The sequence below is a fragment of the Nicotiana tomentosiformis genome, chromosome 8 (genome assembly GCF_000390325.3).
Source record: "Nicotiana tomentosiformis chromosome 8, ASM39032v3, whole genome shotgun sequence".
Lineage (NCBI taxonomy): Eukaryota > Viridiplantae > Streptophyta > Magnoliopsida > Solanales > Solanaceae > Nicotiana > Nicotiana tomentosiformis.
Genome location: NC_090819.1, coordinates 124,466,519 through 124,594,136, shown reverse-complemented (window position 1 = coordinate 124,594,136; position 127,618 = coordinate 124,466,519). Strand labels below are relative to the sequence as shown.

The 127,618-nt window shown below is 37.7% G+C and overlaps 6 protein-coding genes and 2 long non-coding RNA genes across 11 annotated transcripts; 4 read left to right on the top strand and 4 right to left on the bottom strand.

The window, feature by feature from the left end:
• The first annotated feature begins 3,155 nt into the window (after positions 1-3,155).
• Positions 3,156-15,190, top strand: LOC104089308 (uncharacterized). Of its 2 annotated transcripts, XM_070182752.1 has the most exons (7): positions 3,171-3,558; positions 12,973-13,032; positions 13,118-13,200; positions 13,894-13,958; positions 14,067-14,100; positions 14,258-14,328; positions 14,630-15,190. In XM_070182752.1, exons 1-7 carry the CDS (start codon positions 3,249-3,251, stop codon positions 14,718-14,720), a joined length of 714 nt encoding a protein of 237 aa, XP_070038853.1. In that variant the 5' UTR covers positions 3,171-3,248; the 3' UTR covers positions 14,721-15,190. The 2 variants fall into 2 exon arrangements, with proteins under 2 accessions (XP_070038854.1, XP_070038853.1); XM_070182753.1 differs by lacking the exon at positions 14,258-14,328 and having other exon boundaries at positions 3,156-3,558.
• A 332-nt stretch (positions 15,191-15,522) lies between these two features.
• Positions 15,523-16,751, bottom strand: LOC104089307 (uncharacterized). The gene is made up of 2 exons (XM_009594162.4): positions 16,464-16,751; positions 15,523-16,368 (listed from the first exon to the last, which is right to left on the bottom strand). Exons 1-2 carry the CDS (start codon positions 16,521-16,523, stop codon positions 15,772-15,774), a joined length of 657 nt encoding a protein of 218 aa, XP_009592457.1. The 5' UTR covers positions 16,524-16,751; the 3' UTR covers positions 15,523-15,771.
• A 38,979-nt stretch (positions 16,752-55,730) lies between these two features.
• On the bottom strand, positions 55,731-59,454 carry LOC108948090 (uncharacterized). The gene is made up of 2 exons (XR_001972736.3): positions 59,240-59,454; positions 55,731-55,938 (listed from the first exon to the last, which is right to left on the bottom strand). It is a non-coding gene; the product is annotated as an uncharacterized lncRNA (long non-coding RNA).
• Positions 59,455-80,366: 20,912 nt separating this feature from the next.
• LOC104089847 (uncharacterized) lies at positions 80,367-88,297 on the top strand. Of its 3 annotated transcripts, XM_070182751.1 has the most exons (5): positions 80,367-80,740; positions 87,283-87,389; positions 87,519-87,590; positions 87,747-87,847; positions 88,027-88,297. In XM_070182751.1, the coding sequence occupies exons 2-5, from the start codon at positions 87,381-87,383 to the stop codon at positions 88,091-88,093; spliced, it is 249 nt and encodes an 82-aa protein (XP_070038852.1). In that variant the 5' UTR covers positions 80,367-80,740; positions 87,283-87,380; the 3' UTR covers positions 88,094-88,297. The 3 variants fall into 3 exon arrangements, 2 of the variants coding, with proteins under 2 accessions (XP_070038852.1, XP_070038851.1); XR_011410610.1 differs by having other exon boundaries at positions 87,203-87,389; positions 87,747-88,297; XM_070182750.1 differs by lacking the exon at positions 80,367-80,740 and having other exon boundaries at positions 87,203-87,389.
• A 2,615-nt stretch (positions 88,298-90,912) lies between these two features.
• On the top strand, positions 90,913-92,627 carry LOC138896960 (uncharacterized). The gene is made up of 2 exons (XR_011410609.1): positions 90,913-91,056; positions 92,491-92,627. It is a non-coding gene; the product is annotated as an uncharacterized lncRNA (long non-coding RNA).
• Positions 92,628-93,412: 785 nt separating this feature from the next.
• Positions 93,413-97,653, top strand: LOC104089846 (putative transferase At4g12130, mitochondrial). Its single transcript, XM_009594847.4, has 5 exons — positions 93,413-93,973; positions 95,442-95,689; positions 95,996-96,094; positions 96,849-97,007; positions 97,087-97,653. The coding sequence occupies exons 1-5, from the start codon at positions 93,537-93,539 to the stop codon at positions 97,323-97,325; spliced, it is 1,182 nt and encodes a 393-aa protein (XP_009593142.1). The 5' UTR covers positions 93,413-93,536; the 3' UTR covers positions 97,326-97,653.
• Positions 97,654-102,752: 5,099 nt separating this feature from the next.
• On the bottom strand, positions 102,753-106,577 carry LOC104089845 (protein NSP-INTERACTING KINASE 2). Its single transcript, XM_009594846.4, has 4 exons — positions 105,901-106,577; positions 105,175-105,435; positions 104,034-104,903; positions 102,753-103,554 (listed from the first exon to the last, which is right to left on the bottom strand). Exons 1-4 carry the CDS (start codon positions 106,334-106,336, stop codon positions 103,076-103,078), a joined length of 2,046 nt encoding a protein of 681 aa, XP_009593141.1. The 5' UTR covers positions 106,337-106,577; the 3' UTR covers positions 102,753-103,075.
• A 9,786-nt stretch (positions 106,578-116,363) lies between these two features.
• LOC104089844 (uncharacterized) lies at positions 116,364-122,852 on the bottom strand. Its single transcript, XM_009594844.4, has 8 exons — positions 122,621-122,852; positions 121,887-122,012; positions 120,504-120,602; positions 120,020-120,162; positions 119,672-119,780; positions 118,448-118,555; positions 117,202-117,342; positions 116,364-117,029 (listed from the first exon to the last, which is right to left on the bottom strand). Exons 1-8 carry the CDS (start codon positions 122,693-122,695, stop codon positions 116,610-116,612), a joined length of 1,221 nt encoding a protein of 406 aa, XP_009593139.1. The 5' UTR covers positions 122,696-122,852; the 3' UTR covers positions 116,364-116,609.
• Between the last annotated feature and the right edge of the window lie 4,766 nt (positions 122,853-127,618).

Below are 127,618 nucleotides of genomic sequence, written 5' to 3'. Positions count from 1 at the left end.
CTTATGTGAGATGGACTCCATTAGCCAAAATATTGGCCATAATTACAAATCTCTACCTTGGCCTAATTTTGGCTGATATAGTAAATTTGCTCCACCTTCTCCGCAAAAGCCCCAATGGGCATATGTCAAAAATTAATGCCATCAAAATCAGACAAGTTGTCTGATACCGAAACTGTAGTAGGGCCTATAACATTGGAGCCCAATAAATTATACAACGAATCAGATCTGTGTGCTATCATGATCACAAGAGCATCTTGAAATTTTTTTTAAAACTCCACCTTCACTAGTGAATTTGTACCCAAGGGATTCTAAAGTGCCCAAAGATATGAGATTTTTTTTTCAACTCAGGAATATATCTAACATCGGTGAGAGTTCTCACCACATCGTTGTGCATTCTGACCCGAATTGTACCTTTGTCAATAACGTTACAAGTAACATTGTTACCTAGTTGGACAACTCCACATGCAACTGAATCATATGTAGAAAACAAGTCCCTGCTAGGACACATATGATATGAACAACCGGAATCTAAAATCCACTCATTGTCTAATCTGAAACTAGTTTCGGTTGCTAAAAATATTGTTCCCTCAATCTCATCAGTTGCTACACTAGCTTCGGCGGTGTCAGTATTTTTGTGCTCATTTTTTCTTTCTTTATGCTTTTTTTTATTTTTCAGTTTATAGCATTCAGAGATATTGTGACCTTTTTTAGATAAATAGCGACACTCTAAATTATTGTATCTGGAATTGGAGTCGGATTTGCCCCTAACAAACAAGCTAACTCCCGCTTGAGTTCCACTAGCTTCCCCAGTAATATCACTATCTATCTGTTCTTTTGATGTTAAAATAGATTTAATATCCTTATAAGAAATATTATCCTTTGCATAAAGCATATTGTCTCTTATATGCTTAAAAGATGGGGGGTAGAGAACAAAGCATGCTTGATCCTCATATTTAATTTCAGCATCTATATTACTCAAATCCATAAGAATGAAATCAAAGGTGTCAAGATAAGAGAGAATAGATGTACCTTCACCCATACAAATTGTATAAAGTTTCTACTTCAGGTAAAGTATATTTTTCACTGTCCTCTTCATATATAAGGTTTTCAATTTTTTACACATGCCTTTGGTTATGGTTTCATTTAAAATGATACCTGCTTTTGCCCTTTTTCTATGACGGCAAACTTCTCATCCGTCATTTTATCCGGCTTCTTCTCCTTTCCTTGCAACGCCAAGTCTAGGCCATCCTGAATTAGGATAGCTTCCATCTTTAATTGCCATATTCCGAAGTTTGCACTTCGATCAAATTTCTCAACATAGGTCTTTGTTAGAGTCATTTTGGCTATTGAAACTAACCCGGTTAGATCTGGCTCTGATACCAATTTGTTAGGATCGAAAACTCGGGTAGTGCGGAATATAGCCAAACAACGGTATAATGGAAATACCAAAGACAATGGAAGTTGATAACAACAACAGTTAAAGTAGATAAAGAAGACACAAATTTAACGTGGTTCGGTCAAAGTGACATACGTCCACAAGCGGAGATGAGCAATTTACTATAACAATAAGAGTACAAAAGAGAGTACAAAATTAGAGTAAATACTCTAATTAATCCCAAATACCCTAAAAGAATAACCTCACAAGATCACTCCAAAGAAAGGGTTCACACAAGTGCTTCCCAACATTAATTCTCATACAAAACACTATTAATAAAGGAAGAAAGGAAGAAACAAGAATTGAAGACAAGTCTTGTTGGTGTGTCTAAAATGAACTAATTTCCTTCCCTTTTATAGGCAAAAAAGTCTTGGCCTCTTAGGTGTAAAATAAGAGATACAACTTGTGCAAATGATATCCATCACATAATGCAATATGTTTGGGTCCCAAAGAATATTGCCAACAAAGTCTACACTTTGCAAAGATACTTATGCTTATGTGAGATGGATTCCATTAGCCAAAATATTGTCCATAATTACACGCTACCATATTCATATGTTATGGCCATCTTTCAATTTATTTTTCAATTGAAGCGAGAACGGTTCTAAACGATTTGTCCATGAATAACAAATTTAACTAGCACACACTTTACGTTCCTCCTTATTTTTAATCTGCGTAAACATTGCAAAAATTTTAAAGTGATTTTAATCTTTTACTATTTTAGATGTTTGGATTTGGTGTTGTTCCAATCGATCGAAAAAATTAGGAAGAGTTTAAAACTTTAATTTAAAGTAATTTGGAGTAGATTTGCGTTAAATTTTAGAACTTGATTTTCTAGTTTGTTTGTTGTTTTGGTTGGGAGTTGTTCTAATCATTTGAAAACATCAAGAGGAGTTCAAAATTTATATTTGAAGTGATTTGGAGTAGATTTGAACGAAGTTTGAGTTAAATTTCACAAGAGAATCAAGGAAGTAAACGAAGTCTGTTTTTGTATAATAATGTATAATGTTATATTATAGTGTATATGTGTGTATAAACACCTCTTATACACAATTATATACTTTTATACACTTTTATACAAGCGTTTGTAGACAAATTCTTTTCACGATTTTCAGTTGCAATTCTTGTTCAAAACTAGTCCAAATGTCCATTGAATGATTTCAAATTTTATATACAACCTCCTTATATTATTTCTAACAAGTCTAAAAATAACATCGGCTCTAAATTTCTCACAAAAATTAGATTAAAGATTTAAACCCCCTTATTTAAGCTTGTTCAGTGATGGTGGATTACCTTAAAAGATTTATTTTCACCGCCTAAATAGATTTGGTTTGTTGAACTAATGTTTGAGTCACACAATTACTGATTCTAAGATTGGATCTTGAGCATTTTTTTTAAAAAAATTGAAAAGCAATTTCGAGAACCTATTTGGAGTTGGATGTTCAATCTTAGTATATTATTTTTGGGCCACAAATTTTGTAAAGTTAAATATAGACCACCTAGTTGCAATCTTGTAATGTATATGCGTGAGTTGTATTTATCTGTAATTCCCTCGAAACTAAATCCGAAAAGAGTTCAGTATCATTTACATGAATTCCTACATATTCAGTACTTACAGGGATAAGAATATTTCTGGATGAAAATCGGCTTCCTGTCTTTTCACAGAAAAAAAAAGAATAAAAGAGAGCAAGTGTTTTACTCCAAAATGGGCCACAAAAAATTTAGAAATTTGTGTAACTGAAAAAATGAACAAATATATAGTGGGCTTCTAATAAACCGTTATAGGGCCGGGCTGTAATGTTCACACCCAAAAATGGCATCGCTCAGAACCACCACAAACTTTCTCGTCCGGGAAATTTTCCGTCCGTCAATACAGTTGTCAACTGTTCGATTCATCCACATCCCGCCGGCGCCATTTCAGGCGACGAGCCTAGTTGTGAGTCATCGTCTTTTACTGCGCACAATCTCTTTTAGTCCCGTCAGGTGCGCGGCGGCATCTGACGGCGGTGCCGACAACGGAAAGAAGTCACCTGCGCGGCTTGCTCAGGTTAAGCAGCTGTTACATGAAGCCACTGAACGAGCTCAAGCTGCCGGCAATGATCCTATCCCTAAGATTACAATTGGTATTTCAATTGCCTCTATTTGAATTTCGCCTTTTTCCAGTTCCAACTTTCATTTACGTCCACTGAAAATGCCTGAAAGTTATATCTTGAAATGAAGTAGCTGTAGTATAAGAAGTACAGTACAGTTATATTTTGAAATGAAGTAACTGTAGTGTAAGAAGTACATGGTAAATATATTTGCACTTTGGGGTCGTTTGTTCGGAGATGAGTTATGCTGGACTAATTATGCATGTATTAGTTATGAAGGGATTAATTATGCAGGTATTAGTAATGAAGGGTGTTATAAACCTGTATTACTGTAATAAATATTAAAAGCAGTAAACTTTCTGAAAAAAGCCAGTAGAAATAGTATGTCAAAATAATATCTGAAAAATAATAATTTCTGTAATAAATCGAGTCCACTGAATACACGGTGTGTACTTAAGGAAATTATTTTCCTCAAGTACCCGAGGTGCTCGAATATATCCTCACAGGATAGAACGATTTAACTCACCGGAGTGCTGGTACCAAAAACGCCGATGAACAGCGAACTACTCGAAGGCTGTCAAACACACTGGAATTTTTGTGTAGAAGAAGAAGAAGATCAGAAAATTTCGTAAGGAAAGATTCTGGGATTCAAAGCATATTTATAGACTTTTTGGCACTGTTTCTGAAAAGATTTGCGACTTTTCAGAAACAACCATGGCTGTTGGAACAGGCTGTTTGAAATATTGCGGGAAAACAGATTTAAAATAATGCGGGAAAGAAAACGGGCTTGACCGGATCGGGTCGCGGGTCATGGGTTATTCCGGATTGAATTTTCGTTAATTAATTTAATTAATTAATTAAATAATTCAAAGGAATTTTGTCCAAAAAGATTAATCAATCAATCGATCTTTGACCAAATCCGAATCCGAAGCCGAAGCCGAAACCGAAACTGAGCCGAGCGAGCGACGACGACGCGAGGCTTGCCTTCTTCTTAACTCTTTAAGAGCTAGAAGAAGAGCAATTGTATATATACCCATCAAAAACTTTTTCTTTTTCCAATATGTGACAATGTCCCTTTGCCAAGGAGGGGAACTCAAATATTTCATTTTCCTTCCATTTCCTATTCACCCTCTTTAAGCTACACAAGCTTAAAATCCCAACAATCCCCCACATGAATGGGGAATGACTATAAAAAAAGAAAAGAAAAAGGAATGCACGGACACGTGTGTGTTTTACATGCAAGAATTAATTGCATATGGATAAGTAGGTTTCCTTTTGAACTTTCCGTACTGAACTTATATCGGATATACTTGGTCAATCGATAGATTTGATATTTTTGAACCGTCGAGCTTTGTTGTATACCTAGACAACATAATGTCACACAATCAATCCTTAACCATCTATGGTTCTCACGGTTGTGTTCGTTTCAGCCATGAACACCGCCTGGTTTCATGAGTGCTTAGAGAATGGGCCTTTACTTTCATTCCCCTTGGAGCGGCTTACACTTCACACTCACATAGGTGATTTCTATACGTGTAATCCTATAGACACACTATCTGGTCATATCCTGCTAGACTTAGCAAATCATTAAAAAACTTTAAGCTTTGTTGACTCATCAAAAAGCCTTAATGCTTTACCTCGATTTCTGAATATTGTCTTCATCACGAGAATAGGTTGAGTTATTTGACAATGTTGAACTGTCATTCATAATTTTGTTTGATCTCTTTGAACCTAGCTCGTGGGATCTCCAGTCTGCTAGGTAGAGTTACCGTCATGATGACTTGTCCTGTACCTTAACCCCATTCCCTTTGATGATCTTTCAATTGCCTCTCTAGATAGGCCTTTTGTAAGTGGATCCGACATGTTATCTCTTGACTTTACGTAGTCAATTGTGATAACACCACTAAAGAGTAGTTGTCTAACGGTATTGTATCTCCGTCGTATATGACGAGTTTTTCAGTTATACATAACGCTCCCTGCTCTGCCTATTGCCGCTTGACTATCACAATGTATACAAATAGGTGCCAAAGGCTTGGGCCAAAATGGAATATCTTCCAAGAAATTCCGGAGCCATTCAGCTTCTTCACGGCCTTATCTAAAGCTATGAATTCAGATTCCATTGTAGAACGGGCAATGCACGTTTGTTTGGATGATTTCCAAGACACTGCTCCACCCCCAATTGTGAAAACATATCCACTCGTGGATTTAACTTCAGATGATTCGGTGATCCAATTTGCATCACTATATCCCTCAATCACGGAGTGATATTTGTTATAATGTAAAGCATAATTTTGGGTATGTTTCAGATACCCCAAAACTCGTTTTATTGCCATCCAATGTATTTGATTGAGATTACTTATAAACCGACTCAGTTTGCTAATAGCACATGCTATATCTGGTCGCATACAATTTATGATATACATCAAACTTCCCAATACACTTGCATAGTCTAGTTGTGAGTCACTTTCACCTTCATTCTTTTGAAGTGTATAACTCACGTCAATTGGAGTCTTGGCAATCTTGAAATCCAAATACTTGAACTTGTCAAGTACCTTTTCAATGTAGTGAGACTGTGATAATGCTAGAGCTTGTAGAGTCTTGTGAATTCTGATTCCTAAGATCACATGAGCAACTCCTAAGTCTTTCATGTCGAATTTGCTAGCCAACATGCGCTTAGTAGCATTTATATCTGCCATTTTTTTTGCCCATTATCAACATGTCATCAACATATAAACAAACAATGACTTCATGACTTAGAGTGTTTTTAATGTAACCACATTTGTCACACTCGTTGATTTTGAACCCACTTGCCAACTTTGTTTGGTCAAATTTGGCATGCCATTGTTTGGGTGCTTGTTTAAGTCCATAAAGCGACTTAACAAGTTTGCACACTTTCTTTTCTTTACCAGGAATTCCATGTAAATCTTTTCCTCCAATTCTCCATTTAAGAAAGTTGTTTTAACATCCATTTGATGGATTTCAAGACCATACACGGCCGTTAGTGCCACTAACACTCTTCCTCGTTACTGGCGAGTAAGTGTCAAAGTAATCAAGACCTTCCTTTTGTTTATAACCTTTGACAACAAGTCTTGCCTTATATTTGTCAATGGTGCCATCAGCTTTCATTTTCCGTTTAAAGATCGATTTCGAACCTAAAGGCTTATTTCCCGGAGGAAGATAAACCAATTCCCATGTATGGTTATCCAAAATTGATTGAATCTCACTATTGACTGCCTCTTTCTAAAACGCTGAATCAGAAGATGACATAGCTGCTTTAAAAGTTTGAGGCTCATTTTCAAGCAAGAATGTCACAAAATCTGGTCCAAAGGAAGTAGATGTTCTTTGACGTTTGCTACGCCTTGGATCTTCTATACTTGGAGTATTTTCCTTTGGTTCTTCCCGAGGTCGTTTAGGTCTTTCACTTAACGACTCGCATTCAGTTATACGGATAGATGCTTTCAAAGAATTCAGCATTATCTGATTCCATTACCGTATTAACATGAATTTCGGGATTATCGGATTTATGAACCAAAAACCGACATGCTTTACTGTTTGTAGCATATCCAATGAAAACGCAATCTACAGTTTTTGGTCCGATTTTAACCCTTTTAGGTAAAGGAACTTGTACCTTTGCTAGACACCCCCACACTTTGAAATATTTCAAGTTGGGTTTTCTTCCTTTCCATTTTTCATATGGAATAGATTGCGTTTTGCTGTGGGGTACTCTGTTGAGTATTCGGTTAGCTGTAAGGATAGCTTCCCCTCCCACAAACTCTGCGGTAATCCGGAACTTATTAATAAAGAATTCGTCATTTCCTTTAATGTCCGATTTTTCCTTTCCGCAATTCCATTGGATTGAGGTGTGTAAGGTGCAGTAGTTTGATGGATAATTTCATATTCCGAACATATTTCTGCAAACGAAGATTCATATTCTCTACCCCTATCACTTCTAATCATTTTGATCTTTTTATTCAATTGATTCTCCACTTCATTCTTGTATTGCTTAAATGCTTCAATTGCTTCATCCTTACTATTAAGCAAATAAACATAACAATATCGAGTGCAATCGTCAATAAAAGTAATAAAATACTTTTTCCCACCTTGAGATGGTGTCGACTTCATATCACAAATATCAGTATGAATTAAGTCTAAAGGATTTGAATTCCTTTCAATAGACTTACAAGGATATTTTACAAACTTAGATTCAACACATATTTGACATTTTGATTTATTACACTCGAATTTAGGCAATACCTCTAAATTAATTAACTTTCGCAAGATTTTGTAATTGACATGTCCTAAACGAATATGCCATAAATCATTTGACTCTAATAAATAAGAAGAAGCTGAAATTTTATTCATACTGTCAACAACCATTACGTTTAGTTTGAAAAAGGCCCTCTGTGAGGTAGCCCTTTCCAACATACATTTTATTTTTGCTTACAACAACTTTATCAGAAACAAATACACATTTAAATCCATTCTTAACAAGTAAAGAAGTAGAAACAAAATTCTTCCTAATAGTAGGAACATGAAGAACGTTGTTGAGCGTTAACACTTTGCCGGAAGTCATCTTTAGGAATATCTTCCCATAACCTTCAATCTTGGCTGTTGTAGTATTTCCCATGGAAAGCTCTTTTTCGGGACCAGCAATAGAGTAAGTCGCAAATGTTTCTTTGATATCACAAACATGTCGAGTGGCTCCAGAGTCAATCCACCACTCCTTCGGATTTCCAACTAGATTGCATTCCGAAAGCATTGCACACAGATCATCAATGTCATCATTCTTCTCTACTATGTTGGTCTGTCCCTTCTTCTTATCCTTTTTCGGGAGACGACAATCAGGGGCTTTGTGACCGATTTTTCCACAATTGTAGCAGTTGCCCTTGAATTTCTTTTTGTTCTGCTCCTTAGTCTGTCCAGAAGACCTTTTTCTCTTTTTACTTTTTGGAGCAGTCTCCTCAACGATATTAGCTCCCATGATTGTTGAATTTCCACGAGACTTCTTCTCGGCTGTTTTGTTGTCTTCCTCAATCTTGAGACGAATCACAAGATCTTCCAACTTCATTTCTTTGCGCTTGTGCTTAAGATCGTTCTTGAAGTCTCTCCACGAAGGAGGCAATTTTTCAATCATTGCAGCCACTTGAAATTCTTCATTCACGACCATACCTTCAGCAATAAGGTCGTGAAAAATAAGTTGAAGCTCCCGAACTTGGGTTCCAATAGTTTTGCTGTCTATCATTTTATAGTCTAGAAACTTGGTAACCACGAACTTCTTCAAGCATGCATCTTCAGTTTTGTACTTCTTCTCAAGTGCGTCCCATAATTCTTTCGAAGTATTCATCGCACTGTTACACATTGTACAAGTCATCCTTTAAAGCGCTTAAGATATAGCCTTTACAAAGAAAATCTGCCTGTTTCCACGCCTCAACAATCATGAATTTCTCGTTGTCCGGCATGTCCGTAGCAGGCACTGGAGGTTCTTCACTAGTGAATTTCTGCATACCAAGTATGGTAAGCCAAAAGAACACCCTTTGCTGCCATCCTTTGAAGTTTGCTCCAGAAAATTTTCCTGATTTTTCGGCCGGTGGAACAGCAGTCCGGCTTGACGAGGCTATCGTCGTTGCCGCAACAGTTGAAGAAGAATTTGCGTTATCAATCGCCATTTCTCACTGTCAACAACAGAAGAGTTTAATTAATGGCAAAACCAGAACAGTAAACAATACTGTAATTACCAATAAACAGTACGTACGATAAATAAAAACTGAAGTTTTTATATACTGTTTCACACAAAACGATGAAGTTTTTATGTTCTTCAAATCGTTTTCTGAATTTCAACACTCTGATGAAGTTTTTATATCTTCAAATCAGAATAGTAAAATTCAGAAGGAGTAGAAAACCACACAGGTTTTAATCTCCATAAACAGAATACAAAATATAAAATAATTTCCTTAAGATTGTTATAAACCTATATTACTGTAATAAATATTAAAAACAGTAAACTTTCTGAAGAAAGTCGGTAGAAACAGTATGTCAAAATAATATCTGAAAAAAATAATTTTTGGAATAAATCGAGCCCACTGAATACACAGTGTGTCCTTAAGGAAATTATCCCCCTCAAGTACCCGAGGTGCTGGATATATCCTCCCAGGATAGAACGATTTAACTCACTGGAGTGTTGGTACAAAAAACACAGATGAACAACGAACCACTCAAAGGCTGTAAAACACACTGGAATTTTTGTGAAGAAGAAAAAGAAGATCAGAAAATTTCGTAAGGAAAGATTCTGGGATTCAAAGCATATTTATAGATTTTCTGGCACTGTTTCTGAAAAGGTTTGCAACTTTTCAGAAACAACTATGGCTGTTGGAACAAGTTGTTTGAAATATTGCGGGAAAACAGATTTAAAATAATGCGGGAAAGAAAACGGGCCTGACCGGACCGGGTCGCGGGTTATGGGTTATTCCGGATTGAATTTTCGTTAATTAATTTAATTAATTAATTAAATAATTCAAAGGAATTTTGTCCATAAAGATTAATCAATCAATCGATCTTTGACCAAATCCAACCTTTCAGAAACAACCATGGCTGTTGGAACAGGCTGTTTGAAATATTGCGGGAAAACGGATTTAAAATAATCCGTTAAAGAAAACGGGCCTGACTGGACCGGGTCGCGGGTCATGGGTTATTACGGATTGAATTTTCGTTAATTAATTTAATTAATTAATTAAATAATTGAAAGGAATTTTGTCCAAAAAGATTAATCAATCGATCGATCTTTGACCGAATCCGAATCCGAGCCGAGCGAGCGACGACGACGGCGCGAGGCTTGCCTTTTTGTTAACTCTTTAAGAGTTAGAAGAAGAGCAATTGTATATATACCCATCAAAAGCCTTTTCTTCCTCCAATATGGGACAATGTCCCTTTGCCAAGGAGGGAAATTAATCAATCAATCGATCTTTGACCAAATCCCAAACCTAAGCCGAAGCCGAGCGAGCGACGACGACGACGACGACGACGCGAGGCTTGTCTTCTTCTTAACTCTTTAAGAGCTAGAAGAAGAGCAATTGTATATATACCCATCAAAAGCCTTTTCTTCCTCCAATATGGGACAATATCCCTTTGCCAAGGAGGGAAACTCAAATATTTCATTTTCCCTCCATTTCCTATTCACCCTTTTTAAGCTACACAAGCTTAAAATCCCAATAAAGGGATTAATTATGCAGGTATTAGTTATGAAGAGATTAATTATGCAGGTATTAGTTATGCTTAGATTAGTTATGCAAGTATTAATTATGCAGGACATAGTTATGCTGGAATTAAAATATAGGAATTATTTCTTTTTGGAGGTTTGAGTTCTTTGGCAACTGAAATAAAACATGCCTTGGGGATGATTGCAACACCTTATATCAATTTACTCAATTTTAATGTGTACTGCCATGAAAACAATAATGGTGTTATTTATAATAGTGATTAATGAAGTTTAACACTTCAATCCAACAGATGTTCAGATTCATTTTGATCTAGGACCGATATGCGAACATGTTTCAATATTGAAAACAACAGTAATATGTTTTTTTTAATATGTACTATTTACTATGATTTTGTGTCCTATGAAATCCTAAAAGCACTAGAAAGGAAAAGGAATGAATTAGAAATGTTGATCATTATAAAACAAAAGTATTCAGAAGCATGCATGAGGGTATTTTTGTCACTTAATTGGTTTAATCCATGTATTATTTAATACACGTATTCTTATTCCATATTCTATCCTGCATAAAATAATACAAAAATTTCTCTCATTATTGTATACAAGTATTATTTTATACGGGTATAAAAAAAGAAAAAAACCTAATCAAATGTTGTATTAGTTGTGCAAGATTTTATATGGAATTCAAAACATCAACCAAACATTATGGGTGGATTTTATACATGGTTATACATGAATTAATGCACAAGGAAGGCAAACCAAACTACCCCTTAGTGTTTACACCAAATTATATAATTTAACCTTAGCAGCTAAATACTAAAGCGAGAATACACATAACTTAACCATGATTAAACGATTGTGTGTATAAAAGTCAAATGGCTCGCATTTATTAGTCTGGTCTAAATATCGGGTGCAGGTAATTTTTACCCGAGGTACAACCATGAAGTGGATTTGGCACTTAATTTTTTTTTTTTTTGAATGAAGTATATTTGGCACTTAAATTTAGTTGGTGTTATTACGGATTGGCCACTCCAATTAGTTATGATTGAGACATAATTGATTGATTGATATTCTTTCACTTTTGTTTCTCCATATAGGGATACTTGATAATAATTATATAGGGTTAAGCACAAGTAGTGTTTTCTTACTTGCTGATTGCATATCAAATTTTCTTACTTGCTGATTGCATATCAAATGGCATTCTGGAAAATAATTGTGTAAAGTGTAAATATATTACCTTACAAGTGATGTCCGCATGACTATGCTATAGTGGCATGACTTGGAAGTTGGAAGATAAAGTGACCGGCTTCATCAAATGAGTTTTGTGTTATGCTGAGAATGTTACTTCTTCAGTGGCTCTTTTTGGTTTTCGGTTAGGGTCTGGAGTCTTTGGTGACTTAGTCTTCAAATTATCGGGGATTCAGCAGAGTAGATATTGAGGAATTTGTATGTGATGTATAGGGCTGTAGGTAATAAGGAAATTTGTCTAGAGTAGCCACAAATGTTAAAATGCTTTTGACTGCTAGAATGGGTATAGTCTAAGCCTTGGTGGGCAGAGTTGCTCGGTACATGTGCTAGTGGGAGATAGCAAGTACCTAGGGAAATAGTCGAGGTGCGTGCAAATTGGTCCAGACACCACTGTCTTAAAGAAAGAAAAAATATGTATAGCTTAATATCAATGTCAAAGACTATGGGGATAGTGATCAAATCACATGTAGAGTAGGAGTGTAGAGATATTGCCAAATTTGAATTTATTCTGGAGTCCTTGTTAATTCTTAGGACAGAAGTGGTTGTAGCAGCTACAATATGAAATTGCTTAAGGTGGCTCTTCTACTCATCGAAGAGCTGAAAATCTCTTGGACTATCTGATATTCATCAAAAGCTTTCTTTTTCATGAATATTTTCTCAAGCAAGTACTATCTTATAGTGACCTATAAAACATCTTTGTGACTTATTCAAGATCTTTGTATCATCTTATGACTGAAGTAGATAGGGTCATGGTGTTTGGGGATTTTCCTATTTTTGGGGGTGGGGTGGGGGGGGGGGGGTAGGAAAATGAAAAATTAGAATGTGCGATCTCTTGTTCATTACATATTCTTGTTTTCAATATTCAATTAGATTTGGGAGAAGTGTTGTGTCTGATTAATTATTCAGCTTGGTTTTTCAGGATGTCTTGTATATTGAACAAACTGGAAAAGCTAACAATATTTGTGGTGCTCTTCTTTGTTTTGGTCCAGATCATGTTATTGTTAACTTTGCAAGAAGCGGAGGTCCTGGAGGTCAAAATGTCAATAAAGGTCTGGTGCAGCTTCTTTCAGAAGATAAAATTGCCTTCTATGTTTTCATTTTCTTCTTTTATTCAAGGAATTTCTATCATTACAGTAAATACCAAGGTGGATATGCGGTTTAATGTTAAAAATGCTTATTGGTTAAGTGACAGAGTCAGAGAGAAGATTTTGCAAATGGTGAGCTAACACCTGTCTTTCACTGTGTATGCTTTCTCTATAGATATAACGTGGTGGTTTTGATGGGTGGTATCTCAGTTTTCATTTCGTCCAGCTAGCTATTTGAATTAGTACTAGAATGTTAAAGTCTGTTTCTTGGTTCTTCCTACTTTACATCGCTTGCAAGAAGGGTTTGTGATATTGAGAGAGAGAGAGCGCAATTCAGCTCTTTGTTAATTACTGAACGCATATGGAGTATCTTTATGAAGTAACTGGCTCATCTATCTTGATAGTTACATGATGGTTTGAAGGGACACCTTTCTACTGTTTTCTTTTCATAAATATATGGCTTCAGAGGCTATGGAATGGTGGCAATAGTTCTTCATCGGATGCTATTAACTTTCCTGCACTGATTCTAGATCCATAATTAGGTGATAAAAGTATGCTGATTAATGATATGCTTATTGTAAGCGTATCTGATTACTGCACTTGCTATATTGCTAATCACTCTTGACTGTTCTTTGATCATGTACATTAGTAAATTTATGGGCTAATGGGGCAATGTTTATTTGGTTCTATTGGAAAGACTATCTAGTGAAAATGTCATTTTACTTCTTGTCGTGCGTAATTTATTGTTGTTCACATATAATTATTGTGATCTAATATATTGCAACTCACATAACAATATTGCTAAGTTTTTAATATTCTAAACAGGAAAAGAATCGGATAAATAAGGACGGAGAGCTTGTGATCTCTTCAACAAAGACGAGAACTCAGAAGTTAGCCTCTTCCCTATATCTATATATATCTATATATATATCTATATATTTTTAAATGTTTGCTTAGTCAAGGCCACAGAGCTGATTGTGTGCTATGATTATTTTCAGGGGTAACATTGAAGATGCTTTGAATAAATTACAGGTATTCATAAGGAACATTCTATGTATGACTGTTCTCTCTTTCTGTCAATTGGAATGGTAGAAGTCTATCCTTGAGGGTCAGATGATGTTTCATTGAGTAGAGTTAATCCTCAGTATACAGGTCTATTATGAATTACTCAGTAAGCTCAATATCACAGGCTATAATAGATGCTGCTTCTTATGTACCACCGCCTCCATCTGAAGAGCAAGTGAAAAGAATAGCAAAATTGTAAGTGTTGTCAAACCAACCTACGTTACACACAGTGGCGGAGCCACATGCACTCTAGGGGTGTCAAAACACCCCTTCGTAGAAAAATTACACTGTTTAGCTTGGTAAATTTTTAAAAAATATGTATATATACTATATAATGACACCCCTTGACTTATTGGTTGAGTTTATTTCTTTATATTTTGGCTCTCCTTAATGAAAATCCTGGCTCCACCACTGGTTACACGTATTATTTACCAAATTCTTGAATGCAAACTTGTATTTTTCTGGAATGACCAAGCTTCTTTCCTTATACAAACAGGGCTGCTATTGGAGAGCGCAAACGGCTTGACAATAAGAAGGCTCAATCACAAAAGAAGGCCATGCGAAGAAGCAAAGACAGTTGGGACTGATTCCAAGAGTTCGAGATTGGCATGCCGGATTCTTGTCCAACATAGGCATTGGTTCTGCTATCAAATTCTCCCGGTGCTTTGATCATGTCCTTTGTCCGATTTTTATACGATACAAAAATGGTTTGAGGAATTAGTATAAAATCTATCTCTGTAGGGCGTTAAGATGACAAGCTTCTTGATATGACTATACAGCTAAAAGAATGTAGACTTTGTCGACCAGCCTAAGTTTTAGCTGAGAGGATTACTGAAAGCAAAGGATCTTGAACTTCCTTTCCTTTCTGAAGATGTTGATATTAGATAGATAGTTGACAAAAGAAGAATAAGGTGGCCACCCGTCTTTCTTTATGTACTCAGTTCTCATGTATGGATGGATAAATTTCACATAATTTTGTACGAAACACTCTTGTTTGGGACAATGAACCAGATTCCAATTTTTAAAGTCTGAAACGAGGGAATTTTTTGGCGATTGATCTTCACTCTGATATATGTCATAATTTTTTTTTTCATAAGAGCAAATAGGTATGATGATAGTAATAAAAATCAACTCTGATTTAGTAATCTGGTCTCCTACATTACCACGAATATGCTGACTAACAATCTCACCCTTCAATTATTATTGTTCTAGACTAGAAGGTGATATATCAGAAACAACAAAAGAGGTAAGAGTACCGAACTCTACCAAAAGCGACCATTATTGTACAAGCATTTAATGCTATTTGCCTTTCTCGAAGACCAGGAGAAGCAACGGAAATGAGGTCAGAAATTATGATTTCTGATCAATTCTGTCTATTTGTGTAACAACTATAAAAGACAAAGTGCTATTTCATCCAAATATTTCTGACCATATATAGTTATATACAACTTTCATCAACTAGATAAGCACCATCATATATCAAAATTGCCAAAACCGAGATCGTCTAATTTTTTGTATCATCTATATACAGAACCCAAAAGAAAAGTAAGAAAATAATTAAACAAGAGAATAGGGGAGAGGAAAAAGACAAATGACAAACCAAAAAAAAAAAAAAGAATTGTCCATTCCCTAACGTCATCACTTGCGTATCACAAACTCCTCCCCTGATTCTCTATCAAAATGTCTAATCCATCGACTTTCATTCTTCCCTGAACCACCCTTTTCTCCGCCGCTCACGGTGGCTCCAACATGAGCAATATCCAAACCTTTACCCACCGGCAGAAAAACTGACCGTACAATTCTTGATTTTCCGTCAAGTACACTCCGCCACCGGAAATCAGATTCAACTCTTGAACTTGCATTCTTACATATCAAAACTGCTCCCCTATGACCCAACTTCGCCACCCTCAAAATTCTACCAAAATCATTTCTCCTACAATCCACCACCAAAAAATCTATCCCCATTAACCCTTCCATTGCTTCTTCCGGTTCTCCGACCACAACTTCCGGCGACATTCCGGCATGTTCCATGGCTTGAATATACTCCGTTCTTGAATCTTCGTCAGGTACTAAGCAAATATGCCTGCCACATGTAACATGACTAGCAACTGCTAATCCAATACTTGTTGCCATAACCCCACCTCTTGACCATGTTTCTACGATTATTTGTGCGTCCCAACCTGCTGCCATCGCTGATATCAACTCTGCTACGCTGGATTCTTTAAATATTTCACACTGTATAATAATCATTTAAAATCAAGAACATCAATGACCTTTTAATCAAAAAGAAAATTTTCTAGGAAAAAAGGAGTAAAATGATGAATACTTACGGATTTAACAGTACCAATATAAGCTTTAGAGGCTTTTTCTGGAGACCAAACCAACTTCATTTCTCTCTTTTAGTTTCTCTATATGTGTCGTTGTTGTTGGTGTAAATGGGGTTTTTGTAGTTGGTAAATCTTGGTGATCAAGTTGTGTTTTTCTTTGGGGAAAAGTTTAGAAAGTGGTGAAATCTGAAATGGGAAAGAAGTATGAAATGACACGAGGCTTATATATATGAGAGAAAGAGACGGAGAGAAAAGGAAGGTGAACGAAGCGAAGCGACCCTCTAGAAAGAGGGAATTAGGCTAAGAATAAGGGAAGAGGTCAATTTCAAGAGAGTTGACATTCGGTTCCATGCAATTCCAACGTGGTGGTATTAGCTTTTCTGTGGATTTTGCCTTTTTTCTCCAACTTCTCTTGTTTAGTTTTTTACCTTTTAAACCCCCTCCACAAATGTCATATCCTTCCACCAAATACAAAATTTATAAGAAAAATAAGTATACCGTTCTAAAAATATAGTATTTGTATTTTTTAATATCTGTAATTCCAGGTCAGTATACACATTTTAACTATTATATATATCGATGAATATACCACGTAATTCTGCTCATTAGGATTTAGATAAATAATTTTTTTTTTTTTTTTTTTGTAAATATGAAAAATCATATTTGAGCAATTAACGCAGATACATATTGAATTCTAGATTCTATATAATGTTAGTGTAAAAATGTTTATATTATTAGTGTAATTTAATATAATATAATTGTTTACCCGTAAATCGGTACATTTAAATTTGTTCGTGTTTTCTAGATAAATGGATTAGTTTGATCCCAAAGATAATGAATAAATCGACTGATATGCAAGATACTTAGCTAAAAATGAAGATGAATGATAGATTAAGAGAGCCCGAGAACAAGGTTTTCAGGCGCAATGATGATAAAATTAGCAAGCGAGAGAAAAAAGATATCCGGTTGCTGCATTGAATATCTCAAATGTATTCCAAAAAAGATGTGCCTTACAATGATGGTTGAGCCTATTATTTATAGCTCAGTGAGTGTAATGGTCGGGCCCACCACTAATGACAATTATTGGAATGTGATAACGGAAACGTAACGGTAAACATAAATGCTCAGATCTCATTAATGAGCTGTTACTCTTTAATGATATGGAATTTTCTTCATTAAATGCTACCGTGCGCTACATGCTTAATCCTTTTATGGACTTCCCCTCTTCGGTGACACACGAGGTGATTGTACCCGGTTTTACATTTCTCCCGATTTTGACTCCATGTGTGCCACGTAACATACCATATTTTACCCAATACAATAATATAACGTGTTGTCCTTTTCAAGTTATCATCATATCAAGTTTGTTACAAGGGATTATAAAAATTTTATACACTTTTTGTGCAGAAAACTTAAATTCTATTTAAATGGAGCCTCACTTCACTTGTATTCTAATTACACCAACTAATTTTTCCCCCTCCAACTTCTTCTCTGTCATCGCTTACGCGGTTCAATCCCTTTTCAAAAAGAACTATTATTAGGAAATGGTGTTGATATATACAACTTGTGATCCACGATTTCTTTTCTTTTTTTTCGTTCACACAAAAAGGAAAGAGAATGTTTGCCAAGAGAGAGAGAAAAAAAAACTGAGACTCTCATCATGTACTGGGATGAGAAAACGTATTTGGGGAGAGTGCCAAATTGAAGTTGTAGAAGCAAATGTGTATACGGAGACTGAAAAATAGAAACAACAAAATCTTTGTCTACTTCCTATTAAATACACTATTTAGGAGCAGACGTTATATAAGATGGCACCATTTTTTGTAAAATGACAGCTCAATCTTTGCCTGTCCCCATTTACTCTTTTCCCCGTTGCTTAATTAATGCTCTTCTGCCTCAAACCAGCAGAAGAACAGATACCAATTACCAATTTTCTATCTTCTAATATGTGAAATATTCTTTTTAGACAGAATATATATATATATATTGCTTGGGAAATCCTGGGACGGATAGGAAGGCTGGCCCGCAGCGAGGGGAACTGCGGGCGCCGCACGGGCGAGCAGGTGCCGCTACCCAATGTAAGAAAATGGCCCCGTGATACTTGGTATCAGAGCTGATTAAGGCCATACTATGCCATGGCACAACGTCAAGGCAGAGGGTGGATATGGCTAGTGCATTTTGGATGTCAGTGCCGAGATCACGTCAAAGCAGAGATTGATGTTCATATGCCAACAAAGATCGAGAACCAGATACTAATGGTCGACGAAGGAAATGGGTGATTCCATTGTCTTTCGTCAGTCTAAGGTGCTACTGAATGAGGTGATATGCCGATGAGTCGGATGGCCAAGAGAATGCCATGTTTGCCAGGTCGTGCAACCATATTACGAAAGAGTAGGCCATGGACTATAAACTTTGGGCATGATCATAGCGGAGATCTTGCCAAGGATGCGTGCAACGCATCATGCTGAGTGTCTTTCCTTCGGGAGAAGACTTTGGGTTGCCTGAGGGCATTGCTAAGGTGAGGAAAAGAATTTGAAGCTATAGCGAAGCAGCGGAATGGGACGAGTCCCAAGTTTGGAAGGTGTCATCATTCTGGAAAGGGGTATGTCGAATGATCGGGGACCGAGAGTGTCCAAGTGCGTGGCACACCGAACCGGGAAGCCGTGCTAGCAGGACCAGGAGAGTACCTGTATATAGGGTGAGTATTGAAGTACTACCGGGAGCATTGGCTACTTGCTAAGGAAGTGACGGCCGGAGAACAAAGAACTCTGTTCGGAAAGGCGGCGATGCTATGACTTTGGGAATGTAGTACTCACCGAGGGTCGTCTCAAGAGCTGGCCGAATGCCAAGTGAGACGACAGTGCTAAAATGTATCCTCCACATTGAGTGTGGGAGGATCCCGCCTATGCAAGAGGCATAAGGGCGAAGTCGTGAGTCTGGAAGCGAACACATCTTCAAGGTAGAGTGGGCAAAGAGAGCTACAGGAGCGGAATGCTACGTGAGCTATGCCAAAGGCGTTCGAAGGCCAAGTGAGCGAATGAGCTACTAGTATGGCCAAAATGCACTAGCCATATCCACCATTTGCCTTGACGTTGTGCCATGGCATAGTATGGCCTTAATCAGCTCTCATACCAAGTATCACGGGCCCATTTCCTTACATTGGGTAGCGGCACCTGCTCGCCCGTACGGCGCCCGCAGTTCCCCTAGCTGCGGGCCAGCCTTCCTATCCGTCCCAGGATTTCCCAAGCACGATCCTGTGCCTGTCGGTTGGGGGCTCGCCCCAACTTGTGCCGCCCGTAAGATGCCTAGGCCCTTGGCCATAGGCATGTCGTAGCACTCCAACTTAGGATCACAATCCATGCGCGCCCTGGGGACTTGGCTTGGGATATGTCTTGTCCTTAGCCCAAGACTGAGCATCACTCCCGCGTGCACAGCCCAATCCTCAAGCTTACACTCATCTAGTGCATCCGCGACTAGCTCGTGCCTCGCCCGAGTAAGGCAACCTTTAGTCCTTGGCCATTGTCATGCGCCTCTTTCGTGCCATGCCCATACATAGCCCTCTTGCAGCACGCTTCCATTCCGAAATAGTGCAGTGTCGCCCACACCTGCACCTTTAGACCAACGGACTCTTGCTTGCATGGCTGAACCAAAGCCATGCTCACAAGTCGACACATGATGCCCCTATGACAGGTGCATCAAGTATCCAATCGGCGTGGAGGTCTCTTTCCAACACTCGACAGCCCGCGGGGCTGGCCGTTCCACAATAGCAGCCTCCACTGCCCTTTTTATGCCCAACGCAGGCCCTAAGGCGTTGCGCAACCCATACGAGTTCCCAAACTCGCATGGATACCTTTGACACTCCCTTGAGTCATCTAGGCAGGCCCTTGGGGTTCGCCCCCAAGGCAGCTCGTTCTATACGGCTCGGTGGCATCACGTATGGGGAGGCAGGTCGGAGCTTTCATCACCTATACCCCCCTTATATATGCTTAAAATTAAAAAGCCCAAGTTGCCCGAGTAGACTTCTCTACGTCAGACCATCAGAAGGCTCCTTTCTTACCAGTTCTTGGCAACCCAAAGTCTTCTCCCGAAGGAAAGACACTCAGCATGATGCGTTGCACGCATCCTTGGCAAGATCTCCGCTATGATCATGCCCAAAGTTTATAGTCCATGGCCTACTCTTTCGTAATATGGTTGCACGACCTGGCAAACATGGCATTCTCTTGGCCATCCGACTCATCGGCATATCACCTCATTCAGTATCACCTTAGACTGACGAAAGACAATGGAATCACCCATTTCCTTCGTCGACCATTAGTATATGGTTCTCGATCTTTGTTGGCATATGAACATCAATCTCTGCTTTGACGTGATCTCGGCGCTGACATCCAAAATGCACTAGCCATATTCACCCTTTGCCTTGACGTTGTGCCATGGCATAGTATGGCCTTAATCAGCTCTGATACCAAGTGTCACGGGCCCATTTCCTTACATTAGGTAGCGGCACCTGCTCGCCCGTGCGGCGCCCGCAGTTCCCCTCGCTGCGGGCCAACCTTCCTATCCGTCCCAGGATTTTCCAAGCACGATCCTGTGCCTGTCGGTTAGGGGCTCGCCCCAACTTGTGCCGCCCGTAAGATGCCTAGGCCCTTGGCCATAGGCATGTCGTGGCGCTCCAACTTAGGATCACAATCCATGCGCGCCCTGGGGACTTGGCTTGGGAAATCCTGGGACGGATAGGAAGGCTGGCCCGCAGCGAGGGGAACTGCGGGCGCTGCACGGGCGAGCAGGTTCCGCTACCCAATGTAAGGAAATGGGCCCATGACACTTGGTATCAGAGCTGATTATGGCCATACTATGCCATGGCACAACGTCAAGGCAAAGGGTGGATATGGCTAGTGCATTTTGGATATTAGTGCCGAGATCACGTCAAAGCAGAGATTGATGTTCATATGCCAACAAAGATCGAGAACCAGATACTAATGGTCGACGAAGGAAATAGGAGATTCCATTGTCTTTCGTCAGTCTAAGGTGCTACTGAATGAGGTGATATGCCGATGAGTCGGATGGCCAAGAGAATGCCATGTTTGCCAGGTCGTGCAACCATATTACGAAAGAGTAGGCCATGGACTATAAACTTTGGGCATGATCATAGCGGAGATCTTGCCAAGGATGCGTGCAACGCATCATGCTGAGTGTCTTTCCTTCGGGAGAAGACTTTGGGTTGCCTGAGGGCATTGCTAAGGTGAGGAAAAGAATTTGAAGCTATAGCGAAGCAGCGGAATGGGACGAGTCCCAAGTTTGGAAGGTGTCATCATTCTGGAAAGGGGTATGTCGAATGATCGAGGACCGAGAGTGTCCAAGTGCGTGGCACACCGAACCGGGAAGCCGTGCTAGCAGGACCAAGAGAGTACCTGTCTATAGGGCGAGTATTGAAGTACTACCGGGAGCATTGGCTACTTGCTGAGGAAGTGACGGCCGGAGAACAAAGAACTCTGTTCGGAAAGGCGGCGATGCTATGACTTTGGGAATGTAGTACTCACCGAGGGTCGTCTCAAGAGCTGGCCGAATGCCAAGTGAGACGACAGTGCTAAAATGTATCCTCCACATTGAGTGTGGGAGGATCCTGCCTATGCAAGAGGCATAAGGGCGAAGTCGTGGGTCTGGAAGCGAACACATCTTCAAGGTAGAGTGGGCAAAGAGAGCTATGGGAGCGGAATGCTACGTGAGCTATGCCAAAGGCATTTGAAGGCCAAGTGAGCGAATGAGCTACTAGGGCCGCTCCAAAGAGGGCGTCTTAATGCTACGGGAGTGAAAGGCTACGGGAGCCATGCCAAAGGCATCTTAGGGCTACGCGAGCGAAAGGCTGCGGGAGCTATGCCAAAGAGGGCATCTTAAGGCTACGGAAGCGGATGGCTACGGGAGCGACGTCAAAATAGCACATTGATGTGCTAACCTGTGAAGGAAAGCTTTAGACGGACATGAAGGCCGTGAGGGTCATGATGTGATTTGACTAGTATGGGTCTATCACAAAGTTAGACACCAGAGGGTGCAAGTGCGGAGGCACTTTCCAAGTGAACACCGAATAGAGGTGAAGTGCAGAGGCACGCTTGGAAGATACTTGGGAGGAGCAGTGCATAGGGCACGACTCCTTTTGAGAAAGGACTTCGAGGAAGTCCAACCCACAGGACAAAGGGAGCTTGAATGGGCATACCTGAGGGGGCAGACTCCGGGATGTCTTAAGCCATGATGTGTCATCGGGGCGATGACATTATGAGTGTGGGAGGATGTTACAACCCAGAATTTGGGGTTGTAATTTCGGCCAAGAACTGGTGAGAAAGGAGCCTTCTGATGGTCTGACGTAGAGCAGTCTACTCGGGCAACTTGGGTTTTTTAATTTTAAGCATATATAAGGGGGGTATAGGTGATGAAAGCTCCGACCTGCCTCCCCCATACGCGCTGCCACCGAGCCGTATAGAACGAGCTGCCTTGGGGGCGAACCCCAAGGGCCTGCCTAGATGACTCAAGGGAGTGTCAAATGTATTCATGCGAGTTTGGGAACTCGTATGGGCTGCGCAACGCCTTAGGGCCTGTGTTGGGCATAAAAAGGACAGTGGAGGCTGCTATTGTGGAACGGCCAGCCCCGCGGGCTGCCGAGTGTTGGAAAGAGACCTCCACGCCGATTGGATACTTGACGCACCTGTCATAGGGGCATCATGTGTCGACTTGTGAGCATGGCTTTGGTTCAGCCATGCAAGCAAGGGTCCGTTGGCCTAAAGGTGCAGGTGTGGGCGACACTGCACTACTTCGGAATGGAAGCGTGCTGCAAGAGGGCTATGTATGGGCATGGCACGAAAGAGGCGCATGACAATGGCCAAGGACTAAAGGTTGCCTTACTCGGGCGAGGCACGAGCTAGTCGCGGATGCACTAGACGAGTGTAAGCTTGAGGATTGGGCTGTGCACGCGGGAGCGATGCTCAGTCTTGGGCTAAGGACAAGACATGTCCCAAGCCAAGTCCCCAGGGCGCGCATGGATTGTGATCCTAAGTTGGAGCGCTACGACATGCCTATGGCCAAGGGCCTAGGCATCTTACGGGCGGCACAAGTTGGGGCGAGCCCCCAACCGACAGGCACAGGATATATATATATATATATATATATATATATATGCACACGCACAAAACAACAACAACAATATACTCTCATAAGTGACGTATGGGAGGGTAAGATGTACACAGCCTTACTCCTATCTGAAGCAGGTAGAGAGGCTGTTTCCGTAGACCCTCGTCTCGTAATACACATAATCAAAGCAGTAAGAAAGGAAATATTATAGTGAAAAATTCATGAAAAGAAACAGTAACAACAACAAGATAACAATCAGAGGCGGAGGCAGGATTTGAACTTCACGGGTTCAAGAATCTAATCTGTTTAAGTTACTGAGTTCTAAATTAACAAATTATATATATTCGATAAATTTTTTAAGACAAATATATGGTATGAACAAAAGCTACAGGTTCAACTGAACTCGTAGGTCGTGTTCTAGCTCCTCCTCTGATAGCAACAAAACCAACGCATTTTTTTTTTGGCATTCCGAGTCAAAGATAATTGAAATATATGTATATACAGCAAATATAAGTCGAGCCGAACACAATAAATACATGCATAAGACGTGGAAATTCTGGATCACCACTATACTTGGGATGATACAAGGAGGATATTACCTTTTTCATCACATTTGCTAATTGTATAAGCCATCCTGTTGACTACTTAAGCTATTTGAATTTGAATTGGGCCTTGGATTGGATAGAATAAGAGACAAAAAGTAAAAGAAAAAGAAAATAGCACCGCGTATACGTATACGTAGAATCAAAATTCTCAAATAGGATATGGCTGTTTGTATTATTCTGTTTAAAATATACAAAAAAATATGACTCTGTCTTAGCAGACAATTGAGTTGACTTCAAATATTATCTATTATTCCTCATTGGACGGCTAGATTGCCACGTCATTGTACTTTCTCTTGTCCGTTGATCATACCGTACTTCAAGCTCAACATGTAAAATGAAATTCATTTAAAGCATTTTTAATTCATCACTCTATTTCTTACATTGCAAACCATTTCTTTTAAATATTTCTCTCCCAAACATTAAGTAGTAAATTATTCAAATTTGTTTATTGTAATGTAGGGATGATTCCTCATTGGATGATTATCAAAGGCGAAACCTGAATTTGAAATTTATGAATTCTGAATTTAACATCGAATTCACAACTCGTTTAGTAACTAGTTATGTTCGCAATTAAATATTATATATATAATTAATTTTTTAATACAAATACAGAATTTAAATAAAAGTTGATAAGTTCATGTGAAGATGTAATTGATATTGTAACTCGGCCCCGATGATAACTTAATTTACGCTCACAAAGTCAACTTTAGTGAAAGTGAGAGGTTACGAGATATGAAGTCCACGTCTTTTCTTTATGTATTAGGCTATTAGCTAAGGTTTTACAATGATTATTTCAGTGGTTGTACGGAAAATTTAATAGCTCAAGCTTGTCCGCGTTATGTTAATTAATTCAGCAGATAATCACTAGTGTACACGAGTTTACGAGTTTACACTCAACATATTTACCACATGGTCAAAGAGAGAACCCAATTTTTGTTTTAAAAGACAACTACTATAATTTTGTGTAGAAATCCAATCGATGTTTGTGTGTGTCTACATAAGCTATTATATAATGTACAACCACTTATATTGTTCTACATACAAATATGATTTCATGATATATAATTAAGACTGAGATCAAATATTTCAGTATTTGACAACTTATATGATTCTTTTTCCCATAGTGAAACAAAATTCACGACTGGCAATTATACAATGTGTTATAAGCCTTGCTGTTAACGATATAACATGCTTTATAGTTACTGTATATGGTCGAAATAGATTTCGGCATCCGTACGTTTGATCGAGTTCAAATGGTAAGCGATCGAAGTGAGAGCTCGAGACGAGTTCCGAGGATAGTACAAACAAGCCTCGAGCTCCAAGACCGGTCGAGGAATCGGCTCGGTATCATTATCGAGCCCATGACCGAATCGAACCGCAAGGCAACGTGAAGGTTGTCGGAGATGCACATACCGATTGACACTCACCCAGAATGTCGAACTCGAACCAAGGCCGAGGGCTCGACCCAATACCGAGCTCGGAGACAGGAGCCGTTGCGACCGCACTAGGGGAGTAAATCTTGGCAGGAATCGAGGAATAGACAATTCATCATGGGTTCTCCACTATATATTTTTTATTATAAATAAAGTAAAATCCCTCTACTATAAAGGATGGAATCCTTGTAAGCACAGAGGAGGGTTCACACATTATAACAAAAGATTTCTTCTCATATTGAAAGATATCCCCTTATGTTTATTTCACTTTATCTTATTCGTTCTTCTTGCTCACTATTCCATTCTCATAGTCAAGAATACACGTATTCCTATTTCTCTATACGATTTGTATCAAATTAAATCGCATATCCTTAGAACCATACACAAATTTAACTCTATCCAATTTTTCGGGTAAACAGTTTGGCGCCCACCGTGGGGCTAAGTGTAACGGTGGTTGTTTGATACAAATCTGCAATACACACCAGTTTACAACTTCAAATCAGCAATGGCAAACCCTCGATTGATGTCTTTACCTATCGACCACGAAGCCGGCCTTCAAGACGAAACCAACAACTTGATACCCAGTGCCGGAAGGCCATATAACGATGTCACTAAAGCTCGAGTCGAAGTACCTGAAATCCGAGTCGAAATACCGCTGGATGTCAATTCACAAGTGGCTCTTGAGGCGAACCAATATTCCGAACCGGAAAAAAATATTCAGGACGGAACTCGATCCGTAGCTCGAGACACCCATAACGTGGAGGAGATCAGAGTCAGCTTACGGATGATCTTCGAGATGTTACAAGCCCAGCAAATAGCGATAGCTTAGTTGCAAAGCCAAACTCAGGTACAAAGCAGGCCGGAGCCCAACCCGCTTCGAGAAATCACCCACAGAACAGAGCCATCCATAGTGAAGTCAAATGAGAAAGAATCGGGGACTACTCTCGAAATTGCTAAATTGCTCGAGGAACTCACAAAGTGAGTCGAAGCCAACGATAAAAAAGTAGAAACATATATCTCTAGGGTCGATAAGATCCCGGGAGCTCCACCAATGATAAAAGGGTTGGATTCCAAAAATTCGTGCAAAAACCTTTTCCCTCGAGCGCGGCTCCAAAACCAATCCCCAAGAAATTCCATATGCCCGAAATTCTCAAATATAACGGAATGACCGACCCCAACGAGCATTCACTTCTTACACGTGTGCCATCAAGGGCAATGATTTGGAGGATGATGAGATCGAATCCGTATTATTAAAAAAATTCGGTAAAACCCTGTCAAAGGGGGCAATGGTATGGTATCATAATTTAACATCTAACTCTATTGATTCTTTTGCTATGCTTGCAGATTGTTTCGTAAAAGCACATGCCGGAGCCATAAAGTTCGAGACCAGAAAGTCGGACATGTTCAAGGTAATACAAAAGGATAAAGAGATGCTACGGGAGTTCGTATCTCGTTTTCTAATGGAACGAATGGATCTGCCACCATTCACAGATGATTGGGCTGTTCAAGCTTTCACTCAAGCTCTGAACGAGCGAAGCTCGATGGCTTCACGGTGGTTGAAGCATAATCTGATCGAGTACCCAGCTATTACTTGGACCGATGTGCACAATCGATATCAATCCAAAATAAGAGTCGAAGATGACCAGTTGATTTCTAGGTCTAAAAGAACTACCAAGCAAAAGTCGACCAGAGATTGATACCGGCCATATAGCGGAAATCACCCAAGCCCGATGTGATAAAATGGCAATCAACTACCAAGCAATTGGAACGTGTAACACCTAAAACGATACTACTGCTGAGTATTCGAGGCCTCTTTGAAATCAACCTCGAATACTCGGGGGGCTCTATCATGGAACGTATCTGTGACGATTATCAAGTTCGGTGCAAAGGAAGTTACTTCGTTATTTCATGACAAACAGTGTCTCGACAGGAAACGTTGTAAGAGCCATATGGTCAAAACGAACCATGCTCATGTAGTTGGCCCGAGCCCTAGCGCAAAACATGAACACATGTATAATGAATTGCAAAGAAAGCTCTCTCCTTTACCGATATCTTATATCCAAGATTCATTATGCAAACAGGATTGAGTTGGAGCAAGCACTCACTCGATCACTAAGCCAACAGGCTACTTTTATTTCGAGTTCGAGCAAGTACTCACTCGATCATTACGCCTATTGAGTTCGAGCAAACACTCACTCGACCATTATGCCTACGGGCTACATTACTTCGAGTTCGAACCATTCACTCGACTACTAAGCCTACGGGCTACGTTTATTTCAAGTTCGATCAAGCACTCACTCGACCATTACGCCTACGGGCTACATTACTTCGAGTTCGAATCATTCACTCGACTACTAAGCCTACGGACTACGTTTATTTCAAGTTTGAGCAAGCACTCACTCGATCATTACGCCTACGGGCTACATTACTTCGAGTTCGAATCATTCACTCGACTACTAAGCCAACATGCTACTTTTATTTCGAGTACGAGCAAGCACTCACTAGACCATTATGCCCACGGGCTACATTACTTCGAGTTCGAATCATTCACTCGACTAATAAGCCTACGGGCTACTTTCATTTCGAGTTCGAGCAAGCACTCACTCGACCATTATGCCTACGGGCTACATTACTTCGAGTTTGAATCATTCACTCGACTACTAAGCCAACATGCTACTTTTATTTCGAGTACGAGCAAGCACTCACTCGACCATTACGCCCACGGGCTACATTACTTCGAGTTCGAATCATTCACTCGACTAATAAGCCTACGGGCTACTTTCATTTCGAGTTCGAGCAAGCACTCACTCGACCATTATGCCTACGGGCTACATTACTTCGAGTTCGAATCATTCACTCGACTACTAAGCCTACGGGCTACTTTTTTGAGCAATCACCCACTCGATCATAAAAAGCCTACGGGCTAAGATACTTTGAGTTCGAGTTCGAAATCAATCATTCACTCAATTATTAAAGCCTAGGGACTATCTTACTTCGAGTTCGAGCAATCACTCACTCGATCATAAAAAGCCTATGGGCTAAGATACTTTGAGTTCGAGTTCGAAAACAATCACTCACTCAATTATTAAAGCCTAAGGGCTATCTTACTTCGAGTTTGAACAATCACTCACTCGATCATAAAAAGCCTACGGGCTAAGATACATTGAGTTCGAGTTTGAAAACAATCACTCACTCAATTATTAAAGCCTAAGGGCTATCTTACTTCGAGTTCGAACAATCACTCACTCGATCATAAATGTCTATGGGCTAATATACTTTGAGTTCGAGTTCGAAACAATCACTCACTCAATTATCAAAGCCTAAGGGCTATCTTACTTCGAGTTCGAAACGTTCACTCAACTACTAAGCCTGTGGGCTACTTTTATTTTTCGAGTTCGGGCAAGCACCCACTCGACCACTAAGCCTATGGGCTACTTTTATTTCGAGCTCGAGCAAACACTCACTCGGCCATAAAGGCTACGAAGGCCGAATTCAATGAAATCACCTAAATCCTCATGAAAACATCCGCAATGCATGAATGAAATCTTCACGAAGCAAGTCAGTAAAAGAAAAAGATATTTGTATAGATATACAAAGATGGTTTACATAAATAAATGCAACATAGAAGAAGCTAAGGGCTAAGCTTCTGGGTTATAATCGAGAGCGGTCTCTTCTCCACCGGGCTCCCCCCATTTTCGGACCGCTCTTGCTACCGTCATCATCATCATCACCATCACCATCAGAAGCCAAGGCTTCAACATCAACTTCGAGTTCTTTAGCCCTTTTTATCTCTTCAGCAAGGTCGAAACCTCGAGTGTGTATCTCCTCGAGGGTCTCCCTCCGAGACCGACATTTAGCAAGTTCGGCAACCCAATGTGCTTGAGTGTCGGCAGTATCCGCTGCCTATCTTACTTCCATTTGAGTAGCCTCAGCATCGGCCCGATACACGGCAATGGACTTGTCCGCCATGACTTTCGACGACTCAATCTCCGCCTTGGCCTCAGCAAGCCTTGTTTCAAGCTCCTCAATCCTCTTGGCCTGCGCCGAACCTTTTTGCTTGACGCTTCGAAGCTAAACATTGGCCGATAATAATTTGGCCAAGATGATTTCTTTTTCTGCAGCCAGGCGGTCGATAGTCTCCTTCCACCGGTCACATTCAGCCTTGATTTGATCGACTTCTTCCCGAAGCAACCCGATCTTTTCAACCTTTTACTGCAGCTGAGATAACGAAGGGTTAGCTTCCACAGTTGGGTCAAACCTATACTCTAACAGAACGAGGCTCACCTGCTTATCTAGTTCGGCCTCTTCTTCACAAGCCTTAGCTAAATCTGCTTGGAGGTCCTTTATAACCTCGTCCTTTTGGATGCAAAGAAGCCGCCGAGCATCTCTCTCCCCCGAGAACTTCTGAAGCTCGACCTCACACTGGCTGAGGTCGACTTGAAACTTGCTAATGGCCTGCACAGTAGGGAAAAACACAAGTCAAGTTTAGAAAAGAATGAAGAAATCAAGCACAGTAAAATCATTACCCGAGAAATGAAACGTTGGGCCTCTTCTAGGAGAAGAGAAACGTCACTAATATTGGAGGCATCATCGACTCCAGTAAAGAAATCCCGAAAAGGGTCCCTTACACTAGAGCCTCCGCCCATATCGGGGGTCTTCAATTCTCGAGCTTCCTTTAACGCCTCCTCAGAAAAGGTCGGAAGAGAAGGCAAATGACCCACTATCATAGTCCCGAGCGAATCGCTCGGGACGCTCTGATCGAGACTCGGGGGTATCGGAACTGACCCCGACCGGTATAGCCGTCATCGGCTCAGAAGGTCTGGCGACCTCGATAGCTTTCGCAGATCGGATCACCAAAGCCGAAGCATCATCTTCTTCTTCTTCATCTTCTCTCAGTCGTTGGACTGAGTCCGTCGAAAGAGCGATTGGCTTACTCCTCACCCTTCGAGTTTTGGGCTTGGGGTCCTCTGACCGAGAGACAGCTTTTCGATTTTTATCTTTCCCCGGTTCCGGGACCGGGGACTTGGTTCCTTCCTCACCACTCGAAGGCCTCAAAACGGCATCCTTGGTTACACTTGCATGAAAGGAAGTCAGTAACAAATGGAGCATAAAAAACATTTCGAAAAACATGAGAAGTGACCCTTACCATGATTCTTGGCCTCCCATCTACCTTTTGCGAAATCACGCCAAGCGCGTTCGGCATAAGAGGAAGTCGAGGCTAACTTCCGAACCTAATCCTCGAGGTCGGGTACCGCTTGTGGCATCCAAGGGGCAGCTGTATATCGGAGAAAGATATCAGATAAAATCAGAGAAAGATACGAAAAGCAACGCCTTATGAAAATCACTTACGGTCGAAATTCCATTCCTCAAGGAATGGCATCTTCTCTTCCAGGATGAGGTCACGGGTCCTTAACCGAATATAACAGTCCATCCAACCCCGATCCCTGTCTTCATCGATGCTCGACATTAAAGCTTTCGATGCCCGATGATGAAGCCTTATTAGTCCTTGAAAGATTTGAGGCCGATACAATCGTATGAGGTGATTTAGGTTGAAACCCAGCCCCCCGACCTTGTTGGAGAAGAAGTGAAGTAAGGTTACTATGCGCCATAGAGAAGGATGAATTTGACCGAGGGTGACCTAATATCTTTTGCAATAATCAATGATCACTCGGTCGACGGGACCCAACATGAATGGGTAAGTATAAACACTTAAAAACTCCTCCACATGAGTGATGCCGCTCTCTTCGGGAGAGGGAATTTGCAACACAACCTCGGGACCCCAGTTGCATTCTTTCCTCACAGCCTCAAGATGACCCTCTGTTATCGAGCACATGTACATCGACACATGCTCACATCGATCCGGAACCGACGAAGGATTTTCAACCTTAAAATCGATCTTCAGAGTACACGGGCCAGGAACATACTCGTGGGGAGGCGGCTCTACCTGCGCCTTGTTGCCGGACAGCCGTGAAGAGGAAGCTTTCTCCTTCTGAGATATGATTTTTGAAGTTTTTGCCATTGGTGTAAGAGAAAGAAAAGCAAAGGAAGATGAAAGATTGATGGTGCCAAACGCTGATGAATGTAGCTCTACAAGCGGTGAAATAGAGGCAGAAAGAGTAAGAAAATTTGGGAGATTGAAGATGTAAAAGTGGTAAATGATAAATGGAAGGGTTATTTATAGGTTTATACCGTGGCGGTTCAGTATCAGCGATGGCCGACCACCGTCTGACGTGCATTAAATACCTTAAAAGACTAAATCGACGGCACAACTATCACGTACATCATGATCGAGCTCAGTAAAAATGTCATCTTATAATCCGATCGAGCCGTCGAAAATCATATCGCTACTCATCACATTCTTCCTGAGAAACAAGAGGACTATCTGTATACAGTCAAAATAGATTTCGGCCTCCGTATGTTTGATCGAGTTCGAATGGTAAGCGATCGAAGTGAGAGCTCGAAACGAGTTCCGAGTATAGTACAAACAAGCCTCGAGCTCCAAGACCGATCGAGGAATCGGTTCAGTATCATTATCGAGCCCATGACCGAATCAAACCGCAAGGCAACGCGAAGGTTATCGGAGATGCACAGACCGATTGACACTCACCCCGAATGTCGAACTCGAACCAAGGCCGAGGGCTCGACCAAATACCGAGCTCGAGCCAGTATTGAGCTCGCAGATTGGAGCCGTTGCAACCGCACTAGGGGAGGGAATCTTGGCAGGAATCGTGAAAGAGATAATTCATCATGGGTTCTCCACTATATATTTTTTATTACAAATAAAGTAAGATCCCTCTACTATAAAGGAGGGAATCCTTGTAAGCACAGAGGAGGGTTCACACATTGTAACAAAAGATTTCTTCTCATATTAAAAGATATCCCCTTATGTTTATTTCACTTTATCTTATTCGTTCTTCTTGCTCACTATTCACATTCTCATAGTCAAGAATATACGTATTCCTATTTCTCTATATGATTTGTATCAAATTAAATCATATATCCTTAGAACCATACACAAATTTAACTCTATCCAATTTTTTGGGTAAACAGTTACTTAGTTAGCAACTTGTACTTAATCAATATAAAATGATTATGCTTAAGGAGTGTGGGATCTATAGTTAACAAAATCACAGTGTTTGTTTTTCGTACATAGGTAGTAATACGTCCATATATTTAGTTGCTGGTTTAACTTCTGCTGTTGTTGCATATACGATCACTACTTTAGGTTCGACATATATGTGTATGTATATATTAAGCTTGCGTCTATTGTTACAAAACAGATATAGACCTTAATTAGTCATTGGCACACACTATATATTGGGATGAAACCCTTTCATATTGTGCGTCGGAGACTAATCCCACTCGATCTAGTCACTATCACTTTGCAACTTGCTTCAAGAGTTTAGCTATGCGAAATTAATTGTTGCTCCCAAACTCACACGCAAGTTTACATGGTCATACAAGTAATAAAATGATAAGTCGAGTGTCGAACCCATAGAGACTTGTATTAACTACCCACTAAATTCACCAAGATTGTTATTCAATCGAGTCACTCATTGTTCAAAAGTATTATTCTACTAAACAATAATTCTAACTAGTAACTAAATTATCAAGCAACAAAGTAGTTGTTGTGTATTCAATAGAGGTGAATATTCTAGGGTTGTGATCGATTCACCAATCCTATTGTGTTCTAGTTAACTCTTCCTTTCATACAATTCACTCATGGTTGCTAATTAATCGAATAATTGCTCTCGTAGCCTTCTCCCGAAGTACTACTCGCCTATTCAAAATAGATTAACGCCTATATTCCTATGGAATCAATCTATTAAGAACGCATTAAGATTATGATATTAAGCACGATGACTAGGTATATATATTCCTATCCTAACCACAAATCCCCCTCCCCTCCCCCAGAGTTAAGATCACGCTCTCTTCAATTCTTCTCTAATCTAAACATGGTTTTCCCAAGCATAGCATAGATAGTAAATAGAACCTAACTGTTGACCAGATAATTAAGCAACTAATCACAGAATTGAAGAAACAACCATATATTGGTGAATTGTAAGCAAGGTTAAGTCAACTTTAAACCACAATATTCATGGCTAAATCACAATCCCATAACTATGTGTCACGACCCAATTTAGGATCATGACCGGCGCTTAGGAGCAAGTGCTCCTAAGTAAGCCTCATCGGTATAATACAGAAAATCGGACAGAGTCTCCCCTGTTTTAGGACTATCCAAAGTTTTCCTGTCTCATAAACAATATACAACCAACTAATATTCACCTAAACCAACCACAATCTTTATGAACTAAGCAAAACGAGTTTTCACCAACATTACCAACCTTACTAACATAATAATACTTAAACCATCTCAAAAATACCAAAGAAAGTGCAATCCTGGTAACTAGTCCAATATAATGAATGAATACTCATGATACTAATAAAAATGACTATGGAGTGACTCTAAGAGTTCAAAAGAAAAGATGATAATAATAAATAAACTCTTCGCCCACGCGAACAAGTGCGGGGCTCACCAGGAACTATCAAGTGGTGTACTCTCCCTTGTTGCGCCAACTGCTATCTCTGAAAATAATAGCGGGGAGTGAGTCGCTGGCTCAGTGAGTAATAACACTTAACCATAACTGTTTTAATTGGGGACAAGTCAGAAAACATACTTGTATATTAAATAGAAAATATCATAAGAATGCCCTTTTAGAAATAATAAACAATAATCAGTCTCATCATGTTTTTCGTGTAATAGAAATCAATTTAAAAATTCGGTAATGAACTTGGTAAACATTGTGTCATATCAATCTTTATGTTTGGGAGGTTTCCAAGAAAGGATCATGTAATCTGTATCACTGTGTGGACCCCTTCGTAAAAGGGAGTCAAATATAACTGTAGGTCTCTACTCGAGGAAAACTGTAACTGTATTCTAGTTCTACCTTCCCACTAGCGAGGGCTATAACTGTACTTGGTAATCGGTAAATACAAGGTGCACCAGGTCTAACGAACCCGTCGTTAGCTACGGGACCCTTCAAAGTCTCCTCCCATTTATACTTTTCTTTGTAAGCAGTAAATATTCATAGGAAAGCATTTTCAAAATAGTACAAGCATGTCAATTCTTATCAGATCATGTAATCCCATTTCGGTAATAGTAATCATATCTCAATTAATAGTAAAACAGGTCTAGTAACAGTGAGAACATTTTAAATAACTGTAAATATTCAAGTAAACTGTTCAGTACCATATCAAGTAAAGGACTTGTTGCACATGTAATTTCAAACATTCTGTAACAAATATTATTTTTAAAATCATGTATAAACCATGCAGGTTATGAAAACACAAGTTGCGATAAGATTATTACTCACAGTACTCGTGTCGAAATACCAAAATCGTCACCTCAAGCGATCTGTTCAACTTTCTTCAATCAATCTATAATCACATCAACATCGATCTCGTGTTAATTTCCTTGTTTAGTCTAACTAATATAAAATACCCAACCCTCGAGGTTTCATATTTTACTCTTAATTCGTCAATTTATACTTACTCGTGCTACTTGTAGTTTAAACCAAATCCAGAAAATCCACCAAATACAACCTATTCATATAATATACTCAGTTAATTCTTGAAAAAGTCTCATGGATTTCTCCCAATTTCTTTAACTTTATCTTTTAAACTCTTAATCCAATCCAACATCATCTCTACTTAATCCCATAAAGAATTATAATATAAATTAATAGTCTTAAGAGAAGAAGAATTACATGAAATTACCTGGATTATATTGTTGAAGCTCAAGAATCTATGTCAATAATAAGGTGAAATACAGTATTCGGCACTAAGATCCCCAGAAAAGTTTTTTCTTTCTTTCTTTCTCTACTTTTGTTTTTGTTTTTTTTTCTCCTGAAGCCTTTCTTCGTTCCATTCCCCTAAACCCTTTCAATCTTTTGGGCAGATTATTTTCTAACGGGTTTTGGCTCTTTTGTTTACATTCTTTTTTCTGGGGGATTTGCATCTATACCCGGTTTTGGGTCAATTTTTAATCTATACCCGCTTTACAAAAAATATTTTGCAAGCGAACCCGTTTTTCGGGTAACTTCAGACATACGGGTCTGAAGTAGCAAATATTTATGTCTGAAGTTTGAACTTTAGAATGTTTTGCCTGAAGTGTAGTCTTATCAAAGCAAAATTTCAGATATTTTTGCCTGAAGTTTGGCCTGACTTGCAAAGAAAATCAAGCAAATTTCAGTTCATAGTGCAATGGAAAACTTCAGTTCAATAATTGCTGAACTTCAGCAATTTTGGCTGAAATTTTTGTTTTGTAATTGCTGAACTTCAGCATTCTAGGAGCTGAAGTTTGTTTAGTATCTGCTGAACTTCAGCATTTTAGGAGCTGAAGTTTGTTTAGTATTTGCTGAACTTCAGCTCCTAGAAGATGCGCTTCAGTTCAATAATTGCTGAACTTCAGCAATTTTGGCTGAAGTTTTTGTTTTGTAATTGCTGAACTTCAACATTCTAGGAGCTGAAGTTTGTTTAGTATCTACTGAACTTCAGCATTTTAGGAGCTGAAGTTTGTTTGGTATTTGGTGAACTTCAGCTCCTAGAGGATGCACTTCAGTGCTTGGGTCCTTTTGGGTAATATTCCAAGCAGTCAACTTGAATTTTCCGTCATCCATCCTCATACCATGAAGGAAGGTATCAATGGGTTCATCAAAACTTTGTCATAGTGGCTTCATTGACAAATCATCAATTAAACCAAGTTTTCTGAATTCAAGAGCTTCGCTTTATGTGAAGAAGATGCATTTGTGCCTACTTGTGTTCAGAAATATGAGTTCCTTGAAGTTGTTTAATATCACTCGAAGAAGAAGAAGGAGGAGGAGGAGGAGGAGAAGAAGAAAACGAAGGAGGAGAAGGAGGAGGAGAACGAGGCCGGAAGTTGTTTAAAAAGTGGGTACAAGTTAAAACGTTTTTAAAAAGTGAGTATAGGTTAAATGGGGGCGACCAAATAGGGCGCCCCGTGTAAATTTTACTTTTTTTCTTTTACTTTTTTTGTTTTATTAGTTTATTCTTTTCTCTGTTTTTTTTGGACTTAAATTATTTGCTAAATGTCCAATATGTCCTCATTTAAAATATTGAGTTATTACACTATGGGTTTAGCCACTCATGATAATATCAAAATAAATTCACAAGTATTGAATAATTTAAAATAATAAGAAAAGATAAAGAAAACTAAGATATCCTCGCTCCTGGATGTTTCTCGTGTGTATTTTTCCTTCAAAGTGGCGTCTTCCCTCTCAAATTAGGCTTAGCCTTGCTTTTATACGCGTTGGGTAGGTGTTTGGCCGAAATAACCTTGTCCCGGGCAAAGTTGAAAAAGTTTTCCATTACCAGCGCCCAGGGTATCGTGGGGCGCTGGCAAATTGGAGTTTATGTAAATTGTGCCACAAGTGGCGCCCCACGCTGCCTGTGGTGCTGGAAATCACTATTTCTCACTTTTTCTCCGTTTTGGCTCTAATCTCGCATATTTCGCCCCTATTGCCTCTGGATGATTCCTACATATAAAAATACCACGAATGAACATAAATCAATATATTTTACATTCGAAATCCACGAAACGCGAGTAAAACATGAGGCGATATACATATGAATATATATACTTTAAGCTAAATATCATTAATCATTAAAAATAAAAAATTCTTCGTAACAAATTTAATTCGTTTATGTGATTTTCAACACTTTTTAGGTAGGGGTTGGTTTATGATCAGGGGAGGAGGGAGAATAGACATTATAGGTTCGGTCGAACCTAGTAGTTTTGGTCCAAATCATGTATTTATCTTATAAAATTCATTGAATAAGTACAAATTATTAATTTAGAACCAAGTAATCTAAAAGGTTTAGAATCTCGAACCCATAAGTTTCAAATCCTCGCTCCGCCTCTATATATGATGATGGTGGCGTTCAGAGGCGGAGCTTATCGTTTCTAAATTCTAGGTAGCGATATTAGGTGTTAGTAACTGAGTTCTGAATTTAATTTTGATACATATTTAGTGAATTTCTTGTTATGAATATAAGATTTGGACTAAACTTACTAAATTTGACGCAACGAGTATTTAACCTTCTAGCTCCGCATGGTGATTGGTGACGTCCCCATTAGTTTTTCAAGGAAAAATAAAAACAAAAATATGATTAACATAACCATATTCTAATACGCGGTTGCTAGCTAGAGTTTCTTAAGCAGCCCGCAATTAGAAGTTGATGTAATGATTGGAATTGGAAGTTAATTAGATTACTAAATTATCCGAAAGAAAAGGACCTTATCATACAATAATTGCACTAGTTGTAACGCTTATTTTATTTAATCGGATATGCACAAACAAATGAAGACAGTACTAACAAACATGATGTAATTGTAATTAAACAGGTATATATAAGCCAAGTTTACCATGGTTTCCGTACTTATAAAATACTCTATTGAATTTGGTTAGTTATTGGTTGTAACTCTATACCATATAGTTGATAACAGTTTAGTTCACTAAAAAACATCTGATTGTTTTCAGCACACAGATTTGTTTTCCCGGAAAACAATGGCAGATGATAATTAATTAAATAGCCATACTTTAGGAATTTAATTGGTTCTTTCCCAAGTGCATTCCTTTGGGACCCAATAACCCGGCAAGTAGTTAGGCTCATGTTGCACAACTTGAGTTTTTTTTCTCTTTTGTTTCGAGATAGTGAATATCGAACTAAGTGTTTGAATTGACTTATTTTAAGTGCTTATTAGTTTTTAGGCACTTTTTTTTTGTTTTTGTGATGTTTGAAAATGCTTAAAAACACTTACTTTTAGGCATAAAAAATACAAAAATAAGTTAAAAGCCAAAAGTTGGGTATTACCAACTTATGAATTGTAACTTTTAGCTTATAAGCTACTTTTTAAACGTCAATCCAAACACCCTCTAACATCGGTTGTGTATCTCGCTGGTACTATTAGACTGTAAGTAGTTTTGATGGTGGACAAGTTGAGCTTATTTTGCCAAATCTATTTAGGTTTTTCAAGTCCCATATTGTTATCTAGGCAGTCATGAAACAGTAAAATTATTGAAAAACTAGTTGAAAGTTTGGAGTAGGAAAAATTGAATTCTTTAGGATTTGATATTTGCTGGTTTATTCAATTCATGTCAAGTTAGAATTTGTGGTCAAATTCATATAGTAATATGTTTTCTTCGTTTAGAATTAAAGTAGGTTTCTTATTATACGTATGAGTATGAGTATTGCTAGTTATTTTCATGTGTGAAAATTTGTAAAGAACTGTATAGACGATAACAAAATATTTTCTTTCAAATTGGTATAAGAGCCTCTACGATCTTGATAGAGAATCAAATCATCATTTCCATGGCCAGCGAGCGGCTCTAACCAATAAGTGTTGTCCGTCTGACCATGGATTATATTGGCAAAATTATAGATAATGCTCAACAAAATTAGATTGTCCGGTGAAAAGTTTCAAGATATATTCAAGAAAAAAATATCAAGTTTAAAGAGGTGCAAACAAATATGAACGAGAGGAAGAAATTCTTCTCTAAAAGTTAGAGAGAGGTTTAAAAAATTAGAAGTTTATTATAAGTGAATCGACAATTTGGGAGCTGGCAACAAGTACATCGGCAATTGAGTATTAGCGACAAAGTGCATCAACAGGAGTTTGAGACAAGTATAAAATCGGATGTTGGTGACAAAGTACATCAATGAGAGTTGAAGACAAGTGCTTTAACAAAATTAGACGATGGTAATAAAGTGCATCAATGAGAGTTGGAGACAAGTGGTTCAACAAAATTAATTTTTGGCGACAAAGTACACTAATTGGAAGGTTGGAGAGAAAGTGCTCAAACAATTTAAAGTTGAAGAGAAAATGCTTCAATAATTGGAAGGTTAGAGAGAAAGTATTCAACAATTGAAGGTTGACGAGAAAGTGCTTCAACAAAGGTGGATGAGAAGTGTATCAACAAGTAAAAATTGGAGAGAGGTGCTCCAACCTAACAACAAAAAAGTCAAACGTTGCAGTAGGAAAACTAAATTATAGAAGAATGTTAGAAAACTAATTTAAAGTTACAGTATGAAAATTTAAATTCTTTAGAATTTGATATTTGTTAGTTTATTCAATTTATGTCTAATCAGGATTTGTAGTCAAATTCATAAAGGATTATGTTTTTCTGTTTTGAGTTAAAGTAGATTTCCTATTATAAATAAGGATATTGTTAATTATTCTTATTTGTGAAATTTGTAAGGAATTGTAGAAATTATTCTGAGATTTCTAATAAAGTATTTTCATTCAAAAATTCATGTTTCGTTCGCAAATGAGATGAGATTTATATATCAGCATGATGCAATAAAATATGTTACGTGTTGCAATGTGAAAATGGCTAACGTTAATGTTGTTTTGTAACATTTGCTGTCTATTTATTTAAATAATAAATATAAGATAAAATATCTGTCATATTCAGATATAATATGTAGAAGTACTCGAAAATGGGCTATTAAAAAAAGTATTTGAGAAGATCGATGTCGAAAAAATTGTTTTTAATTTTTAGTTGTGCCACAGAAATTGTGACACAATATGACTAAAAGATATATATGTAATCTGAAATATAAAATGTAAAATTAATTAAAAGGAAACAAATAAATTCATAAGGTATGGTTGACGTGGACTAATACAACAAGAAAGTACCAAATCAAAAAGTAGACTTTTGGAGTCATCTTCTAATGGAGTAATAAACTCGATAAGATTAACAATATTAGTATCAAAAACTAAGTATCCACAAATGAACATATGAATTAAAATTATAAGAATTTAAATATTATATATATATATATATATATATATATATATATATATATTAACGATTTTTAACATTATCAAAGAATTTTAACTATAATAATATATTAGTGACCTCTTTCACTAAATTATTAATTAGTACTGATAAAAAATTACCAATAATTACCTAATAAGTAATTTAATTATACAAATATTTTTCTTTTTTACAGTTCTGAGTCGATGAAGCTAAAAAGTAAATGTGTATGCTTCAAATTTGATTTCACCACGTTTATCTTCATATACTAGAAGGGAAATCCGAAAATAATGTGCACCGAAAAATTAGTAGATCTAATTTTTTTTATTTGACAATAACAATACATTAGAGAATCACCAAGGACGTGGTGCAGCGGATGGGGTTGCTCCTCCCTTAACAAAAGGTCTCGAGTTCGAGTCTTGGGTATGAAAAAATCCTTGGTAGGGAGTGCTTCCCCCGGAATGGGGCACTACGCGGCGCGAATCCGATTATAGTCGGGCTCCAATGCGAGTACCGAACACCGGGTGAAAAACCCAAAAAAAAAAAAAAATACATACATTAGAGGATTAGGGAAGGGACAATAGGAACAGTTAAAATTGAGCTTACTTTCATTGTTTGAGAGACTTTACATCATTACATGTACTATTAGTCTGTAAGCGTTGGTGCTAAATTACTTTTGTTTATAGACACATTTAAGATAAATACATATAACATTATTCTTGCGAAGAGAGTAGAAATGAGTGTCTTTATAATATCAAAACTGAGGAAAACCTTTATTTTTAAAGGCCGACGGCTCTGCATCGTATCCCTCACAAAGTACCCCTCACAAAGTACACCAGATGTGGAACCTAACGTACCAAAAATTCTAATTAATATATTAAAGTACAATTAATTTAAAGTGAAACAATATTCTTTCTGTTACTTACCAAGTTCAAATACAGACAAATAGTCAGTAACATTCTTTTCTTTGTTAGAATCGACTGCTGCCCCGTCAAATGCAGATATATCAACTAATATATAGTAAGCAAAACATGTTTAGCATTGGAAAATTATATGTAAACACTATCATCAAAGCAACACATATTTTCATGTAAGAACTATACCTTCTTTTGGTTTCGTACCTCTGTTACCAACAGAAGATGGCTCGTGTATCGTGAGAGTTCTTTGCTTACGCAAGTTAGCCCCAGTTTTGAATAATGATTTTTCTTCAGTGTAATCAATCAATACGTGCTATTTTTTTTTATTGCTTCAAGCTCTTTTAATCGTCGCTGTGATAGAAACTACTCTTTTTTATCAACTGGTAACTGTTTGTACAGGTCATGTCTCCTAAGCTTGATTTTAGACATTGTTTCTGCGGAGTACCGACACTTCTTTTTTGGTAGGCAACTAGTTGATGCTTTGGTTTTATTGTCTGTCGACATATGCAATTTGAACAATTTAAATAAAAAGGTAACTAATCAAGACTTACTTTGAATCATTTTATTGTTATGAAACTTTCTGATCCTTATTTCGTATTCAGTAGTCTTCCGAAACCACTAATCTTGCCCATTTAAATTCTATTTCATATTATTTTGCCAATTAGTTTTCGAAAAGCTAAAAATTTGCAAGGTATTTTGTTTTCTTTTTTAAAAAAAGACTATCATATCAAGGAAATTCCAGCCTATTTGGAATATACAGAATTTTTTCTATGTTGGCATACTTACTCTGTAACTAAGTAGAGAAAAGATATTACAAATATTGTAACATGATAGACACAACGGGGATATATGATTACTTATTTCCTACTGGAGAATAAAGGATAATATTCTGTTGCACAACTCACTAACTCAGTAACTTCATTTCGGATCTAAGACAATGAAATATGCGTTATATTGAAGAGGCAATGTGTGACCTTTGACGAATGCTTTCCAACTTAGATTTTAGATCAATATATTAATATGGTCCTTCATTGGCATGTCTGATGAAAGTTTCTATGTAAGCTACGCTGGAGTCTGATTGGTATTTCCATTGTTTGCTTCTAGTTTAAATTTTAACTTTATCACTTGGCCAAGAAGTTCTTGCTACTGTAGCAACAAATATCATGTGAACAATTTTTTCAGATACATCAATAAAGTTCTTAGAGAATATTATACACACCTAAAGAAGCAAAAGGCAGAAGCTAGTTTGATCATGTCAAGTTTTCTCAATTTATTTAATGATGACTAATATTAAAGATGATATTTTTTTGTTAGTTCACGATGATTATGATATTTCTTAATTTACTTTAGCCTCTAAATGGGTAAATTCTCCAGTTTGATCTTACGTTCAAGGTTTCATATAGCCGCCCTTAAAAGTAAGCTCACGACATTGATATTGTAAGCTTGTGGGCATCGGTAAAGTACTCATTTGGACACAAATAAAGAGACCCACAGCCATTCGAGAAGAATCTTATCATATTGTGGTGCTTACCTTTCGATGCCTCGATACCCAAAGCTTTACCTTCGGGATCAACTACTTTGTAGGAAAATAAAATAAACACACTTTTGCAATTTCAGTGATCTTATGAGTTTTATTAGACGTGTACCAATTCAATATGTACAAGATGTAATCAAATTTGACCATAATTCAGGAACCCAAAGAAAGACCTTTCACCTTTCAGTGGTCTATTCAAGAACCAACAGAACCACAAACAATTTTATTCATATATTCTCAATAAAAACTGACTAAACAGGAAGCAAAGCAAACAGAAAAAGGGCAGTATAATATAATAGAAATACTCACCAGAAGTATTGATATTCACAGAAGGAGAATCCAGGTGAGAAATCGAGAATTGTTGGAGAAGTAGTACATCAGGGAAAGACGATAGAGCAGAGAAAACTACGATTGGAGATGTAACGACCCGATCGGTCGTTTTGAGTATTATAACACTGTTTCCCCATTTATTGCTCAATTTATGCTTTACATTTGTTTTATAATTTACCGGTTTAGTTGGTTCGGGTCCGGAAGGAATTCGGAGTGAAACGAGACACTTAGTCTCATAATTGAAAATTTAAGTTAGAAAAGTTGACCGGATATGAACTTATGTGTAACGACCTCGGATCTGAATTTTTATGATTCCAATAGCTCCGTATGGTGATTTTGGACTTAGGAGCATATCCGGAAAATTATTTGGAGGTCTGTAGAGAAATTAGGCTTGAAATGCCGAAAGTTGATTTTTGGGAAGTTTGACCGGGGGATTGTGTCATGCTCCAAAACCGAGGAGCGCGACCGACGCTCAACCGAGTGAACCCGACCAAGCAAGCCTGTTAGATTTTATTCTACCCAAACTCATCCATGAATAGAGAAAATATATATTATCATTAATTAGACGAAAACGTGTTCATGTCTACAATACCAATTCATTTCCAATAGTTTCATCATTTTTAAAGTCTCAAATGGACAAGTAGTACATCCACAACATAACATAGTTTGTCTTTCCCCAACACCAATACATAACCCACACTATGTCTACGGAGCCTCTATAGATAAAGACGAGTGCAATGATTATGCCGACAACAAGGCCCCGGCTATACCTTAAACAGAATACACAAAGTACAAAAGATTTATGACCCCGAAATGAAGTGAGGCTCACCAAGTCAGCTGGGAAGAAGGTGCACTGCTATCAATGATCAGTATCTCCTGTTGTGGAACCATCAGTATCCATTTAAAGATGCAGCGCCCCCGACTAAAGGGACGTTAGTACCGTCGAATAATACTAGTATGTATAATTAAACACCCTCTCAATAGAATGACAAATAATACAAATAAGATTATTATAATATCAATATAAGACTTAATCAACATCAAACCTCAATTTAGGATCAAAACAGTGTTCAAATTAATTTCCATTTCTCACATTGGGAGATTTTTAGTATCGATATACCATTGTCCATAATACCATTATTCATAAAACTAGTACCACCGTACTCTCAGCACGGAGTCCGATTACGACCCGATCGGCTAGGCCATCTCATTAGAGGCACCAATCATAATTTCTCTCAATATCAATACCACCGTCTTTAACACGGAGTCCGATCACGACCTATCGGCTAGGCTATCCATTAGGGACATCAACCACAATTACCATTTTAATTATAATTTCCAGTACAATCACCACCATGTGTCGGCATGGTATCCGATCACGACCCGATCGGCAAGGCCGTCTTATTTGAGACATTAACCTTTTTATATCAATCATCGCATTTCATAATACTTTCACATATTTTCATTCTTGGCACGTTGGCCATATTCAGTATTTCATGCTCACATTATCAATTTCAAATATCATCCTCATCATCAACAACAAACACAATTTAAATCAAAGTGTGTAGTACACATATGAGCAATTTAGAGTCTAATGCACATAGAGATATTTCACAAAATTTGGCATAATAGCCTTCATTTAAACTTGACATAAAGTCGAAACATTATTAATGCACAACCCATATTTTAACACATCAATTGGTAGCATAATATGAATAGAGCATTTGTAATGCTTGTTGAACATATATCGTTCAACCCAATCTTACTCGGAATAGCCAATTTCATAATGAATCACTCGGGACTTACATAATTTACATGAATATCGTGGGATTCAATTCTAAGAGAAGAATTTAGCCAACATACCTCACTTGAGCTTCCTTACACTCTAAAACGTTCCGGAATTCTTAGCAACTTCAATCTACTTTAGAAATATAACAAGTTGAATCAAAATTAGGAAGATGATCATGGTTCTAGCTCACTTGAGCATTTTATCAAACACTAGGTGTGCATAAGGTTTCAATGTCCTTTTTATGAAGGACTTCATCATCCCACAACCCAATCTTTATAATTTTTAGCCCAACAATCTTCCTACACCCTTTGATAACACATGCATATAAAATAAACAACTCTCATGCCCAGAAATTTATCTTGCTAGTTACCAATTTTCAGAAAATTTCGAAATTAGGGTTTAGGAAGTAGAATCTTACCTCTAGGATGAAGACCTAGTAAGCTTCCCTTCTTAATCTTCCAAAACTTGAGCAAGCATTGAAGGAAAATTATGGAAGAACACCTTCTCACTTTAGGGAACTCTCTCTAAGTCTAAAATATCAGATTATGTCTCAAAAATGGCCCAAAGAGTGTATTTAACGAAATAGGGTCAGGTTTTAAAAATCCAAAAATGCAGCTCCGGAACAAGGTATGCGATTGCATAACCGATATGCGGATCGCATATCGGTCGCATATTTGGTTACAAAATAGCCAAAAGAACTACCTGTGTATGCCGTCACTATGTGGTCCGCATAACTGTTATGCGATCACATAATGCACCGCATAACAGTTATGCGGTCACATAGTCGATCGCATAATTGCTTCCAACTGACCCAATCAACTGCCTCACTCTGCGGCCATTATGCGACCGCAGAGTGGTTCTGCGGTCGCATAATGGACCGCAGAAATGCACTTTTTCGCCAAACATTTTTCTTTACTTTCCGGTGCATTATTCTACAATCCTTAAACACGTAAGCCTAGTCCAGCACCATGAAATATTATTTTCTTTACAAATTTTACCGGGCTTTACACTTAAGTATTTCAAAATTTTTCGGGGTGTTACAGGTTGACTTTTTGATATCAGGGTCGAAATCCGATTCTAAAAGTTTGAATACCTCCATTATGTCATTTATGACTTGTGTGCAAAATTTGAGGTCAATCAGACGTGATTTGATAGGTTCCGACGTCGTTTGTAGAAACTTAAAATTTCAAAGTTCATTAGGCTTGAATTGGGGTATGATTCATAGTTTTTAGTGTTGTTTGAGGTGATTTGAAGGTTCGACTAAGTCCGTATGATATTTTAGGGCTTGTTGGTATATTTGGTTGAGGCTCCGGGGGCCTCGGGTGAGTTTCAGATGGTTAACAGATCAAATTCGGACTTAGAAAAAAAAGCTGAAGTTTATGCCATTTGATGCAATCGCACCAGCGAAAATTCCATCGCAGGTGCGAGCTATACACAGGCGATTGAGAGAGGAGATACTTTATGCCAAATTCTCTAAGTATGAGTTCTGGCTTAGTTCGGTGGCATTCTTGGGACATATAATGTCCAGTGAAGGGATTAAGGTGGATCCGAAGAAAATAGAGGCAGTTCAGAGTTGGCCCATGCCATCTTTAGTTACTGAGATTCACAGTTTTCTCGGCTTGGCCAGTTATTATCGTCTCTTCGTGAAGGGTTTCTCGTCTATTGCATCGCCTATAACTAAATTGACCCAGAAAGGTGCTCCGTTCAGGTGGGTGGATGAATGTGAAGAGAGCTTTCAGAAGCTCAAATCTACTTTGACTACAAATCCAGTATTGGTGTTGCCTACAAGTTCAGAGTCTTATACTGTGTATTGTGATGCGTCGCGTATTGGTCTCGGTGCAGTGCTTATGCAAGACGGTAGGGTGATTGTCTATGCATCCATACAGTTAAAGGTACATGATAAGAATTACCCGGTCCACGATCTTGAGTTAGCAGCTATTGTTCATGCCTTAAAAATTTGGCGACATTACTTGTACATTGTCCAGTGTGAGGTATATACCGATCATCGGAGTCTACAACATTTGTTTAAACAGAAGGATCTTAATTTACGGCATTGAAGGTGGTTAGAGTTACTTAAGGATTATGATATCACCATTCTCTATCATCTCGAAAAGACCAATGTAGTGGCCGATACCTTGAGTCATAAGGCAGAGAGTTTGGGCAGCTTAGCATACTTACCGGTAGCAGAGAGGCCTTTAGCCTTGGATGTTCAGGCCTTGGCCAACCAGTTTGTTAGAGGATGTTTCCGAGCTGAATCGAGTTTTGGCTTGTGTGGTTTCTCGGTCTTCTTTATATGATTGCATCAGAGAGCACCAGTATGATGATCCCCATTTGCTCGTCCTTAAAGACACGGTTCAACATAGTGATACCAAGGAAGTCACTATTGGGGATGATGGTGTATTGCAGATGCAGGGCATGCTATGTGTGCTTAATGTAGATGGTTTGCGTGAGGTGATTCTCCAGGAAGCTCACAGTTCGCGGTACTCTATTCATCCAGGTTCCGCGAAGATGTATCAAGATTTGAGGAAGCACTATTGGTGGAGGCGAATGAAAAAAGATATAGTTGGATTTGTAGCTCGGTGTTTAAATTGTCAATAGGTAAAGTATGAGCATCAGAGACTAGGCGGATTACTTCATAAACTTGAAATTCCGGAGTGGAAGTGGGAGCGTATTACCATGGGCTTTCTTAGTTGGCCTCCTATGGATTTTGAGAAAGTTTGATACTGTTTGGGTGATTGTAAATCGGTTGACCAAATATGCGCATTTTATTCCAGTTGGTACTAATTATTCTTCAGAGCGGTTGGCTGGGATTTATATTCGCGAGATTGTTGGCCTACACGGTGTGTCAATGTCCATTATTTCAGATCGGGGTACGCAGTTTACATCACAGTTTTGGAGAGCAGTTCAGCGAGAATTGGGCACACAGGTTCAGTTGAGTACACCATTTCATCCTCAGACAGACGGACAGTCCGAGCGCACTATTTAGATATTAGAGGATATGCTACGCGCTTGTGTCATTGATTTCGGGGGTTCTTGGGATCAATTTCTGCCACTCGCGGAGTTTGCTTATAATAATAACTACCAGTCAAGCATTCAGATGGCTCCGTATGAGGTTTTGTATGGGAGACGGTGCCGGTCCCTGGTAAGTTGGTGTGAGCCGGTTAAGACTAGGCTTTTGGGTACTGATTTGGTTCAGAATGCTTTAGAAAAAGGTCAAAGTGATTCAGGAACAGCTTCGCACGACACAGTCTAGACAAAAGAGTTATGCCGATAGGAGGGTTCGTGATGTTGTTTACATGATTGGGGACAAGGCTATGCTCAAGATTTCACCCATGAAGGGTGTGTTGAGGTTCGGTAAGAAGGGCAAGTTGAGTCCTCGGTATATTGGGCCTTTTGAGATACTTAAGAAAATTGGAGAGGTGACTTATGAACTTGCCTTGCCACCTAGTCTATCAGGTGTTCATCCAGTATTCCATGTATCCATGCTCCGAAAGTATGTCGGGGATCCGTTTCATATTCTGGATTTCAGTACAGTGCAGCTGGACGGTACTTTGACTTATGATGTGGAGTCGGTGGCTATTTTAGACCGGCAGGTTCGAAAGCTGAGGTCAAAGGACATAACATCAGTGAAGGTACCGTGGAGAGGCCAGCCAGTCGGAGAAGCTACTTGGGAGATTGAGCAGGAGATGCAGAGCAAATATCCACATTTATTTGAGACTTAAGGTATTATTCTAAATCCGTTCGAGAAAAAAATATTGGTTTAAGAGGGGGAGAATATAACGACCCGGCCGATCATTTTGAGTATTATAATTCTGTTTCCCCATTTACTGCTCAATTTATGCTTTACAGTTATTTTATGATTTATCGGGTTAGTTGGTTCGGGTCCGGAAGGTATTCGGAGTGAAACGAGACACTTAGTCTCATAATTGAAAATTTAAGTTAGAAAAGTTGACCGAATGTGAACTTATGTGTAACGATCTCAGATCTGAATTTTTATGATCACAATAGCTCAGTATGGTAATTTTGGACTTAGAAGTATGTTTGAAAAATTAATTGGATGTCCGTAGAGGAATTAGGCATGAAATGCCGAAAGTTAAATTTTTAGGAAGTTTGACCAGGGGTTGACTTTTTGATATCGGGGTCGAAATCCGATTCTGAAAATTTGAATACCTCCGTTATGTCATTTATGACTTGTGTGCAAAAATTTGAGGTCAATCGGATACGATTTGATAGGTTCCGACGTTGTTTGTAGAAACTTAAAATTTCAAAGTTCATTAGGCTTGAATTGGGGTATGATTCATGGTTTTAGCATTGTTTGAGGTGATTTGAAGGTTTGACTAAGTTCGTATGATGTTTAAGGACTTGTTGGTATATTTGGTTGAGGTCCCGGGGGCCCCGGGTGACTTTCGGATGGTTAACGGATCAAATTCGGACTTAGAAGAAAAAGTTGAAGTTTTTGCCATCTGATGCAATCGCACCTGCAAAAATTTCACCCCAGGTGCGAGCTCGCAGAAGCGAGCCTGGCAAGCACAGATGCGGGCAAAGGGTTATGAGGCAGTGGTCGCAGGTGCGAGGGAAATTCCGCACCTGCGATGAGCGCAGATGCAGTCCCTTGATCGCAGAAGCGGAGGTAGACTTAAGTGATTTTTCCGCAGAAGCGGAGCTTTGATCGCAGATGCGGCTCTGTAGATGCGGAAATAGAGCCGCAGGTGTGAAACTCATGGCTAGAATGTTAAAAACAGAGGAGTCCGAGATTTTGTCATTTTTGACATTTTCAAAAGTGTGTGAGGCAAATTTTGAGCGAGAAATCACGGGAAATTTTAAGGTAAGTCCCTTGTGATCCTTTCTATCCCATAATATTAAATTATCATCAAATAATCCGACTAGATTACATATTTTTAAGGTGTAAATTGGGTATTTGAACTTAGAGATTTGAAAATAAGATTTGAAGATTTAGAGGTCGAGTTGGGGTCGGATTTTGGTAAAATTAGTATGGTTAGACTCGTGGTTGAATGAGCTTTCGGATTTTATAACTTTTGTCGGGTTCCGAGACGTGGGCCCCACGGGCAATTTTTAAGTTAAATTTCGAATTTTATGGAAAAATTAGTATTTTCTTATGGAATTAATTCCAATAAATTTTATTGACTAAAATGAATTATTGTGACTGGATTCGAGGCATATGAAGGCCGATTTGCGAGGCAAAGCCATAGCAGAGTAAAGAATTTCACGTTTTGAGGTAAATAACAGTTATAAATCTGGTCTTGAGGGTATGAAACCCCGAATTTTGTATCACGTGATTATTTTGGAGGTGACGCACATACTAGGTGACGGGCATGTAGGCGTGCACCGAGGGTATTGTGACTTGGTCCGTCCTGTGAAAACTGTAAAGTTGAATAACTTGTTGTTAGCTATATGCTCTATATGTGTTAAAGAAATTTGATTGTAAATCATGCTTAGGCTATGTAATAGTGTTGTTGGGACCCGCAAAGGTCGTGTACTTGTTTAATTATTTGCTAATTGTTGTCTTGTACGTAGTCATGATTTTACCTGCGTATTATACCTCAATCTTTCTTGATTTTGTTGATACACTATGTATCTTTGTTTGGGCTGATCTTTGTGATTTCCGAGAGCTCGAGAGACTAGAGAGGTTGAGGACTGAGTAAGGCCAAGGGCCTGTCGGTGAGGTAAGGATACTATAGTACGTGATTTGTCCGTGCAGGATATTATAGCACGTGAGTTATCCGTGCAACAAGTGAGTTGCCCGTGCGGATTATGGCACTTGGGCTGTAGGAGCCCCTCCGGAGTCTGTACACCCCCCAGTGAGCGCGTGTACCCATTGAGTGTGAGTGTTGAGGGTTAGGAGCCCAGTGCGTGATTGTTCTCCTGAGAGACTGTACTTGCTTTTTATTTGTTGTTGCACTTAGTTGCTATATGTCATTCTTGTTAAATTCTCTGAAAGATTTTATATCCGGATTATATGAACTTGAACTGTATAGAACTGATTTGACTTAAACTACTGGATTTGAAAGCATGTTGTTTCTTTACTGAAATTACCGAAAATGAACTATAACTGTGTAGCTCGTCACTATTTTCAGTTCCTTATTTATTATTGTTACTTACTGAGATGGTTGTACTCATACTACACCCTGTACTTCGTGTGCAGATCCAGGTGTTCCCGGGCATAGCTGGTGTTGATTCTTTCGCAGAGCTGATTATTCTGGAGATTCTGAGGTAGCTGTCGTATGTCGCAGACCTTGCCTCTCCTTCCTTATCTCCTCATTTACTATATTTGGTCTCAGACTATTATAGACCGTATTTTCCAGAGTTGTATTCATATTAGATGCTCATGTACTTAGTGACACCATATTTTGGGAGTGTTCGTATCGGTATTTGCAAAAATTTTGTATTATATTTAAATATTATATTTTTAGACTTAAAAGAAATTATGGTTTATTGAGATTATCGGCTTGCCTAGTTTCGAGATAGGCTCCATCACGACAGGTTAGAATCGGTCGCAATTTTTGACTGATTCGGTCGGAAACTTTATTAAAAATACATGTTAATTTTTTTAAAAAAAATTTCGCTCAATTACGAGGAAAATACCTCGAAAATATTTTTTATGGTTCGTGACTGAATCAGTCGCAAAAATTAAAATTTTAAAAAAAATTAAATTAAATATTTCGACCGATTTGGTCTGAATCTGCAATGAAAAAGAGGTCTGACTAGTTAACGGAATTTGCGACCGAATGAGTCGCAATTTGAAAATTCAAAATTCAAATTTGCGCTATTTTTAATTATAGCCCTAGCCCGCCTTTTCTTCTTTCTTCTCTAGTTTTTCCCCCTCTCCTCCCCTCTCCTTTCAGCCTTCGCCCGCTATATTTCTTGATTCTTCCCTTTAATCTAACCATATAAGGTATGATTTCATCACTCCCCCTCTCCCTCACCCTCTCCACCCCCCCCCAATTGTTTGTTCTCAAGTTGTTTAACTCATTTTTGGTATAGGAATCCGGCAGCTCATCTCCCCTCCGGTGGTGGTTCAGCAGCAGATCTGTTGGTCGTTTTTCAGGTATTTCTTTTGCATTAATTTAGCAAAATAGTATGTATTAATTAGCTATATAATTTTCAATATAGTATAGATAAATTATCAATAACTTTTTCAATATAATATGTATATAGTGACTTGTTAAAAATTTACTTGTTTAGATTAATTAGAATTTTTTTTCTTTTTAGTTAGATGTTCTTGTGAAAATGGTTAGTATACTTGTATGTATCTAGTAGTAAATCAAGAAAAAATTTAAAATAATTTGGGTATGTTCTATAAGTATGAAATTCTTGTTTATATAAAAAACAACTAAAGAACACAACTTAAGTGCTAATACTTCTCTGTTTCGATTTTTCATTTGAAAACTCTCCAGGCCCTATCTATGTGTTAATTATATTATTTATTATTGGAAAAAAAATGAAGAAAATGCAATCAATTAAGTATGAATTGAGAAAATGCAATCAATTAACAACACAAATTAAGTATTTTATGTTTATATTGTTATATTTATTATGTATACTTTATGTTTATATTTGTTATGTTAAATGTTTTTAAGGTATAAATATTATATAATTATCTATTTTGATATTAATTTGAAAGTTGATTATTTGTTTTCTTACTTATTTTACTTTCTTTTCTTTATTTCTCGTAAAAATAATAAATAAAGGTCGAGTCTACGGGATTAGAGTACATCCATCCTTCAGTCATCCACCAGCAACATTATTCATTGGGGCATCAGTTTCCCAAGGAGACATGAAAGCTATGCGTCAAAAAGTAGATCAAATGTCGCAAGAATTTCAAGCAACTCAGGCTTTGGTAAAAAAATTGTTAAAAAAGAAAAGCAAGAAAGGAGCTGCAATGGAGTCTGAGGAGGAGACTGATTCTGAATAGGCTATTTGAATGTTTTAGAGTTGAAGTTAGAGACATGTTTAATTTATGTTGTTTGATAGTTGGTTGTTTGGTTAGTTAGTTGAATTGTTATAAATATTACTGTTCGTTTTGTAGTAAATATTGTATTTTGGATTGTTATATTATGTTTTTGGATTGCTATATTAGATTTTTGATTAATTGTTAGGTATTTGGTTGGCTGTTTTATTTGGCAGGTGGTGTAATTAGAAATACATCAGGATTCTGCTTAAAAATACCCATATTTACGACTGAATCAGTCGCAAATTTCACTAGGAATTACCTAGATTTGCGACCGATTTAGTCGCAAATGGAAAATTTTAATTAAAATTTGCGACTGAATCAGTAACAAATGGAGAATTTTCGATATTTTTAATTAATTAATAATCAATATTTACGACTGTTACAGTCGGAATAATTAATTAAAATTTTATTTTTTTTAAATTTTTCTACGGAATCAATCGAAACTTTTTATTTAAATTTATTTTTTAAACTCTGGTCAGCGACTGAATCAGTCGCTAAATTTGCGACTGATTCGGTCGCAAATGGCTTAATTTTAAATGTCCCCGCATTTTTTAGTTTGCGACTGATTCTGTCGCAAATATATTGCGACAACGTGTTTTCCGACTGACACTTTTCTGTCGTAAATTGATCGAAAAATACGATTTTCGATCGATTTGCGACTAATTTGACGGTCGCAAATTTACTGTTTTTTTAGTAGTGGCTTGATATGGTGCTATGCCTTGTTATCACAGTTAAGCCTATTCAGCAAAGTTAACACATGTGTCCCCATGATATAACATTTGAGAGGAGAGAGAAAACATTATGTCGGCAAGCAGGGATGTCGACGGTCTCTTTAGAACCCACTGACATCAGGTGTCTCAGTGAAACATCTTTTGCTACTATTTTGGGATGCAAGTGAAGTCACATCTTGCTGTTGTTTCTGAATGCGGTTAAGCTCTCTTTTGCGACTGCTTTCTGGATGCTCCTCTACTCGGAATATGTCGCGGCGACATGAGATTAGTGTACTTGATTACAAATCTAGATTTTTTCAAAATCTTTGATACCAACCGGCATAAAGCTACTCCAATTTTTTCATATTAGTTTGAGAGAAAAAAGAAAAAAAACATTTGTGCTCGGAAATGATTATTTTGAAATTTAATCTTCTTTAGAGTGTTTTTCGTGCTATGAAATGGAGTAGGTGCTCGAACTATGAATTTAAAACCAGACCAAGACTTACAACACTTGTTAGATTCTAAGTAAAGACGCTTTGGTTCATGTCAAATAGATGATTTGTTAGAGAAAGTTCAGTTACCAGCTTGCTTGCTATCCCTAATAAGAATACCTGCTAAAAATAGCCAATTCATATGCTGCTCTTGTGTTGTTTCTTTGCTGAGAGAACTCCTAAGAAGAAAAAGAACACAAAAGATGTAGCACATGGAATAAAAAAAGAAGGTAAAAACTTCTATTATAGATATCTATTTCGTATATAAATTATTTCCACTAATGTATGACTAACTGGTTTAATTATATGAAATTCTTGGTTTGGCCGTGATGCTTCTTAAATTTATTTCTTTGAGAGGAAAAAGAGGAAGTTTTGTTTGACACACAAAGTCTGAGTAGTATGTGCATTTTGTTCTCTGTTATTTTAATCGTACTATTAAGATATAGACTCCAACAACCTTAATATGTTGGGATTGAAACGTAGTTTGTTGAAAATTTGGACTCCATAAACCGATGCACAAAAAGGAAGTTCTAGCTGAGCATATTAATACCACTGCGTTATGTGTTTCACGGTGATGATTTTTTACCAAATGGATATGCAGGCCGGATCGAATGTAAGTTTATTTAACGTATTAGTTAACATCTATGGTATTTAATTTTCGTTGAATTTACAACGAAAAATATACTATGTGATAATTTTGAGATTTCAGTGCGAGTGAATTTTGGTGATGACAATACTTTATAAATATATTGAAGAGACTTGAAATGTAGAGAGTATCTGGAATACATTTATCAACATACATTTTTAATTACATCTTCTATCCCTGAATTGTCTACAAATTCGCTTATTTAAATGGTAGAGTGTATATTTTGAGGAGGCACTTTTATCTCTTCCAATCATAATTTTTTTTAATAGAAGCATAATTTTCAAAAACTTCATTTCTATGAAGTGTGGCGCAACTAAAGCACAAGCAATGGATGGTGCAAAGTTAGCACACGCCTAGAGTAGAATATTGGTGCTCGAGTCCGGAGTTGAGAATTTGTTTTACGCATTGCTTCTAGCGGGTGGTTTGTACTACGTGCCTAAAATAGAACTTTACTGCTTGCGTCCAAAGTAGAGAATTTGTTCTGTAGTTCTTGAAACTTTTTTTTTGGCATCTCTGCTACCATATATAATTTTTCTTTGCCAGGAGAGAGGTAGAGAAAGCTACTGAATAAACCACTGAAAAACTCCTTTTACCAGTTAAAAAATTTTAACTTCTTGAGTCAGATTTTGTTATAGGAATCAAGCAAAAAGCATAAAGTCATTGCATTTGGCATCCCCTATCACCCGTTCACCAACTTATTAGTTGCTACTTTGCCAACTTCTCTTGGCACGCCCTCAACCTAAAAAAACATGTCGATCTTTTTCCATATTGAGTTTAATACTATCATTATTTGAGCACAAATATTTGCATATGTATAAAATTTTGTGATCTGATATGTGCTTTGCTGGTTGGCCAAAACTAATCCACATATAGTAATTCAGGCTTAATATCATAATTCAGTGGAGAATTACAATCATTTAGCTTTAGTTGGTGCATTTATGTAGAAATGTATGCTGGCATTTTTAACTTTGCTACTTTGGTAGTTTGTAGCTAAATCCCTTTTGATTCCGGCATTTTTTCTATTTTTCTTTGTTTTCATGACCATTCAGAATTTTAGTTTACTTAGTGTATTTGTCCAAATATCTCCGATAGGAGCTTAATGTCACGGGCCCAAATCCTTACATTGGGTAGCGGCACCTGCTCGCCCGTGCGGCGCCTGCAGTTCCCTTCGCTGCAGGCCAGCCTGTTTCCTGTCCCAGGATTCCCAAGCACGATCATGTGCCTGTTGGTGGGGCTCGCCCCAACTTGTGTCGCCCGTAAGATGTCTAGGCCCTTGGCCCTAGACATGTCGTGGCGCTTCATCTTAGGATCTCAATCCATGCGCGCCCTGGGGGGATTGGATTATGACATGCCTTGTCCTTAGCCCAAGACTGAGCATCGCTCCCCCGTGCACAGCCCAATCCTCAAGCTTGACACTCGCCTAGTGCATCCGCGACTAGCTCGTGCCTCGCCCGAATAAGGCAACCTTTAGCCCTTGGCCATTGTCATGCGCGTCTTTCGTGCCATGCCCATACATAGCCCTCTTGCAACACACTTCCATTCAGAAGTAGTGTAGTGTCGCCCACACCTGCACCTTTAGGCCAACGGACCCTTTCTTTCATGGTTGAACCCAAGCCATACTCACAAGTCGACACATGATGCCCCTATGACAGGTGCGTCAAGTATCCAATCGGCACGGAGGTCTCCTTCAAATATTCGGAAGCCCGCGGGGCTGGCCGTCCCACACTTCGAGCCTCCAGCGCCACTTTGATGCCCAAAGCTAGCCCGAAGGCGTTGCGCCGTCCATACGAGTTCCCAAACTCGTGTGGATACCTTTGACACTCTTTTGAGTCATCTAGGCATGCCCTTGAGGTTGCCCCCAAGGTAGCTCGTTCTATACGGCTCGGTGGCAGCACATATGGGGGAGGCAGGTCAGAGCTTTCATCACCTATACCCCCCTTATATATGCTTAAAATTAAAAAGCCCAAGTTGCCCGAGTAGACAGTTCTACGTCAGAAAATCAGAAGAGCCTTTTCTCACCAGTTCTTGGCCGAAATCACAACTCTAAATTGCGAGTTGTGACATCCTCCCACACTCATAATGTCATCGTCCCGGTTGACACATCATGGCTTAAGACATCCCGGAGTCTGCCCCCTCAAGTATGCCTATTCCAGCTCCCTTTGTCATGTGGGTTGGACTTCCTCGAAATCCTTTCTCAAAAGGAGTCGTGCCCCATGCACTTCTCCCCCATGTATCTTCCAAGCGTGCCTATGCACTTCATCTCCATTCGGTGTTCACTTGGAAAGTGCCTCCGCACTTGTACCCTCTGGTGTCTAACTTTGTAATTGACCCACACTAGTCAATCACACCATGACCCTCACGGCCTTCATGTCCGTTTGAAGCTTTCCTTCATAGGTTAGCACATCAATGTACTCTTTTGACGTCGCTCCCGTAGCCTTTCGCTCCCGTAGCCTTAAGATGCCCTTGGCATGGCTCCCGTAGCCTTTCGCTCTCGTAGCATTAAGACGCCCTCTTGGAATAGCTCACGTAGCATTCTGCTCCCGTAGCTTTCCTTGCCCTCACTACCTTGAAGATGTGTTCGCTTCCAGACCCACGACTTCGCCCATATGCCTCTTGCATAGGCGGGATCCTCCCACACTCAATGTGGAGGATACATCTTAGCTCTGTCGTCCCTCTGGGTATTCGGCCAGCACTTGGGACGACCTTTGGTGAGTACTACATTCCCAAAGTCATAGCATCGCCACATTTCCGAACAAAGCCCTTTTTTTTCCAGTTGTCACTTCCTCAGCAAGTAGCCAATGCTCCCGGTAGTACTTCAATACTCGCCCTATAGACAGGCACCCTCTTGGCCCTGCTAGCACGGCTTTCCGGTTCGGTGTGCCTCGCACTTGGACACTTACGGTCCCCGATCATTCGACATACTTCTTTCCAGAATGATGACACCTTCTAACTTGGAAACTTGCCCAATTCCGAAGCTTCGCTATACCCTCAAATTCGTTTCCTCACCTTGGAAATGCCCTCAGGCAACCCAAAGGTCTTCTCCCGTAGGAAAGACACTCAACTTGATGCGTCGCACGCATCCTTGGCAAGATCTCCGCTATGATCATGCCCCAGTTTATAGTCCATGGCTCCCACTCTTCGCAATATGGTTGCACGACCTGGAAAACATGGCTTTCTCTTGGCCATCCGACTCATCGGCATATCACCTCATTTAGTAGCACCTTAGACTCACGAAAGACAATGAAATCACCCATTTCTTTCGTCGACCATCAGTATCGGGTTCTCGATCTTTGGTGGCATATGAACATCAATCTCTGCTTTGACGTGATCTCTGCACTGATATTCAAAATGCACGCGCCATATCCACCCTTTGCCTTGACGTTGTGCCATGGCATAGTATGGCCTTAATCAGCTCTGATACCAAGTGTCACGGGCCCAAATCCTTACATTGGGTAGCGTCACATGCTTGTCCGTGCGGCGCCTGCAGTTCCCCTCGCTGTAGGCTAGCCTGTTTCCTGTCCTAGGATTCCCAAGCACGATCTTGTGCCTGTTGGTGGGGCTCGCCCGTAGGCTCGCCCCAACTTGTGCCGCCCATAAGATGTCTAGGCCCTTGGCCCTAGACATGTCGTGGCGCTTCATCTTAGGATCTCAATCTATGCGCGCCCTGGGGGGATTGGACTTGGACATGCCTTGTCCTTAGCCCAAGACTGAGCATCGCTCCCGCGTGCACAGCCCAATCCTCAAGCTTGACACTCGCCTAGTGCATCCGCGACTAGCTCGTGCCTCGCCCGAATAAGGCAACCTTTAGCCCTTGGCCATTGTCATGCGCGTCTTTCGTGCCATGCCCATACATAGCCCTCTTGCAGCACGCTTCCATTCCGAAGTAGTGCAGTGTCGCCCACACCTGTACCTTTAGGCCAACGGACCCTTGCTTGCATGGTTGACCCCAAGCCATGCTCACAAGTCGACACATGATGCCCCTATGACAGGTGCGTCAAGTATCCAATCGGCATGGAGGTCTCCTTCCAACATTCGGCAGCCCGCGGGGCTGGCCGTCCCACACTTCGAGCCTCCAGCGCCACTTTGATGCCCAACGCTAGCCCGAGGCGTTGCGCCGTCCATACGAGTTCCCAAACTCGTGTGGGTACCTTTGACACTCCTTTGAGTCATCTAGGCAGGCCCTTGAGGTTGCCCCCAAGGTAGCTCGTTCTATACAGCTCGGTGGCAGCACGTATGGGGGAGGCAGGTCGGAGCTTTCATTATCTATACCCCTTATATATGCTTAAAATTAAAAAGCCCAAGTTGCCCGAGTAGACAGTTCTACGTCAGACAATTAGAAGAGCCTTTTCTCACCGGTTCTTGGCCGAAATCACAACTCCAAATTGCGAGTTGTGACATTAAACTGTAATTGGTGCAATTTTTGTAAAAATGAGGCTACAAATTTCAGCTTTAGTGATTTCTAGCTAAATTCCTCTTAATTCTTGTGCTCATACTCTTCTTCTCTTGGTTTCCTATTGAACCATTTCTATTTTGGAAAGTTTACGTTTGGTTTATGCTTTAGTTGGTTTTTTAAACATTCTTGCATTTAATTTTGTTTATCAATCAGTAGAGAAGTAGAATATTTCTCCCATTTTATATGTATTAGTTGCATTGCTGGAGAACTGCTAATATTGGAAAAAAATTGTGGGTTCTCAGTTAAACCTTCCTTTTGGCTTTTCTCAACTAGACCTTTAACTTGAAAATCACAGCTAGCAACTTGTATTTTTTGTTGGATTCATGGCAGGTTTCATTTGCTGCTTACTAAAAGAACACCTATAATGTTCATGAACAAAAGAAGCGCAGAAAAATTGATTGAACATTAGCTTGACACATCCTGATGTAATCTGTAATGTTTATGTGAGAGATAAAACGAGAATGGTTGCACATAGCTTGATGTAGTCTGTAATGTTTATGTGAGAGAGATTACAGAAGAGAATAATCGCACATAGCTCAAACATTCTGCTGTATCTGGTAACGTATACAATTTCTTTTGTAAATGACTTAAAGTGACTGCTCTCAAGAAAAACTTGTGGCTCTTAAGCCTCATTTGTTTGTACTTAATTAATGAGGGTCTGAATCTGTATCAATCAGATCTCAGTCCATTAAGTGTATTTGTTTTTTATTTTTAAAAAGTCTGAATATGTCTGATTGGGTTTGTTTCGATCAGACCTTTAATTGAGTCTTAATTCCGTTCAGAGGCTAAAAATACAGAAAATACACGCCTCTTTTTTTGGTGCTCCTTTTCTCTCTTGAAATCAGGTTATTTCTTCTAAACCCAAAACAACTTTCATCCTTCATGCATCTCTCTCTTCAACGATCAAGCAGCCGCCGAATCTTTTTCTTGGTAAGATTTTGAAAATTCTACTTGGAATTCTCCATCATGTTTTCACTTTTCTAATGGTAAATTTTAGTTTCGAGTTTAGGGTTTAAAAATATCCCTTTTAAAATATGTTTGACTTGTGGCTAAAATAAAAGGATGTATTGATAAAAATTATGGGTATGGATGAAATGGGTAAATCCCAATACAAAGAAGAACATTGTCGATAGTTTGACAAAGTGTTACTTTGAGTATTCTTTCTTGGCCTTGGCTTCGTTCTGTTTGGGTTTGTTGGAATTTTGTTTGATGAGGAGTGGTGGAATCTTTGCATATATATATGGTCTGTATTGAATTTTTAGGCTTCAATTCTTTTCACTAAAGCAAAACTTTGTATGTATATATACACACACAATAATTTTTTAACCAAAGAAATTAGAAAAGATAAGTTTTTAAGTATGAACTTATGGAAATAGCTGTGATGATCTAGTTGTCAATGGTCAAGGTTACTCTTTTAGTTCACATGTAGTTCACATCCTGCAATAGAAGTTCAAGTTTATAGTTCACATCATGTAGTGGAAGTTCAAGTTTATAAAACAGAAGAAAATCCCATTCAAAAAAAAAAAAAGAAAGATAAGAAATAGTTTATGTATGATCATATAAAGCAAAGTCATAATAGCAGCTAGCAGTACATCTATCTCTTCCTCGAGAGAAAATGTCATTCGTCATGTATACATATCTTTTTTGTAAGATTTATATCTCACTGCTTTATGAATATTTGTATGCTATTACTCTTGAATTATTCGTCATATGTTACATGTTCTATAATTGAACCATGCTTTATTTTGTTTATTCAAGAAAAGCTTCTTTACTTTCTCATTTTTTCCTATTTTGTGTTTAAGATCATATCATTTTCTACATCTTTGTAATCTACATACAAATTATTTACTTAGAAATATACAACTTATCTTTTTGGCTTTTTACCTTTTTTCTTGATTGTCTCTTTTTAAAAAAAATATTAGTCGATGTTTTGTAATCACTATAATCTTATATTTCAGATATGGAATCTAATGAAAATGTAAGAGTGAGTTGGAGAAATATGGATGTGGTAAAAACTTTTTTAGAAACTTGTATTCAAGAAGTATCTTTAAACGGAAGACTTGGAAGTAGTTTGAAGCCGGATTCATGGAACAAGGTTAACTTAGTTCTGGAGAATTCTCATGGTTTTAAAGTTAACCAAAAGCAGATGAAGAATCACTATGATTATCTAAGAGACAAGTATCAAGCTTGGTTACCGATAACTAAAAAGACTAGTAATATTTATGATCCAACAACTAATACCATTCTAATGTCTAATAGTGAGTGGGATGAGTACATAAAGGTTAGTTCATTATCCAATAATTTTTTCTTTTTTTCTTTGTAGAAAATGGTTTGACGTGTATATTAGAAGTATGATCTTATATATTTGGATATAGGCGCATCCAAAAGCCAAGACATTGAAGAGTTCACCTCTACCCTTTCCGAATCTTTGTACTGCACTTTTCGAGGGTTCTACTGCAATCGGCATTCATGGTTGGAGTCCAAGTTGTTCAATTCCCCGACCTGGTGTCTCATCTTTATCTACTAATATAGATATAGATACCCTTGATGATGTTGAAGATCTACATGATGATAAAAATGATGGAACTTCTATTAATTCTTCAGTTTCAACAGAAAGGAAAAATGCGGGAAAGAAAAGAAAAACCACACTGTCTCGAGTAGAAATTGATGATAAGATGAGTACTGCTTTGGAGTTATTGATTAAAAAAAATAGTGCACCTAATGTTGAGGAATGTATGGTAAAATTAGAGGGACTTGGATGGGAAGAACCGTTATACTGTAGATGTTAGTATACTTTGCGAAGGTGATAGCTATAGACACGCATGGATGCAAATGACAAAGGTCGACAAATTGGAGAGTTGGGTCAAAGCTATGGGGAAAAAATGGGAATGATTTAATTTTGCTAATTAATTAGCTGGAATATGTTTTAGATGTTAATTTTATGCAATATTTTCTTTATTGTTTTTCAACTGGTATCTATTATGAAACTTTGTGATACTATATTATGCTTTGAATAAATTTATTCGTGAAATACACTTTTTCAGTGTTTGTTTATGCTTGATGACTATATAATAAACTTTTATAATGACTTTGTTGTGCTTCTGTAATTTCTTATGCTTATAGAATATATTTCATGTTGTGCTTACTATTGCTTATTATATTTTTCTCTTTGTTAAAACAGATTGGACATGGATATCGACGATCAAATATTGTTGTTGATGTGCTTGTATTGGCATAGAAATAGTTTTAGACTGGATTATGATCAAAAAAATAAAGATCTAACTTCATCTTTATCTGGTCAAAAGTATACGTTAGAACTATTGTCGGGCAATAATCGACAATGTATAGAATTGATGCGCATGCAACGTGATGCATATGTTAGGTTATGTCAACATTTTAGGTACAATGGATGACTCACAGATAGCAAACATATATATGTCGAAGAGAAGATAGCAATATTCTTAACAATTATAGGACATTACGAGCGTTTTGTGGTTATTAAGAGAAGATTTCAACATTTTTCGCAAACAGTGCATAAGTACTTTCATGAAGTTCTTGATGCAATGATGAAATTTGCAAATGAGATGATAGCACCTACAACATTTGATACAAATCTGAATATTCCTTGTGCTAATAACAGGTTACGAAGAATTTTTAAGGTATTATTTATTATACTACTATTTATATATTGGCAGGGAGCAATAGGTGTACTAGATGGGACATTAATACATGATGTTGTTCCGGCTAATCAACAGATTGTGTACAGAGGAAGAGGAAAAGGTAAATGTTATCAGAATATTCTGGCAACATGTAACCTCAATATGGTCTTTACTTATGTTTCTGCTGGATGGGAAGGGGTAGCACATGATGCACGTGTTAGCGAAAATTGTATCTAACCCAGAAAAACCCAGAAAATGGCTTTCCATCCCCCCTCCCCCCCCCCTCCAGCTAGTAAGTGATACAACTTAAACAACTGAAATACTATTTTAGCTTTTCCATATGATCACGTAACTCTTTTTTCTTAATGTCAGACAAATACTATCTATGTGATGCGGCATATCCTAACACTCGAGGATTTCTAGCACCATATCGTAATATTCGATACTGGTTAGGAGATTATCATCGCAGGCGTGCTATAACTAAGGAGAAAAAATTTAATCATGCGCATGCACAACTTAGAAATGTCATCGAGCGTGCTTTTGGAGTATTGAAAGCAAGATTCCCGATATTGGACAAGATGCCTCCATATCCTATTGATATCCAAAGAGATGTTGTTATTGCATGTTTTGCGGTTAATAATTTTATCAGAAAGGAGCGCATCAATGATGATTTGTTTAATCAGTTTGATTTGTCTCAAGTAATATTTGACGAAGAACATCAACATGAAGAAGTATTGGGCGAAACTGATGGACCTAGCTGGACAGTTGAAGATTCTCAGATGATGAATGATATGTGCGAGCAACTCGCACTCAAACTAGTACAAAGAAGAGGAAATACTTGAGAGTTTTTTTATTATTTTTCCAGTGATTGAATGTTAAAACTTGATCTGATTATCAATTAGATCCTCAAATATTCTAATATTTGTGCATCTAAATTATAACTAGTTTTGAGTTTATTGTTTTAATTTGTAGGATAAGTTTGATTAGAAGATAAATTTACGTTCAATATTTTTGTTTTGGTTACATTTCGTTACTACAATTGTTGTTATTGATATATAATTTTCATTTATAGTTCAAATAGTTTAACAATTGGATCAAACATAAAATATTGATTTATATCTTATAATATTTCAATTTATTTCAAATAATAACTTTTTTGTTCAAGTTAATATTTTCACTAATTGATATAGTATTTAATCACTTTTTTTAAATGTATATTTTTTATGTTGAAATATAAATATATTATACGTATTCAGATGTTGAAAAACAAACAGTCTTAATCATTTTGTGTTCAGATCTACATACCACATCTTAATATTCAAACGTGCATTCAGATTCAGACGTCTTAATCTTAAAAACAAAAAAAAAAGCCTTAATGTCTTAAAAATATTATAGAAATATATTATCTAAAGAAGATTTTAACATAGCTTCAAAGAATAAAGCAAGTATAACTTAATATAACGAGGTTCCACAAATGTCAAGCTAGCAAAAAAGATGGCATTTCTCCTTATGACCTGCCCGATCTCCATACATGCATGTCGAGCAAATTTTATCGCTGGAACATGTGTGTTGTTGTCTTCTTGGATAAAATTTACTATACAAATTATTCTAACATCCTGTATTGGTTGCTCTTTTTGAATGCAGTTACGTTCACTTTTGCGCCTGCTTTCTAGATGCTCCTATACTCAGAAAATGTCGCGGCGACACGAGGTTAGTGTACTTGATTACAAATCTAGACTCCAATTGCTTTTTTTAAACTTAACTAAATATTTATTTTGCTACATTTTCTGTGATAGTGAAATACTGAAAGTATTACTAAAATATTGAGATATAAAACTATACTATAAATGTGGAATATATAATAGTAATTAATAAGAGGTTTCGTTGGTAGTAATACATTATATGCAAAGAAAGACTGTGGTAACTAGTTCTCAGCAAGTTCCCTGCTTGAATAGTAGCCAACTATATAATTGATCTTCTTGGTTAAACATCTTGCTTCGCATACTATAATAACAATAACTACGGTGTTTCTTGTGATCTTTAATTTTTTGGTTGTTTTTCTATTTGAATTCTCTGTTCATGTACAGAGACTTACACAAATAAAATATTCAGATTAACTCGCTATGAATAATCCATGAAATTGTCCTTTATTTAATTTCAATAATTAATAATCTTTTTAGTTTGCGTAAAAATATGTCAAAGGAGTCATAAAATTGGAGAGGACAAACTTGTTTACCCGAAAAACGGATAGAGTTGAATTTGTACGTAGTTCTAAGGGTATGTGGTATAACTTGACACAAATCGTAAGAGTAAATAGAAATATCAAATATAGATTGTAAAGAATGAAAAATAAGCAAAGTTGGAAAGAAGATGATTTATGGATTAAGCAAGATAAATCAATCTATGAAGCTAAAAAGGATAACTATTCAATATAGGAGTGTATGATATCTCAGTTACAATGTATGCCTCACCTCCTATTTTACAGAAATATAGCCATCCCTTTTATAGTGGGGGATCCTACTTTAGATATAATTAAAAATATATAGTGGGGAACCCATGATAAATCAGTTTTTCCCTAATTCCCGCCGAGATTCTCTCCCTTAGTGCGACTGCAACGACTCTTGTTTATGAGCTCGATCTTGATCGGACTCAGTATTAGTCGGTTTCTAGTTTTAGAGCTCGATGCGGGTTTGAGCTTGACGCCGACTCGGGGTCCGGTAACGACTTGGGCTCGGTATTGGTTGGCCTCTGGCCCTTAAGCTCGATTCCATCATATCTCATCATAGTTCGATTCGGACCCGAGCTCGATAATGACTTCGAGCTCAGTATTTGACCTGTCCCTGAAACTTGAAGCTCGTTTGTGCCTTCTTCGTATCCTATCTCGATATTATGAAAACTTTCTTCGGTCCATTATGTTCCCATCTCGATCAGACGTACGAAGGCCAAAAAATCAGTTTCGACCGTACACAGATAGTCCCCTCGTTTCTCGGGAAGGATGTGGCGAGAAACGATATGATTTCCCAACGGCTCGATCAAATATAAGCTGACGTTTACATCGGGCTTGATCATGACGCACGAGATAGTTGTCCCATCGGTTTAGTTTTCCAAAGCATTTAATGCGTGTCAGACGATGGTAGGCCATTGTTGATACTAAACCGACGTTGCTTAATCTATAAATAGCCCATTTCTTTACCATTTACCACTTTTGCGTCTCCAATCTCCAAATTTGATAAAGTTCTTTCTTGCATCATCTGAGTTTATCTGTAAATCTGTGATTTTTCACTGTAAAATCTCTCTTCAAAAATACCAAATCTTTGTTACCTCCTTCTATTTTCGATCTTTAAATCCAAAAATGGTGAAAACATCAAAAACCATTCTTCAGAAAGAAAAAGCTTTTTCTTCACAGCCTACCGCCGACAAAACACCGGTGGAGCCCCGACCTGAGGAGTGTGTTCCTGGGGCATGTGTTCTTACCTTTGATTTTAAGGTCGACAAAAGCTCGTCGGTTCCCGGCCGATGTGAGCCAGTATCGAGGTATGTGTGTTTGATAACCGAGGGGCACCTCGAATAGCTAAAGAAAGATTGCAATTGGGAGAACAAAGAAATAGTAATCCCGTATTCTGAAAAAGATATCACCACTTATGTGAAATGGTTTTTAAGTGTGTATACTTACCCTTTCACGTTAGGTCCCCTCGACCCTATTATTATTGATATCTGCCGTCAATACCAAATAACCCTAGGCCAGATCAATCCTTCTTTTTGGGGGATCGTTATTTTGATCCGTTACTTCGTGAACAAAATCGAGGGGATGCCTTTCACCCTCGACCATCTCATTCGATTGTACTGCCCTCGCCTCTTTCGAGGTGGGTTAATAAAACTTCAGCGTCGGGCTACCAAGGTTCTGTTCTCGAGCATAGAGGAGGATAGGGATCGAGGCTGGATGGGCAGGTTCGTTCGAGTGAAGACTTCAGACTTGATTCCGATTGAAAATATGCCATTTCCCGAGGAGTGGAATATGAAGCGTAAGTGTAATTCTACTGTTATCTCCTACTATTTTGCCCCTTCATTTCTTTTCTCATCGATATCCCCTTTTTGTGATGCAGCGGTTCCTTGGATGCCCGGTGCAGTTCCCGACCTCAAGAACTGGGTACGGGATCTAGCTTCGACCTCCACATATGCCGAGCGCTCATGGCGTGATTTGTCAAAGGGCCGATGGGAGGCCAAAAATCATGGTAAGCCTCTTTCTCGTATTTTTGGTAGTTCGAACGAGATGTTTTCCATATACTTAAATCAATTTTCTTGTATGTAGGTGTGGGCAAAGATGCGGTTTTTCAGGCCCCCGCCCGTCGAAGAAGAGGCTTCAACCTCTGTTCCAAAACCGGTGAAGGATAATAAGAGAAAAAGGGCCTCTGCTTCCGAAGATCCAAAATCGAAGATGAGGACGGCTCGTAAGCCGAGGAAGAATACCACCCCTTTAACCATGGAATCAGTTCTGCGTCTAAGGGATGAAGACGAGGAAGAAGAAGAAAACGACGGGTCCGTACTAGTGGCCCGAATGAAGAAAACCATTGATGCCCCAAAGGCAGCTGAATCGATGGTGATTTATAAAGCTCTGCCTCGGACTGAGGAGATATCAGAGGAAGGTTTGGGCAGAGTCCCCGAATCGTTAGAGATCGAGGATGCTTCCCACCGAAGCCAACAAATAGTCCTGAAGCTCTCCGAACTGAGGAGAACGCCCTAAGCGAGTCTCTTGGGGCAATAGTAATCAGAGACTCTCCCACTCTCCCTGCCTTTTCCGAAGGGGCAATTCAGGAAGCCCAAGCTTTGGGGGCCCTCGAGATAAACCGGTCTCATGAAGGGGAGGACCTCTTCTGTGATTTGTTTACTGGAGTCGAGGATGTTGCTGGCCCTAGTGATGTGTCAGGCCTTTTTTTTTGTGAAGGGCAGCAAGCTCTAAATCGGGTAAGCTTTAACTTTCTTCGTTGATATTACTTTTATGTTTGCTATTCTTCTCTAACTTCTTTTCTTTTTTCTTACGTAGGCCATAGCGGTTCATCGAGAAACATGTTCTCGATCTCGAGCTGAGATGCGTCGGTACGAGGCCGACCTCCGACCGGTCACGGAGGAGAGGAACGCCCTTAGACTCCTCTTTGGGAAAAGGGAAGAAGAAATCAAAGACCTCAGAGTTGAGTTGGCCAATATTTCGATCTCACGGCTGCACCAGAAGCTTGAGGTGATTGGGAAGCTTCGTGAGGAGGTCGATATGATAAGGGCAGAGACCTTGGAATGGAAAGATGGCATGGACTATTTTGCCGCAGAAAAAGAAACTGCTCGAGCCCAATTATCATCAGCTGAAAACCAACTTCAAAGCATGAAGGAGAAGAGCTCGGTTCAAGCAATAAAAATAGAGGAGCTCGAGGCTCGGTTGGCCTCCGAACTTGCCAAGGACAAATGTGACGCCGAAAAAGCAAAGGCCAATGCGGATGCATTAGTGGCCGTCTATCGGGCGGATGCTAAAGCTGCTCAGGTACAAGCAAGAGAGGTGGCTGAGACCGCTAACACTCAAGCACATTGGGTTGCTGAACTTGCTAAATGCCGATCTCGGAGGGAGACCCTCGAGTAGATCCATGCTCGAGGTTTCGATCTCGCCGAAGAAATAAAAAGGGCTAAAGAGCTCGAAGCCGATGTTGAAGCCTTAGCTTCCGATGATGATGATGATGATGATGATGATGGGAGTAAGAGTGGGGAGGAGCCTGACGGAGAAGAGACCACCCCCAGAGATAACCAAGAAACTTAGCCCTTAGTTTCTATTTTGGTTTTTTGTGTAGGGTCTTATTCGGACATTGTAAGCATTCTTCTATATATATAAAGATCTTTTCTTTTCCCGACTTGCCTCTGTTTTATTCTCTGCCTTGTGAAGATTTTGTTTCATTCATGCCTTATGAAGGTTTTCATAAGGCTTTAGGCAATTTGATCGAATTTGGACCTTGTAGCCTTTATGGCCGAGTGAGTGCTTGCTCAAACTCGAAATAAGGTAGCCCATAGGCTTAGTAGTCAAGTGGGTGATTCCTCGAACTTGAAGTAATATAGTTTGTAGGCTTATTAGTCGAGTGAATGATTCGAACTTGAAGTAATGTATCTCGTAGGCTTAATGGTCGAGTGAATGATTGCTCGAACTCGAAATAAGAGTAGCCCGTAGGCTTAGTAGTCGAGTGAGTGCTTGCTCAAACTCGAAGTTATGTAGCCCGTAGGCTTATTAGTCGAGTGAGTGATTTGAACTCGAAGTAATGTAGCCCGTATGCTTAATGGTCTAGTGAGTGCTTGCTCGAACTCGAAGTGATGTAGCCCGTAGGCTTATTGGTTGAGTGAGTGTTTGCTCGAACTCAAAATAAGAGTATCACGTAGGCTTAGTAGTCGAGTGAGTGATTCAAACTCGAAGTAATGTAGCCCGTAGGCTTAATGGTCGAGTGAGTGCTTTCTCGAACTCGAAATAATAGTAGCCCGTAGGCTTAGTAGTCGAGTGAGTGCTTGCTCGAACTCGAAGTGACGTAGCCAGTAGGCTTATTAGTCGAGTGAATGATTCGAACTCGAAGTAATGTAGCCCGTAGGCTTAATGATTGAGTGAGTGATTGTTCGAACTCGAAATAAGAGTAGCACGTAGGCTTAGTAGTCGAGTGAGTGCTTTCTTGAACTCGAAGTGATGTAGCCCATAGGCTTTATAGTCGAGTGAGTGATCCATACTCGAAGTAATGTAGCCCGTAGGCTTAATGGTCGAGTGAGTGATTGCTCGAACTCGAAATAAGAGTAGCCCGTAGGCTTATTGGTCGAGTGAGTGTTTTCTCGAATTCAAAATAAGAGTAGCCCGTAGGCTTATTAGTCGAGTGAGTGATTCAAAGTCGAAGTGATGTAGCCCTTAGGCTTAATGATCGAGTGAGCGATTGCTAGAACTTCAAATAAGAGTAGCCCGTAGGCTTAGTAGTCGAGTGAGTGCTTGCTTGAACCCGATGTGATGTAGTCCGTAGGCTTTATAGTCGAGTGAGTGATTCGAACTCGAAGTAATGTAGCTGGTAGGCTTAATGGTCGAGTGAGTGATTGCTCGAACTCAAAATAAGAGTAGCCCGTAAGCTTATTGGTCGAGTGAGTATTTGCTCGAACTCAAAATAAGAGTAGCCCGTAGGCTTAGTAGTCGAGTGAGTGATTCGAACTCGAAGTAATGTAGCCCCTAGGCATAATGGTCGAGTGAGTGCTTGCTCGAATTCGAAATAATAGTAGCTCATAGGCTTAGTAGTCGAGTGAGTGCTTGCTCGAACTCGAAGTGACGTAGCCAGTAGGCTTATTAGTCAAGTGAGTGATTGCTTGAACTCAAAGTGACGTAGCCCGTAGGCTTATTAGTCGAGTGAGTGATTCAAACTCGAAGTAATGTAGCCTATAGGCTTAATGGTCGAGTGAGTGCTTGCTCGAACTCGAAATAGGGTAGCCCTTGGGCTTGGTAGATAGTCCCCGAGTGAGAATGGTTGCTTGAACTCGAGTCGGTGTAGCCCTTAGGCTTTATAGTCGAGTGAGTGTTGCTCGAACTCGTTGATTTTTCGGTTGGCAGCCCTCGAGTGAGTGATTTGAACTCGAAGTAATGTAGCCTGAAGCTTGTTTGCATAATAGATCTCGAAATAGAAGATGTTTTCTTGGATATGAGATATTGGTAAAGAAGAAATTTTTCTTTGTAAGTCATTATACATGTGTTTATGTTTTGTGTCAGGGCTCGGGCCAACTACATGGGCATGGCTCGTTTGACTATTTGGACCTTACAATTTTTCCTGTCGAGACCCTATTGCCATGAAATAACGAAGTAACTTCCTTTGTATCGTTCTCGATAATCATCGTTGATATGTCCAATGACAATGGTATCCCCCCCCGTATTCGAGGTTGATTGTAAGGAGGCCTCAGATACTGTTGAATTGTTCCAAGTTAGCACGATCAATGATTGCCTCATTAAATAAACCTTGCCGAAAAACCCAATTTGGGACAAAACCGGTCTAAGGGAAAAAGAGTGCAACGCGTGCTTTCAGACCTAAGGCTTCGTGTTGAATAATCCATCTTTGTTCCTGAACGAATTCATTAATCCTCGTCTTTGGTCGAACACCTGCAAGGGTTAGTTTCGACATATAATTGAATTTGGGGGGGGGGGTCGTACCAGCAGTAGTATCGTTTTAGCTGTTTATCACACCGAGCTTGTAGGATTTCCATTATACGGCCGGTATCGGTCTTTGATCGACCTCTGTTCTCGGTTGGCATCCCTTTTAATAACGGATCCAGAACCCAACTGGTCGTCTTCGACTCTTATTTTGGATTGATATCGATTATGCACATCGGCCCAAGTAATAGCTGGGTACTCGATCAGGTTACATTTCAGCCACCGTGAAGCCATCGATCTTTGTTCATTTAGACCTTGAGTGAAAGCTTGAACAGCCCAATCGTTTGCGACTGGTGGTAGATCCATTCGTTCCATTTGGAAACGAGATACGAATTCTCTTAGCTTATCGTTATCCTTTTGTCTTACCTTGAATAGGTCCGACTTCCTGGTCTCGACCTTATGGCCCCATCATGTGCTTTTACGAAAGAATCTGCAAGCAAAGCAAAAGAATCAATAGAGTTAGACGGTAAATTATGATACCATATCATTGCTCCCTTTATCGGAATTTCATCGAATTTTTTCAATAATACAGATTCAATCTCATCGTCCTCTAGATCATTCCCTTTGATGGCACATGTGTAAGAAGTGACATGTTTGTTGGGATCGGCCGTTCCATTATATTTAGGAATATCGGGCATGCGAAACTTCTTTGGGATCGGTTTAGGAGTCGCGCTTGGGGGGAAGGCTTTTGTGTAAATTTTTTAGAATCTAAGCCCTTCAGTATCGGTGGTGCCCCCGGGATTTGATCAAGCCTGGAATTATATGTTTCCACATTTTTGTCGTTTGCCTCGATCCTCCTTTCTCCTGATTCTATTCGTTTGGTGAGTTCTTCGAACATCTTAGCAATTTCGGGATTAGTCCCCGACTTTTGCTCATTTAACTTTACTATAGCTGGTTCCATTATGTGGATGACTTCTCGGGGTGGACTAGGCTACGGCTTGCTCGGTACCTGGGTTTGACTCTGCAACTGAGCTATCGCTACCTGTTGAGCTTGCACCATTTCGAAAATCATACGCAAGTTGATTCCGTTTTCCTCAACATTATGGGTTTCTCGAACTGCAGATCGAGTACCGCCATGAAAGCTATTTTCAGATTCAGAACGTTGGTTTGCCTCAATAGCCATATGTGAATTAACGTCTAATGGTACTTAGACTCGAGCTCCAACGGCGTCGATAAGTGGCCCTTCGGCCCTGGGTGTCAAGTTGTTGTTCTCACCTTGAAGGCCAGCTTCGTTGTCAATAGATAAGGCCATTTAATTGAGAACTCGTCGTTGCTAATCCGAAATCAAAGATACTTTCGAAAACAAGCGTAAAATGGTATGTTTTTGCAGATTCGTATAAAAAAACCACTATTATCCTTAGCCCCACGGTGGGCGCCAAACTGTTTACCCTAAAAACGGATTGAGTTGAATTTGTACGTAGTTCTAAGGGTATGTGGTATAACTTGACACAAATCGTAAGAGTAAATAGAAATATCAAATATTGATTGTAAAGAATGAAAAATAAGCAAAGTTGGAAAGAAGATGATTTATGGATTAAGCAAGATGAATCAATCTATGAAGCTAAAAAAAGATAACTCTTCAATATAGGAGTGTATGATATCTCAGTTACAATGTATGCCCCACCTCCTATTTTACAGAAATATAGCCATCCCTTTTATAGTGGGGGATCCTACTTTAGATATAATTAAAAATACATAGTGGGGAACCTATGATAAATCAATTTTTCCCTAATTCCCGCCGAGATTCTCTCCCTTAGTGTGGCTGCAACGACTCTTGTCTATGAGCTCGATCTTGATCGGACTTAGTATTGGTCGGTTTCCAATTTTAGAGCTCGATGCGGGTTTGAGCTTGAGGACAACTCGGGGTTCGGTAACGACTTGGGCTCGATATTGGTTGGCCTCTGGCCCTTAAGCTCGATTCCATCATATCTCATCATAGTTCGATTCGGACCCGAGCTCGATAATAACTTCGAGCTCGGTATTTGACATGTCCCTGAAACTTGAAGCTCGTTTGTGCCTTCTTCGGATCCTATCTCGATATTATGAAGACTTTCTTCGGTCCATTATGTTCCCATCTCGATCAGACGTACGAAGGCCGAAATCAGTTTCGACCATATACAAAACTTACTTTTGTACATTGTTTGGTATAACTCTCCTAGGTATTAGTAATGTATTTCCTATGTTTGAAATGTATTAGATTCTTCAACATGTCAAGTTCTGTTTTGATGTATTGTTTTCTTTTGCCCTTTTCGGATTAGATCCTGTAATTGGGGGTCTGTGGCTGACTCTCAATTTTATCAATTATTTGATAATTATTAATACCAATTTTATTATTCGAATTACTGTTGGTATCGATCTTAACCCTGAAATGGATAATTTTCCAATTAAAATATTTTCTATCGAGATTTAAATTGATCTTTCTTGGCATGAATTGAAATGTTTAAGCTACAAAGTTTATCGTAACCGCTTTTTTGTTTCAATTATTTTCTGTTTCATATATGCTCTGACTTTTACTAATTATTAAATAAGTACTTTTTGTTGTTGCTTACTTGAAATTTTGCCATCTTGTATATTTCAATTTGTGCATTTCTACAACAAACATGTGATCGTTATCATATTTTCCCCTAAAGATATGTAACCTTCTAATCTATAACATGTTTATTTGTTTGCAGATATTTTTGGTTAAGAACAACTAGAAAAAGGACCAGAAAGAAGACCAAAGACCGCATATGTAAATAGTTATATCATACATGTTGTAACTGCTATGGCACTTTAAGCATCCCTTAATGTGATGCTCCCGTGGACGGAAACAATGTATATTTTGTTCAAAATGTATGTAAATAAGTGTGTATCACTTAGCATGAATTCCATACTTACATCATTAATTTCTACTATATTTGCAATTAGATAACACGCAAAGTTAAATAATGTTGGACAGACTTCCAAAGCAACTATTCGTTGCTATCAGATAATCATAGAGCTAAATTAAAAGAGGCATTTCTAATTCCAAGCTTTGGTTCGCACCCTACAATTTCTTATTATGTAATTGACAAGAACTATACCACTAAGACAAGTTTTCGCTTAGTATAATATATGGATTAACATTTAATCATTACTTCACGATTTTGCAGATGGTGTTTTTCGTCAAAGATTGCTAAGGAGGACACGAGACACAACGCAAAAAATGCATCACTTTTTGTCAATAATACACCATATAATGGTTCTAAGAGTATGGACTCTCAATTCTCAAATAGAACATATTACATGAACGACTATACCATAATATAAAATCACATACTAATACATAAATCACATGTTTAAGTAGTCCAAATGGACATATGGCCTTATGCATTCATACAAATAAACACAAAATATTCTGCAACATATCTTATAAAATCGTTGTGTTCTTTCATGATTTTTCCAAAATGAACCAAATATTTCTTTGTTCGTCCTGTTCAAGTAAGGCCATTCACTACATTATGACATAAATATAGGAAATTTGATAACTTAAACATTTTAGAAACAGGAAGCTTTTAGTTTTTTTTTCCTCCTCCAAAACGTAGTTCTTTTTACTCTTCCAACTTCCCCATAAAGCAACAGGGGATAAAAAGCAATTCCACACTGAAACTTTTCACTATTACTATACGAAATTGAAGTATGGCTGAAATGAGTGTATAAAGAGGCATAAACCGTAGACATAAGGAAAAATCATAAAACCCCAAGTCAAAAAAAGAAATTCAAAAGCAACTTTACCAACAAGCGTTACTTCTATACCAATAGTTCATTAACAATCTAAACAACAATTTTTCAGTAAACATCGACAAAATAGAGAAGAAACGTGTAGAAAGGCTTAACAGAAGTAGGCATGATAAACAAAGTAGTAATGAAGAGAGGTTATTGTATGACTTATAAGTGTAACAAAAGGATAATGCATACATAAAATATCAAAACTTACTCATAAGAATGAAAAACCGTTTTTCTATATATACCCATTAGGAGACGGGAAAAGCAACACTGAACTGCAAGTATATAGACACACAAGCAACGAATCAACGACATGGATTTATATACACTCATTTGCCACTACACATCTAAGTTTTTCTTCATCAATACCGTTCGCTCATGTCGAGAGCAGATATTTTGTACAAATAGCCAAACTACCAAAGGTTGTGTTGAAAGTCTGTATGCTTTAATTCTTGTTACTTACGCTATGAAACCAACATACGTGAGAGGAAACAAATAAAAGCTACCGCAACCAAATCTATACTGAGAGAATTATTTGTATTAAGAAATTGCAACTAAATCTAAGTATAGAATCCATCGTCTAATTTCTGAAGTTTATAGAGCTACATCGAATTTTAAAATTAGAATTTGGATATTTGGAATTGGAGTAACAGAGTCAACCAAGAGATTCCGACCAAGTTAAATCTGCTGATCAGAATTAAACAAAGAGGAGGGCAACACTTGAGATGGAAAAAAAAGGAAGAAGAGACGCAGAACATGAAGGAAACAAAGAGATAGAGAAAATTTATCTTTGTTTCTGGTGAAGAGCTCCAAGTTGTCTCTCCTTTCTGCCCTGTACACTTCTCCTTCATGCCAAAAATCATCATACATACAAATCAAGAGGGAAAGAACAAGATTTGCTAACAGTGAACAGGGAAAAGTACCTTTGAGAAGACTGGAGAGAACTCATGGGAAAATGATCGAAAGAAGAGGGAGAGCTACACAATTAAGCGGTGGCTGCAGGAACAGAAGCCACGTATCTCCTCATAGATCAAATGACGAAATTACCCATGATTTAAAATTTATTGCCACTAAGCACACATGTCGAAACTCGTTATTCTGCTATAATTTCATATTTTTGCTATAATTTTATATTTTTAGTGTATTACTTACCTTACATTTTGATGTTTTAATGCTAAATTATATTATATTTGTACTTAATTGAGTCTATTTTATGTGTAGGTACATTGAAAATAAAATTGATAATAAAGTAGAGATTTTATATTTATTTTATACATTATAAAAAATAAAGTAAGATTATTTAATTAGTAGATATTTAATTACAGAGGAAGTCAAAAGTGTAACCAATGCAAAAGAAGACCAAAAAGAGAAACAAGGCAAGGATTTTGGAAAGGAAAACAAAAAGAAACGTGAAATGCAAAAGTTAAGTTAGGCAACGGAAAGTTGAAACAAATCAGCAAAGAAGCAGCAGGCGTAGCGAGATGCAATTTTCGCGATAGAACATGCGACGCAAGCTTTCTAGCTCGCGTTTGACAGTGCAACGCGAGGCCTAAAGCGAGGACGAGCTCGCTACAGGGCTTGCGAGGCACAGTGTACAGCGAGACGAGGCGTGTGTTTTGCCTCGCGAGGCGATCCCCGTGGCGAGCGTGTTTCGGATTTTTAAAGACTATTTCGTCTCCTATTTAGTTTTGGACTTGATTATTTCGTTTAGGTATCCTCCCTACACATATAAATAGTCATTAAACACCATTTTTGGAGGAGCTTTTTTGCGACCAGAGGCAAGATCATCACGTTTGGAGGAGGCTTCTAACTAGTTTTTTCTTTTCCCTTTAATCTCATAGTTTATAAGTTCTAGAGTTTTTGGTGCTATATGAACGTTGTAGTTTGAAACTTGAATTGTTCTTATTAGTTTATCATATTGGTTTATTTATTAAATTTTGCGCTTAATTATTTAATTGCTTGATCACCAATTGAATATTATCTACAAATCTAGGATTGAACTCGTGAGAGGGAATTCTAGATTGCATATAAGATTGACTAGAGCAAGATCTTAACTCTAGGGGGGCGGGGAGGGGGAGGGGAGGGATTTGCGGTTAGGATATGAATATACTTAATCACCTTGCTTGGTTACTATACAAGAATTATTAATGCATTCTTGCTAATTCTAATTCCATAAGAATATAGGCGTTAGATTAGCTTAAATAGGCGAGTAGTACTTCGGGAGAAGGCTACGAGCAATATTAACCCTGTCAACCAATAAACCAGATAAATTAATTAGACGATTTAAGTGGAAAACTCAACGGGATTGTTAGCTAACTCATAACTCTAGAATATTCACTCACATTGAATTCATCTTTAAGCTTGTCGTTATTTTCTGTAATCTCTTAATTTGTTACTCTAGATTAATTTTAGTTTTATTAAATATTCATAATTTAGAAAAGTGTTTGAATAGATTAATTATTTGGTTTAATTTAGTTGATAGTTAATCACAAGTCCATGTGGGTACGATATTTGGGCTTACAATCCTATATTACGTGTCGACCACGTATACTTGCGTGTGCGTTTGGGAGCAATAAGTTTTTGGCGTCATGGCTAGGGACTTAGAAATTAACTAGTCTACTAGATTAGATTATTTTGTTTTTCTATTCAAGTTTTCATTTTTATTTTTATCTTAGTTTAATATTTTATTATCTTTGTTTACATGGCATCTTGGAACGAGAATTGGTCGAATATTGGTTATTTTTATTATGACGATCCTTGTCCATATTGTGGATGACCATACTTGTGGCAAAATTATGCATCTCAATCTGATATGTGGAATTTTTGTAATGTTTGTGGTTGTCAAGGTGGCCATTGGGATGGTTGTCCTAATTCTCATTATCCGTCTCAGAGCTCTTATTATAATATTTCTAATAATGTTTATGAGTTTGATAGGAACAATGAAGTGGAGGATATGGAACGTGATGCTCGTATTATGGACATAATGAGGCAAGTAGCCGAGCAACAAGATGAAAATCAAAAGGCTATTATGGACATTTTAAAGCAAGTAACCGAGCAACAAGTTCTTGACGCCTTAGCGATCAAAAGACTCCAGGATAGAATGGACGAATTAATGGCCAATTTCCAAGAAGAACCTCAACTCGACGAAGAGAGCGAGTTCCCACAAGAAGATTACTTTGAAGAAGCAAATATCGTAAGCCAATCTTGGCTAGAAGAACAAGCTCAACTGGTAAAATTTCATGGGGTTCTACGTTATAGTTTTTCAAATATGACAGAACAATTGATAGAAGGATGAACTGAGCTCAGGCAAGAGATAGACCAATTTGGCTTAGATATCCATGATCTGCAGACTTAATTGAATAAAAAGGTTGAGGCGTATGATGCCCTACAACCAATTGTTGTAGATACTGGCCAACTTATGAAGCAAAAGAAGGAATCCCAACTATTCAACCAAAAATTATTAATGATGTCAAGATTGACAAATAGTACAAAATAGAGAATGTCAAAAATAATGCAATTTTGGAATTGGAGCGTATTGGACCTCATTCTATCCATTTTTCAACATTGTGCTTGGTTGGTGACACGAGAATTGATCCATTTGAGCATATGAATAAGTCAATGGATGAGAAAAAAATACATATATTCTGAAATTTGTGATGCCAAGGAGACAAAATGACATCCCTCACTTAAGAGCCAAGAAGTGCAAGATGCGATACTTATTGTTTGGTTCCTTTATTTTTACACCACCGCCCCAGGAATGTGACAGATAAATTGATGCAAAATTGGGGACGCAATTTATATCCTCAAAGTGGAAGGAAAAGTGATGAAAGTGATGGAGTCGTGCAGCGACGTTAAATCAGGCGCTTGTTGAGAGGCAACCCATCTTTACTGCTTTCGTTTATTTTTATTTTTTTTCTTTTCTTATTATTGTTGTAGTATTTATTTTTGTTTTGTAGGATTATAAGCATTGGAGGCAAATCCATTGGAAGAGTGCAAAAGCGAGTTAGATGGTGAGAACTAAGTGTGGTGTGCCACACAAAGGACCATGCCTGGGTGAAGTCTGAGTACCCGTGAGCCGCTATTGCTTCGGCCTTTGGCCTTTCAGGGAGTTTCTCATCCACCCTCGTTATTGTTTTACTTTATTTGTGCATTGGGGACAATGCACTCTTTTAAGTGTGGGGTGAGAGAATTCTCTAGATAATTAGTAGTAGGATGTTAGAAAGATGTCAACTTCTTATTTTTGTTTTCGTAGTTGTGTAGTAGTTTAGTAGCTATGAAAAAAAATGAAAATCGGAAAAAAGTAGAAAATTTTGACTTCTCCCGACGATGGATCTCATTCGACAAGTTTCTTGAGGTATTTAAGTCTAAGGAAAAAAGACAAAAAGATTTTTTTTTGTTAGGTAGTGTAATAATTCTCCCTTGATTTTTTTTGTGCCGTAGTTCTTTTCCAAGAATTTTATTTGAATCGGGTGTAGTTAGTTTTATTTTTTTAGGAGTAGGAGCCACTATGAGATGAATTAAATTGGAGCAATATCTCTTGACTTTGTTATGCCTTGAGAATAGTGAGCACTTTGGTTGTGACGCGTATGCTCAGTTTTTGACTCTTGTATGAGTACCTTAAATTGTATAATCTTAACTTTGCTTAATAACTTTGACTAGAGTGTCTTGATGATTCCAATCTTGAGTGAGTTATGTGCCATGTGTATGTGAGGTTTGTGTGTTATTCTGTGCATTACATTTGATGTCTAGAACTTGCCCTGTGTGTTTGCAAAGCGAAATAGTAGTGTTGTTCAATCTTGGAAGTGATATAGGCATTTATTTGTTGAGTGAGATATATATAGTTTACCCGCCTAATTGTTATGTATCGTAGTTAACCCTTTGAGCCCGCAATCTTATTTCTTTGGCTACCATATTACAAGCCTTACCCATTTATTTGAATTAACCATCTATTTGAACCTTTTCACCTCTTATGAGCACTTGAATTGTTATGAACTTTGTAAAAGTTAAAGTGTGGGAAGGTTGTGAGCACCTAATTTTTAACTATATTTGGGATTTTTCAACACTTTTTAGTTGTAAATAATTTTAAGTTTAATCTACATATTTTAACCTTTATTTCACTTATTTTAGTAGGTTTATTTGATAAAATTAAAATCATACAAAAAGAGTCACATTTTTAGATATTAGTTGTCAAAAAGAAAAGAAAATTTATAAAAAATACATGTTTCTTCTAATTTGGTAAGACTAATAGTGTTATAACTTTTTCTTAGTAGTTTCTTATATTTTATCTAGTTTAAAATATTAGTGTAGTAATTTAAATTTTAGATTACCTTAAAAAGAAAAAGATAAAAAAAAGAAACCAATGAAAAATTATCACATGAAAAAGATTCTCTTTTATGACAACTAATTCACGTGCACTTTTCTAGCATTTTCCTATAAATAACACCTATGCTAAAGAAACGCACACGCGAAAAAACAGAGGAACGGCGGAGTGAGAGCAAATTGAGGAAAACATCTGGAGAGGAAAGAAACAAAAACGGAAGATAGGAGGGCACAAAATTGGAGGAAAAAACAAATCTGAGGAAAAAACGTGAGGAAGGAATGGATAAAGTGAGTGTCCCTCTTCTCCTCCGTCAATCTTCTTTTGCCCTTAGTCTCACCAAGTCTCAGCCATGAAAAACATCCGAAAACAGTCACAAACAGCTCCCTTTTTAGTTTTTTTTTTCCAACACCGAGTTTCAGTGTTACCGGCAGGTTCCGACGGTCGAGGTCTCCGATTGGTGGCGAGTTTTGGGTTTTTTTTGTTCAAAAATCTTGTTGTTAGTTCATTTCGCTATCGAGGAAGTCGCTTTTGAGGTTCTTTTCCTCCCTTTTTGCGTTCTTAAGTTTCTGTAAATACTCATGCCAATTGGGTTTGATAAGTTTTATACAATTTTGACATTTTTGCCTTACATGATTGATCCACGATTTCTTTACTTTGGCTTACTTGCTATGACCCTTTCTAATCTTGAATAGCCATTAGAAAAAATTAGTCGTTCCAAATTAGTTTGGTGCCCGATTACTAAGTAATCTTGTCTTAGATTCTCAAATTTATTCTGAAAAATCTAATTTTGGTGAAATTTGGTTTGAAGATAAAAATGTGTTTGGACATCTGTTTTGGGTGAAGTTTGATTTGGAAAAATATGAAACATGATTTATACCTACAAGTTTTAAAAACTATCACAATAACCAACAGTACCATTATCAATAACATTCATTATATTATCGCAAACCATAGTCCTGAACATAAATAAATTTGATACAAAATTATCATTTTTATAATAAACTACATGATACACTATCAGATGACTGAGAAGACGAAACAACATCGTTACAAAAGAATAAATGATGGGTTCTTTTATAAAATATAAAAGTTTGGGGCAATTTTAAAAAAATATAATACTGATATTTTGGCACAAAACCAACTATTGAGTTGGTTTTGAGATTTGGGATTTGGGATTTGGGACTTGGGATTTGGTCAAAATATAGGCAAAATCTATGGCCAAACATGTGTTTGCCAAATAAAATCCAAGTTTATTTTGACAAAATCTATCGCCAGACGAGTCCTAAGTTTGACGTAAAAGGCTAAGTGTTTTTTTTAAGATAATATCATTTAGTGAATCTATTGTGATAAGAATTTGGTAAATGTGGGCCGATGCACGTGGGTTTAATTGGATTAGGTGCTATGTTATTCTGCTTCTAGTTTTACCCTGTTATCTTTGTTTATTTATGAATTAATTTTGTCTTGTCCTAGGTTAGTCATGAGTATTATATGGTTTAATCTCAATTTCAAAGTTTTGCTCAGTAGTATTTAGAAACACAAAGTTCGGATCCTCATGCTATTTGGGACGTTGGGTGTTGCTGGGCATTTTAGAAAATGATGATTTAAATTTGGGCTAAGGTTAAAAATGAAGTTTGGATCTAAGATTGGCCAAGAAGAAGTGGAACTTTAATGGGGCTTTAGGTTTTGGTTTGGACAGGTGTTCGACTCGATTATGAGCCCAAAAAGAATTCTGCCTAATCCAAGAATAATACAATTGAAACTGGCCCAAATGTTATTAAGGTTACAAGCTAGCCCACATTCCCACAACTAATTTACTTTATTCCTTCCACAATAATTTCCATAAATCATGACCTCACAATAATCTCAAAGTAGTTTAGGAAAATAACTCATAAATGCGCTAGTTGCTTTAGACGTGATTAATAATAAATCATCGTGACTATGGATACGGTTCCCGTGGCATGGTTACGATACGTAAACCCCAACTCAAGTGCGCGTTTCACGCGACTTGACCTCAACTTGAAATAATAATTAAAGTTAACACGTTGTAAATCACGTGTGCGTTTCACGTGGCGCGATTCGCAATGTGTACAAAAACAAACGAGTGCGCGACATCGCGACTTGTTCAAACAAATTTCATAAATACTAAAAGCGGTTTAAAAGGTAAAAATGCACAATAGGTCTCAAATATGTATTAAATTAGATAATTAGGCTAATTATTAATAGTTGAGCGACAGTGCTAGAACCACGGAATTCGGGAGTGCCTCACACCTTCTCCCGAGTTAACAGAATTCCTTTCCCGGTCTTCTGTGTTCGCAGACCATGAATAAGAGTCAATTTCCTCGATTTGGGATTTAAAATAAATCGGTGACTTGGGACACCATAAATTATTTCAAGTGGCGACTCTGAATAAATAAATAATCCCATTTCGATTAATGTCACTTTAATTGAAAAAACTTCCCTATCCCTCGGGAAAAAAAGGAAGTGTGACAGTGGTTGGTTTGGCTTTTGAGTGAAACTAATGAAATAAGGAGAAATGTGCACTGTTTTGAAAAAAATAATAAAAGCCACTTGAATTGAAAAAGAAAGAAAAAAAATAGTTGTATTGCTGTGAAAGATATTCTTTGATAGTGGTGACTCTTGATGTAATTGTGCTTAAAGAAGTATGGAGTTAATATACATTGATGTGAATGTGGAGTTTGGTTTGACATAAGTATGGGGTTTGAATGTTAAAGTATATGTATTAAAGTGCTTAGGGAGGTGTAGTCACTCGTATATCTAAATATATCCTAATCATCCCGCAGCCTACATTACAACCAATTAAAGTCTTCATTGATCCAAGACTGAATGAGCTCGATTAGTAGAGTAGTACACTACAGGCAAGCCTATGGCGCATCTTTTGTGATATATGAATGTTATTTCTGAGAGTGAGTGAATTCTTTCTATCTTGAGTTCCTAATTGTTCTTAAATTTTAAGTATGTGGAACTAATCTCTTTTGTTGTGTGAGGGCACTTGATTCAACGAAGGAAAGATAATGTCATTGACCTCTATGTTAGAATAAGTGAGTAAGTTGTGAATAATGCATGGTACTTGTGAGTCAAATTTTGAGGTGAAGATGTTACACTCTTGTGCTTAATCTATTTTAAAAATTCTTGGTGTGAAGAGTTAGGAGAGTTGTTTAAAAAGGTTGTGTCTATATAAAGTGTAGTTTAATTACTCGAGGACGAGCAACGTTTAAGTGTGAGGTAGTGATATTTGGTTATAATTCTATATTTTTAGTGCATTACTTACCTTACATTTTGGTGCTTTAATGCTAATTTATATTATATTTGTGCTTAATTAAGTCTATTTTATGTGTAGATACATTGAAGACGAAATTGAGAGCAAAATAGAGATTTTATGTATATTTTATACACTACAAGAATGAAGTATGGTTATTTAATTAGTAGGTATTTAATTACAAAGGAAGACAAAAGTGTAACCAATGCAAAAGAAGACAAAAAAAAAAAGAAACAAGGATTTTGGAAAGGAAAACAAAAAGAAACGTGAAATGCAAAAGTTAAGTTAAGCAACAGAAAGTTGAAACAAATCAGCAAAGAAGCAGCAGGCGTAGCGAGATGCAATTCTCGCGACGCAAGCTTTCTAGCTCGCATTTGACAGTGCGACGCGAGGCCTAAAGCGAGGAGGAGCTCGCTACAGAGCTTGCGAAGCACAGTGTACAGCGAGAAGAGGCCAGCGTTTTGCCTCGCAAGGCGAGGCCTGGGGCAAGCGTGTTCCAAAATTTTAAAGTCTATTTCATCTCCTATTTGGTTTTGGATTTGATTATTTCGTTTAGGTCTTTTCCCTACACATATAAATAGTCATTAAACATCATTTTTGGAGTTTTTTGCGACCAGAGGCAAGAACATCACGCTTGGAGAAGGCTTTTAACTAGTTTTTTCTTCTCTTCTTTTTCTTTAATATCATAGTTTATTAGTTCTAGAGTCTTGGGTGCTACATGAACGTTGTAGTTTGAAGCTTGAATTGTTCTTATTAGTTTATCATATTGGTTTATTTATTCAATCTTGTGCTTAATTATTTGATTGCTTGATTACCAATTGAATACTATCTACGAATCTAGGATTGAACTCGGGAGAGGGAATTCTAAATTGCATATAAGGTTGAGTAGAGCAAGATCTTAACTCTGAGGGGGGCGGATTTGCGGTTAGGATATGAATATACCTAATCGCCTTGCTTGGTTACTATACAGGAATTATTAATTCGTTCTTGTTAATTCTAATTCCATAGGAATATAGGCGTTAGATTAGCTTGAATAGGCGAGTAGTACTTCGGGAGAATGCTACGAGCAATATTAACCCTATCAACCAATAAATCAGATAAATTAATTAGACGATTTAAGTGGAAAACTCAACGGGATTGTTAGCTAACCCATAGCTCTAGAATATTCACTCATATTAAATTCGTCTTTAAGCTTGTCGTTATTTTCTTTAATCTCTTAATTTATTACTCTAGATTAATTTTAGTTTTATTAAATATTCATAATTGTTTGGTTTAATTTAGTTGATAGTTAAATCACAAGTCCATGTGGGTACGATATCTGGACTTACAATCCTATATTACTTATCGACCATGTATATTTGCGTATGCGTTTGGGAGCAATAGTTATTATATAGAAAAATATTATATTTATATGTACACTAATTAAGCCTTAAGAGACTACTAGCGTTGATGCTGATTTTGTTTTCACTTCCATTTAGCTTGCTCATTACTCTTGTGTGTTAATTAATTTCACCGAGTTATTAGTGTTCTCCGTCTTTCATCCACCCACTTCTCTAAGTTTCTCGTCAGGAACATTGTCAATTCTACTCTAAACAACTCGCCTTACTCTTTATTTATGGTTTTGTTCTTGAAAAATACTCCCGCTTTTGAGTTTGTAATATTTTACTTCCTCTGAATAAAAGAAAATAAAACAGCAACATTTTAAATGCTTTAACTTCCTCTAAATAAAAGAAACTATAATATTATTAACTTTTGATTAATCTTTATTCGCTTTCGCCTTTCGATAAACTTTGCATTCTTAGAACTCTTTCCTCGGTTAGAACACCTTTTTCGAGTTTAGCAGCACATAGGGTGATTTAATTCTACAAATTCAAAATTTTATAATAAACTGTGATAAAAGAAATTCTAACAAATATTTGTTAAGTGCTTGGTAACTACAACAATGATACGATTACAAATTTATAGTTCCAATGGATGTACACGCGCAATGGGTTAAAAGTTACATGCGTCAGGATCTTTACGCAGTTGGATACGTTTTTTAAATGGGAATAGTTTTCAAATCTTTTTCACTTTAGGCTTTCTCTCGTCTTGCCCTTGAGAGATTGAAGTAGTGGTTGGTTTGTCTACTTGGAAAGACTTTGGAGTTGAGAGGTTGAAGTATTATTAGCTGGTTTGTTCAATTTGGAGACGATGCAAAATAAGCTGGTTCAGTTGCATCTCCAATCTACTAGCAAAGTGACAGTGAGGTAGAAGTATTAAGTGCTTTGCCTAAAGTAGGCTTGAGTCCAACTTGTAGGCCAGACATGATTTGTCCAGTCTATGGACACTCCTAGCATGCATCAAATTATATCTGGCAAAGGACCAAATATACTCATTTTTCGAAAATGATCTAAGAATACACATCGTTATAATATTGAGTTATTTATACCTCTTCTGTCATATTTTGGAACAAATATACCCTTATTTTGGATGGAGTGCCACGTGGCAGCACCAGATGAAAACGACTCATTTTGTTTTTTACCCGATTCGTTTTAAAAACCCCACCACCCAACCCGTTTTAAAATTCAGTTTTTTAAATTTTTTTAAAGCATATATTTTGTAAAAACTAGAATTTTTTTTTGTAAAAACTTGAAAATAAAAGAATTTGTAAAATATATATTTTAGTTTTTTCAGTTTTACAAAAAATATACTTTAAAAAACTAAAAATATATATTTTGCAAATTCTTTTTTTTTCAGTTTTTACAAAATATATATATATATATTTCACTTTTTACTTTAAAGTATTTTTTAAAAAAAAATGTAAAAACTGGAAAAAAAAAAAAAGAATTTGTAATATATATATATTTCAGTTTTTAAAAGTATTTTTTTTGTAAAAACTGATTTTTTTTAAACTAATGCATATTCCACTGCTTTAGGAGTCCTTTTTTTCCAGTTTTTACAAAAAAATACTTTAAAAGGCTTTAAAACTTAAAAATATATATTTTGCAAATTTCTTTTTTTTTCAGTTTTTTACAAAAAAAAAAATCAGTTTTTACAAAATATATGCTTTAAAAAAACTGAATTTTAAAACGGGTCGGGTGGTAAGTTTTTTAAAACGGATCGAGTAAAAAAAAGAGATGGGTCGTTTTATCTGGTGCTGCCACGTGGCACTCCATCCAAAATAGGGTATATTTATTCCAAAGTATGACGGGAGAGGTATAGATAACCCAATAGTATAACGAGGGGTATTCTTAAACAATTTTCGAAATACATGGGTATATTTAGCCCTTTGCCGAATTATATCATATGTATTTGCATTCTGCTTCAATAATTAGCTGTCAGTAGGAGTGACAAACGGGCGAGTCAGGTTGGATATGGTTCAGGTCGAAAACGGGTAATGAAAAAATGGATAAATTATCCGACCCGACCCATATTTAATACGGATAAAAAATGGATTAACCAACGGATAATATAAGTAACCATATTATCCATGACTTCTTGAATATGAACACTTTTGGGAGAATTCCTAGTCTCTCAAACTTGAGGAACCCACAATTTGAGGTTTTACAAATATAAAAGTTAAACCTATTAGTTATCCATTGGTTATCCATTTTCTAAATGGATAATATGGTTCTTATCCATATTTGACCCATTTTTAAAAAGTTTATTATCCAACCCATTTTTTAGTGGATAATATGGGTGGTTAACTGTGTTCTTTTAACCATTTTGTCACCCCTAGGTGTCAGCATCATATGTGTTTGCATTCTGCTTCACAACAATTCTTGCTTGCACTAATCTAGCTGTTCATCATCATGTCAGCACCCGCTCGTCTTATCGGTTTTGCAGCAAAGCATTTAGCTTCTAGCCTGAGCAAAGGTGGTGCCTTGCATCCCAAATTCCACCAACCCGTCCTCAAAATGGCACAGGTAAATGAATGGAGTATTCTTTATTTATGAGAAAACCTGTAGAAAGTTTTAAAAGAATTTCATTTTGGCTAAGCTTCTGTTAGATAAGCCAGAAGTATTAACACTTGCTTTCTCTTTTTCTGGAATTAGAGAATGCGCATCGACATTGCTGATGAGAAAAAAGCAATTGAGGCAACTGTCCATTATCTCCTTTGCTTCACGGTATGCAGAATTGATTTGTCATTGATGTATACTTTCAAATTTTAGCAAACAACAACATTTAGTGAGCGGTTGTAGGATCTTGTATCTGCCGCCTCAACTTCACACAGATTTCTATCAATAGCTTGACATGATTTATTACTTGTTTTTGTTGTTTAGACGATAGGTGCCACAGGTGTGGGTTTGATCTATGAGCACAAATATTCAACGAGAAATCAATCAAATCAGGCGTGGATTTCCAATTACCAACCACGTGAGAGGTAAAGCAAGAGTTGTACCTATTGTATATATCTAGCTGGCCTTCAAAACAATGATAAAACCATTTGAGACGCCCGCTATTATTAACTGTCAGTGTAGATTAATTGCATCTTCTTGCATTGATTTGTTAAAAGAAGAAAACCGGTTATTTTTTATGTCTTACATTTTATAACTGTGATAGGCGATGCGCGTGGATGGAGCTCTGGTCAAGGCGATTAACTTTGAAAAATATGAATGAGGGCAGTTGAGGTCCGAGGTTGACTAAGGTAGCGAAGGAGAGGAGATGGTTAATACTTCTTGCTATAGTTAGCATTGTAATTTCTAGTTATTATATTTACTAGGTAGTGCACGAGCCCAATAATGTATAAGCTGAATTTTTTTTTCTATTAACGTTGTTTTGATACGAAATTGCAAATAATAAAAATTGATGCAACACTATATTAACTGATAAATATTACTCCTACTATTTACATATATAAAGGAACCAAACACAACAAGGAACCAAAAGAATAGTAGAAGACCTCTTTTACAGGTGACAAAATCAACAAAGAACAATCACTTGAAGTAGTTTTTAGATTGTTTCGAAATTGAAGAACAATATTTATACATAAAATATCATATGAGAGAAAACATTACCTTTTAATTGAAAAGTGCCTCCAAATATGACTAAGAAGCCTGAAATGAATAAAATGGATAAATCATTTTTTAAATCGACAAGATGAGGATCGAGAGATGTCGGACCCTTCTCAAAATAACAAAAAAGTTAAGGAGTAGAATAACAATACTTATCACACTATGAAATGTTGCGCACGAACAAACAACTACCATAACAGAATGCAACTACTGTAATAATAACAAAGAAGATAAATACAATAAAAAATGAAGTATCAATAATGGACAATTGCAACCAAAAGGTTGACAAAAATGAAAAATTACATCAATTCAAGTGCTAGAGGCAAGTCATATGCATGCGATGACTAATTAACTACCAAGTTACTCATGAGTATCTCCACCATGCTGGACAAGATCAAGTATTTGTTAGCTTAACTGCTCAATGTACTATTTATTCTAGATCAAAACATCAAACAACAGTGATAGACAAAATCCCTCTTCTTTTTTTCCAATTTAAAATTTTCAGAAAGAAGTCTAAATCAAATGAATTTACTCAAACAAACATGGTCAGATAGGTAAAACCAATGGTTGAGACTCAGAAAGTTATTATTGAAAAGCATCAGTTATGTACCAAAAAGTTCAATTGCTACTTCGGATAAAAGATATCAGATACATTTCGAGACCTTGCAACTTCTAGCCACAATACTCATAGCACAAAAGAACACTACTAATTCAACAAAAAGGATCATTGTTAATTAATTCAATCATGCCTCTCATCCGAACGCTTAATCAAAAGGATGAATTATCACTGCACCAGTCCTACCTCAAATAGATGAACAAGAAAATTACGAAGGAAAATATAAAATGCCCAAAAGGTACAAAACAAAGCACTAAATCGAAGAGGTACCGTCGAAGAAAGAGATTAAGCCAGTAAACATTTACTAACCTCCGAGTCTTCTTTCAATACCATTATGTATTTTAGAAAAATTTATAGCGCTAATTCCCGTCTACTCCCAGTCACACAGTCGGATTTAGCACATGATAACCATGAAATTGCAAAATTAAAAAGTATTCATAGAACCGGGAAAAGCACCTAAAGAAAAACGACGAAGAGAAAAAGTACGAAGACAACCCAAAATATTACGAAAGGACAAAAAAGAGAAAAGAGAAGAAGATCTGAGAAAAAATTAAAAGAGGAACACACTTTTACCTACACCCAGTAAGAACAAAGAGAGCTTTAAGAGCAAATGGAGATTTCCGGGAGACCCGAAAGAAACTCTTGAAAGAAAGGGAAGCACCTACAATGATGTCTATTAGAAAACATGTGGAAAGATCTTCGGTGTACACGTAGAAGTATAAGTAAATAATTGAAAGATACATAAATGACATTGATAAGAGATGCTGAAGGTCCAAAATACCCTCTGCTTTTATTTAAATTACCAAAAACAGCCATGTCGAAACTCTTTCTCTTCTAATATGCTAGGCGATAATGGCCCGTGCCCAACATACTGAATTTAGAAATTCTATTTTCTTTTCAGGAGGGGTGTTTTAGACCTACTGACTAATGAGTTTGAGAATGCCAGTCATGACTAATGAGTTTGATTCTCAGTAGTAAGTACTCAAATCACTTGTTTCACGATAAAGCAATTCATAGTTCCAAACCAAAGATACACGCACACTACCGTTGGAGGGTTTCGACATACACTACACTACATAGCTTGGTAATCGTACAAATGTTTTCTATCTATGTGAAAGCACCAACTCTCCATGTGCAACGAAAAAAATTGTACAGGAAGTGTGAATCTGAAATATATCAAAATGTTGTTCCTATGTACTCTTGGTTAGAAGAGACAATTGCTTGTATCATTTGCCATGGCAATACTCTGAACTCCTCTTCAGTCTATACTAGACGGCATCCCACCCACCGGGTATGACTTCAATAGCCTCTAGAATTTAAACTCAAATTTCAAAACCAAACTCATAAGCAGGGACAATACCTGTCATGCTTGAAACTGTTGCAAAATTCGGAAATGCCTTATGTATAGATATTACACGAGCAAGAAAGGCTTTAACTACAATCTCTAAATTGAGGAAACAACCAGTCCAGTAGAAAAAAAAGGGTTACCAAAACTAAGCTCAACAAATCACCTTTGTCTTCAAACAAATTAATCACACACAATTTGTCATGTAATAACATGATTCACTCGAAATGTACGAAGCATACATAAAGAGGTATTGGAAGCAACTTAACATATGACAAATAGTAAGAGAAACAAGTTTGTTATTATTAACTAAACCAACCTTTTACCTGCACCGGATCCCCTTTACTCTTCAACCAAGTTACCTTCTTTCTTTTTCGTCATTGACATTCTATCTACCCCTCCATCTCAAGGCCCTTTCTCTGCACTTTTTATTACAATAAGTAGTTCTCTTTGATTTTTTCCATAGCTAATTCTTATGGGTTTACTGTTTTGGCATCTTACACTTGTTGGATGAAGCACATGATAGCGCTTTTATTTACTGGGTAAAAATGAAAAGACAATTCTTTATGCTTATCAAAAAATAAAAAATAGACAATTCTTTATCTGGAGACACTTAGGTAAACAAATGTAATATGTTCTCTTCTCGAATGCACTCGATCAAGACCGGTAAAACAACAATAATATTTTCATTCTGAAAAAAATTCAGTTTGTTGTTTGCACATGCTCTTCTACAAAAATCTTTGAAATCCATCTAGTGTTATACATCTAGTAAATAATTCAGACACGCAACATAAAACCCCTTTGGATAGAACCAGTTAGAGAAGAGATAATATAATCTTTTGATAGTTATATGTATCCCGGTTATGTTTTGATGATCTAACAAACTTATTGATAAGAACCAGATAAGGAACCTGTTACACATCCTCAAATACTTAAAGAACAACAAGTCTCAATTCGGGGACGTGGTTCAAATCTTCAGAGTCAAAGGAATAACATAGGGAATAGATGGCCACCAGTTCCCGTTGGTGACTGTACAAGTCAACTCTCCACAGCTGTAAAGTTACTGTCTGCACACGCAACAGTGCAAAAACAGTACAGCAGTCAACTTTATGGGGAATGCCCTTTACGTAACTTGGTTACATCATTCAAGTGATGTCACAAATGAGTTATTTACATCAAGCAAAGGTAAAACAAAACATTTAAACATTCAAGAATTGATCAAGCATTTTCTCTCAAGTCTGTGCCAATCTTGCAAGTGATTCTCAAGGAACAGTTTCATGTATTGAGTCATTACATGTCATTAATTGTGTTGCACCTTTATTAAAGTTTTTTACTTGTAATTCCTGTTTAGCTTAGGTAGAAACATTGTGTAGAAAATCTTTGAAAATCATAAACCCTTGTGTTTGTGTCTCGGCTAGAGTTAGTCGAGTTGTAAAGTCTTTATAATAAAGTTATTACAAAGTGGCTTGTAATAGAGTTGTGACAAGTTAGTGAGAGATTAAGAGGTTAATTCCTAAGTTACAATATGTTGTAATCTAAAATAATAGTGAAGTTGAAATCCTACAAAAGTAGGTCGTGGTTTTTAATTCCCGTGAGCTAGCAGTTTTTCACGTAAAACTTCTTTGTCTAATTTACCTACTGCAGTATTTGCATGTGTTCTGTGGGAACTAATAGAGAACTTGGTTCTCTGTATAGTTTGGTGAATGTTGTAACCTTAAATTCTATCAACTTTCATCCCTGTTAGTATGCCCATCAATTTGAAGCACTTGCAAGTTCAAGTCGCATCAGTGTATAGAATCTCTAACTCTAAACAACAACATACCCAGTATTATGAGGTCTGAAAAGGGTAATGTGTACGTAGACCTTACCGAGGATACCGAGGTTATTACCCCTACCTTGCGAGGATAGAATCTCAACTCTTTTTTAATAATTCAGGAGCTTAATGTAAGCACAATGAACCTTATTTTCCAAAGCAATTTTCGATAATTGCATTGGCTTAAAGCTACAAAGAATTCAAACAAGCAACCAAAAGAATACACCTGTTCATTTAGCGGAAGAAAAATCCTTTCATCACTGTTTTCTAACACCACTTAGTTCAGCCCAATCTCTACTGTGCAAACTCCCAACACCCGCAAATTCATAAAATCCCGTAAACATCGGCACCGCTATTGAGCACTCGCAGAGTACTCATAAAACAAGGGAAAAAACTGAACACCAAGAAAAGTGTTACACATAGATAAAGCAAGATATCTATGGATCAGTCAGAAGTTTAGAAATTGAATTCAACATAATTCAACTTCAAAAGCCAAAACGTTTCACAAAACAATAAAAAAGAAAAATTATCATAGATCCAAATATGAACATGGAGAAAATTGTAGAGAGAGAAATTGAGCGAAGAAGAAGAAGAAAGGTTTTTGCAATACAAGTTTTCAAAGAAATTGAATACTCAAAGCTGAGCTCTTGATTTCAATTCATCTCCGCAAAAAAAAAAAACCTTCCCCCAATTTCATCCATCAAAACCCTAACTCGAAAATTTACGGATGTTGTCTTTAATTCAGTTTATTTTCATAAATTTGAGATAAATCTCCAATGTTTAGTGATGTTACCATTGCTATATAAAGAACTGTATGTGAGTTAGAAACAAATTGGAACCAAAAAGAAGAAATACAGCTATGTAAATATATTAGAAGAGAAGAAAAGCGTACATGTGGGAGAAAGCTACACGTAGTATCTGCACAGCGCACAAAAGGCACGTATAGCTGATGTGAGATGACCTAAATGCCCTCAAGCTTTATTGAAAAGATTTGAAGCGTACATGTAAAGTCTTTATAGAAAAATGCAACTTAACTTATTCTCTTTTTGCTAGGTGGGTTTTAAGAAACCACAATTTTGAGGAGTGGGGCTTGGTACGATTTTCCTTTTCTTGTACGACCTGGGTATTTTTCTGTGGGGAATTTCATCGAACACCTAACACACAACTACCTTCTCCAGTCACCACGTGTGGCTGTCGTAGCACCGTCAAAACCCCACGTGTCTCGGACTCAATTTCATATACCCGCCATATTCATACCTCACAAACCGCCACCCACCTTCAACAATGCACCGTTTCAAACAATCTCTTCACTTTCTCAAACCTAATTCTTACAGATGCTTCTCCACTCAGCTCGAAAATGCGGGGCCCATGGCAACCCATCTCAAGACCCGATCCGTTATCCGATTCACCGGACCCGACACCGTTAAATTCCTTCAAGGTCTCGTTACCAACGATGTACGGAGGTTAGGGGACCCACAAGATCAGGATAGGACCACCTTAGCCACTTCTAATGTCCCGTTTGTTTCAGTCCCGCCAGTTTATGCAGCTCTATTGACTCCTCAAGGGAGATTTTTGTATGATATGTTCTTGTACAGGCTGCCTCGGCCCGATGAGAAGCTTGATCGGACTGGTTCTGGGCCGGGCCCTGATCCGGGGGAGCTTGAATTGTTTGCCGATGTTGATGGCTCTGAATTGGATGAGCTTCTGCAGATATTGAAAAAGTGAGACTCTTTTCTGCCATTTGCCTGATCATGTTATTTGATTCAAGTTTGTTGCTTTATGTCATTTGCTTATCCAATTCCAGTTAATTTTGATATGAACACTAGGATGACCATAATTGCTAATGTAGCCGTGAGGTATACCAGTAAATCAATCGATTAGCTATGCTTCAATCATAAACTAGATAAGGTTGGTTATGTGAATCATCTGCATTCAGGCAGCTCTGTTCTTTGCATGCATTAAGGATAACTACGAACACCGAGAATAAAATAACTTGAGATGGTTTGGTCATGTCTTGCATCAACCTACCCATGCACCCGCTCTGTAGGTGTGAATTTATGGTGAGTAGACTTAAGGGCAATTTCTACAGAGTGGTGGTTAGACCGACTATGTTGTATGGGGTTGAGTGCTGGCCTCTCAAGAAGTCCCATGTCCAGGAGATGAAAGTAGCTGAAATGAGTATGTTGAGATGCATGTGTGGGCATACCAGGAAGGAAGGACATGATTAGGAATGAAGTTATGAGAGGCAAGGTAGGAGTGGCATCTGTGGAGGACAAGTTGCGGGAATCAAGGTTGAGATGGTATGGGCATGTGAAGAGGAGAGACATAGATGCACCGGTCAGGAGGTGTGAGGGTTTGTCCATGGCGGGTCTGAGGAATGGAAGGGGTAGGCCTAAGCAGTATTGGAGAGAGGTTATTAGGCATGATATGTCATTGCTTCAGCTTACCGTGGATATGACCCACGGTAGGAAGGTGTGGAGGTCGAGAATTAGGGTTGTAGGTTGACAGTTAGTAGTGTGTTCCTCCTAGGCTTACTAGTAGTACTAGGACTATTTTTGTATTATTTTAGTCATGGTTCTTTATTATTACATGTTATGTCATTCGCGTTCGTCACCATGTTACATTGTTGCCACCATTATTTGCTACTTGATTGTTTTATCTTATCTCTACTGTTCTTTGAGCCAAGGGTCTATCGGAAACAACCTCTCCCCAGATCCCATTTATGGGATTACACCGGGTTTTGTTGTTGTTGTTGTTGAGTGATAAAAGAGGATCGGGTAGACCTAAAATCACATAGAATGAAGTTGTTTCGAAAAACCTACAAATTTTTGGAATCGCTAAAGATAGGCACAATAGAAGAAAAAGATCTATATAGGTGATATCTATATTGAACATATATTTTAGTTGATATGATGAGGACATGAGTTGAGCTTAAATGGAGATGAGATGATTCATATAGCCGACCCCAACCTGGTTGGGACTGAGAGTAATGTTGTTGTTACTTGCTAGTTGCTTCCTAGTTGCTGCTGCTCGTTACAGTGCTCAAAACTTGGTTTTCTTTTCATGAAAGGTTTACTTTGAGGAGACACAGAAATGATTGATCAATTGATCCATTGGATACAATTTCTTTAACTGTTTTGTTGTTTATTGGTTCGACTCTTGCTAAAGATATGTGTAATGTTTATGTAGGTATAGGTTGAGGTCTAAGGTTGATATAGAGAGCATGGCTGATGACTTCTGTTGCTGGCAGAGGTTTGGCCAAAATTTAGCTCAGAAATCCTCTGAAGAGCCAGAGGCTGCCTCCCTTGGATGGGGTGGTGGGTTTGATCGCTCTGGCCAGTCATCTGCACAAGGAAACAATCGTGGATGGCTATGGTATAGAGATCCCAGATTAGATTGTCTTGGATTCAGGGGTATTTTTCCATCCAATATAACACGTAAGTCTTGGTTATACCTTTCCAGTGCTCCATCTTTTTCCTTTTCTCATTTGGTCCACAAATAAGTTGTCTCAGCCGCATATCCTGCTGATCGGTATTGACTTGTTTTCTGCACCTTCATTGATACGCCCCTTAGATGCAGAATTTGACTTTGAACAAATCAGATTATTGTTAGTATAATGGGATCATGTCATCTAAGTACTTATTTCCACATGATCAAGCATAATCTTTAATATGTAATTTTGACATGCCATATCACTCGTAAATCTTGTATATGCTGCTCATATATTTTCATATTCGCGACAGCACCTTTGGTTGAGGCAGACAAAGAGACAAATGAAGAAAATTATCTTCTCTGGAGGTTGGAGAAGGGAGTTGCAGAAGGCTCAGCTGAGATTCCTAAAGGTGCGCCTCGATCGATCTATAATATAGAATTTCCTGAGCTGTGTTTCCACTTGAGTTCCTTTCTCCATCCTTGTGGTTATACATTCAAATGGTATGTTCTCATGTTTAGCACGTTGAATTTTCATTTTATGTTCTCGTGTTTAGCACGTTTAACTCCCCCCTTTTTTGTGTGTGTGCGCGTGTGTGTATATGTGTGTCCAAGCTAGTTAGTCCTACCGTTGCAATCAACCAACTGAAACGTGAGTGCTAAAGTCATAATGGCTCTTCAGCCATATGCATCTTGCTTCATATCCCCTGTGAAAACCGCAGCTGAATGTCCTCTAGCAATTTCTTTCTCCACTTAGTCAATGCTATCTTTTGTTGGGTAATATTCGTACATCTTTTCCAAGTAAATTGTTTCCACACTTGGAGGTTGTCATAGTGGAATTATGCTTTTTGCTTGCTTTTCAGCTTCTTTCCACGCGATTGTTTTATGAGAGTATATCAATTAGAGAATCTAGAATGTGCAAGTGTCTGAAATACTCCAGATATAGGGAAATGGATCCTGTGAGAGCTTTAGAACTTTTGGGTCCTAAAATGGAATTTGAGTTTCATTTATTTCTCTCTTTAGTCTTCATAAAATATATCTACCTTTATTGATAGTAAGTTAGAATTCTAACACTATTACAAAACTATTACTTCATATAAGATAAGAGCTCTCTTTTGTCTGGAAAGTTTGTCGATCGCTATTCTGATCTTGTGACTTCGTTTTCAGGAGAAGCTGTCCCTCTCGAGTACAATCTTGCTGGTTTAAATGGAATAAGCTTTGATAAAGGATGCTATGTGGGCCAAGAACTCATTGCTCGCACACATCATCGTGGGGTTATTCGAAAACGCTTGCTTCCCCTTAAGTTTGTGAATGACAGTGGAAAAGGTAGCTTTCTTATTGCTTGCCAAATTACTTCATACTACTTCAGAATCTTTGACAACTCTCCCTTCTCCTTCTAAACCAGAGATGGAACAAAAAGTTGCTCCTAGGTCAGAAGTAGTTGATGCATCATCCGGAAAGAAAGCAGGAACTGTCACAACTGCCCTTGGAAGCCGTGGTTTGGGTCTTCTGCGCTTAGATGAAGCCTTTAAGGGCTCTTTAACAATACGAGGTCTGGACGATGTCAAGGTCCAGGCAATTAAACCAGAGTGGTGGCCTGCTGAGTGGTTATTAGATTATCAAGAGCAGACTGCAGCTGCTTAGTTATCCTGTTTACTGACTACTTGCATCCTGCCAAGTGCCAAGATTGACCAATAAACCATTTCAAGTTTCAGAGTTCCTTTTTTTGAAGATTACCAGTACACTAGATATGAAGAGCAGAAGGAATAAGACCATTTCATCTGACGACAGAGTTCTGTAGTTGCAATTGTTGTTTTGTTGTACAAATAAATCTCTTTTATTGACTAGGATGTCCCCCGTCTTGGTCCCCTTCTATTTAAGCAAACATTGTCGATCTTAGGATCACGTTGTATGTGAACTGTTTGAAATTCCAGTTGCTGTTAATAAAAACTGTTTGCTTCTTAACCTTTAACGGTTTTTTCCCCCTGTTGAGTTACGATATTTAAGCTCAGTGTTATCGTCTGCGTCGGGCACTGAAGAATAGCTATAATCTCAATATACGTTGAAATTCGCATGTTATGTGAGACTAAGACTGGATTCAACAGCCCTATTGATTTTGCACCTTGTCATTTCAAGCTTTGTATTGTACCTTACTTTAATCTCAGCAGGGTTTGCACCCACCTAATTGTGAGATAATGACGATTTGCTAACGAACTCTCAAAAGTTAGCCAGTGTTGCAACGTTGTAAGTTAGCCAGTCCAACATCGCGAGTCAGGGCGAGGTTCACCCACAGCTCTAATAGGGATAGAGGTGAGGACATTGTTGAATAATATTTACATATCAAGTCCAGAAGAAATGCAATGAGTTGTTTCAAGATCAGACTTGGGATGGGTTTTTATCTTTTATTGAATTGATCCTACTTGAAAAACAATGTCTCTTTTTATTTTTATATTCAAAATTCTTTGTTTTCTTCTTCTTCCAATTTCCCACTTTTTCCATGAGACTTTTTTCAAAATTCTCAGAAAAATGAAACGAACTATTTTCGTAAGACAAGAAAGTCCAGTAAGGCAAATAGAAGTCTATGTACAAATGTTTAAAAGCCAAGAAATGAAAGGGAACGCATTGAATTTTCTATATTACTGCATAAATACATCTTCAGAAAAAGGTGAATTCTTGTTCTCCTCCAGCCAATAGCTATCGAGCTCCAGCAGGCAGCGGCATTGCAGACAAAAGGTATTCACCATTCATGTCCTTTTCCAGTTTCTACTTTGATGCACACTACACAGAATTAGAAAGAGAACAAGCAAAACCTAAGAAGCAAATGTACAGAATTGCCTCTGAACAGTTGAGCTCGACGAAGAAGAAAAGAAGAAGGATAAAACTGAGAGAACTAAGAGAGATTCTTATTGATTGTGATGTAGGAATGAATGATACAACTAAATCCACTGCTTATGTATACGCGAGCAGCTAGGAGGGAAAGGGAATCCGGAAGTTAGTTGTAACTAACTCCTTCACACTGTAGTAGAGGTCACATGTTGTACGTGACCTTAACTAACTAGCTATTACAATGATAAATCTTCAGTTGAATTACAAATTTAACAACTAAAATAGCTAAGCTGGAATTCTAACCGAAATCTAACTGAATCAACAAATAAACTCGTATCAATACTCCCCCTTGAGACAATCCTTGTCCTCAAGGATTGAAATCAGGAAACTGTTGGTAAAAAGTCTCATAATCTTCCCATGTGCAATCCTCTTCAGCAGCATTGAGCCATTTAACCAGTAGTTGAGATGCAGGCCTGCCATTCTTTGTGATCAACCTCATATTGATGATTGCTTCAGGGACCATCAGAATATGACATGCCTCTGAATGAACTACAGGTAGTGTGACAATTGTTGTATGTGACCCCAATTTCCTCGAGTTGAGATACATGAAAGGTGGGATGAACCTTAGAATCTTTTGGTAAGTTCAAAGTGCAAGCCACAGTTCCTACTCTTGGGTAACGTTTATCCATTTTGGTTCTCCAATTCATATGAACCTTTTCCAGTGACAGCTGGAACCCGGTAGGGGCCTTCCCACATTGGGCCTAACTTTCCTGCGTTAAGCTCCCGGGTATTTTGAGTTACTTTCCTTAGGACCAAGTATCCAACTTTGAAATAATAGAGGTTGGCTCTTCGATTATAATACCGCTCAATTCTCTGTTTTTGCGCTGCCATTCTTATATGTGCCAAGTCTCTGCGCTCATCGAGTAGCTCCGAGTTGACTAATATTGCTTCGTTGTTTGATTCTTCATCTGCTTGGAAATATCTCAAGGTGGGTTCCCTTACTTCTATCGGGATTAAAGCTTCTGCACCGTACACAAGGGAAAAGAGATTTTCTCCGGTGCTCGATTTGGCCGTCGTTCGGTATGCCCATAGAACTCTGGGTAATTCCTCGGGCCAATTACCTTTTGCCGCTTCCAACCTTTTCTTGAGGTTTTGAATAATCACTTTGTTCTTTGACTTCGCTTGACCATTTGCGCTCGGATGATAGGGTGAATATGTGATTCTCTTTATTTTTAAATCTTCGAGGAACTTTATAATTTTTGCACCAATAAATTACGGCCCATTATCGCATGATATCTTTTTTGGTATTCCGAACCTGCAAATTATATTTTCCAGCAAGAAATCTACCACTTCGTGCTCGCCAATCTTCTGATAAGGACCTTCTTCCACCCACTTAGAAAAATAGTCAGTCAAAATTTTTAAAAAAAATTACCTTTCCGAGAGCATGCGGTAGTGGCCCGACAATGTCTATCCCCCTTTTCATGAACGGCCACAGGGACAGAACCGAATGTAAGGGTTCTGTCGGTTGATGAACCAGTGGTATGTAGCGTTAGCACTTATCACAATTTCGTACAAAAGTCTTTGGCATCTTGTTCCATGTGGGGCCAATAATATCCTACCCTCACCAACTTCAACACTAAGGAATTTGCGCCCGAATGGTTGCCCATGGCACTGTATAGTGGTCCTACTTTGTTGATATCCGTGTTTTCACCATGTGATAAAGTAGTTAAGCTGTCAATCATGCTAGATATCATGTTTAGGCATTATGACGATATTGTTTGGACCTATAGTGGTCGTTTCTTACTGTCATCTCACTGATTTCATTGATATTTCGTACTCAGTCATATTCATGCATTCATATCATATCTCAGTCTCAATTATTTATTGATACATCATATCATTTCTGTCGGGTCTAGTTTTATGACATTGTGATCTCGTGAGTGAGACTGGAGAGATTGATGAGAGTGAGGCCGGGGGCCTGTTTGTGAGGATGTTGTCACTATAGCACGTGAGTTGTTAGTGCAGCACATGAGTTGTCCGTGCGATTCCAGATGTTGATATTATAACATGTGAGTTGTTCGTACGATTCTAGATATTGATATTATGGCACGTGAGTTGTCCATGCGGTTATAGCGCTTGGGTTGAAAGGAGCCCCTCCGGAGTCTGCACACCCTCAGTGATCGTAGTCAACTATAAACAGGGATCGGACTGCACGCCGCAACGGGTATTTTACAGTGCTGAGTGATTGATTGTGTTGAGCATAGTGAGAGAGAATGCGAGAGAGTGAGATTGAGTACTCTGAGAGCGTGAGTACATGAGCTCATCATCGAGGTGCATTGCATTTGACATGCGTACTTGAGATACATGCATAGAGGTGTATTTCCTTCTGCTACCTAGTTTTGGGAACATTGATGATTTTACCTGTATCTTGACATGTAGGCATAGAGAAGTATCTTCCTCATGCTATCTGAAAATGAAACACCTTACTATTTGATGAAAGGAGTTTTGAGAAAAATCACAGTTTTCAAACTTACTCGTATATTGGCTTTTCGGTAAAAGATTTGGATTTTCACTGAGATACTTGAAAAGAAATGCCCATCGTTCTGGAACTGTGAACGAAATAAGCCTTTTATTTCTGAGATTCTTCTCTTGTTATTGTACTATGCTGTTATGAACTGTTGTGGAATATTAGTGTTGGACCCAACCTTTTTGTTAGCCCGTAACTACTTTCAACCTAAGGTTAGGTTTCTTCTGCACCTTGCATGCAGATGTTGGCTAGTGATGTTGTTGTGTTCGATGAGAGTTAGATTTGAAGAAGTACCTGTGTCCCGGTTGTAGCTGCCTCTTGTTTGTGGTAGCCTTAGATCTATAAAACTCTGTTTATGTACTTTTCAAACAGACGATGTATTTATTTCATTTCCGCTTTGTAAACTCTATTCTTAGAAGCTTATGATTTGTACTACCAATTCATGTGACCCTATGCTTTATGTAGGATTGATGCCACTGTAAGGCCTTCCCTTCTAGCTTACAGGAAGCCAATTTCACCTTAGCATCCTCAAGTGTTTCATCCACATCAAAGAACTGCTCACAGCTGTAGAGCCAGTCCTTCAACCCATAGCCATCAAATTTTGGGAAATTCACCTGGTAGTTTCGAGCTGTTATTTGGCAGTGGCCAGCTAGGTTATTAACCCTGTATCCATTCTCCACAGGAACAACATTATTATATGCATGATTTTCTCCATTAACAGGAAGGTTTTGAACCATCGGAGGGTTCAAATTCCCAGTCATTTAATCGATTGATTTCCTCTATCGCATGTGCAACCTTTGCATCTATTGCTTGATGCAGATTTCCTATAGAACCAACTACACCTTCCATCGAACCTTTCAAGGAATCAACTTCTCTTCGTAATTCTTGCATTCGAGTGCTGTGATCACCCATGATAGCAGGTCGGAGGAGCACTGCTCTGATATCAATGATGCACACTACACAGAATTAGAAAGAGAACAAGCAAAATCTAAGAAGCAAATGTACAGAATTGCCTTCGAACAGTTGAGCTCAGCGAAGAAGAAAAGAAGAGGGATAAAACTGAGAGAATTAAAAGAGATTCTTATTGATTGTGATGTAGGAATGAATGGTAAAACTAAATCCACTGTTTATGTATACACGAGCAGTTAGGAGGGAAAAGGAATCCGGAAGTTAGTTGTAACTAACTCCTTCACACTGTAGCAGAGGTCACATGCTGCATGTTACTTTAACTAACTAGCTATTACAATGATTAAATCTTCAATTGAATTGCAAATTTAACAACTAAAATAGCGCTAAGCTGGAATTCTAACTGAAATCTAACTGAATCAACAAATCAACTCATATTATACTTCTGCTGAAAAGGTGTTGGGTAAATCTATATTGTTACTATATGAGTGATTCCTTGATATCTTGTATGTTATCCTCAATTTCCGTTGTCTTTCTATGTGATACTGTCAACCCTTTCTCTCTAAGTTAAATATATGATATTCTTTTTGTTCTCTCCATGTTCTGATATATGTTTTTGGTTTTGCCTGCTTCCTATGGGAGTGTAGAACAAACGTTTTAGCACTTCTTTACCCCGCGATGCATGAATGTAATTGGTGCTGGAGGGGTATTTACACGTTCTATTTTGAATTCTGTTTTACGAAAAAAGGAGGATATTTTAATATGGAATGGCTGTTGCGATTATTTTCTTCTCTGAGTATGACTATATGAGATAGTAAAAAGAATGCATCCATTAGATTGTTGAACCTGAAAAATACATTGAAATACTGTCAAAAGATCAGATAGTGGTACAGCTTCATTAGCTTCCTCTTTATCTCATCTGAGCTTCAATCAAAGACGCTAAAAGGACGTCCCAGTTTCACCTTCAAACCTTCAAAAGAATCTGTTCAATCTGCTCTTTATTTACAGAAGATTAAGCGATGTTGCATAACATAATTCATAGAAAAACTGCGGCCTTTATCTCTATGGCACTTCTTCCCTATGGTTAATAATCAGCAGCAATGTTCAACGTGGAAAAAGACTTCGTTTTTCGTTTTCAACCACCACTGGACTTGTTCAATTCTTCATTCACTAAAACCATACTTGGCCTACTGTCTGGATCCTCAAGGGTGCAATTTATTGCAAGTTTAGTAAGCAAAGTTGCTTCACTTACAGAGAATGTTCCCTTAAGATTTGGGTCAATGAAATTCTCAAAGTTGCAAGATTCAGCTGCAAGTCGCATTGAGCAGTCAAGAAGTCCTTTACCAGATAGTACTTGAAGGATAATTACTCCAAATGCATATACATCACTCTTTTCGGTGAACCGGCCAGTTGTAATGTATTCAGGAGCCATATATCCAAGCGCAGCACTGACCTTAAGCGCTGAATAAACGACATCATCAGCAAGTAGCTTTAGTAGACCACAGTCCAGTATTAGCGGAGTGAACTGTTGATCAAGGAGGACTTTTTCCACTGATATGTTGCGATGAACCATCGAAGGTTTGTTTGGTTCAGAGCCGTGCAGGTATCCTAGACCTGATGGAGAGAAGCACAATGACATCAGTCAAAAGGTATGTAAAAGGGCAGTCCGGCGCACTAAGCTCCCGGTATGCGCGGAATCCGGGGAAAGGTCGGACCACAAGGGTCTATTGTACGCAACCTTACCCTCTATTTCTGCAAGAGGCTGTTTCCACGGCTTGAACCCGTGACCTCCTAATCACATGGCAGCAACTTTACCAGTTACGCCAAGGCTTCCATTCCCGGTCAAAAGGTATATGCATGAATTTAATAAAAGATTTAACCTATATACACTGATAGCGTAAAAACTTTGCACTATCACTATAATTTAAGGTTGCTCGCCTTATTTTTCGAGTAACTAGTTCCACTTATTATAGACAGTTACATGTAGTTATAATGTAAGTGTTTCTTTTAGGCTGTCAATGTATAGATAATGTTGAAGAAAAGTTTTGAAACTGAATAAGATGCAATGATGAACAAAAACAAAGAAAACCAACCTTTAGCAATCCCCTTGATGATTGAAACTCTTGTGGACCAATCAAGAACATGGCTGCTGTTTCCTTCAACATCAAGATACTGAGAGAGGTTGCCTTTAGAAGCAAAATCATAGATCAAAAAGCACTCACCCCTACCCTTTGAACAACAGAAACCTCTTAACTTGACAAGGTTTTCATGTTTCAGTGAAGTTAATAAGCTCAATCCTTCCATAAACTCAGTCTCCTCAGACTTGCAACTTGTCACACTGATCATTTTCACAGCTACTATCGATCCATCTTTTAAAATTCCTTTATAGACAGCGGAGAAATTACTCCTTCCCAATAGATTTACCTCAGTAAAATGCTGAGTAGCAGACTCAACCTCTTCCAAATTGAACTTAAATCCATGTAAGAAATCATATCGCATGCTACCACAACTCTTTTCAGGGGTCATAGGGTCCCAATGATTTGAGTACTCAACAGTAAGTAACGGCGAGGGGCTTCTCTTATATATTTCCTTTGTCTGGTCAGTACTAAGCCTATCATCAGATGTATTTCCCACTCTTTGTTTAAACCTTCTACGCCTAAATATACCGAAAACTACAGCAACTATCAAAGTTACAGTGACTGTAATCACTGAAGCAACAATAATTGCTTGAGGAAATCTTGATGATCTTGAACAATGAGTTTGATTACAATGCAGGCGACTAACATTAGCCGTTTCTGGAACATCTCTAGGGACGCCATTATTATTGGTATTAGGTCCATTGGGATCAACTTGATTCACATTGACATTATCCCAGGCAGTGCAAACTCTCAATGAAGTAAATCCAGTACCACATAAACCAGGATTGCTTTCATAATTGAATTTTCCGCTCAATCTCCTCAAAGCTTCAAATAAGAAAAAAATCAGAACACATTTAACAGACTATAACTTCAATACCTAAGCCGAAAAAGGAAAATGGTAGATTATAAAATGGAAGGGGAGCCTTGGCGTAACTCGCAAGGTTGTTGCCATGTGACCAGGATGTTACGGGTTCGAGCCGTGGAAACAGCCTCTTGCAGAAATGTAGGATAAGACTGTGTACGATAGGCCCTTATGGTCTGGCCTCCCGAACTCCGCACATAATTATAAAATGGCAAGCTCAAATAGGGAACTAACCTGGAGGAACAATTCCAGAGAGGGTGTTATTTTGTACTTCTAGAACTTCTAATTGAGGAGCAGTAGCTAATTTTAATGGAATTGGACCAGATAACTGATTGAATCCCAAATATAACCTTTTCAGCATCCCTTGGATTCCTAAATTTGATGGAATTTCACCTGTTAACATATTATGTTCCAATGCAAGAATACTTAATTTTTTCAAGAACCCAATCTCTGTTGGTATGCTCCCTGTCAACTGGTTACAACTCAGGTCCAGCGCTGTGGAACCACAAAATGCATAAATCATCTCAGAACAGATATCATTGTTAGAGTAAGAAATAAAGATTTTAAAAAAAAACTCCAATTTCTTTTCTGAATTGCCAAAGTTAAGATTTTTAGATGTCACCTCATTTTTGGTAAACATAAATTCAGTATTCTGTGAAAGACCAAAAATATAATTAACAAGAAAGAGTAAAGACTTTAAAAAAGCGGTGGAGATGCAACAGCGGCGAAACTAGAAATTCTAACCAGGGAAAAATATGTAAGAAAGAAATTCTTTGAATACGAACCTACAACCTTAAAAAAGGCACCAATCCACAAAAAATCTTGTTTAACACAACCAAAATATCTGCATAGATCTCTAAGAACATTTGCAACCAAAAAAGAACCAATTTTCCTCAAAATTAATTCCCAAAAATCCCAACTATTTAAACAGAAGGATATTTAATTAAAATAGCTACAAACCTTGTAAACTTGCCATGCTTCCAATTTCAGGTGGTATAGTACCAGAAAGATTGTTGGCATTAAGATAAAGATCAGTCAACTCAGTCAAATTCCCAAGTTCCTTTGGTATTTCCCCAGACAACAAATTATAGTGCAAGTAAAGACCAGACAAACACTTCAATTCCGCCATTGCTGGTGACAATTTCCCAGTAAGTCCTTTGCTTTCCAATGAAATATTTGCTACTTTATGATGTTCATTACAAACCACACCAAGAAAAGAACCACTACATGGATCACCATTACTTGTCCATGAAAAAAGTTTCTTGTTATCTGGGTCTAAAGTAGACTTTATTTCCATTAAAGCTCTTACTTCTGCATTTCCATTAGATGGTTTGATAGTACAAGAAAATGCAAGAAATATAGGAAAGAAAGTTAAGAGGAAATAATTAGCACCCATTTTGCTGAATTTTGTGATCTTTCAAACTAGAGAAAAGTTGAGGTTTTTTAAGAGGTTATTGTTGTACTACTAATGAGTTTTTTCATTGGGATTGAAATTGAAGTACTGAATGAGTTGAGCTTGGTGCTTCACAGTAGAGAGAGAGAGAAGAAGAAGAAGAAGAAGTAAATTGGTGTGAATTGTCAAGGGAGAAAAGAGAGTTAGTTAGATAGACAGTACTAATGTAGGACGACTTTTGAGCGTAGGGTCTGACACATGCATGCACATTCCTAGATATACCCATCTTAAATCTTTATTAACTTAAATCCATAAAGTTGCTATGAACCGTGTACCTTTTTTTGTTTAACTATTTAGAATTGAGAATTATTAGTCCTACTAATTCAGATTCGTATATTTAAGGAATTAAAACTCATTTAAGGAATTAAAAACCGTTTGCTCAATTTTTTGTTCAACAGTGGTGCCCCAAAGGGCCAAATCCTCAAATGCGTCTTAATATACTAATCAAAATATATTTTATTTAAGATTTATACACAGATATACATATAATTTTTTGAAGTTATAGAGGGTCGATGACCCTTCTATCCTAAGAGATTCCCTATCAAACCTTTTCATTTTCGGAATTGAAATTCGAGATCTATAATAAGGGTCAAGTGAATTTATCCATTTAACCATGCCACTATATTCCTGGATGGTATGAACCAAGTTCTTTGGTTCTTTTAATATCACTTTAAGATAAAAAGGAAATTGTTGTGTTTAAATTTTATTTAACAACTAATTATCCTTATAGTATAGTAATTTTTTCTGATAACTTAGATAAATGTTTGGTTGAAAAACAAAGAGATAAAGAAAAGAATTTTTACAAATTTTCAGAACGAAGAATGTAAAAATTTGTTAAATCTGAATTATTGACGTTCCTCAATTTTTTTTTAAAATTTTTATTTTCAATTTCCCACTCTGACCGCGTTTCCTTTTTTTCCAATTCAAATTTGTATTAAATGTGAACATGTAATCAGTTTCCGGCCGTACAAAACATGTATTCAATTCTGCAATATTTACACCATATAGTAATAGTAGTATTTAATTAATTTCCTGTGGAGATAAAAGCTGTTATTGCCAGATAGTCTACAGAAGAATCAGTCTCACCCCAAATGGAATTTAAAATTTTTAAATATACAAAATGCATTATGCATATATACAAGTTTTAAAGAGTATACATGTGATTTTTCAGATTGAGATTTAGCTAAACGTGGATTTGATATTTTAAGTCCGTGCACGTTAATTTCACTATGTTTAGTGTTGGAGAACCTTTAAAGTTTAACCAAGTTATTGGCTTAATGCAGTAAATCTTAAACGTATATACAACAGGTTGACCACCACTTGAAAAAATAATACAAAGTAAACATTAATTTCGAATAGAAAATGAAGCAAGATTTGAATTTCACACTTTTAAAATTATGAATTCTGATTTAATATTTTCTAAAATTTTAGTGATTTTTACCTATATAATTAAATATTGTATAGAAAATACTAAGTTCAGTTAAACTCCGCCGCTTTAGACTCAAAATCGTGCACAAGCTGAATTGTGACAACAGACCAGCACCGCTTTTACAAAATTTTGCGCACAACTTTTTTCACCATTCTTTTGTGAAAATAATACAGATATTATGTACATTTATACATAATTTGAACCGTGCGTAACTAACTCGTCACCAAAAATATGAATGAGCCAAGTAATGGGGACACTAAGAAATATAAATGCAGTGCGCTATTTCTGGGGCCAATTTTTTGAATCATAGCCGAGAAGTTAATGGCTTGATGCTGAAATATCGGTCCTTTTTCCACTATAATTCCAACGCTCCTTTTTCATTCTCAGCTCTCTCATTTATGTTTCCTTATTAATGAACCTGTACATCCCATTCAATGATTCAAATTTTGAAAATTCTCTGCTTCAACACTTCCTCCACATCTTCCCAAAATAAAGAGGCACTATTTTAGAGGTAGTGGATTTCTCAATGATTAAAACTTGCTAATGTTTGAATGGAGTAAATTCTGAGCAGAATATACTGCTATATCCAATGTTTTAAGGACCGATTTTTTTTTCCCCGAATTAACTTCTCAACTATTAATTTTTAAAATATTTCTTTATCAAATTAACTTTTGAATATTTCCCTCCATCGTCACTAATATCAAATGTAGGTCAAATAATGTGTAAATTAAACTTTATATTCAGTGAAACACCATTATTTAAAATGCATAGAGTTGTTATTTTGAAGAGAAAAAAACAAACAAAATATACAACTAAAAAGGGAAGAAATATATCAAAAATTCCTGAAATTGAGGCCATATTCAACATTGAGAATTGAGATGTAAGTCTTAGCTGAAGTCCAAATTAGATAGTACCTAATTTTGACTTTGAACAGTTTTGTCAACAAGTAGGGTTGACTCCTTGAGCCCTTCTAGCTTCTAGACAGTACTTTCAACGAGTATTTAAGTTTTAAAATTAAGGATTGATGACACAAATATTTAAAAATATTCAATTAACAAACAGCATGTTTTGGTAGTTTCTTTCATTTGTTTTAAAATAAAATAAAGTATTTTTGTCGGAAGAGTTGATTGATTCTCGCCAGACATATCTCATTCAATATGCATATCATTTTCTTACCTTTGGATACCCTGTACTATATCCTTTTCTTATGAAAATAAGGCGATAAATTCATAATTTATACACGGTAAATTTTGAGTTAAAAATTTGAGTTTCAAGATGTTAACGTGTATATATATATATATATATATATATATATAATCAAATAAATACATGACATATGTGTTTGCAAATATGATTTTACTAAATTATAATTAATTAATTCACATTTTTAACTTAATTTAATATTTAATCATATCTAATACGGATGATTTTTTATCGTATTAATAGTCAGAGACAAAATCGTATCAGCCTTTACATTTTAGTTAATCTTTCTATCAACCGAGAAAAGTAACTCTAGAAACTTTAGTTGTCCTTTTTGTATTTTTGCCAAAAGTATGCTAACAGTTGGCAGTCACAAGAAAGAAGAATGGTGGGCTAAATAAATAAACAAATGTCACACTAAAGAGTCCGAAACCAAAATGTGATTTTTTTGGACTCAAAGAACCAAAATGTATGGAAAAAAAAATTGGGAACCAAAATATATATAACGCTCAAGCTTAACGCGCTATACTTTAACGACCGTTTGTCCAGTTAAGTATAACGCCCTAATATAAGGCGCTATATATATAAAGCCCTAATGTACCGCGCTATATATATTATGTGGGCCCACCAATAATTCTTCTGGGTTTAAATAACATAACAATAATTCAACTGGGTATAGCGCCCATATTTAAGGTGTTATACCTCAAATAATTGTACCTCCCAAACTGATTTTTGCCTTATTTAAAGAGGTTAAGAATTTTGTAAGAATCCATTCATAAATATTTTCAAGTCTTATTACAACAAATGCCACTTAAATTTAATAAGTGGTTCAAAAAGAGGCAGAAGGGTGAAGGTAGTTCAACAGATCACCATGGAACACGTCTTAACACTATCGATCCCTACCTTGAAAAAAATATGCTAGGTTGCTATACTCACTTGGTTGATGACAAGTGGTATGGTGTTCTGCGTCCCTTGAAAAATAAGCCTATTAATATACACACTGATCTCAAAGTTGCAAGGCATATTATTAAGGGCGAAGCGCATTCTACAAAGCATGAAGGTATACGAATTTGGGGCGAAAAACTACAAAGCCTGGCATGGCTTGTTGTGCCACAAGCACTGTTTGCAACCTTCCTAACAAACACACACAAAGATGAACCAGAAGTGATTCGGCATTTGATGAAGGATATTCTAGAGATGGAAAAGGCACTAGTTGTTCATCATGCAATGGATGATCTTAACTTCCTGGGAGAAACGGAGTATCAGTACTGGAATTTATTAGAAAATAAAAATATTGCATAGAGACGATGATTATCCTGTTTTCCCAACAGTTGTCGAGTGGGAGGGACTACCTAAGTTTCTACCACAGACGTTGGACGTTGGAGTCCCATATTATTGTAGAAATCAAGCAAGTGGTCTTATTAATGATAACGATGAAATACGAGAAATGTGTGTCAATTGGGGTCTAGATTATGATGCCCGTGGTCCCAAAGGGTGCGTACACGATGTTGACAAAAAAGATGAAGAAAGTGACATTGAAATAGTGCCACACAATGATGATAATAGTGAATGATAATTATTTTTTTTCTTGGGGTGTATTTAAGTTGTTGTACTGAAGTATTAATGTTAAATATCAATAAGACTTAATACCATTAGAAACATAATTTTATTTCATACATTATGCAAGATGAACCTGTACATACACTTATTACAACAAATTACAGAAATAAATACTACGTGTACCCTTGATAATTGGGCACATTGGATGAACTTCCACCAGGGGTTGTATTACCACCGCTACCCAAACCAGCTGAAGGACATTTGCGACAGTCGTGTCTTGTTTGCGAACATATGGCACATTTACTAGCATAAATGGTATCACCAACATCCGTTTGGTTCGTATACGCATTCTTTTTTGCATTTATCGTTGACACAAATACTCTTTGTTACATACCATTTTAAATAGTTCCGGCGTCCAATAATGCTCAGCACCCACTAGCTGGAACTGTCTATAAGTGTTTAAGTATGCAGCAACACTATGTTCTTTATCAATATACCTCATTGCCGCGAAACCTGTATGTTGAAAGCACTTTATTGCATGTGAGCACGACATGTGATAGATGGACCATTTTTCACATGAGCATAACCTTCTGGATTCATTGACGGTGTGTGTATTATTCCCCTAGTTGTGATGGATAGCAGTGCGAACTTCAAAAATATTTCGCTCGTTGCAATACTACAAAAATGAATGCCAATGTGCTCGCTTCCTATATTTCTCAAATCTTTTCATTGGTATTGGCATAAATTCAACACCCCTTTCCATCAATGACGATGCACCTCTAGCCCTTTCAACAAACCTCTCCGCCATTTGCTTGAATGACATTCGTACCATGGCAGTGACAGGCAATCCACGGGTAGACTTCAATAACCCAATGAAAGACTGCGACACATTTGTAGTCAGAATTCCCCATCTTCTGCCACCATCCGAATGCAAAGTCCACTTGTCAAGCTCATGTCGCATCAAACGATAGGCTCATTCATTTTCCTGCTTGATCAATTCCATTCAATTCCTGAATTTATATTCTTGGTGATCTGTTGCAGCCATCCACATTAAATCATGCAAATCCTTGTTGGGTTGTGCCTTCTGGAAATTGGCCTCCAGGTGCCTCACACAGTAACGGTGGTAGGCATACGGTTCCTGCCATGCACGCAAATTCTATACAGAACTTAAAATACCACTATGCCGATCAGATATTAGGAAAATACCTAAACGTTGTCTAACAATGTACTCCTTCAAGTGGTTCAAAAATAGTGTCCATGTCTCTTGGCTTTCATTGGTACAAATAACAAAAACTAGTGGAAATATACATCTATTAGCATCTACTACAACGGCGATCAACAATTTAATATCACATTTTTCATAGACATGAGTGTCGTCTATGGATAATACTGGCCGACAATGCACAAAATCATCAACTGCTGGTTTAAATGCCCAAAATACATATCTGAATATATGTTTTGGTATTTCCGAACTCCGTTCAAGCTTCCATTCCACAACAGTCCCGGGGTTAAATTGTTGCAGTGCGGCCATGTACCTGGGCAGAGATGCAAAAGACTTATCTAATTACCATAAACAATTTCAAACGCACGTTTGCGCCCGAGAAATGCCTTTCTTTTGATTATGATATACCCATATTCCTGGTGGACAGATGTTATACACTCTTTGATCTTGTACCTTATAGACGCTTCAATGTGTGGAATCAAGACAAGAGAAATCAAGTCAACATTCAAGTTAAAATGATTCCCACTGAATGTGTCCATTTCACAATTGTGGGTGCTAATGTATTTACCCACAAACCACATATTTGTTTTAGTCTTCCTCACACGCAGCATCCAATTACAACCCGTAAACCATCTACGACAAATAACATTGTATACATTAGGAGATGACTCTGCTACCATGATCTCACGATACTCTTTTTACGCTGTACATTCGCACTGCCCTGCTTAGGCGCGCTTTATTAGGAAAAAGCATGCCCTTTGAGAACACCATTGCCCTAGATTCATCCCACATTATTGTCCGAATTTCGTCAATATCCCTTGTGAGGGCATCCACATCCGGCATACTTGGCAAATGATCAAGGTAGGGAATCTCCCTTGAATGAAACGGCACGTGGAAATCGTACACTTTTGGTCTAACGGGAGGTGGAACATGCTCCCTCGTCAAATCAGGTTTAGCATTCTCTTCCTTCTCATCATCACCCTCATCAAAGAAGGGTGTGTCATCTCGAGACTTATCGACATTGTTGTCATAATCACTATTCTCTTCCTAACTCTGCGCATCTTCTAGATCCCGATTAAATATGTCGTCTTCGGGCAATTGAGTAAGGACGGGACCTTCAAGTTGCTCGTTTTACTATACAACCAATAAAATAATGAGTTACTCAAATTGATCAAAACTTTACATATAACTTTATCACTTCACTTACAAATCATAATGTGTTGATATCCCATGATGGACATTATCCTGTTGATGATGACTCTCTGATGGACCATTATGATCCAACACACCAAAACTAGTCATATTCGAACTGGGCATTGGTTCATAACTTTTAAAATTCATATATGGCTGGTACCCCCTGTTGAATATATGAGTGTTAATACAAATTCAATACATAAAAATAAATATCGTAACACAAAGAAAAATTGAAGCTTATCACTCGGCTTGTGGATTATGTAAACTAGGTGAGAAATTATTTCCTCGCTCCTTATTCGCCCGTGGAGATAAGTTTAGATCAGGCCAAACTCTTTCACCCGGAACCTGTTCGGCTAAAACTGCTCCAAAATAACCATCCGATGATTGAGGAGTATCCCTACTTTGTGCAACCTCATTATTGCGAACGTCTTCAGCCTTGACGTACATTTCTAACAGTTTTATAACAAGAAATTCCCGGTATTCATCCGGAGTCCTCAAAAAATTTCTCAGAGTTTCATTCGTCTTCGATGTTAAACTCAGCATAACAAGCAACCCCTTGCGGAATCACCGAATACGGATATCTTCCGGTTACTTTAATATTCACCGAACGTTTGCTCACACTTATTTTTTTACATAACAACGATATCAATGTATCGTACTCCATTGTAAGTGGCAACTTAACATGACATTATGGAAATAAACTATAGCTTACTGAGTTATTCGTCACCACAACCTCACCCCCTCCCCTCCCCCCAATATAATGAAACCCTAATTCTTCGCTTTTCAGACATTATGACAAAATACAAAATAACTTAACAAAGAAATATTTGAGGAGACTTGAAAATATTTATGAATGGATTTTTACAAAATCCTTAACCTTTTTAAATAAGGCAAAAACCAGTCTGGGGGTACAATTATTTGAGGTATAGCGCCTTAAATATGGGTGCTATACCCAGTTGAATTATTGTTATGTCAGTTAAGCCCAGAAGAATTATTGGTGGGCCCACATAATATATATATATATATATATATATATAGCGCGGTATGTTAGGGCTTTATATATATAGTGTCTTATATTAGGGCACTATGTTTAACTGGGCAAACGGCCGTTAAGGTATAGCGCCTTAAGCTTGGGCGTTATATATATTTTGGTTTCCAATTTTTTTTCCACACATTTTGGTTCCATTTTGCCAATGATACCTTTCAAATTCATAAAATTGCCATTGCTTTTGAGTGTTTAATCGTAGTTCTCAAAATTAAAACTAGAAATATTATGTAGATAGTAATACTCGAGATTCATTGTCAAGATCAATAAATTAGTCCTTAATAACTTTGACTTATGAACTTAGCAGCTCAATTAATATTATATTTTGCATGTAGATACAAACTGTATACTTGTGTTGTCACGTATATAAGTTGTTTAACTGGTATGTAAGAAATAATTAAAAAAGTAACCTATTTTGTTAACTTGCAACTACTAGATGCAAAATTTCAATTATTTCTCAAAAATTTCTTATTTTAAGAAAAACAAATCGAGAAAAATCATCATTATGATGATGTTAAGATTTGAAAGAACCATAAAATTTGACCTATAAAAGTTTCAAGGGTGGAAACTAAGAATTTCGAGATTAAAGGCTCATTTATATTTTTGTTTAAAAAGGTAAAAGGTAAAAGAAAAAAGGCCTTACTCTTTTTTTCTTTTTACCAGAGGAATTATCATGTTTCACTTTTCTTTTTACCTTTCATTCACTTTAAATAGAATACAAAAAAATCTCAATGATGGAGAGATAGAAAGTAGATTTACCAACTAGGTTAGGAAGAGACATAATTTTCAAAAATATCACTATCAATTGGTCCATTAAAGGGTTCCATTACAACCACTAACCAGCAATAACATTTACATCTTCCTAATCTCTTAAAAAGTTTTGAAAATAATTAAAACTTGACCCATATGATACATTAATGGGGAGAAAAGTGAAAAGTCGATTTTAGTCATAATCATTATGAATATTAAAAGATGATGTCCAATAACATTATTAATGTTTCTAAAATCTTCCCCCCACCATTCACGATTTGATTGAGATACAAAAGATAGAAAAAAGAGAGGGTAGGGGTGTTAATTAGGTCATAGAATTCGTTTTGAAAATTGACTACAAGTTAGAAAGTTCAATACAAGTTGGAATTATGGGTCCTTCTAGAATTAAATTATGCTAGGAAAAGAAGGACATACGTGGACTTATCCTCTTATTAGTAATTACTTTCTTTGACTAATTACGTTTAACAGGTTTAATAACTTAAATGATATATTATCAACCTCTATATATGATTTTTTCTAATAGATTTCTTTTACTGGTATAAACCACTAATCTCGAATATGATTTCCTAGTCTTTTAGCATGGTGAAAATAATCTGTATGATGTGCTATCTACCCAACTAATGTGGTGCGTTGATATGCTTAATTTCTCATAAGGGGAAATGTTGTATTAGTTTGTATTTGAATTGTCTTTACACAATTTCCCCACTAATGCTAAACAAATTAGTGATACAGCTGCCAATGAAGATTTTCTGACTAAAATATTAGTTGTTGATGACACTAATTGCTAAAAGAGTCTTGAGTCAGTACCCAAATAGTTTGACAAGTATATACTCTTTAAGTTGTTCGAAATCATTTAAAAAGTGAGAGTATTAACTTGAAAAATAAGATTGATTACCTTCTACAGCAAATTTAAACTTGTACCAGAATCTTTGCGTGTTAACTTTCAATTGTTATTCAATCACTAGCTACAAATGAAGCCATTTTGTCAAAATCAAAGTACCAACCAGGTCTCCAGAAGCTGAGGAAATATTTTTGATCTTTTTTAACCTTCTTTTAAACCAAATATCTTTAAAACACTCATTTACCACAAATTCCCTCCATTCAACTGCAGATTTAAATTTTAGGTCTTAAAGATTGCATGCCCGCCTGATCTGGACTTGATGGTTGAAACCTTTTTGCAGTCACATATTTCGTACAAAATTAAGAAGCGTGGACATCATTAAAGTAACTTTATTCACTCCTTTTATAGTGAGAGCTTTTAAGGGTAGTTTGGTTTGTGGACAAGGTTATCCTGGGATTAATAGTACCGAGATTATTTAGTGTTATATACTTCGTGTGGTACATTGGATAAAAAAGGGGATATACAATTTATAATCCAAAATATGTGTTTGTTTTAAAGTTGGATAAATTTTTGTTTCCAATTTTAACCTTGAATATTTTAGTGGCTTAGAAAATCATTCACTACACATGTAAATTAGAAGGCGGCCCTAGCCAAAAAACTGAAATAAACATTACATTCTCGCCACGCAAAAAATTTACTAGAACAAAATTGGGTGCAAGTGCTTACTGCTGTATAGGGTGTAAAATATAAAGTATAAGAATAGAGGCATTATCAGATCTAACATTCTGTAACTCAAAAGATTTGAAACTGCAATACAGTATAGTCATCTCGCCACAAAAATTTTCCAACACAAACTTGATCTTCAATTTGCGTAGTCTCTTTCCAAATGACACTTTTCCAACCCATAATATACAAAGAAAAAATGGGGGAAAAAAATTCTCTCACATCAAGTGTCTACATAGCAGCTACATTTCCAGTTAATGTACAGTGCCCCAAGTAAAGGGGCAGCAGATTAAGAATTAAAAACTCACACGCCATGTTTAGAAGAGCTCCTGAGACAAGTAACTTCTGCTTGTCACGGAAAAATGCATCCGGTAAAGGAGGTGTGGTAGATTCATCACTGCCTTGGGAGAGTTTGGCCATTTTAAGAAGTTGGTTGTCTAAATCATGAGAACCGGTAGCTTCTGGAGCCAAGGGGGGATCTGCACTTTCTGCGGTAGAAGGAGCTTCCGAGTCCCTTTTATCACTTTCTGATGAATCATCAGCATCTTCTCTTCCATTATTTGGCTCATTGGAACTTCCACCACTGCCATCCTTCGGAACACTAGAGATCACATCAGGTTGAGCTTCAACACCAACACGTCTCAGGTGTAGCTGTTGAATAGAAAATACAACCAAGTGCTTAGTTGCAACATATTGTTCTTTTTCGTAAATTACTTGATAAACACTTCACAAATTGATAGACCTAAATACTTAAATTCTAAACCGAAAAAAGAAGAAAGAAACATGATGCTCAGATGAACAAGTGACAAGAAGTAGTTTATACCTGAAGATGAAGATTCACTTCATCAGGCCTTGAAAGAAATGGAAAATCACCACCACTCTTCAAGTATGCCTGTCTCGCGCCAGGGTACCTTTCGACCACTTGATCTTTGAGAGATTGAGGGGTTGCACAATAGTCATTTGTCTTCACACAGCAGAAATTCCGATGCAACAGGAATCCATCAGATGCTTTCTACTACTGACACTAGTAAGAAAGAAACTACCAACATTGCAAAAGGGCAATAATATCAATCAATCAACTACGCCTCAATCACAAACTAGTTGGAGTTGGTAATATGAATCCTCTACATCCTGCTCTATTCGAACCCATTTCATTCCAATACTAAATAATTTTGTTTTCTAAGAAAAGCTAGAGGATTTCTAGGAAGGTCATGAGCTACATTAGTATGGTGACATCTTTTTTTCGGAGGAAACATATCAATCAATCAATCAATTAATTACAGCTCAATTCCAACTCACAAGCGCTCTCATACATGAATTCTCTATATCCATTCCACTCAATTCAGGTCCATTTCCCTTGGGGTTAGGAGTTTCTCTCACTCTCACACTTATCCATACACGATAACTAGTATAATCCCCCCAGTTAACTTTTACACGCAAAAGTACTCGGAAAAGTGGTAATCAGCTTGTTGATTCTAAGTAATGGTAAATGCTGAAATTATGTGGTAAGGTCTTGGATCAAACATTCCTATCCCACTAGACGAGGAAATAGTAAGGTGGTCCTGTCCTTTCTACAGGGAGAAATGTCAACTAGCAAGAAAAGATTAAAAGCAATAGTGTATGGGGAATTCCTTGAAGTCTAGCAAGTAGTTGGTTCCTAATTTTGATGACTAGTGCAAAAGGTAAAAGACCAAGAACTTACACCAAGAGCTACAGACTATACCTACTCTAGGTTAAAGTTTATACTCATGCAGTCTGTTTCCAAGCAAAAAATGATGCTCATGGTTACTATGACTTTTGGAATAAGCACATCTCAGGGAAAGAAAAGATTCATGCGGGATCATGAGAGCAACAGAATGCAGGAGTGTCCTGTTAACTTGAATGATTGATGTCCTAAAATTCCAAAGAGGAAAAGATGTAAACAAACACTTGATGTGCCAACAGCATCATGTATTAAAAATATCTTTATGCCACCTCATAGTACCAAAAAATGAGAATGTTGGGGGCATGTTGACTAAAGCATATACATAAATTCAACAAACATATAGCTTTGCAGATTATAGACATACATCCATTATAGTGATGGAAGAATCTGGAAGAAGAAGGGGTCCAACTGATGCAGCATCAGCTGTCAATGTCAATCTCGATGCCAAGTCGTCTCTTGAGAGTGTCTCAACCTGCATCAAGATTTTTATGAGTTCACGGAAAAAAATGAGTCAACTTTTCTATAAGCAAATAGTTGTGGTATCAAGAAAGAACAAAAATCACGGAGAATATGTGATGGTCTAGTTAATTATTTGAACAACTGAAAGAAAATGGACAATTAGGGTTAACAAAATTAGAGGACTATCTAAGACCAACCACTTTGACAGGTTACAGAATGAAGCATACAACAAGAAGAAGGTATCAACAACAACAGGTTTATTACGGAGCAGCTCAATATCTTCATGTCGATCTATTATATGCCTCTGCATCTAGTATTGGGTAGAACTCATAATTCCTAGCTCTACCATATCTTTTGTTTCATTTCTTCTGGAACAATCATAACGAATTTTTTGATCAATGATCTACTAGCAGAAATTCAATGTGTAATCTCAGCATTCAATGTGTAATCCTGAATAATCTCATTGTTCAATTATTCAACTAGTTCATTTTACCAAGTTAAATGTTAGCCGAATTAGTCAACATTTATCGAAGATATATGAGTAGCACTTTAAGATATTATCATCAAGTGTCTCACGGTGCAATAGTAGCATATTAAAACATCTCATGTTCTACATTTTGGGCAGCTTGAAGCTAAAAATCCAGATTCCAGAGAAACAGCGAAAGCAAGAATGCTATGAACCAGATTAACTTAAAACGTAGCGAAAATGACACCAATCTGACAGGAGGTAAAAGATAATCTGCATTCAATTTTATCCGATTGACATTCTGGACTTAAAAAATGAGGGACGAAAAAGTTTTGGGTAAAAGAGAAGGTTAAGTATGTTAGAACTGTCTCAAAATTGTTTAACATGAGTCTAGAGCTTCTTTTGATAATGTTTGAGAAAAGAGAGGAGAAAATGGTGCAACAATGAATACTATACACCTGCAAAGAACAGAACATGCATAAACAGTCACTACACTTAGTTTTGGAAAAAAGGCCAACTCTGAAGCAGCAAAAGAAATATGCTGCGCCAAGTTCAATAGACTGCTAATGGCTACTTTTTCAATACAGGAAATTTCCAAAGAATGTGTGCTAAGAGTGACCCAAAATGACTGTAATATAACAAAAAGCTGAACTTAAACATTACCTGGGAAACAACAAAATCTACAGAGTCTGCAATAAAGGGTTCCTGGGGACTATCACGAATTCCAGATAGCACATGCCGCTTCAGTATAAAAGAAGGAGCCCAACCAACACTGCCAACAATAGAAGAAAAATACCTTTTAGAATATGACAAACTATGTAGTTAAATCATAAAAACATCGAGATGCAAGAACAACGATATGGTACACATACACAAAGATATTAGATCACCTAGAGCTTAGTTAAATAGATGCAGAAGATGTAAAGTATTGATGCTAATCAGTCATATTTAACCTAAAACAGCAATTTAGCAGCTCGTACGATATGCAAAAGCAATACAAAGAAAACTTACATGGGAGCCCATGGCATTGCAGCTGAGAAACTAGTGGTCTCCACAAATGTATTTGAAAGTACCAAGGACCTAACACGCCGGGGGCGATGCTGAGCAAAAAGTTGTGCTAAGAATCCCCCAAGGGCTGTTCCATAGAGATGAATCTGTCATGAAAAAAGTTTAATACATCAGTTACACCCTTTATCATGAACAAACCTTATCTCTCTTTTTATTCTGAACATTCAAAATGCATGATTTAACAATATAATCAAACCACTATCAAACAAGTGACAGGTCACGAAAACTTATAGATGTATCTTTATATGCACTTGTTTGTATACTCTATCTAAATACACACACAAATAAATAAAATTAACAAGTTGCATCTTGCTAATTCTAAGTTTCTTATCTCCTGGATAAATAAGACAGGTCAGATTGCACACATTCAAGTTCAGGCTTAAGCTGCAGCCATAAAGTAAGCTACTGAGATGAAAAGAAAACATACATGATGAACATCAATAGCATCTAGAAACTTCTCAAATGCTTGAATCCATTCGTGGTTGTTCCATGCACGCGGAATATCAACAGAAATTACACGGTAACCCTGAGAAGGTAAAATCCAGAAAACGTTAGCTTCCTCCAATTGAACTTGGGAGTTGTCTTGTAGAAAAACTTGCTAGGAGCTTTATCTTTTAAGATGCAAAGAGAACCTTTTATCCCCTGTGTTAGTCATCACTTGACATGATACTAGTCCATGTAGTAAAGAGGGAAAGCCAATGGCGTGAGCATTATCTATTTTCCAAGATTCAGTGCAGGAATGTGTTTTGGTGAAACTTAGTTTGACAAGGAAATCATTAAAGGAAGTGCAACTTCTGTTACAATTCATACATTACAGTAGTTATCACTACTACTGGGCCATATTTCCCTATTCTTATCAAAGACTGTTTCCAAGTGACATGCTATGCAACAAAGAAGGTACTACAAAGGTGCTACAAAGTTCGTTAGATTATTGCTTCTACCTATAAAAGTTATAAAGCCCATAATTTATTGAAGAGAACTATGTTGCTAGACTTTTAATATTGAAGAAAGAGGTTTTAGGAATCACCGAATTGCTTGTTAGTTGTTACATTGCCTTTTATCTATCGACTAAAATCTGATCTCTATAAGATAAATGGAAAAAAATGCCACGGCAAAACTAACCAATATTTACATGTTCAGTTTTACTTTCCAGTTGCATTCTGCGGCACTTTGAGCTGCAATTTGGTTTCTAGATAAGATAATCTCTGATGACAGGTTGAGAAACTCCCTAAAGTAATCTCAAAGTGATCAATTTGGTCTCTGGATGTGATAATCTAATGACTGGTTAACAAACTCAATAACGTAATCTCAAATCCTCTCAAAAGAGGGAGTGGGGGTGGGTGGGTGGGGGGTGTAGACAGAGAGAGAGAGAGAAACAGATATCATGCTCAAGTGATATGCTTCTAGTGATAATCTTAATCACTAGATATCAATAGTCTACTCTTTCCATCTGCTTAGTGATAGTTTTGAATAAGTTTTAGGTGTACTTTTGTCATAAATTTTAGGCGCTACTAAAGTGCATGTTTTGTTCCAATACAGTTATAGTCGTTTGGCAACTTTTTGATACCTATAACTAATTGTGGAAGTTACCATAGTTCTTTCTCAAAAAAAAAAAAATCGAAACAGATGCAAATTTACGCGATTAATTGATCCTTTATATTCATATATATATATTTATGAGTAGCTGACGTGATCGCAGCGACAAATATGACCCGTTGTTCACTATCGTTATCACTCTCAAAGCAGATACACAAACATTTAGCAATAACTAGACAAAACAAGCAGAAGAATCAAGAGTTTGCCTCACTACCTTCATAGATAATGACATGATCTGTTTGTAATATACATCAGCAGTTCCAGCTATGCCAGGGAGGCATATAAGTGGGGGAACTACTTTCGGACCAAAATCATAATATCTCCACTGCTTTGACCCAATCTGCACAACAGATTGGAGTATTAAGAATATTAGTGCATTTAACAGGGAGGCAAAGAGACCATTTATGCATCTCAATTACCTAATTAAAGAATTTCAATCACCAAAATAGCTAATATTTGTTTGTGAATGAAACTAAATGGATCTGCATAACATATTTGAAAAGGGAATTTGATAAAGGTAGCAGTACAATTACCATAAAAACTAATTCAGGGTAAGTTGTTCTAGAGTAAAAAATATAACTTTAAGCAAATTAAAGATACTCAGTGGCTTTTTGAGGAGCAAAAGCTCAGTCTTTTACAAAACTCACATAGAACACAAGTTCATATTAATACATATCATACTCATTTACAAGTGATACTAATGGGCCACCTAACAGTCATAACAGATCACAAAAAAACTCAGAGGTCCCAAAAAGTGTAATACAATAACTAAATTAAATTGGATAAATCACTACATGATCAGCTATTTCATTGAAATCCAAGAAAACGTGAAAAATGCAATCAATTAGGAAAAAGATGCAGACCCAGTAACAGGGGAGCAAAATTAAGGAAACCCAAATCAGAAAAATCCAAGAATTTGATGAACAAAAAGAGGGGGGGACGCATTACAGGGATCTTGTGAAGGGGAACTTGAGACTTGAAGTAGATGTAATCACCAGGCGCCGAAAAGACGCCTCCTTTCATAGCTCTGATTAATATTCACTTCGTTGACTGCAGCATATACTCATCAATTAAGCTATTAAATTTGTTCAATGGAAAATCTCCATCTTCTTCCCCAGCGTGGTTTTTGGGGTCTATTGAATTTCTTCCCAAAATCAGACAGAGACGTACAATGAGCTGTGTTTATGTAATGTGATTAGCATGCCACGATATGAAAGAGAACCCACGTGGACGGGTCCCACTCTCCCTCCTTACTGTGCTTTTGACAGTCTGATGATTGGTTCAACACACATTCCCAAAGGTAATTTTTTTTTTTTTACACTAAATCATTTTTTTATTTATCCTAATTAAATAAAAAATAAGATGATAATATAGTAATAAAAGTATATGTAAAGATACGAATTATGTATTCACTCAATTGATATATTTTTATCTATTTGCAAATGTATTACTTCTAGTAGGATTTTAATTTCTAGATATGTTTATCTATCTATATGAAAGGGTTTTTTATTTGTACAAAAGGTACTTCAAGCTTGGAAGGAGCATGAAGAGATTACTAACACACAAAAAAGAACTACACATATGTTTACCCTAAAATTCGAGTAACAACTAAACTTATTTAGTGGTTTTAAGGATACGTGATTTAATCCAATACCAATAGATAATCTGAATAATAAAATAAATTAAATCAGTGTTTCTAACAGAGATTTCGACCTTGATTCGAGATGGTCTCGAGGTTGGATAAGGAGAACAGTAAAGAACTGAAAAATAAACAACAATGAACAGTGATAGATAGTAAATGAAATAGAGAGCAGCGTTTTTTGTATATGTTTCTCAGTGAATTCCCCCTTACAAATAAATGGGGTCCCTCTTTATATAGTAGAGGATTCCTAAATAAGGTACAATTCTTATAACGGAAACAAATACCATGATTGGTCTCAATAACCGCTTGATTTGATCTGTTCCGGGATTTTCGCCGAGATCTTCGGGTTGCTAATATTTCGCCATAATAGTGATACGAAGTTGACAATATCACTTTACTGCCGATAAATTGTTTACCATTGTCGCATACTATTTCTGCGGGTATCCCAAATCGACACACGATGTGATCCCAGATGAAGTCTATAACCTCTTTTTCTCTCACTTTATCGAACGCCTGTGCTTCAACCCATTTAGAGAAATAGTCAGTCATAAGTAAAATGAACTTAGCTTTACCTGGGGCCGATGGAAGAGGGCCGACGATATCCATCCCCCATTTCATGAATGGCCATGAGGATATGACTGAATGAAGTTGTTCTCCGGGTTGATGGATCATTGGTGCAAACCTTTGACATTTATCACATTTTCGAACAAACTCCTTAGTATCTTTTTCCATGCTATCCTAGTAGTATCCCGCTCTGATGATTTTTTGAATTAGTGATTCAGCGCCGGAGTGGTTCCCACAAGTGCTTTCATGGACCTCCCGTAAAACATAATCGGTGCCTCCTGGTCCTAATCACACTGCCAATGGTCCATCGAATGTTCTTCTGTATAATATTCCATCTTCAGCCAATGTAAATCGAGCAGCTTTGGTTCATAGGGTTCTCGACTCTTTAGGGTCTGGAGGGAGCTTTCCATTCTTCGAGTATTCAATATATTTATTCCTCCAATCCCAGGTTAAGCTTATAGAGTTTATCTCGGCATGACCTTCCTCGATCACAAATTTCAAGAGTTAAACAATAGTCCCCGAGCTGATCTCATCTTCCTCGATCGATGACCCAAAGTTTGCAAGTGCATCGGCATCACCGTTTTGTTCTCGAGGTACATGCTGTAAAGTTCATTCCTTGAAACAGTGCAAAGTTACTTGCAGCTTGTCCAAATACCTTTGCATTCTATCCTCTCGAACTTCGAAGGTTTTGTTTACTTGGTTCACCACCAGTAAAGAGTCACACTTGGCTTCAATGACTTCTGCCCCCAAGCTTTTAGCTAGCTCGAAACCTGCAATCATGGCTTCGTACTCGGCCTCATTGTTAGCCAACCTAGAAGTTTTGATAGATTGCCTAATAGTGCTACCCGTGGGCGGCTTCAAAACGATGCCTAGCCCGGACCCCTTCACATTTGAAGCACCGTCTGTGAAAAGGGTCCATACCCCCGATGACGTACCCGATTTTAATAAGAGTTCCTTTTCAACTTCGGGTACAAGGGTTGGCGTGAAATCGCCCACGAAGTCCGCTAAAATTTGAGATTCGATGGTCGTCCGAGGTTTATATTCGATGTCGTACCCACTGAGTTCGACGACCCATTTGGCCAATCGACCCGACAGTTCGGGCTTGTGAAAAATATTACAAAGTGGGTAAGTGGTTAATACGCATATTGGGTGACATTGAAAGTATGGTCTTAACTTTCTAGAGGCACTTATTAGTGCAAGTGTTAATTTTTCTAAGTATGGATATCTAGTTTCTGCTTCTCCTAAGGTTCGACTTAAATAATAAATGGGAAATTGCGTACCTTGTTCTTCTCGAACTAGGACACCACTTACTGCGATTTCTGATACTGCCAAGTACAAGTAAAGCTTCTCATCTGCCTTTGGAGAGTGAAGCAGTGGTGGGCTCGATAGGTATCGCTTCAACTCTTCCAATTCCTGTTGGCATTCCGGGATCCAGGCGAAGTCGTTCTTCTTTTTGAGTAAAGAGAAAAATCTATGGCTTCGATCCGATGACCTCGAAATGAATCGGCCTAAGGCATCTATCCGCCCAGTTAGCCTCTGTACGGCCTTTACACTATCCACGACGGCGATTTCTTCGATGGCCTTGATTTTATCGGGGTTGATCTTGATTCCCTGATTCGATACCATGAAGCCAAGGAACTTGCACGAAACAACCCCAAAAGCACATTTCTCGGGGTTGAGCTTCATGTTGTATTTCTTTAAAATCTCAAACGTTTCCTACAAATGAGCCAAATGGTCTTCTGCGTGCAGGGACTTAACTAGCATGTCATCAATATAAACCTCCATTGATTTACCTATTTGTTCTTCGAACATTTTATTCACTAGGAGTTGGTAAGTAGCTTCTACATTCTTTAGCCCGAAGGGCATTACATTATAACAATATGTTCCATACTTGGTGATAAATGAAGTATTTTCTTGGTCTTCCGGGTTCATTTGGATTTGATTGTACCCGAAATAGGCATCGAAAAAAGTAAGGATCTCATGGATGGCTATGGCATCGATCATGCGATCGATGCTAGGCAGTGGAAAAGAATCTTTGGGGCACGCCTTGTTTAAATCCTTATGATCTACACACATTCTAAGTTTATCCCCCTTTTTAGGGACTACAACTACATTAGCTAACCATTCGGGATATTTCACCTCCCGAATGGATCATATTTTGAGAAATTTAGTTACCTCGTCCTTTACGAATGCGTGCTTTACTTCGGACTGGGGTCTTTTCTTTTGCTTCACCGGTTTGAATCTAGGGTCCAGGCTCAGCCGATGTGTCGTTACATCCGGTAGAATCCCTGTCATGTCTAAATGGGACCATGCAAAACAATCTATGTTATCAACAAGAAATTGAATAAGTTTTTCCTGAGTTTGGGGGTTAATCCCGTTCCCAGGTATACCTTTCACTCGGGCAGGTACTCGATCAATACAGCCTGTTCCAGCTTTTCGACCGTTGATTTGGTGGCATCAGTATCTTCGGGAACAACAAAATTTTGAGGGGTCAGAAAATCCTCCTCTTCTTCTCCTATCTCTCACTTCCCCGATTCGGTCGAGGCCGGTGGCTGTGATTGCTATTTGACTTCCTGTTTATCTTTGATGTTCGACCTTTCCGAGGCTGATAGTGTCGATATCGGTGTTACCTCATCGACCGCAAATATTTCATTTGCAGCATGCTGCTCCCCGTATATTGTTTTTACACCGTCTAATGTCGGAAATTTTATCATTTGGTGGAGTGTCGAAGGGATTGCTCTCATATTGTGGATCCAAGGCCTCCCGAGTAGGGCATTGTACCTCATGTCGCCCTCGATCACGTGGAACTTAGTATCTTGAATGGTTCCAGCCACGTTCACCGGTAGAATAATCTCCCTTTAGTTGTTTCACTGGCCATATTAAAGCCGTTTAGGACCCGAACTGTGGGCACGATTTGATTTTGTAAGCCGAGCTGCTCCACGACCCTCAATTGGATGATATTCGCCGAGCTACCTGGATCCACTAAAACACGCTTAACTTGAACTTTATTTAATAAGATAGAAATTACCAGAGCATCATTGTGGGGGCTTAAAAATGCCTTCTGTTTCTTCGTCGTTGAATGATAAAGTGCTTTCAGGCACATAATCCTGGGTTTGTTTTTCCCTAGTGATTGATACCTTGGTGCGTTTGAATATTGGTCCTTGTGGAATGTCGACCCCACCGACGATCATATGAATGACATGTTGGGGTTCCTCCTGTTCATTTTTCATGTTAGCGTCTCTTTATCTGAAATGATTCTTGGCTCGATCATTGAGGAACTCTCAAAGGTGGACCTTATTGAATATGCGAGCTACCTCCTCCTTTAATTGCCTGCAATCCTCAGTTTTGTGACCATGCATACCATGATACTTGCATATCAAATTTGGATTTCTTTGAGAAGGATCAGTTTGTATGGGTCTGGGCCACCTAACAACTTTGATCATTCTGATTGCCGATACAATGCCTGATGCATCAATGCTAAAGTTATATTCCGATAACCGAGGTGCTTCTGTGGGATCAGCTTACTTGTCAAAACCACTCTTGCTCATAAGTCCCCGAGAATTTTGTCTTCGATTACTTCTTCGATCGTTCCGGGCGGAATTGCGTCCTGAACCATTATCCTTATTGTTCTTTCGATCTGTGGTATATGGTTGATATCGGTCTTTGTTCGACCTTAGCTCCCTGTCGATGTCCCTTTGATTTTTAATTGCCGACCTGTTTGGATGTGCTAAATCGGAAGG

Excerpts from the sequence above, each read along its gene's own strand:
- LOC104089844 (XM_009594844.4), bottom strand. The coding sequence starts at position 122,695 with ATGAAAGGAGGCGTCTTTTCGGCGCCTGGTGATTACATCTACTTCAAG. Across the intron at positions 120,603-121,886 it reads TCATGTCATTATCTATGAAG|GGTTACCGTGTAATTTCTGT; the intron begins GTAGTGAGGCAA and ends TTACCTTCTCAG. Across the intron at positions 119,781-120,019 it reads GCAATGCCATGGGCTCCCAT|TGTTGGTTGGGCTCCTTCTT; the intron begins GTAAGTTTTCTT and ends TATTGTTGGCAG.
- LOC104089847 (XM_070182750.1), top strand. The coding sequence starts at position 87,276 with ATGTCAGCACCCGCTCGTCTTATCGGTTTTGCAGCAAAGCATTTAGCT. Across the intron at positions 87,390-87,518 it reads CCGTCCTCAAAATGGCACAG|AGAATGCGCATCGACATTGC; the intron begins GTAAATGAATGG and ends TTCTGGAATTAG. Across the intron at positions 87,848-88,026 it reads AATTACCAACCACGTGAGAG|GCGATGCGCGTGGATGGAGC; the intron begins GTAAAGCAAGAG and ends TAACTGTGATAG.
- LOC104089846 (XM_009594847.4), top strand. The coding sequence starts at position 93,537 with ATGCACCGTTTCAAACAATCTCTTCACTTTCTCAAACCTAATTCTTAC. Across the intron at positions 93,974-95,441 it reads CTTCTGCAGATATTGAAAAA|GTATAGGTTGAGGTCTAAGG; the intron begins GTGAGACTCTTT and ends ATGTTTATGTAG. Across the intron at positions 95,690-95,995 it reads TTTTCCATCCAATATAACAC|CACCTTTGGTTGAGGCAGAC; the intron begins GTAAGTCTTGGT and ends TATTCGCGACAG.
- LOC104089845 (XM_009594846.4), bottom strand. The coding sequence starts at position 106,336 with ATGGGTGCTAATTATTTCCTCTTAACTTTCTTTCCTATATTTCTTGCA. Across the intron at positions 105,436-105,900 it reads AAGCATGGCAAGTTTACAAG|CGCTGGACCTGAGTTGTAAC; the intron begins GTTTGTAGCTAT and ends GTGGTTCCACAG. Across the intron at positions 104,904-105,174 it reads CTCTGGAATTGTTCCTCCAG|CTTTGAGGAGATTGAGCGGA; the intron begins GTTAGTTCCCTA and ends TCTTATTTGAAG.
- LOC104089307 (XM_009594162.4), bottom strand. The coding sequence starts at position 16,523 with ATGAAGTTGGTTTGGTCTCCAGAAAAAGCCTCTAAAGCTTATATTGGT. Across the intron at positions 16,369-16,463 it reads ATATTGGTACTGTTAAATCC|TGTGAAATATTTAAAGAATC; the intron begins GTAAGTATTCAT and ends ATTATTATACAG.
- LOC104089308 (XM_070182752.1), top strand. The coding sequence starts at position 3,249 with ATGGCATCGCTCAGAACCACCACAAACTTTCTCGTCCGGGAAATTTTC. Across the intron at positions 14,101-14,257 it reads ATGCTTTGAATAAATTACAG|GCTATAATAGATGCTGCTTC; the intron begins GTATTCATAAGG and ends TCAATATCACAG. Across the intron at positions 14,329-14,629 it reads GTGAAAAGAATAGCAAAATT|GGCTGCTATTGGAGAGCGCA; the intron begins GTAAGTGTTGTC and ends TTATACAAACAG.